This window comes from Sturnira hondurensis, unplaced genomic scaffold (genome assembly GCF_014824575.4).
Source record: "Sturnira hondurensis isolate 20B ecotype Veracruz unplaced genomic scaffold, ASM1482457v3 Scaffold0003693, whole genome shotgun sequence".
NCBI classification, from domain to species: Eukaryota; Metazoa; Chordata; class Mammalia; order Chiroptera; family Phyllostomidae; genus Sturnira; species Sturnira hondurensis.
The window spans coordinates 7,425,737-7,561,269 of NW_028076324.1; the positions used below are offsets into that span (position 1 = coordinate 7,425,737).

Genomic DNA, 135,533 nt, shown 5'->3' on the forward strand with positions numbered 1-135,533 from the left:
AGTTAAACACAAGGAGTCCTTCTTGGCAGGTATTCTTAGAGTTAACTAAGAGTTAACTATTCTCTCTCCCTCTGAAATTAAGGCTCAGATGGTTTCACTAGTGAATATCCACTGAACGTTTTAGGAAGAAATAACATTAGTTCTAAAAAAATCTCCCCCTAAGAAACAGAAGATGAGGGAATGCTACCCAACTTGAATTCCTTTTGGCATGTTTTATTTTTTTTAACTGCTGGCTTATGGCCAAACTTCTTGAAATCTGGGGGTATCATTGACAATCTTGGCATCTGTAGGCCCCAATTTCCTTCAATGAGCCCAGACTCCCCTTCTGATATGCAGAACACATGAAGGGACTTGGGAAATGTCAGGTAACCATTGCAGAAAATCCTTGAAGGTAAAATTTCTGCTCAGATACCACCTCCTCCAAGAAGCCCTCCTGGTCATTCCCTGGAACATACCTCCCTTTTTTCCTTGTTATTGAATTTATTGGGGTGACAGTGTTTAACAAAATTATACAGGTTTCAGGTGCACAATTCTATAACATCATCTGTAAACTGTATTGCATGTTCATCACCCCAGGTCAAGTCTCTGTCCATCACGCTTTATCACTCCTCCACCCTCCTCCACAAAGTGCCCTTCCTGTTTGATTGTCTTCTTAACCCTTGTCACCATCAGAAATTATCTTATTTGCCCTGGCTGGTGTGACTCAGTGGGTTGGGCACTGGCTTGCAAACCTAAAGGTTGCCAGTTCGACTCCCAGTCAAGGCACATGCGTGGGTTGCAGGCCAGGTCCCCAGTTGGGGAAATATGAGGCAACTGATCAATATATCTCTCACACATCAATGTTTCTCTGAAAATAAAATCTTTAAATATTTAAGAAATTGTTTTATAGGTATATATACATTTTAAAAAATCCTTACCCAAGGATATGTTTATTGATTTTACTTTTATTTTATTTATTGATCTTTAGAGGGGAAGGGAAGAAGAGAGGGAGAGAAATATCAATGTATGGTTGCCTGTCATGTGTCCCCTGCTGGGAACTGGCCTGCAAACCCAGGTATGTGCCCCGGCTGGGAATCAAACTGCGATCCTCTGGTTCACAGGCCCACGCTCAACCCACTGAGCTACACCAGCTAGGGCTGTTTGTTGATTTTTAAGAGGGAGGGGAAGAGAGAGGGAGAGAAACATCACCAGTTGCCTCCTGTGCAAGCCCTGACCAGGGATGGACCCCAAAACCTAGGTATGTGCTCTGACATGGGATCAAACCTGTAACGTTTTGGTATATAGGACAATGCTTCAACCAACTACACCACCCAGCCATGATCATTTATATATCTTCATCTGTTTTTTTCTGTCTCTGGCAACAGACTGGGAGTTCTCTGGGCTGAGTCTGAGTCTGTCTTGGTTACTGCTGTACCCTCAGCAATGAGAGCTGTGAAGTCCAGTTCAGCAGCCACTGGCCACGTGTGTCTAATAAGCTCTTGTAATGTGGCTGCCTGAATCAAGATATGCTGTGCATGTAAATTATACTGGATTTCAAAGGCTTATCATGAAAAAATATATCAATAACTATGATAAGAAAACACAATAACTTACACTGATTGTGTGTTGAAATAACAATTTTGTTCAAATAAATGTTATTAACACTAAACTGTACTTGAACAAGAGTTAAATAAAAATTTTTTAAAAATGTTATTAACACTAACCATACCCACTAGGATGGTTATGATACCAAAACATGGACAATAACAAGTATTGGCAAGGATGTGGAGAAACCAAAATCCACTTAGAAAAGGTGCAGCTATGTTGTAAAAATGTCAAAAGGTTAAACACAGGCCCTGCCTGGTGTGGCTCAGTGGATTGAGCACCAGCCTTTAGAACCAGGAGTTCACTGGTTTGATTCCCAGTAAGGGCACATGCCTGGGTTGCTGGCCAGGCTTCCCGTTGGGGGTGTGTGAGGAGCAACCTAACAAAATGTCTCTCTTGCACGTGGATGTTTCTCTCCCTCTTTCTCCCTTTAAAAATAAATAAAATCGGGAAAAAAGGGTTAAACACAATGTTTCCATATGGCCCAGCAATTCCAGGTCCACACAGAAAACTGCCTACAGATGTCCACAGCAGCAAAAAAATGGAAACAGGAATATTTGAGATCTTGCTTCCTGGCAATTATCAGTTTGGGCTCCAATAAACTCATTAAAAATTTCTTAAAATAACTCAAATGCCCATCAATGGATGGACATACGTAACATGGTCAGTCCACAAAATAGAATATTACTCAGCAACGAAAAGGAGTGAAGTAGTGACACTACAACATGGATGGACCTTGAATGCATAATGCTCATTGAGAGAAGCCAGATCAAAAAGCCATATAGTATGTGATTCCATTTATGTGAAATGTCCAGAACAGGCAAATCCAGAAACAGGAAATGGGGAGTGACTGCTAAGAAGGGGGCTGTTTTCTTGCAGTAATGGAATGTTTTAGTTCTCCCTCTTTTGCCCCCATCACAGGTGAGCAGACTTGAGATTGCAGATGGGAAGCCACCCACCCGCTCAAGCTGAGTGGGAACTCATACCTCAATGCCCAGCCTGGGAGCCCCTTAGGAACCCTATAAGGATTCTAGCACCATCTGCTCAGGGTGATGTGGGCCTTGGGGCTCTCCAGCTACTCTGTCTGCTTAGGGTTTGTAGCAATTAACAAACCCAGTTCAGGCCAGCATGGAACCAGCATGGGGGTGCCCGAGACCCCTGTGGGGCTGCTCTCAGCCTCTCCAGGGACCCTCCTGCTGACTTCAGCTCTTTTCCCAGCAGAAATCCTCAGCTGAGGCACCTTGGCCTCTCACTTCCCATTTCTATTAAAAGACAATTAACAATACTGTATGTCATCAAGTATAAGGCCATTGGTGAAATGCACTGTTATTCTGTGAATGGCCATGAAAAGCAAAGAACGGCCAGCAACAACACTTTGAACCTGACCTCTGGGAAGATAAACTGTGACAAATGGGAATAACCATCGGGCTAGGCAGTAGTTGTAAGTACTTGGAATAGCTCTGGGAAAATTCTTGTCCTGCATTTTCTCATGCTTACCAACCTACAGGTTTTGCTAAGAATCATGGGTTTACAGGTGTGGGCCCCATGTTATAGGGAGAGTATTCAGATTTTAAATGGAGGGCTCCACACAGATATTCATGTCTAGCCAGCCCCCAGACCCACTTGCCCCTGCAAAGCCCCCTTGCTCCCCTCAGCTCTGATGCCAAGAACCACTTCCCAGCTGAAGACAGAGGAAGCCAACCCCTCCTGGCCACTCTCTGGGCTGGCTGCCCCCATCCTGGATCTGCTCCCACTTAGTGGGTCCAGTAAATGTCGAGTTTCTGACTGTAGGCACAACTCACCCCAGATCCAGCTCAGCCCATGCCCCATGAAGCAGGGTCCCCGGGAGCAGGGGTCCTTCCAAAAATAGATCAGTTCTCTGGGAATCCGGCCATGGTTGCAGATTAGGATGTGGCCAGAGAGGGGCCAGGTCTGTGTGAACTTCTGTGGTGGGGACCTGTGGCCCAGGCTCTCTCTGGGTGCTTGTATGCGATGCTGGGGCTCACATACAAACCCAGTCTCTTAGGGTAGTAATACCTGGATTGTCCCTGTTGTCACCCCTTGTTGGACATTGTCGACAACAGGATGGGAATGCCCAGACTCACATGCTGACAGTCACCTATCTTTCACTCTAGACCACATCCCTCTCCCTCACCATGGACACCTGGGCTGGGTCATCCTCTGTGGGAGAAAGTCCTGGGTACTGTGGGTATGAAGCAGCCTCCCTGCCCTGACTAGTCAGTGGGTTGGGCATCTTCATGCAAACCCAAAGGTCAGGGCTTCAATTCCTGGTTGGGACATATGCGTGGGTTGCAGGCTGGCCCCCAACTGGGGGGTACATGAAGCAACCCATTGTTTCTCCTGCCTGTCGATGTTTCCCTCCTCTTTCTCCCTCCCTTCCTTCTCTCTAAAAATAAAAAATTAAAACAAAAAGATCTCCTTACCCTTCCACACCCCACACCTATCCACCTCTGTATATTGATAACATATACTCATTGTGGAAATTTTGGGAAATAGATTTTAAAAAATGAAGCAGCTTCCCTGCCCCCCCAACCCATCCAATGCCACAAGCACCCCTGTTGTGACAATCACACACGTTCCCAGACATGAGCTAGTGACCCCTGGGGGAGAAAGGATCACTTATGCCTGAGAATCACTGGTTTAACAATACACATGCACCCGTGAAAGTTTATTATCTTGTTTCAAAATGCTCCTGGGCATAGTGTATTTTGGAGAGTGTCCTGATATGGATCCTAGGATTTTTTTTTATTTTTTAAAAGATTTTATTTATCTTTAAAGGGGAAGGAGAGAGGGAGGGAAACATCAATGTATGGTTGCCTTTTGTGAGTCCCCTGCTGGGAGTTGGCTTGCAGGGAACTGGACTACAACCCAGGCATGTGCCCTGACTGGGAATCGAACTGCGATCGTCTGGTTCGCAGGCCCGTGCTCAATCCACTGAGCTACACCAGCCAGGGCTAGATTTTTTATTTTTTAAAAAAGATTTTATTTTTAGACCGAGAGGGAGGGAGGGAAGGAGAGAAACAAGAGAAACATCAACGCTTGGCTGCCTCTCATGAGCCCCTCACTGGGAACCTGGTCTGCCACCCAGGCATGTTCTCCAATTGGGAATTGAACCGGCAACCCTCTGGCTCACAGGCCATCACTCAACCCACTCAGCCACACCAGCCAGGGCGGATTTTTATTTTATTTTTTAAAAGAGTTTATTCATTTATCTTTAGACAGAAAGGGAAGGAGAGAGGGAGAGAAATATCAATGTATGGTTGCCTCTTGCGTGTCCCCCGCTGGGAACCCGCCTGCAACCCAGGCATGTGCCGACTGGGAATTGAACCGTGATCCCTTAGTTCACAGGCCCACAATCCACTGAGCTACACCAGCCAGGGCTGGATTTTTATTTTTAAATAAGGTGTACCAAGTCCCCAGTTCACATAGGTGGTGCATTACTTGGCCAAGGAAGGCACAGGGTTCTGCTTCTCTGTGACACAATGTTGGGAGACCTGCCACCTCACACCCACTAGGATGGTTACCACCACAAAACAGACTGCAAAAGCTCCCCACAAAAAACAGACAAGTGCTGAGGAAGATGTAGAGAAATCAGAAGCTTGTGGACAGCTGGTGGGGCAGCTGCTATGGCAAAAAGGATGGCAGTTCCTCCAAGAATCTAACATAATCACCATTCAAGCCAGCAATCCCATTTCCAGGCAGACTCAAAGCAAATGAGAGCAGGATGTGGAAATTATTTGTGCACACATGTATGTAGTAGCACAATTCACATCAGCGAAGTGTCCCCCACAGGTGACTTCAACCTTCCACTTGCTCAGGCCAAAACCCAGGTGTCATTTGGACCTTCTCCCCAGACACTATCAGTGACGAGGACTCCTTAAAATCTCACTGCTGAGACTTGTCTCCTGCCCCCCATTAAAGAAACAAATCTGATCAGGAAGCTTTAAGGAGCAGGATCAGGACTCCTCAGCGTCACACTGTACAGGGGTGGTATGTGACACCCCAATCTGTCCTAGAGAAGGCTTAACCCAAGGCTCATGGTCCTGGGGCCATTGTGTAAGGGTTTTGGATACCAATCAGGAACATCATGTCCAAAGAGGGGTTGGACAGATGGTTGGACAGGGGGATAGATGCAGGCAGCAAGGTAAGAACGAGAGGCAATGAGGGACACTGGGCAGGTATGTATATTGGAGGGAGTGGGGCAAGAGGCTCAGATCAAAGGCTCTTGCTGTTCATGTGCTTGACTGTAGAACTGAGGCCCTGAATGGGGAACGTGAAGGGCCCAATTAGGAGATGGGGGCCTGAGGGAAAATGCTACACTCAGCCCAGCAGTGGCTACCTCTTTGAGCCAAAGGGCATTCAGAGATGCCAGGTAGCTAAACTTGTGGATCTGGGTTTGGAGGGTCAAGGCACAGGGGCACAGGGAAGAGAGTTTAGGTTCCTGACTACAGCCCCACCCCCCGGGTTTGTCACAGGGAGCTCCCAACCTACCCGCAGTCCCTGTTGCTACTACTGAGGCCCCCTTCACTGCGGGGGGGGGGGGGGGGGGGGGGGGNCTCCCGGGGGGGGGGGGGGGGGGGGGGTCGGGTCAGACGGACACACCCTGCTCAGGGCCCCAGACACTTAAAAGGATGGGCTGCATTCAAACTAAGTCAGTCTGTGCTTTTATTGGCTACTTGAGAGGGATGAAGCGGGAAGAGTGGGTGGCCCCAATGCCGGGCCGGCCATGCTTCACTGGCTTATAGGTGATGGAGAACTCGCCCAGATAGTGGCCAATCATCTCCGGCTGTGGGAAGCGAAGAATGGACCAGTGTTAGGTGACCGTGGGTGGAAAGGCACACACCCACCCAGCCTGACTACACACCTTGATTTCCACCTGGTTGAAGGTCTTCCCATTGTACACTCCCACCATGCTGCCCACCATCTCTGGCAGGATAATCATGTCCCGCAGGTGTGTCTTCACTACTTCAGGCTTCTCCATGGGGGGCGCTTCCTTCTTGGCCTTGCGCAGGCGCTTTAGCAGTGAGTGCTGCTTCCTCCGCAGGCCGCGGTTCAGACGCCGCCGCTGCCTGGCACTGTAGAGCTGCATCAGCTGCTCACTAGGTGGGAGAGGGCAGGCAGCATGGGTGGTCTAAGCCCTGAGAGAAACCAATACCCTTCACCCACTAACAATGCTGTTCCCCGTAGTCCCCCAAAGCAACGTTCTCGGCCCAAATATTCAAGAGGAACTCTGCAAATCCCACAACCTTCACATCACTGTCTAGAAACCGAGGCAGAAGTACAGGCAGCTCAGATGAGGTGGCACAGCAGGAACCCCGTGGGCAAAAGGATGATGTGCTCCTAAAGGCCTCAAGAATCCAGGAGAAGGGCCAAGTCTAAAAAGCCCTCAGCCTGCTCTGTTTCCAGGAAACTGGGTCCTCCACGCCTACACTCAGGTACACCTTCAGCAGACAAGGGGTCCCTGGCTGTCAGCAAGCCTTCCCCCCTCATCTGGAGGCCCAGACCCGTACCCACCCTGCCCCTGGAGGCAGAGTTTTAAGAAATACAAGTCAGACCACCACTACCCCACCTAGAAGCTTCCAGCTTTGACCAAATCTTAAACCGGGAGCCACAAACTGCCCAAGTGCCAAGCCCTGGCCCGCTGCCTGACCCTACAAGACTCGTGAGGTACAGACATTTGCGCTTTCAAGCAGATGGGAAGATGTCAAACAAGACACGTTAACTTTAAATTACTGTCAAACCGCAGCCCATCCGTCCACCCTCGGGCTAAGGCCGCGTGGGCACGTCTGGCCGTAGTCCCCAGTCCCCCGGCGGTCCCCTTCCGCCTCCACCCCTTCCTTGGTCCGGCAAGCCCTTACTAGGACATGTCAAGTAGTTGATCGAGATCCACGCCGCGGTAGGTGAACTTCCGGAAGGTCCGCTTCTTCTTCTGCTCCACTTCCGCCTGTGTGGGCCCAGGTCCAGTGGTAAGCCCGAGCCCGAGACCCACCTCCCACCTCTACGGCCACAGCGAGGACACCAGGCCCAAGGGTCCCGCCAGAAAACACGCGGCGCCCCCGGCAGACGAGTCCGTGGGGACACATAACCATGGGCTCGCACCAGGGCGGCACACGCGGCTACGGGGCCTCGGCTGCGAAAGAGAACTCGTAGGACTGCACGACCCGCCCCGGGTCGTCGCGACACCCACCAGGCCCGCCCGGCGACCCTACATCCGGCGGCCCCGGCAGCCTGGAGGAGACTATCGGAGTTGCGCGAGCTGACCCGGACCCCGAAGGAGAGGCCTGAGCCAGGATGGTGCCAGATAAGTTCCCACAGACCCGCAGAGCCTCAACTCTTACCATCTTGTTCGTTTTTCGGAAAGGACCACCCACTCTGCGTCTGCGCAATTATCGCGAGATCGCCCCGGTGCCCCGCCCCCTCGGGCGAGCGTGCGCGTGCGCGTGCGCATGCGCTCCGGCTTTTCGCGGGGAGGGCGCGCGCCCTCTGTTGTCCGGAGGGTAGAGCTCACTCTGCGAGGACAAATGCGGCAGGCAAGAGGCCTTTGCTTTTGCTGAGATTGGACGCCAATCCCCAGGGTGAGGCCGGGTGCCTGGAGTTTAGGGCCCTTTTCTAAATGTCACTGCCCCTTTCGAATATCATGTTCATGATATTTATTAATGTGATTTTTATGAATGGAACCCAACCTAACAAGTGTTTATGGAGCACCTACTGTTGGCAGTCGGCGCTGTCTAGTTCGGGTCCAGCGTTCCCTGATAGAGCTGCTGTTGGAGTGAGAGGCAGTCCCCGTAAGGAACTCTGATGTAGTTATCAGAGCCAGGAAGGGTAGGACACTGGCTTCTAACAGTCAGAAAAAGGCATCGGCATCCCTGATAAGAACCAGCCAGCCTTGAACTGACAAAATTATTTAAGTAACAACTATATAACAATGGACTGCTAGATCTGTAACATAAGTTGATGTAATAAGTATAACAGTAACAGCAAAAAAAGGAACAAGGCACTAAGCTATATAGGAGTACTGTTTCTATACTCACTGGAATTAAGTTAGTGCACATCTGAAGGTGATTCTAGTATATTAAGATGCATATGGACCCTGGCTGGTGTGGCTCAAGGAATTGAGTGCCAGCATGCCAACCGAAAAGTTACTGGTTCCGTTCCCAGTCAGGGTACATGCCTGAGTTGTCGGCCAGGTCCCCGTGATGGGGGTGTGTGAGAAGCAATTGATCAATGCATCTCTCACACATTGATGTTTCTGTCCCTCTTTCTCCTTTCCATATGTATATGGTACCAAAGGACCAAGCAATCTCACTTCTGTGTGTGTACCCCAAACAATTGAAAGCAGTTACTCGACCAGATCTGCACACCCATGTTTAGAGCACCATAATTCACAACGGTTAAGAAGTGGAAACAACCCAAATGTCTATCAACGGATGAATGTAAGCAAAATGTGGTGCATCCACACACTGGAATACACTATTCGGCCTTAAAAAGAAAGGACACTCTGACACTACATGGATGAACCTTGAAGACACACTCAGTGACAAACAAATACTGTGTGGTTCCACTCATAGGAGGCCCCTAGAGGAGTCAAATTCATAGAGACAGAAAGCAGAATAGGAGCCAGGGCTGAGGAAAAGGGGTGAGAAGTTAGTGTTTAATGGGGACAGAGTTTCAGTTTGAGAAAGTCCTGGAGATAGATGATAGGAATGATTGCACAACAATGTGAATGTACTTAATGGCATGGAGCTGTGCACTGAAAAATGGTTACACATAGCAAATTTACGTGTATTTTGCTACAGTAAAAAACCAGCCCTGGCCGGTAGCTCAGTTGGTTAGAGAATCAACCCGATACACCAAGGTCTTGGGTTCAATCCCTAGTCAGGCACAAACATGAAATGAGAATCAACCAGCCGTTACCGGTGTGGCTCAGTTGGTTGAGCGTTAGCCTCCAAAGCAAAATATCATTGGTTTGATTCTTGGTCAGGGCACATACATAGGTTGTGGGTTTGGTCCCCAGTCAGGGTGAGTACAGGAGGCAACTGATCAGTGTTCCTGTACCATACTGATGGTGCTCTCTCTTTCTCCCTTCCCTACCACTCCCCTCTTAAAATAAAAGAAAGAATGCATAAATGAGTGATGAGTGGAACAATTTACAAAAAAAGAATATACTTAAAAATCCAACTGAACACGTATATAGTAAGCTCTTAGAGAATCCTCTAAGAAAATCACCCCCAAAATGCAACTTATAAAGTCATTAAAGAGAATAAAATGCTATACTAGAAAGTGGTCAACTGTAAAAGAAAGAACTAAGAGAGGCATTAAAGACAAAAAACCCCTATGACATAGAAAACAAAGTGAAATGGCAGAGCACAGCCCAAGCTGTGAATTCACATTAATGTGAATTCATCGAGGAGGCAACCAGCCCTGCTGGGAGGGCACTTTCCTGGAAGAGGGAGAGCGTGTGCAAAGGTCCTGGGGTAGGGATGACCTGGGTGCTCTTAAAGCAAGAGAAATAAGTGTCACCGATTGAGTCCTCAGTTCCCTCCTAGCCTCCAGTCCAGCTTGTTGGCTAGGGTTTGGCTGACACCAGTGACTGTGGGGAGCTAGGTAGGCCTGGAGGAAGGGAAGTTCAGAATCTCCTCAACCATTTTCACAATCCTAGGGAAAGAGCCAATTAAATTCCACTCAAAGGAGGGGCTACCCTCTCTGTCCCTAAGGGAGTCGAAGGATGGTTCTTTAGGATGTGAAGGGTGTGATACAGGCTACTGAGAGTCCCAGCTGTCTGAAAATCTGTTTGCATGATGCCCTTTGCCAGGGACCTTAATTTTGCCAATTAATTTCACTAGCAAAAGGAGCTAAGATTTAATGCTGATACCATGGTGTGATCCTGCTCCTCCCTGTATTTTCTGTAAACCTGGGTGGCAGCAGCTCCAGAAGGAACAGGGAAGGGCCATCCAGAGGCCTTCTGGAGATCATGAGGAAATTTGCCTGGGCTGAGTTCTGGGAATATGGGGGGGAGGAGGGAGGGTTATGGCTGTTGTGTTCATTAGTTTTATCTCAAGCCTGGCACACTGGAGGTACCAAGTTCATTTTGGACAAATCAGTTTATGTTTTAAAAACATTTTAATTCTTTAGAATTTTTTTTTAATTTTAGAGAAAAAGAGAACATAGGAGAGAAAGACATCGATTTGTTGTTCCACTTATTGATACAATCAATGGTTGATTTTGTATGAATCCTTACTGGGGATGGAACCCACAACCTCGCCATATCAGGATGATGCTCTAACTAACTTAGCTGCCTGGCCAGGACATGTTTTAAAATCTTGATTATGATCACTAGAACTACAAAGTAACAGCCACCAAAGGCATCCCTGTGGATTTTAACCCCTCGAGACCATGTCAGACTCCAGACCTCCAGAAATGTAAGAGAATAAATGTTTTTTAAAGATTTACTTTTAGAAAGAGAGGGAAACATCAATGTGTGGTTGCCTCTCATGCACCCTCTTCCGGGGACCTGGCCCACAACCCAGGCATGTGCCCTGCTGGAGAATCAAACAGGCAATGCTTTGGTTCGCACCCACCGAGGGCTTCACATGTTTTAAGCCATTTTGTGGTGACTGGTCACAGTGGCTATAGACACATACGCTAGAATAATTGGTCACAATTGTTTCCCAGGGGCCAGACTCCTGGGACCCAGAAGCTCATCCCTACCACTCCCACCTTATGGAGAGGCCAGGCTAGCCTCAGCCTGCGTGCAAGCTCTGACTCACCTCCCTTCTCCGGGGGGCAAATAGGGGCTTAAATGAACGTCAAGGCCCTGAACATCTGGGGTGGGGGGGGGGCAGTCAAGACAGGACTTTGCAAGCCAGACCCATGTGTGTCCAAAAGGAAGGGACAGCCCTTATGGGGTGTCAGATCCCATTCCACATTTCTGGCTCCAGGGCCCCTTCTTTCCCTTTGCCTCCTAATCCCTGACTCCTCACTTGTCTCTAGGTGGACTTGAGCCTAAAGACTGGGAGCAAACTGCCCTACTGCCTGGCCCAGTCTGCCTCTAGGCCTGTAAGTGTCCCAGCCACCATGCTTCATCCCAAAGCCCTGACTGGATGACCCAGTGCCACATCTCTAAAAATCAACAGCCTAGTTTGTGCAAAGGTGAGCAGGTTGCCCAAGGCCACAATCCAGGTGCCACTCCCACAGGGACTGGGGAGGCCTGGCCAATCAGTCCCCGGCTAGATCTGTCTGGATGCCTTTTCCTTGACACGCAGTGAGTAGCCATGAACCCTAGAGCCCAGGGCCTCTTGCACTGGCTCTACAGCTCTCACCAGGCCTCTACCTGACCACCCTAAAACCCTTATCCGCCAGAATGCCAAGACCCCCAGACCCACTGAGGCAGGGTCCAGCCCCCCCCCCCCCACACACACACACACTCAAGTAAGCCACAAGTAGCTGCAAGACCATGGAGGAGCCAGAGTAGGCACAGGTCCTTCCGTGGGCAGGGGCTCTGCCCTGGCAGGGAGGGAACAAATGACACAACGTGGGTTCTAATCCAAACGCACTTCTCTTTATTCAAACCAGGGTCAAACTGGTCAGTGGGGATGCCCTGAAGCCACATGCGCAGGAAGTGGGCTGACAAGGCCTCCTGGTCCTGTCTGCAGTTGGACGCGGGGTGGCTGCCAGCTGAGCCAGGCGGTGTGGCACCATGGCACACTTGCAGATACCGCCAGGCAGGTCAATCAACAAAAGCAAGGAATAAACAAAAACAAAACACGCTCAGTAGATTGCTTCTTTAAGCTCCAGAGTTTCTGGACCAATGAGTCCCAACCCTCAAAGCCAGGAGTACGGGGACCAAAAACACCCCTCACTTCCACCAGTGCCGACAGAAACCCTGTTTTAAATTAAAAAATAAGCCAGTATACACTGTAGAAAATTTCTCTTAAAAATCTCACAATTTGTAAATGTATATTTTTTTCTTTAACATAAAAGTTTACAATATACGGTAAAACAAAAGGCTCAGGAAAATAATTTCAAAAAAAAGGAAGAAAAAGAAACCTGAAATTTTGAATTAAAGCTGAAGACATTTTTTTTAACCCTGTTGTTGAACCAGTGACTTTTTTTTATTGTGCTGATGGGTTAGAGAAAGAAATGTATTTAAAAACTCCAGTCCAGACACCCACAGCCGCCTCCAAGAGCCTCACATCTGCCCCTCCCCCCCCACGGTTGAATCTCAATTTTTTCTGCCAAGTTTTGTGATTGTCACGAGTTCACAAGTTTTGAATCTGGGTCTCAGCCATCTAGCCATCTGCGTGGCGCCAGCCAGCTAGCGTCGGTAGGGGTGGAATCCTTGCACGTTGTGGTTCTGACCTCGTCCAAAGCCACTTCCACCGGCAGGGGGGCCCCCAGAACCTGGCACTGAGGGGCCCCCATAGGAGGGGGGCTGCTGGCTGGGGTCTGAGAAGCCCTGCCCAAAGCCGGCCAAGTCCTGTCCATAACCTGCAGGGAGAGAGCACAGTGAGTGGCCAGGGGAGCCAGTGCCACCAAAAGGACCCGGGGTCCCATTCCTGCCTGGTGTCATTGGGCCTCCAGGAAAAATTGTCTCAAGAAAAGCCCACCTTGAAACCCTAGCAGGACCCTGTCTCTGCAGGGAAAGAAAAGAGTCGGAGAGACCTCGTGGACCCAGTCTATCCTGTCTGCTCTTGGTCAGTTTCCACTTGTCCCCACAGACTCAGGGTGGGGGCCCTGGTGGCAGAGCTGAGGATGAGAAGAAACCTTTGGGCTTGGAGACACACATCACCTGGCCCAGTTCTGCAGACCTCAGGCTCCTAGAAAGTCTTTTAGGGTTTAAGGAAACAGCTTTTAGGATTTAAGGAAACATCTGATCTACTCTAACCTACCTACTTCCCTCCCTCCCTCCCAAATGCACCCGATTCCAGCCAGTCCTCCCCCGAGCCTCGACTCCCTCCAGAGCCCAGGCTTCCATAGCACTGGGAAACACTGAGTGGTAGCGGGATGGGTGGGACCTGTATACTGATCATGAGGCTTCAGTGACTCAAGTTGGCCACACCTGCAGAGCCCATCTGGGTGGGGCAGGTCCCTACACTAAACAGGACCCTGACTCTGCACCACTGACCTTGGAGGACGCGAAGGCACTTCTGGAAGAAGGGACAGTACTACCTTTGCTCCCTGCCCACCCGGACCACACACTTTGGATGACGGCCATCCCAGGGCCCCCAGATTCCCATCGGGAGCACACTTGGAGGCAGAGCTCCTGGGCCATGTCCCAGAGGGCAGCATGGGTCCACCCCACCCGGGATGGCAGAGGAGGTGACGTCCAGTGCCCGGGTGCAGGCAGGTGAGGACCATGCATGAGGAGGCGCCACCTACCTAGGCCATATCACTGCTCAGCCTGACCATAAGAGTGTAAACAAAGTATGGGCCCGAAGCCCGCAGGGTCTTGAGAATAGGTACCCAGGCCTGGCGAGAGACGAGACCAGGGTGACTACCCCAGGGTGTAGGGAGAAGACACTCTCGAGATCAGGTACACCCCCACCCAGGGCCGCTCACACGTCTGCCGCCAACACGTCCTGCTCGCCAGGGTCGAGAACCCATGTGCTCAGTGACTGCAGCCCTGCAAGGCCCCGAAAAGAAGAAGAGTGCGATGCAGGGGTGCTGGGGGGCATCTGGTCAGCTGGTGGGACTGCACTGGAGGGTGAGAGTGGCCCGACTCACAGACACTGCAGTCTTGGGTGACCTACAGTTCACACCATGAAGTGGGAAATGAGGGGCTGAAAACTCTCGCAGGAACCCTGGAGGCCCTGGCACCTAGCAACTGGCAAGGAACTGAACCCAGTGTGGAGAGACCCTAGGCTACACTCTGTCCTCACACAAGCTCCCCCACTCAGCCGTCACCTTGCAGACCCGACTCAGAAGCACCTACTCCATGACCAGCCCCTCAAGTGAAGCATGAAGCCAACGCCAAAGCCAATACCTGCCCCAGACCAGAGCTGAGACCACCCAGCCAACACTCTTGCCTGCACTCTGTACTCAGATATTCAAGACACCCACGAGACAAGCCTGCCAGGGATGCCCTCGGCCAAACAGCAATCACAGCCTCCCTCACACCATCCTTATGGGGGCCCAGCCAAGGCCTCAGGTTCCCAAACCCACAGGGAACAACTGCTGCACAATCCATGCTTTTCTATGACTAGTGCCCTGGCAAAAACCCAAGCAACTTAAATCTCTTGTGACACTTGCTCGATCCTGGGTTACACGAACTCTCCAACCACTCCCCGCAACTTGGACCACCCAACCTGGGAATAATGGCGGGAAATCCACCTGTGAGGGACGAAGGCAGGAGGCACAGCCACTCACCGTACTGACTATAGGGGAAGTCTGGCTGTGCCGTTGGGGGCTTGTTCATGTCTGGAGCAGCCTGAGATGGAGGCGGCGGGAAGGCCAGAGGTGCTGCCCCTGGAGTGGCAGGTGGAGGGGGGACCCCTGGAGGTGCAAACTGATCCGGCGGTGGAGGTGGAGGCCCATAGCCGAAACCTGCAAACAAACAGGACAGAAAGACGGACACCATGCTCACCCATGGCTTGGCCACGGAACCTTCAGATTTCCAGCTGAAATGCATGAGCGGCCAGGCCCCGAAGACAAGGGTTAAGAGACCAACATGAAAACTGTGAACAGGTGAGACACAGGGAGCTGGCTAGTAATTTAAGTAGAAGTCACTGCTTGGGAATGTTAATAGGACAGAAGTCAACCATCCAGCACAGCACAATCCATGTGCTTTGAGAAAACAAAGGTTACAGCCAACCCACGCGCTGTCCTCAGACTGCAAATACTGTTTCTTTCGCTCTCTCGTCTTGTTAGAAATAGACTTCACCTAGGCCAGGAGAGCACACCTTTTCTGTAAAAAGCCACAAGGTCATTATGTGGCCTTGCTCTAGGCCAAGGAACTGAACTGCCCAGTCTTGGTCCACAATGCTGCCCCAAAAGTGACACACCCAAGAACTTAATAGGAAAAAGCCCGCATAGGACCCTTTACGCTGGTAGAATGACATGTGGCCATTCTGGTTTAGGTGAGGGATTCCCTTTTAGTGAGGAACCCAGATCCCAGCACACAGACGCACTGTTTTGTTCTGAAGGTGCCGGGGCGGGAGGAGAGCCCTAACCTTCCTGGCGAGTTGGCTGTTCAACCACCAGATCTTTAACCACAAAGCAAAGCACAGAGAAAAATGAATCAAGACCTGAAGTTCCCTCAATCTTGAGCCACAAAGATCAGGTCCAGAGGTCCATTCCAAGGGACAACCATGAGAAAGAGTGAAGTCTCTGTGCTGCGAAAAGTCCTGCAGAGCCCGTGGCGTCAGCCCACAGGCCAAAGCCAACAAATGTGCAAGTCCACAAGGCTGGCCTGCCCCTTTCCTCCATGCAGAGGAACCGTGACAGGCTGCACCCCCAGAGTAAACAAAAGGCAGTCTGTAAAAGGTGTGTAGCAAAGGCTTCCCATGGCCCAAGAACTTACTGAATTGCGGGGGTGCCCCATAGCCCTGTGGGAAGCCTTGTGGAGGGGGGAACCCTCCAGGAGGGGTGGACACAATGTAAGACGTAAATGGCGGGGGTGGCGGGGGAGCTCCTCTTCCTGCAGGCGGGGGTCCATAGCCACCTGGAACACAGGACACAGGTTGAGAGAGAGAGTATGGCACACGTAGTCCCCAACTACCCAGACTCAGGCCCACCGCACTTTGGACTGTCACCTCCTGTTTCCCAAACAAAGACTTACCAATTGCCTGTCCTGCTGGCACCCACATTCCTAAACCAGAAAACAAAGATGGAGATTAGTGCTGTGTCAGCCCCATGTCACCAACTGGGGGCTGAACCCGCCCTCTCACCCCTGGATCATGACTGCCATGCTGGCGGGACCCTCCTGGAGCCCCACTGGACACAGGGAAGATGTAGCAGTCCTGAGGGACATGTCCTGTGATCTCGACAATGCTGAGTATTGCTATACATGTCCTCTTCCACAGGGAAAGATCCCAAGAAAAGCCATCAGGTCAGAGGGCCCTGGTTCTTCAATAGAATAGTCAAAAAGGATGAAGGGGAGCCCTGGCCAGGTGGCTCAGTTGGAGCATCATCCCACATACTAAGTTTGCGCGTTTGACCCCCAGTTGGGGCACATGCCAGAGGCAGCTGATCAATCTCTCCCCCAACCCTCTTCTCTCTAGAATCAACAAGCATAACCTTGGGTGAGGACTTGAAAAAAAAAAGATGGCAGGGTTACCCACAGATTAGGGCCAAGGACTCAGGTACACATGTGGGATCTCAGGCCAGGATGCTGGCCAAGCATGGGTCCTTCACCTGCTGGTGGATGAGTGTCTGGAATCAGTAAATAGTTTACCAGAACTGTTCTGTTTTACAATAAAATGCAGGTTTTAAAAGAAACAGCCCTGGAGAGAGCAGAGATAAAGCCTCAAGCTATGTAGACGGCTCTGTGAAACCGCAGGTGTCAGGTGCCTAGCTGCAGACAGGCCCACCTGGCCTCCTTTTGCCTCTCTGGATGTTGCCACTCCTTTGGGTTTCCAATGAGGGTGGAGGCTTCCAGATCCTGTCCCAGGGCCCCTCAACCCTCTGGCTAAGGTATCCCTAACCACTCTGCGGACCCTACACAGATGACCTGACAGCCCAGCTGATGTCAGCCTGGGGAACAGGGAGGGACAGACGCAAAGGGCCTGAGAGGTAGGACTCTCCTTCCAGCCACACAAAAGCCCCACATCGCCCAGAAGCCTGTGATCAAAGTCTACCAGCTGGGGGGGGGGAGGGCCACATTCACCCTCACTGTGGTCTGTCTACCACATGCTGGCCACCAGTCTCCAAAACGCACCAGGTTCTCCTGACCTATCCCTGGAAGCCCTGCCCTAGAAAAGAGAAAGGGCTGTAGGACATGAGGTATCTCAGACCTGCAAGGGCAGAGATGCTCACTATAGCCCCGCTGGCCCAAACACTAAACAGGGATTTAGCCAGGATCCACGTATACCACAAAGAGCCATTCCGCCCTTGAAGTGGTCCTGGTGACAAAGAGGAACCAGCTGAGTAGGGAGCCCTACCTCTGCGCTAAATCTGCTGGAGGGGGTATGGTTGCTGGGCTGAAGCCTTACCTTGTGGGCCATATCCTTGTTGCCACGTGGGTGGGGGCTGGCCTGCCCAGCCATTGGCAGCACTGGGCACAACTCGGCTCCCCCACTGGCTGGCCCCTGGCTGTCCAGGTGCTTGGCTTTTGCTGTCACGAGGCTCAGCCCTTTTAACCTCCACCTAGACAAACCGAGGTCTGGTTCAGGAGGATGCGCGGATCCCAGGCCCCTTCCCTTCAGACACACCCTCAGGTAACTTACAACTACACTTAGCATCTTATTACAACTTAAAACTAAATACTTAACTATAAACTTTATTTAGGCCAGTAGCTTTCTTCTTTAAAAAGCTTTTTCTGTTTTAATCATTATATTTAAAAAAATGTTTCTCAGGTACAACAAATGTGACTGTGACATGCTAAGTAAGCCCTATGTGCTGCAGAGCAGGGGCCCTTGAGCATTTTATGTGTGACAAGGGTCTCCCAGTCAAGTTAAAATGGCAGCACCCAACTTCAACAGCCTCATCAACCCGGGACAGAGACTAGGACCATTCCAATAACAGCAGCCCTGTCACAGACCTCCTTGGGAGTGGCAGGAGCCAGCCCCTGGCTGCACCCCGATGGTGGGGGACCTCTCCGGAGCCCACCCACCCTGCCTGTGCCTTCAGCTCATACCTGAGAAACACAGTTGGTTTACTTAGGTTTTTAATTTAAAATGTCTAAAGGAAGATAAAGACTTACCTTCCCCAGGCTAACGCTTAAAGAATCTCAAATTAACTCAAAATAATGTCAGAGGGAATGGATGTGATAAAGAGCCTTACGTTACATCTAACAAAAAGTAAACAAACATGCAATAAAATGGACATTTGGATCAGTAAGCAATCTTCATACTGTGTTGGGTCAGCAGCCCAGGACCCTTCCTCTCTGGACGTGTCAGGAGCCACAGCCAGGGGAGGGACTGGCACAACAGGAGGTGGTGCTTGCCCCTCTTACGCTGTTGTCCCGGATGACAAGAAGATGCCCCAATTCCAAGGTTGTCTCAGCCTTTGAGAATCCTGGACTTTCTTGTTTTTATGATACATTTTAGTAAGAGACACAATGGATCCATACAGTCACCCTTGGGGTCTCAGCCTGGTGAGCTAATTAACCATCATGTGTCAGAATTCCATCAGTGCTGCCTGACAACAGAGGCACAAAACCCCACTTCTCTGATGCCCCAAGGCTGCTCCATGGATGGGAACAGAGTCCCGCTTAGCCGAAGGCAACAGGACAGCAGGATCAAGGGAGTTCCGAAGAGCTCAAATTAAAGAGTCTTAACATACTCTCAAGGGAATTTGGCTCCCGCTTACAAAGCAAAGTAGCCCTTGTAATTAAAACTTCCTTCACTCTTCCTATGGGAGTTCAGGTGTAGTCACTCCACTCCAGTTTTAATTACAAGTGGGACCCACGCCTGTCACGATGGGAAATCCCCACTGAAGAACTGGCAGGGATCAATAAAGGTCTCATGACAGCAGCCACACTCCCACGAGCATGAGAAGCCGCCTCAGTGTCAGCTGAGCAGGCCAGACTCAGACACCCTCTACCCCACAGAGCTGGGACTGGCAACCAGAGTGGGGAAAGTAGAACCACACTTCTTCCAAGTTTTAAATGTCACAGGTCCTTCAACTATTGAGCGGGAGGCTCCTCTGACCTCGTGTTCTTCTTAACTGGTATGCATCCTTGAAGTCCTCATGCTGATTTTAAACTGGGAGCTTCAGTGAATGTTAGAATAAGGTGTGTGTCTCCTGCTTAGCCGGGTTCAAGCGGTATTAAGCGTGCATGGAAACCTGAACCTCTGGTAAGTATGAACTCCTGCCCTGTTGATAAACATAAGAGAGTGGGCTAGGGGCCTGCTGCCTGAGCAGGCCCCGGTGCCATGCTCCCTCCCATGTCTCAATCAGAAGGGCTGGGCATGCTGAACCAAACGAGGAGCAACTGGGAACACACACCAACAGGGACTGCCACCGGGGTGCACTGAGCCGGCTTTACGAGGACCCAAACAGGGATCCTGCCAAGACGTGGACCCCAAAGACTTTTCTAACTGTAAGAAATCCCACACAGCAGAATTTCTACCAGTTACTCATTTTACCTTTAACTTCTCCAAAGGCTCTAAGGGCCCGGGCAAACAAGGAGTTAAGGGCCACTTTCTGAAAGTTACCTCCATGGTGGCAACACAGTATGAAGATGAAACAACCAGAGGTCACTTGACTGCATGGAGTTAAGTACTATCGAGAGCATGTGGTTGGTACTGGAATTTCACAGTAAGTGACCCAATTAAAACAACCAATCCTTCAGGATGTTTACATTTTTTTCAGTTTTACAAGAAACCTATTCTCAAAGGTTGGCTGCCCATCGCAGGTGGGATGGAACAATTGGAATACAGTACAGACATCTGAAGGAGTGGTCACTGGAACCAAGCCTGAGGCAACCTGTGATGTCACTGGACGCCCACCTGCCACCCAACCCATCACCGGAGGTCCAGGTCCCACCCAACAGCAGAAGGCCCCAGTACCTCTTGCCCAGATCTTTTCTGTGAAGGAATTTCCGTTCCCAGTGACATCCCTCAGTTGCCTGAGACTTGGTTTGGTCTTAAGGTAAAATAAAACTACAACTACACACTTTTTTGCCCATGATGTCGTGAAAATGCATGTTGACAGCCTGGTCCACTGATTGTTCGTCCTCGAAAGTAATAAATCCAAAACCTAGCCAACGACGAAGAGTGAATCAAGGTAGCAGGGTGTTGTGACACAAAACAGGATGATGAACAGTATTAGGGACGGGCCGAAGGATCAACCCAGGGCTTCAGCAAAGCAAGTGAGGGAGGGGGTTGTGGGCCTACCCGGCCAGTGACTGAGGTGGGGGACCGCCAGACGCCTGGGCCCAGCTGGAGCTAGGATTCTGCTTGGATACTTTGGAACAGCCAGGGCATCTCTTAGGGAGTGGCAGCCGGACAGCCCAACAACAAGGGCCATGAAACATGGCAGGGTGTGCCATATTGGTGCTAGAATATTCTGTGTAAGACAAATGCAGGCAGGGAGTGGTCCAGCACCCCGCCTAGGTCGCGGGTGCTGTGGGCGCACTGTTGCTCCACTGAAACCCAGGGTTCTCCCCCTCGGCTTGCAATTTGCTTTGTAGCTAGTGCTGACAGCAGCCATATATTGTCCTAGGCGTTAACATTACGGTCTCTACCACAGTTAGTGCCTCGCTAGGCTTATCCAACACTGTTGGGTAAGCCCAAGGAGTCCTGTCAAAGTCACATACATATGTATACAGTATCTATCTGCACATATCTACATAACAAAATACACAAAGATACAGGCCACAACGGGTTCCAGCAGGTCAACTCTGCTGTCAGCAGCAAGAGCAAGAGGCACCATGTCATCAAAGAGAATTTCAAAGAGAAAGTAATTTAGCATTTTCCAAACACAAGGAAGTGGCAGTATAAACGAAGTTTGGTTGGTCTGGGTGAGCGCGACCACCCGGCTAACGTGGCGTGTCTGGTCCTCAGTCTATTGCCCTTGCTTCCAGGGCCCATTGGCTCTAAGCACAAAAGGACAGCTGGCAGACAGCTGCCAGGAGACCCTGAAGAACAAAAGATGCGTGAGGGGAAGGGCCAGCAGCAAGAAGGGGTTGAAGATAAGCACTCTGGGGGGTAAGGTGAATAGTGTTCTATGGCAGAGTTGCAGAGCCAGGGGCAGGCCTGTGCTGCGTGGGTAGGGCGGCCATCTTTGAGACTACCTGGCAAGATCACAGGAAAACCGTGATGGAATAAGAAACAGAGAAGGATACAGACAGCTGGGATGCAGGAGCTCTCTTCAGTAGTGTTCCCTCCCCACATGCACGCACACAATATACATATGGTTTTGAGGAAAGAAATGGAACCATGACAGCGAAACAGGAGAGGAGACAAAGCTGGGGTGGATGGGGATAAGGAGAAAAGAAGAGGTGAGCAAAGGCCGAAGCGGAGCTGAGTGGGCCAGAGGTCAGGGCTCACGATCCAGCAGAGATACACACAGAACCTCCAGGACAGGGACACTGTCTTAAACCGACCAAAGGAGTGTGAAATGATGCAAAGACTTAGCGAAAGCTTCTGGAAGGTACGGTAGGAAGGAGCTATTTCTGGGACACCCGGCTGACCAACTGCTGCTCCGGGTGGCGCTCCTGCCCTGTGCTTGCCTAGTGCTCACGGGGAATCATGGAGACTCTCAGGGACCTACAGAGCCTGATGGCTGAGGACAACGTGCACCACAGGGGAACGTGGGCCCAAGGGTCAAGCCCAAAATGCTCTCCCCATTAGTCTGTCCCGCCTGCCTCCCCAACCCAGGCCCAGGGTGAAAACCACAGGTGGCCTAGAAGTGGGGGGGCAGGGGCCCAACCTGGAAAATCTAAGAGCAGCCCTCAGGATCCCCACATCTTGAGGCTTCACAAGATCGGAGGCAATAGTGAAATACAGCATAGGTGATGAACACATATTACAAGGTAACATTTTCTCAGAGTGCAGGAGTATCTGAAACCACAGGGCTCGCGAGGTCCATTAAGGCACAAGAGGCGGTGACTCGTGGGTAAGGAGCCTGGGGCGGGACGTCTAGGGACGCGTCTGTGTCAAGAGGCGACATCACCACTGAGGAAGCGGCACAGAAACACACTGAAACTTCGTTTACACCCCACTGGAGCAAAGCCCGCTCCCTCCTCTGACTGCAGGATGGCCTGTACCTGTGTGATATAATTTAACACCTGGAGAAGAGAAATCTAAAGAGAGATCGTTAATCACAAAAATTCACAGAGAGAAAGGAAAACAACTTACTTAACATTACTATATTTATTATGAAACACTTAATATGTCACTAAGCATGTACGTCTACATTAAAATTAAGACTATGACTTAACAGCTTAATCGACATGAAGGGAGGAGACATTACTTAATCATGGAGTAAGAGGATGGAAGTTCAAATGGCAAACTATTCTCCAGCACGGCGGGCGCATGCTGCGGGCAGCAGCCCAGCGCTCTAGGGGGTCTCCGCAGGGCAAGGGCTGCAGGGCCCGGACCAGCAGATCAGCTTCCAGCCGGGCCCAAAGCGGCTGATGAACCAAAACAGATGGGCAGGAACAAACAGCAGCAGCCACAAAACAAAACAAAAATAAAACAAACCCCCTCCAAACCGAAAAGGGTATGGAGGTTGGGTGGCGGCTGGCCCAGGCCAGACGTGCACGGGAGGGCTGCTCAGGGAACCCAGGTAGGGACGTGCCCCTCCTCCCACCAGCCCCACTGACTGAGGAGAAAAACAAGAAAAAAGCATGAGATGGATAAAGGAAACTCCACGTTCAAGCTGAGCTGCAGCAGATCTGGCCTGACGACATGAAATGAGACTTCTGCCTACACTGGTGTGAGCTGAATGCAGGAGACAGACTATACTGGCGTGAGCTGAAGGCAGGAGACAGTTGTAACTAAGGAGTTCACAATGGAGAAGAACACAAGTCTTTCAGTGCACACTGAAGAACAGACACCATGTTCAAATTCATGTCAAGTTGTAAAAAACTTTAAAAGAATAAGCCAAAAAGAAAAAAAAAAAAAAGACAGTAATGTCTGACCTTGGGAAGCACAGACAAGCTGGGGGCTGCACAGGAAGAGTCTTTGTTTTAATCATTTGTCTCCAAATCACCCTTTTCTCACTACAACAACCACCTAATTGTGAGATAGTTTGCCATCTGAGGGGAAAGGTCAAGAAGAACAAGCTCCATCTCTTTTACCTCGAGGCCTCTGCTTTTCTGCGTCGTAGATCATGACCACTTCCGTGACCTGCAAAAGAAAACAGCCACTCGAGGATCTGGGTGCCACAGCTCGCACAAGCACCTCTGGCTATGACAGGAGTCAAGCCAAATGCCTGCCGGGAAGTCTCTAGTCTGGGGTAGGTCCTGAGACAAAAGGCCAGCCTTCTAGGGTATGCTGTCCAAGACTCATGGGGTCAGGGGCCCAGGCCACCATTCCACAGGGGAGACAATAGGAGACCCATGGGGTAACCCTCTCACTCACTATGCCAGGATGGAATGATCCAGAGCACTGGTGGGTCAGTGCCCCCATTGTCCTGCTCACTTGGCCCTCACTGCCCATCAACCCCTCACCCACTCACCAAGCGAGGACCTTATCGAGCACTCTGGCACTCCTAAACCCTGGTCCCAACCACTGAACATTCAGGTGCCACCTGACAAACACGACACAGCCAGAGCAGGCAGGGCCACACCGTTAACAGGGCATCTGAGCAACAGAAGCCTGGGAAGTCCTGTGCAACAGCCCCACCAAGGCCGGCACCCTATCCCCGTCTTTTCCTCTGCTAACCCCATGACAACTGAGTTCCCTGTATGGCCCTGATTAACTCCAACCCCCTCCCCCCCACGAGACTCTAAAGGATTTTATCCTCTTGTAGAAAATAGGACCACCCTCAGGAGGTCTGTGTCACAGAGGAAATACTGAGCAAGACACAGGGCCAAACATCTCTTGTGAAGCCGGGCAGCCTAAACAGCAACGAGAGCTTCCAGAGGGAGCAACGGGCTTAGGCCAAGGCCCCCCCTACAGTGAGGTCCGGCTGCTCATACAAGGACCTTGGAACAGTCTCTGCTCTAAAAGTCCCCTATCACGCCAGGCTCTGTCCTCAGCTGCAGCTACCAGGGGAGGGTACCTTGCCTGGGGTCCTGGGCAGAAGGAGGTAACCCAAGGTCCCAGGTGAACCAGATCTGGAACACCCCCTACTGCTATTGAAAGATAGCAGGCTGGCTTCTCAACAATACTCCCTAGTGCCTCACAACCCACCAGAAGGCCTCCCGGATACCAGCCTGTAGAGTTTTACATCTGCCTGGAAAAGCCATGACTACTCTTCAGGATGGGAAATGGCCATGGAAGGAAAGGAGGGGTTCTGGTTATTCTGTTCTGGGGGATGTGGAGCAAGAGGACAGAGCTGCCAGGCTGAGCCTCCCCAGGACTAGGGCTTCATCATGCCTGTCTCAACTAGGCGGAGTTGAGCAGGTGCTGCCTGGGTGCTGGCGGTGAGGGAAGAACTCACCACTCCGAATTTCTTGAAGTATTCCCTGAGCTCTGTCTCACCACAATTGTGAGGAATTCCACCGACAAATATCTTATTTGATTTACTGTTATCACTCCTGGATCCTTTCTGCTGTGTCAAGAAGGGAAAGATGGGTTAGTCCATGTGTGGATCCCTCAACATGCTCCCCAGGATTCTGAGTGTCTGTATAGGTTTCAGAGGCACTAAAGCTACCAAACACTCTGAAAGTCCAGTGAATTCAAAGAGAACCAAGAACAGCATTTTCCCGGAGACCAGATCCAGCACTGTGGCATCACTGTTTTTCAAATGCGTTTAAAAACAGACTACAGTACTATGTTCAATTATTCTGAACCATGACAGCTACATAACCTAAAGCTCTATACTGCGAAACTAAGCATTTCAGGAGCATAAGGAAGACACAAGGGGGCCTCCATGATTAAAACTACTGATGAGTTTGTTTTTTTCAAGCTGGTGACCAACAATGATGATGGAAAGTTCTGGTAACTGAAGAGTCACTCCATCATTTGTCTTTCGCTACCCCTGACTCTGATCCTACTATCTGTGGAACAACCTTGCACCTACCTTGGAGGAAAATGCTTGAACCCAGCTTGTCACTCGGGGGTGCCAATGTGAAGGAAACAGGCCCACCTGCACTCACTGGGTGGAACCAAAACTCAGCTCCTGCTCTACAATGCTGCCCCCCTCCCACACCTTCTACTTCTATTCTCCTTCTTCTTTCTACCCAAGGAGCTCAAGATTAAGTCATCCCAGCTTCCTTTTTTAAAAAAGACTTTATTTAATCCTCACAGGAGGACATTTTTTCATTGCTTTTAGAGAGAGGAGGGAGAGAAAGGGGGAGGGAAACACTGACACGAGAGAAAAACATCAACTGGTTACCTTCTGTACACACCATGACTCGGGATCAAACTTGCAACCTAGGTATGTGCCCTGACCAAGAATCAAGCCCACAACCTTTTGGTGTATGGGACGACACTCTAACTAAGCCACACCAGCCAGGCTGTCCCAACTGCTACTGATAAGCAATTTTGAGGGTGGGCAAGGTTTCCTCTGGTGTGTAGGTTATGGCCCGAGCCTATTCTATCTTAATAAAGCTGCCAAGTGACTAAAGGGTGTTAATAACCAAATGGAATCTGAACTCTGCTTGGAGTTCAGTCTGAAAAGTTGTGAAGGTTGCCTGTGGGACAATTCCAGAAATGTGAGCATGGTGGTGTGGACAGGGGTGACACTGACTGTCACCATGAGCATTTTAGCTGTGGGGAGACGGGGGTTCTGTGAGAGGTCCATGCTTTTAGGAGATGCACAATCCAGAAGGTAGGAATGGTCTATGCAGAGATGGATATTAATAGATAACTTTGCAAATATTAACAAATAATGAATCTAGTTTTCTGTAATTTGGAAACTTTCCTAATAGAAAGCTGGAAAAATAAAAATGATTTCAGGAGTCTGAGGCCCCTGTCTACCAGCAGCAGCTGGGATCTTGCTAGAAATACAGGTCTCAAGCCTCCACCTAGACCCGTGATCAGTCAGTCACATGTGAAGGGGCCTACATACAGCTTCTTAACAGCCTCCAGCCCAGCTCTGTTCAGTAGGGCTTTCTGCAAGGATGGGAGCATTCTGGGTGAGTCTTCTCTGAAAATGACTGGGTGGTAGAAGGGGAGGTGTGGGCAGGGAGCAACAAGAGGACAGGTCTGCTCCAACTGACCCAGCACCAAATGCCACACACAACTCACGGGGAACCCCCAAGAGTCATCACACTGGCTATTCCAGCGACCGGTGACCAGGTTCGTGTCTGGAGGAGAGCCACAGAGCTGGGTGGTAGAAGCCTTGGAGTCAAGGATGACCAAGCCACCAAGCAGAGAGGAGTGAGGGACTAAATGGAGAAGATGCTCTTGGTCCTCCTGGGCAGTCTGGGAGCAGTTGGGACAGACAAAACCTAAGGCTCTACCAGGGGAGTCCAACCTGCCACCCGCGGGCCGCATGCATCCCCGGATGGCTATGAATACAGACCAAAACAAAATCATAAATTTACTTAAAACATTATGAGATATTTTTGTGATTGCATGTTGTGACATATTTCATGTGTAGGCCAAGACAACTCTTCTTCCAGTGTGGCCCAGAGACACCAAAAGTTTGGATACCCCTGGTCTAGATGGTAATGGGTGTGAGCTGTCATTTTTTTTAAGGCAGACTACTAAAATTTTTCTTCTTAGCTACAAGATAAAAATTTTTACAGCACTGAATAAATCTGAGCAATCCTCAGGAGAAGACCTTCTGTTACTCCTAATCTTAACACGTACAAACACCCGAACAAAGGCACGTTTGTCTAAATACTGTGAAATACAATTGAAAATAGTGAGTAATACTGAATGTAAACTGTAATCGAAAAACAACAACAAAGGCACATGTACCCTTTAAATTGGCTGTTGAACATGCAAGGTCACCCACCCAGCCCCTTACCCAGCCTTCTTTTGGCCGCGTCCTCTCTGGCTGCATCCCCCGAGGTGTGCATGGCTTTGGGTCAATCTGTAGAAAGTTTTAAACATTCAGGGGTGAATGTGAAGCTCTTTTCTTCTAGAAAAGAAGGCATCAGCAACAGCAGGCAGCAGCACAGCACATGAGCACTCTCCCTAATCAATTCACACCATGTCCCTATCCATTTCCTACTCCGACCTCCAGCCCAAACACAGAGACGTCATGCTTTTAGATCACCCCCACAGGAAACAGTCCTTAACATAAAAACATTCATGAAAGCTCAGACCCAGGGAGCTGAAGGTCAAATGACAGAGAATGGCAGGGAGCTCGGGGCAGCTGGACACTTACATTTCGCCCATCCAGTGTGTGCGGTCTGCTGGCCAGCACTGTGCCCACACAGTTGGGGTCTTTAAACTTGACAAACCCGAAGCCTCGAGACTGGTTGGTTGTCTTATCTTTCATGATCACACAGTCCACAACCTCTCCATACTGGGAGAAGTAGCTGCGGAGAGTCTCTGCTCAGAAATTGGGACAGAAACACACACACACCAGAGTGTTAAGCACAGCGTCACAGCTGGCATGAAAACACATGCACGTGCATCACTCTCCTGGTTCATCAGTCTGACAGTAAAGTGTGCAACTAGTCTCTTTTAAACAGACTAATCTAATTTGGGGGCAGGGGAAGAGGGTAAAGGACAGGAGACACATGAGGAAGAATGGGGGACTCCACACAATGGGTACAACACGTCTCCATATAAACTAGAAAGGCTGCAACTAAGCATGGCTGTGGTGAAGGCATACAGGAAAGTGAAGTTTAAGAAAATGCTGAACAACCACTTTGAAGGCCACTTAACAACAAGCTTCTTTCTGCTATGTCTGAACTCACTGACAGCTGGGCAAAGCCCTGACCATCGCGTTCTTCATGCCAATCGTCCTCCTGCCTCCAGGACCTACCTTGAGCTAGGAATCTACAGTCTAATTTATTCCCAAATTCTGCTGTGAAGCATCAGGACAAAATTAACCACTTCAAAGCCAATATTGCGTTCCTTTTGGCCCCTGCCAATGCCCAATCGAATGCCCTTGTATCCCCAAAATCAAGACAATAAATCAATCAAGAATTAAAGAAGCCCGAGGTAATAGCAAGAGATGAATTCACACAACACAATTTGAAAACCAAGGTCAGTCCATCTGCAGCGCCTGGCACCCAGCCACAGCACCTACCTTGGGTGGTGCTCCAGTCAAGACCGCCCACGAACAGCTTCCTGCAATTCAACAAGAAAACATTTAGGGTCAAATGGTTCTTGCATTAAAGACACCACCCATCTGACCCCTTCCAAGGTAGTAATCCACACCACCAAAGGAGTTCACGCATACACGCTGACACTGTCACAGTCATAGCAATGGCACAGGATAGCCTCGGCTATCACCTGCCTTCACTGGTTGCAGATACAAAATATAACTCTGAGACCTGCCAACACAGCAGGTTGAGTGTTATAACATAGTGAATTGTACATGCACACAGACTACAACCATAGCAAGTCCCTACCCTACCACTCTTGCAACTCTGTTCATTTTCAATCAAGATCTGAGAACACAGGTGACAAACCAGAATGACAGCAAGGTTAGGGTCTGTAGGGCAAAGCCTCGGATACGCGCCCTATGGTCCTGAGCTAGGATCCACGAATCATTGGGAAGGTCCCCAGAGCTCCAGACCCAGCACTGGATGCCCAGCCCACATCGTCCACCCCAGGGTGGCCTGGGCTGTACTTTCAAGCAGACACATCAGAAGATTCGGGAGGAACCCCGTATCATCCCTGAAGCCTACCTGCCTTGTGTCTGCCTTCAGTGGGTCCAGAACCCAGAGTCCCCCTACTGCCCCCAGAGGAGGGCTCTATACAAGGAAGAGGCGTGGCAGTCCCTGCCTTTCCCACCTCTCATGCCACCTTCAAACTGGCTGGACCTGGAGTGAACCAAGATGCCACAGCTGTCCCAGCTTCCACAGGGTACAATGCTCACCGGCCTCGGCCTCAGCCTCAGCCTCAGCCCTGGAGGCAGGTATGACAGAGAAGGTAGAGGGAGGGGGCTCCAGCAGCAGTGGTGGCAGTTCTCCATCCTGCTTGTTTCACCCAGGAAAAGGGGACACTACTACTGTCACCCTCAGAGCTGGACTGAGGCACTGGTTGGCGGGTCTTCAGATGCTGGCAGGTGGCCCAGGCTCAGTACCCGCCTCAGACACAAGGACCCTGCGAAGCGTACCACAGTCCTACCTCCTGAGCAACCAAGAGAACCGCCAGACAGGAAGCCTTGCCCTCTGCCCAAGGGCAGAAACATCAAGGTAACAGGCACAACTGTCACCTCTGCTCCATCTGGTGACTCAAGCCTTGGTATACCAACCACTGGCAAAATGCCTATGACAGCAGGACTGTCATCAGGGGCTTATTGCAACCTGCCTCTTCTCTAAGGAAGGGCATTCTAAACTTACTGTGTGAGAAACAATTTCCCACTACTTCCAACCTCAAAATGCCAACAAACAGGCCACCTGGTTGGAGAGGACTGTAAGGGGACTCAGGACAGGTGTCGAGCCATGGCTATTCTTCCAGTGCCCTAGAAGGGAGCTAGGTAAGAAGAGGTTCCAGGGAACATGCAGATCAAGCAGCAGCGAGGCTCACATTTAGGCCTCATTAACTTAAAACTGTGTTGCAGGCCTCCTGCTTTCCAACAACTGCGGGGGGCAGGGGACAGGGAAGCCTCTTCTGTCTGTGCCCCTCTCTCCAAGGACTGTCCAGGCAATGCCCAGAGCAAGCTGTGACTCAGGCCCAGCCACACCCAGTGCACCCAACCCCTTGAAACCTCGCACCCAGTAGGGGCACAGAATGACAAGGGCCAGAGGCTGGCTAGCGCTGCTGAGGAACTGCCCATTTGCCCAGTCCCCCAGAACGGGAACAACCAAGGATTTGGTGTGGAAAAGCAGCTTTGTGCAGGAAAAGAGATCTTAAGCATCCTCAAAAACAAAATTAAAACAAACCTCAATTCCCTTAGAGAACACCAGCCTCTGTTTAGCACTGCGTTCACCGAACAGTAAAGTAATAAAGCTGCTGCCCATCCAAGCACATCAACCTGCACCGCCTACCCACTGAGGAAGAACCCGCCAAACCAGTCCAGGCTCCAGCCTTCTCTTATTTAAATTTCAAAATCAGGCATTAAAGGGAAAAAACTAGAAACCCCATCACCTGCACAATGGACAGAACTGGCATCTGCCCCGTGGATGGATAACCTGGCATCGATACCGTGCATTCCAATTTTATCACTGCACTGTGTGCATTCAAGAGAATGTTTCTGTTCTTGAAAATGGAACACACGAACAGGTCCACACAAAGCAGCATGAGGGCACCACTTCCTCTCAAAAACTTCACTAAAGACCCCAGCACAGTTTATAAGTATTAGCTAGTTTACAATGATCTCTTCAGCTGTACCTAACTTTCAACTTAGTGTCTATGTAGTTCTATTTTCACTTATGTTTATTTCTAGAATTCTATTTGGTATTACTTCAAACAAGACATTTTGATAGTCTTTTGTTTATTCATCATATTTTCAGTATCTTATTTTTCCCATAAAATATTTTAAAAATATATTTTCTATTTAGTCTCTGGTACTTCTAGTACTTGCTGTCTCTGCAAGTATTATTCTGCAATTCGGCTTCTCTGCAGATTTTTGCTCGTGGCAGCATTCTTCTTGTGCTTTGTGTATCTGAATTGTACACACATGTTCTTCAACCACGCATTTAAACACTTCTCTAAAATAATGCTGTGCCCTGCATTTTATGCATTTTGTATCAGTAGGATTCATCTAAATATCTAGTCTTTTATCACCTTTTTTTCAATTTATTGATTGATTTCAGAGAAAAGAGAGGGAGAGAGAGAGAAACATCAACTGATTGCCTCCCGTACACGCCCCGACCGGGGATCCAACTCCAGGCTATGTGTGTGCTGCATGTGCCCTGACCAGGAACCCAACAGGACATCTTCTGGTTCACAGAATGATGCTCCAACCAACCAAGTCACAGGGCCAAGGCTAAATAGCTAGTCTCAAATATTGCCAGAAACAGAAGACCAATTATCCTTTTATATAAGCTTTCTTATGTTATTGTTTTCGATATGTCTCTTGTTAAACAGTAATTGTTTGCATTTTCTTTACTAAATTTGAGCTAAACAAAAACAAAACAAAACAAAACAAAAAAAACCCAGACCCATGCACAAACGAATGGGGCAGAATATTAGCCCCTGGTGAATCTGGCTGGATAAAGAATATGGCAGCCCTGGCTGACGTGGCTCAGTGGATTGAGTGCCGGCCTGCAAACAAAAAGGTCACCAGTTCGATTCCCAGTCAGGGCACATGGCTGGGTTGCAGGCCGGGTCCCCACTTGGGGGTGTGCGAGAAGCAACTGATGGATTTCTCTCTTGCACACTGATGTTTCTCTCACTTTCTCCCATCTCCTTCTCCTTCCCTTCTCTAAAAATAAATAAATAAAATCTTAAAAAATATATTGGGGACTTTTGTTACTAATCTGTAACTATTCTGTAAATCTGAAGTTATATGGAATTATAAATAAGGAAATTCTCATCATTGAGGAAATACTAGAATTTAGGTTTCTTCTGAAACAATAGCACTGACACATAGATATCTGAGACACTTGGTAAGAGGTGCCTCTTGTATGACCATCACTTTATGCAGCGGGAAGAACACGCCTAGACTTTGTGCTGGGCGGCAGCATGCTGGGCACTTTTATGTATTTCCACTTTCTTTGCTCCTGCTCTGAGGGTACACTCTCCCAGTCTGCACACAGAAGGTTCCAGAAGGTCCTGGGAGGCCAGCTGATTCACGGTAGCAAGAACCTATCCACAGCCCAGCACAAAGCCCTAACCTCTGAGCCTTATGTTTTTGTAATCAATACAGTAAAAATGGCCCTCGGTGCCAACCTCACCATGGTGAGTGAGAAACAGGTGCTCCGACACCCCAGAGACTAAGGACCCCACAGGACAAGCCCAGACACAGTTCTTCCCTGCCCTGGCAGCAAGACACACACGGACATGCAGTCCTGGCACCAGCGGGAGGCTTGTTCACCCTGCTGGCCATCCAGGAACAGCCCAGACCGACTCACTTGGCACCATGTGAACCTCAGGAGTCTATGAGCATGTACATATGAGACTCTGCAGATTAAGGGATTGTCTAGCTGTGCCAGCTTCCCTTCTCCAGCCCTTCCCTGCTCTGAAGGGTAAGATTACTCAGGTGAAACTGGATGTCAGAGCCACACAGACCCTGCACTTCCCAAACCCATGAGCAGAATTCCTGGCTCTATCAGGTCCTCCCATGAGAACAAAGGTCAGGAAACAGGCAATGCCACCCACCACCTGGGGGATCTGAGAGAGGCTGTCTTGCTCCCAGGGCCTGTACCCTCAAGAGGGGTTGGTGACCTCCTCCTGACAGGGGCTCTGTACAAACGACCAGGCACCAGGCTCCAGTTAATATTCCTCTGGAATGTTCTGCCTGCTGAAACCAAATCTGTTTCTGGATGACTACCCCACTCTTGTTCTGTGGCCTTCAGAGCAACCATGTAGTATCTGCACCAGAAAGTCAGTCTTCAGTGGCTTCCCCTGGCTGGGGCTGACCACTCTGGGCTCTGCCGTGGAAGCACACTGGCAGGCTCTGGAAAGTTCCATCCTGCCTGGCAAGAAGGCCACCCAAGGCAGCAAGGGGCAGGGGCAAAGGGCCCAGACCAGTTAGTTGTTGAGCAAATGACCCTTTCTTCTCAAAGAACATTCTACCCAGAGCCTATGTTTGCACCTTCCTGGTCTCCAGTGGGAATACACTGGGACCTGATCTCCCTAAGTCTGTCTGTCCTCATTTCCCTGCAGAAGGGAGGTGGTCCTAGGAGGGCACACAAAGCCCTTGTCCATGGTCCTCACCCCAAATCCCCCCCCCATGCCAGCTCCTGCCTTCAACACTCAGGCTTCCCTCCTGCCGGCAGGGAAGAACATCCCCTCCTAGACAACTGTGGGGGCTGTGTGACACGGAAGAAAACCCCAGGACTGTCTGTGCTGAGTGATGGCATTAGTCCCTCCACTCACTGCCCTGTCCCATACAGGAAAAATGTCCACCCCAAATAAAGCCCCCTCTGAAGCAAACCAATGACTCCTCCCACATCATTGGGCAATCAGCACAAACAGGCATTTACAAGTACAGTCTACAGTCCACTCTGCTCCTGATCCCCACCCTCTCAAGCCCCCCCGAATTCAACTTAGGGGTGTCTACTTCCAGAGTCTCTCCAACAAACTATCCCAGAAAGACCAGGAAGGAGTCAAGTGCTCCACCTTGGAACCACTCCACATGCCATCACTCAGCCAGCACCAGGGCTGCAGCCTGCTGAGGTCACCTACTTGCAGCCTCTCTGACTGAGCAGCTGTGGATTCACCCCATATCCCCATCTTTCCTTGGAATGATCCCAGTGCAGCTTCATTTCCCTTCAAGTCTTTCCATTCCTGCAACTCTGCCCTAAATGACATGCAGGCATCCCTGTCTTACCAGTCCCTGGTTACCAAAACAGGACCATGTGTGCCAGATAAAATCTTCCTCACTTTTCTCCAGTTCCTGACACAGTTTGACTGTCCCAGAGGTGGGTGGTACAAAGCACTTCTGGGTGGTTCTGTCTGTCTGTAAATGGAGAGAGCCCTCCCCCCAGTACCCAGGAGCACCAACACAGTGGCAGGAGCCCTCAGAAATATACCCACAGACTCTAACTGAGAATCTGAACTAAGGGGCCTTTAAGTTGACTTTCCAAGGTCACAGCAGGGGAAGGAGTGCCTGTCACTGCCAGTCCTTCCTTAGAAGGGAAGGCATCTAGCTTTCCACAAATCAGGTACAAAGGGCTACATGTGACTACAGGAGACTTCCACCACTCCTGTTATCCTTTTGCCCTCAAGACCTAGCCCTTACTCTGTTCTAGCTATGAAAAGAAGGATGCTAAAAACACTACTAAAGCCAGTGGTCTCACCCAGCTTCCATTCTCCCATCAGAGTTTATGCTGCTTTCTAAGCCAGCTCAGGTAGTCAAGAACTGGGGAAGTGCTTCCTTCAAAGACAAATTCAGGAGTATAGACCAAGGAAGAATGGTGCCCCAGGCACCCACACATGTGTGTCTGTAAAAGAAAGGAGAATAGCCCCTCCTACCTGTCAAGTGCTCCCTGGGGAGCTACTGGGGCAAAGACCAGACACCAAAGCAAAGAAGGGTCAGAGGTGAGAGTGGCTGTCACCAGATATCACTCAGACCTGCCACCTCCTGATAATGTCTGCCACTGCTTGGATCTGAGCACAACACACCTCCCACATGGTAACCCCACCAAAGCTGAAACCCTGCTCCTCTTACAGAAAATTGCAAAAGGGCCATCGCCAGGGGGCCTGACTAGCAAAGCTACATAGCAAGGAGATCAGAATGAACCCGGAACTCCACATCCATCACAAACAAGGTCCCCACAAAAAATAGAAACTTCTCAGTACTTTCTGGCAAGATTTTTACTTGCAAAGCAACAAAAGGTTTCTGGGACACCTGTGATTTACAAGTTTAAAACAGACCATCCTACCCGGATGGGAAGAGAACATCTCCAGGCAGGATCTCTAGGCCCAATCCTGGTTCTGCTACTCACTCTGCAGCCTTCCCAAGTTGCCCACAGGTCTGGAAGGTCCAGATCTGGGCTCGGATCCTGGCTGGGATCTGTGAGTTGGGACAAGTCAAAGGGTTAAAATGCCAGGCATCCCTTCCTCCCCATGAGCATTCCTGAGGGGCAGGCCTAATGGGCCTCCGGACTCCCTTCCTTCCCTAACCTTAGTCTTTGCTCTCCTGGTGAGAAGGGAAGGCAGTCCAGGCCTAAAGACCCCTGTGCTCTGGAAAGACATGTGCCTGTGGTATGGATATGAGAAGCATGACAATTCTTTCCCTGCCTCCTAGTTTCCTGTTATAAGTGCTGCAACCTTTGAGTTACCTAACAGAACGCAGCCTTCTAGTTCACAAGGAGGGTGGGGGGAGAAAAAAACAAACCAGCTTGGAGTTAAGTGCTTTCCTCATGGGTCCTCTAAATGGTATGGGTTTTTTGGGAGAGGGTAAGCACACAACATACATTTTAGTCCTAGGTGTATGCAGTGGCTGGAGCCGGATATGGGCCCAGTGATGCCAGCCTCCCACCAGCAAACAATTACTGACTCACCAAATCAATTACTTTGTAAAAAAAAACATCTATTCAAAGCTAAGGGCCCCAAGAAATATACACAAGACCACGGAAAAGCAGCCCGCACTGTTTTGCAGTTTTCTTCAGGTAAAAAAAAAAAAATCTAACTGTAAAATTACGCTGGTGCAGTGGGAGCTGGTCTCTGCATAGAAAACTAGAGCAAACCCCTCCACCAGGACAGAAATGTATTTTCTAGCTCCTTTGGGATAGCTTCTCGGGATCTCGGCTGGTTCAGCGTTAGACAAGGTTATAATTAAAGGGAAACAGCTGTAACAAACCTGCTCTAATAGCTGCGCCAAGAGAAAAGACCTCAGAAGCAAGACTTTTTGCCCACCCGCCTTTTCCCTTTTTCTTTATTTTAAATACACCCCTGGGGGGGTTAAGTGGGGGCAGAGCGAGAAGGCGCTCCATCAACGTAAAAACAAGTCACAGACGCCGCGGAGTGCCCGAACCAGCACCCCCTGACCTTGGCCCGAGGGCTCTGTTTGTGACCCTTCCTTGTTCTTAGCACTTGTGAGGAGGAGGGATACACTGGAAAGGGAGGGATGCCGCCCAGAGTCTGCGGTGGGAAAAGTTGGGCGGCTGCAGAACCGGAACCCCGCGTCGGGTCCGCCACGTGCGCCGACCCACCAAGTTTGTGCGCGGGCTGGGGGCGCCTCATAACCCTCCGGTCCTCCAGTTCCAGGTTCCAGTTCCGGTCCTCCAGAAGAAACACAGGCACTGAGACTCCCACCCTGTACATACAGGTTTGGAGTCTCCCAGCGGGAAATCTAGGCACGGGGGCAGAGGGAGCGCCCGGGACCCTTCCGAGTTTCCGTTCAGGCTCCCCCAGGGGGAAATCCAAGCGTGAAGGCCTCAGAACCTCCACGTTCCCGCTTGGGATCCCCAATGATAAACTCGGGCGCGGCGGCGGCCCCTCCGAGGCCCCACAGGCTCCCATTCAGGAGTCCCTCAGCGGGAAACTCGGTCGCGGCGGCGGTGGGCCCTTCCCAGCTCCCCTAGGCTCCCGTTCAGGACCCTCCCTGGCCAAGAAGCAGCGGGGACCCTCAGAATCCCCAGGTTCCCCCTCGGGATCCCCCTCCCCCGGCTAGGAAGCGGTGGGATCCCGGGCTTCGGCCCCGCAGCGTGACCTTGACGGGCCAAGCGGAATCTGGGAGGGGGCCGGCCGAGGCGGCGGCGCAGCTCTGTGCGTCCTCACCCGATCTCGTCGGCGCCCGAGTTGTTCATGGCGGCGGCGGCGGCAGCTCTTAGCGTCCCGGGCCCCCTGGCTCGCTCCCGCCTCCGGAAGGTCACTGGCCCCGGTGCCCTCCCCACAACAGCGGCCCGGATCTGCGCAACGGCGACGGCCGCGCTGCCTCCTCCCCTCAGCGCCAACCCAACAGTCACCGCGCGCCCCCGCGCCCGCGCCACCGCCCTGCACACGCCCGGGCGCGCTCCAGCACAGGGCGTAAGGGGGCGGGGGCGGGGGCGCCACCGCGTGCGCGCCGGCGTTTGTGTGTGCGTCGGGGTCCGCCCTGCCACAACTCCACAGCTGCGCGTCGAGCTTCTTTCTCGGAAGCTGCCGGCGCCGCCGCAGTGCACGCTGGGAAATAGAGTCCCTAGCGCAAGCGTCGGCCCCGCCCGCGGTGGGGAGCGCGCGGGCTGAGCCGCGTGCGTGCGCGTGCGTGCGCGTGCGTGCGTTCACTGCGGCGCTCCCGGGTAAGCACTGCGGGGCGCAGGCGTGCTTACGGCTTTCTTGTTCAGTCTCCCGTGGAAGAAGGTGGGTGTGCCTTGGGCGAGCTGTAGACCCGGGACACGCCCGCATCCCACGGGATCGCCGTCGGTATCATGTCCCATTCCTGCTACTTGGCTGTTCGTGCTGTCCCCGTCTCACAGAAGTTACCAAAGGTCAGAGAAGCTTGGTCACCTGCCCCAAGTCACTCAGGGGAAGAACTAGAATCAAATCCGGCAGTTGTCTGGAAATTCATGATTATGAAAACATAATGAGCATCTACCACGTGCCTAGTATTGTTTCTGCCCTCAATTGTCCACACAGGTGGGTCTTATCCCCGGTGATCTTGCCCTTTCACTCTCCAGTTGCATGACTGGCAACTCATTAAATGTATAGAAGGCTTTAAAATTCTCTTGTGGATGTCTGCCTGAGACTTCAAACATTCAGCATGAAACTTTCAGCCCATCACGTGAAGAAGGAATACGTTTTAGGTGTTAGATGATGTTATGAGTTTAGGTAGGTCAGTGCTTTGCAGCTTAAAAGCCTTTGCTGCCAATTGGAAAGTCTCTGTAGGACACTGGACAAAAATTCACTTCATTCAGAAAAGTAGAAGCCTTGGGTGATTGCACATTCAGTGAACTGCCTGCCTGCGCCCAGCATGAGAAAGGGAAGAGAAGAGTACATGATGGTTCACTGTAGTGTCATTGCCTATTTTTGGAATTTCCATAATTTAAAAAATGAATTTGATGAAATGTAAGAAACAAGTTTTTCACATCAAATTTGCAAGGGCACGAAGGATGCCCAGGGTGAATACTCCCCTTTACCGGGAGGTGGTTTTTGCCCCTAGGCTTGAATAGCCATAAACGTGGGCAGGAGTTCCAGCTACTTGTCCACTTACAGGAGCAACAACCAAGTAAGAGTGAAACTTTGAGCTCCCCTCCATCCTAAGAGGGTGGGGGAGGCCCTGGTGGAAGTGGCGGCTGGTGCTCACTCATGGGGTGGACAAACTACCACCCTCTGGCCAAAGAGCCCACCATCTGTTTTATTTAAATAAAATTCTGCCCTAGCTGGTGTGGCTCAGTGGATTGAACACGGGCCTGCAAACCACATGATCGTGGTTCGATTCCCAGTCAGGGCACATACCTGGGTTGCAGGCCAGTACTCAGCAGGGGACTCATGAGAGGCAACCATACATTGATGTTTCTCTCCTTCTCTCCTTCCCTTCCTCTCTAAAGATAAATAAATAAAAAATTTAAAAAATCTTTAAAAAACTAGCCCTGGCTGGTGTAGCTCAGTGGATTGAGCATGGGCCTGCGAACCACATGATCACGGTTCGATTCCCAGTCAGGGCACATGCCTGGGTTGCAGGCCAGTTCCCGGTTCCCGGCAGGGGACACATGAGAGGCAACCATACATTGATATTTCTCTCTCTCTCTCTCTCGCTCTCTCTCTCTCTTTCCCTTCCCCTCTAAGATAAATAAATAAAATCTTTTAAAAAATCTTTTAAAAATTAGTATCATCTTTAAATAAATAAATAAAGTTTTATGGGCACACAGCCACATCCATTCTTATATATGGTGCTTTCACACTACATTAGGCAGACACTGGCCTGCACAGCTGAAATTGTTGACTGGACCTTTAACAAAAACTTTCTGTGTTCAATAAAAATGAGCAGGACCCTCCCTAGGATAGCATCAGTGTCATTCCCTCATCAGGCATGCTAGGGTGTGTGTCACCTTTTGAACTTCCTTAGGAAGGTTCCAGCCTGATCACTTAAAGTCACCTGGGTGGACTCAGGGTGGGGGTGGCCAGTGATCATAACTTTCTTTAATTTTCTGCAGTTGGAATTTTTTAAAAAGATTTTATTTATTTATCTTTAGAGGGGAAGGGAAGGAGAGAAGTATCAATGCATGGTTGCCTCTCGTGAGTCCCCCGCTGGGAACTGGCCCACAACCCAGGCATGTGCCCTGACTGGGAATCGAACCGCGATTGTGTGGTTCGCAGGCCCGTGCTCAATCCACTGAGCTACGCCAGCCAGGGCTGCAGTTGGAATTTATATAGCAAAAATGATAAGCCCTGGCTGATGTAGCTCAGTGGATTGAGCACGGGCCTGTGAGGCAAAGGGTCACTGGTTCAATTCCCAGTCAGGGCACATGTCTGGGTTGCAGGCCAGGTCCCCAGCAGGGGACACATGAGAGGCAACCATACACTGATGTTTCTCTTTCTTCTTCCCTTCCCCCCCTCTCTGAAAACAAATAAATAAAATATTTTTTAAAATTATATATGATTAGTGGAAAATGCACAGGATTACTGAAGCAAGAAAGATAGAATATGGAACCCAGGCCTCAAGCTCTACCCCTCCCCTTCTCCATCTTGAATGGGACATGATAGGACCTTCACCCCGCTTGCCCCTCCCCAATTTCCTGTAATTAAGAGAACCAAAAAAGTAACAATATCTGGAGAAGAGGGAAAAGAATGGGCAGTGTAGGCAGCCACCTCCCCCCAGTCTCAGAAGCAGAGGACAACCCTATCTGCATGCCCCCCTTGCATTGCCTACATTTCATGGAAACCTTCTGCCTATTCCCCATCAGTGTGACTTGTTCTCCAAGGTATGCTGCTTTCAGGTGTGTAGTATTACTTTAGTAAACCTGTGCTTTGCCAGATCTTTTTATCACATTCTTGAATTCCTTCTTGTTTTCTAATAAGAACCTCAATAGGTTGAGGCCGTTCTTGACCTCCCCAGGTATGGGTACTACCCTGCATCAGGTTTTGATGAGCCAGCCAGGAGGTCTCTTGCTTTCACAGACTCTCTTGGAGACTTGCAACCAGGGAGTAACAAGTAGCTGCAGTTTGCATCTCCCTCCCTGAAACTGAGAACTAAGTCTTATTTCTCTCCTTCACTTCCAACTGGGTGTCTCCTCTCTACTCTCTGAAGGACTCTTTCTCATGTCCCCCTCCTAGGCAACCAAGCACCTTAAACTTGCATCCTAAAGGAGTAAGTTTTCTGCCCACAGTTGCTAGTAAGTTAGTCCACATGGATTTGCCTTGTGTTGCCTCTGCTTTTCATGAACACACCTTTTATTGGATTTCTCTCTTTTTTTCCTGGGGATCAGACCTCCATACTTTCTTTGGAATCCCCATGCACCTCAGTTTTACCTGGGTTAGGTGCAAAGTTTAACTCTTAGAAACCATTCTATGGTTCCATAATCATTGTGGCCTCTTCCCAGCATCCCAGACCTAATAGTTGGCCATGACCTTATTAGCCCAAAAAGAGTGGGCTGCTGGGATGGCTGGGGAGCCATGGAGCCACAGTAGGAGGAACCACACTGGAACACTCTGGGGATGCCTGGGACAGGTCAGCTGCAATTATGGGTGTAGGGGACACCTGGCCCCCTAAGTTAGGACCTTCTTAGCCTACCTTCAATGATCGGTGGGTGTATTCTCTGTCCACCCTCTAGTGGGAAGACGTCAGGTTGTCTAGCCCTAACTAGCGCTCCCCTTTTCTTTCTCAAGTCATTATGGGACACTCCTCTTCTGTTCTCAAGGACTCACCACTACACTGCATTCTAGCCAAGTGGAAGGACTTAAAATTCAACAGCTTAAAATAAAATAAGAAAACCTCATTTTCTTCTACATTATGGCATGGCCCCAATATAAGTTAGGGAATCAGGAAACATGGCCTGATAATGGGACCTTAAATTATATTATCCTTCAATTAGATCTCTTTTGCAACCTCCATGGAAGATAGAAGTCCTTTTTGTACAAGCCTTCATGGCCCTATGAAGGATAGGGCCCAATAAGAAGAAGGATAGGGCTCAATAAGGACCCAATAAGAAGAGACTCCTGTTGCCCTGGCTGGTGTGTCTCAGTGGACTGAATGCTGGCCTGTGAACCAAAGGGTCACCAGTTCAATTCACGGTCGGGCACATGCCTGGGTTGTGGGCTGGGTTCCCAATGCGAGGTATGTGAGAGGCAACCACACGATGTTTCTCTCCCTCTCTTCCTCCCTCCCTCTCCTCTCTCTAAAAGTAAATAAATAAGATATTTTCTTTAAAAAAGAGGCTCATGTAAATCTGTGATGCCCGTTACCCTTTTTCTAGAACTCCCCTTTTTCTCAAGATCTTGGATGATCCTCTTCTATGAATGCCTCCACTACGCCCAATAGATAATCCTGAGGAACATGAAGGGTAGGATTGGGCCCTCCCCCTCTTAAGATTCCCCTGGGACACCCCCTCCACCACCTTTCACCCCACTTATAAGCTCTCTTCCTATGCCTCCTCCTTATGCAACACTGTATTTTCCATTACCAATGGAGATTAGAGAACCTAGCCCTGTAGGACATAGCAGGAATGGAGGTTTTTATCACCCAGGCCTCATCAAGTTATGTCCTCTCGGAGAAATTACAAATGGAGATTCAGGAACCATTAGTTAACATCCCTTTTGGCATGAAAGACTTCCCCCATTACAAAATAAAAATGAGCAGGTCTCAGAAGACCTCAGTTGGGTCTGTAGATAAATTTCAAGCTTTGACAATGTCTTTTGACCTGACTTGGAGAGATATTCATATTGTTCTGTCCACCTGCTGTGCTCCTGAGAAAAAACACAAGATCCAGTTAGTAGCTCATGGACATGCTGATGAAATGGCAGCCCAAAAGCCCAACCAGAATGACACCCAGTGGAGGGTGAGTGCAGTCCCAACCCAAGATCCAGCCAGGGACAGGCAGATCTCACTAGCCTTGTCTTATAAGTAACATGAAAAAAATGTGTCATCCAATCTGTAGGTTATGAAAAAGTAAAAGAGGTAACTCAAAAAAGAAAGAAAATCATGTTTTATTTCAGAGCAGACTGATTTAGGCCTTTAGAAAGTACACCAACATAGACCCCTCTGTCCCTGAGGGCCAAGCCTTACTTGGTTAACATTTTGTTAGCCAATCTGCCCCAGACAGCAGGCAAAAGTTATGAAAAGTTCAATTTGGTTCTCAGACCTCAATGGTCCAGTTACTGGAAATGGCCTTCAAAGAAGTCAGTAATCAAGGGCAAACAGAGAAGGATGAAAGGGCCCAAATTGAGACCAAACAGGCCAAGCAGCAGGCTCAATTAGTAGCAGTCACAGGTGCCTCTCAGCCTCAAGGTCAACCAAGGGAAACATTGGGAAACCTTAGTAGGGCAACCCCTGGATCCTCCAAATGGGATTGCTTAAGTGCAGTGAGCAGGGTCATTGGAACACATAGTGTCCCCAAAAGCCAGGACGTTGTCATCCCTTCCCCAGAAAAGAGGCCCCCACCAGGCCTTGCCCTCCTTGTAACCGGCCAGGACATTGGAAAAGGGACAGCCCCCAGCTCTGAAGATTGAGGGGGACTCCTGAACACATAATGACCTTATCTAAAAAAAGCTAAAGGGGCCCTGAGTTTCTGGTAGCTTGCATAAAAGACATCTCAGGACTACAGATGAACTCCCGGTGACTCGATGTAGCAGGTAAAAAAGTTGTAAATTTTTAAATTGACACAGGAGCCACCTACTTGGGGAACACATGGGACTCTTGACATCCTTGGCTTGTCAAGGGGTAGACTGGCCTAAAAATATACTGTACCCCACCTCTCAGCTGTCACCTTAAAGACTGTTTACTTTCTCAACTCGTGGTAATGCCAGAATGTCCTTCACCCTTAGTGGGAAGGAATTTAATGATGGCCCTAGGTATTGTGCTAATATCCAACTTCTTAGTTTATTTATTTATTTATTTAAATTATTTATTTATTTATCTTTAGAGGGGAAGGAGAGAGGGAGAAAAACATCAATGTATTGTTGCCTTTCACGCATCCCCTGCTGGGAGTTGGCCTGCAGGGAACTGGCCTGCAACCTAGGCATGTGCCCTGACTGGGAATTGAACTGCTATCCTCTGGTTCGCAGGCCTGTGCCCAATCCACTGAGCTATACCAGCCAGGGCCCAACTTCTTAGTTTAAACCAGAGGAATGGCCACTCCATATTTCTCTTTATCTCTAACCAAGACTCAGCTCACCCTCAGTTGGACTCCCAGCCCATATACAGTCTGCTGCCAACCCAAGAATCTGGGATAGGAGACTATGTGGGAGGGCCACCCAGGTACCCCCTGGTACAAATTAAAAGAAATGGCTGGATACCCCCAAAAGGACAATACCATCTAATACCACAGGCCCAGAGGGGACTAAAACTCCTCATTGACATGTTCATTCTCCATGGATCCATAGTTCCTTGCTAATCTCTTTATAACACTCATATACCGCCTAAAAAAAAAAAGAAGAAGAAGAAGAAGAAGGGTATTGTATGGTTCAGGACTTACAAACCATTAATGAGGCTGTGATTCCCATTCACCCCATTGTAGCCAATTCATATACACTCTTATTCCAGGTTCCCCATGAGGCCAAATGGTTTATGATGCTAGATCTCAAAAGATATATTTTTTTACATCCCACCCACTTCACCTCTGTTAACCTTTAAATGGACGAATCCTAACACCCATTTAATAGGTCAATATACTTGGACTGTCTTTCCTCAAGTGTTCTAAGACAGTCTTCTTTTTTTTTAATTTAATTATTGTTTGAGTACAGTTTTCTGTTTTACATTCCTAGCCCTGCCCTCCCTCCCCAGTGCTCCCCACCTTAGTTATTATCGATGGGTCCTTTATACTTGTTCATGTGAATCCATCCCCTTTTCTCCTGTGATTCTCTCCACTCTCCCCTCTGGTCCCTGTCAGCCTGTTCTGTATTTCAGTGTCTTTGATATTTTGCTTGCTTGTTTGTTTTGTTGTTTAGATTCCTGTTAAAGGTGAGATCATATGGTATTTGTCTTTCACTGCCTGGCTTATTTCACTCAGCATAATGCTTTCCAGTTCCATCCATGATGTTGCAAAGGGTAGGAGCTCATTCTTTCTTTCTGCTGCATAGAATTCCATTGTGTAAATGTACCATAGTTTTTTGATCCATTCATTTACCAATGGGCATCTAGGTTGCTTCCAACTCTTGGCTATTGTAAATTGTGCTGCTATGAACACTGGGGTGCATAGGTTCCCAGGACAGTCTTCTTATCTTTGGACAAATGTTTGAAAAAAGTCTCCAGGAACTAGAGCTACTGCGAGGGACCATAATACAATATGTTGATGCTTTTTTGATCTTTAGCCCCACCAAATAGAAGCCTGACCACAAGGTTATCTTAGTCCTTAATTTCCTGGGGGAAAGGGATGTGGAGTGTGTCCCGTCTCCCGGTAAGGCCCAGAGATCCTCCTCAGTGTTTGTGCATTTAGACTACCACCTAACCCAGGGATCAATTGATCTCTCTCTCTCTCTTTCTCTCTCTCACTACAAAAGGCTATGCTAAACCTTACAGACAAAACAAAAACAAAAACAAAAACCTTTTTAGGAATGTGGGTTTCTGCTGACTCTGGATCTCCAGGTTTAGGTTGCTAACCAAACCCCTTTATGAGGCGATCAAAGGCCCTGGTTCTGAGCCATTAAAAGGAAACCAGGGCTTAAACTGAGCCTTCAAGTCCTTCAAATTGGCTATCCAAGGCTCCAGCCTCAGGCCTCCCTGTTTTAGAAAAACAGAAAAATAAAGAATCGCCTTAGGAGTCCTAACCCGAAAGCTAGGCAACATCCCTAGGCCAATGGCTTACTTTTCAAAACAATTAGACTTTGTTACAACTGGATAACTGGGTTACCTACAGCAACTGCCTTATTGATGGAGAAAGCCAATGAGCTGACCTGGACCAACCTTTCAGATGTCCAAACTCCACACCAGGTTCAAACTGCCCTTGAGACAAAAGTCCATATTGGCTAATAGGAGGAAGACTTACTAAATACTAGGCCCTTCTCTTAGATTTCCCCTGAGCTTACTCTAAACATATGCCAAACCCTAAACCCAGATAATTTCATTCCTAAACTGGGCCCTGAAAAAAACAAGACATCTGACACTCCTGCGTTGAAAGTATTGAACAGGTATTCTCCAGTAGACCTGGATTAAAGGACACAGCCCTTGACAATCCCAGTGTAAAATGGTTCACCAATAACAGCAGTTCTGTCGACCAGGGAGGGAGGAGGGCAGGCTATGTGATCATGAGTCTCCAGGAGACCACAGAAGCCAAGCCTCTCCCCTCATGGTCTTCATGAGGCTGAACTCATGAGGCTGAACCCAAAAGGCTGAACTCATAGCTTTGACCTGAGCTCTTAAATTGGGGAAAAAACAAACGAGTCAATATTTACACAGACTCCAAATATGCCTTCTTTGTTTTATATACTCATGCTGCCCTCTGGAAAGAGAGGGGACCATTAACAGCAAAACAACTCCCTTATTAAGCATGGCCTGGAGATTCTAAGGCTTTAGAGGCAGTAAACCTCCCCTAAGAAGTAGCCATACTTCACTGTAAGGGACATTAAAGGGATCCAACTAAAATATCTTCCAAAAAAAAAAAAGAAGAAGAAAAAAGCCTCCCTTGCCAACAGGCGTGCACAAGAGGCTGCCAGGTCAGATAATTCTATTACAGCCCTAATTCCATATACTCTTCCTCTGCCCATCAAACTAAGTTATGCCTCTAATGAAAACACCTGGATGGAAAGGCAAAGTTTTTCCCTAAACAGTGAAGGTGGATAAGCTATCAGAGACTACTGCTCCCGATTAAGGATCAATAAAAAACTATTAAATCCTTTCATGACTGTATCTAGATAGAGATGTCACCTATTCTTTAGTAGCAAAGATGTTTTCATTTGCCCTAGTTGGTGTGACACAGTGGATTGAATGCCAGCCTGTGAACCAAAGGGTCCTAGGTTGTATTCCCAGTTAGAGCACATGCCTGGGTTGTGGGCCAGGTTCCTGGTAGGGGGCGCTCGGGAGGCAACCACGCATTGATGTTTCTTTCCCCCTCTTCCTCCTTTCCCCTCTCTCTAAAAATAAATAAACAAAATCTTTAAATTTTTTTTCATTTGGAGATGCCTATCTTGAGCCCTAAAAGAAGTCACTCAGGCCCTGGCCAGGTAGCTCGGTTGGTTAGAGCATCTTCTGGATATGCCAAGGTTGTAGGTTCAACCCCCAGTCAGGGCACATACAAGAACCACCCAATGAATTCATAAATAAGTGGAACAACAGATCAATCTCTCTCTCTTTCTCTCTCTCATCAGTAAGAAAAAAAGTTACTCAGGCCTACACCTACACCCTCTGTTCAGTTAATGAGCCAGGAGGAAAAATAAAGCACCCCACCCCTCTTCTCAAGCCCATCCAGAGAAGGGGTTCCTGCCCAGGAAAAGATAGGTAAGTAAATTTTACACAAATGCCTTCTTCCCAGGATTTCTGCTATGGCCTGGTACTCATAGACACTTTTACTGGGTGGGTAGAGGCCTTCCTCATCTGGACTAAAAAGGCAGCTGATGTAACCAGAGCCTTCCTTAAAAAGTTCATTTCCAGGTTTGGACGGCCTCAGAGCTTCCAAAGTGACAATGGCTCTTCCTTCATGGCCGAAATTACCCAACAAATAGCCCAAGCCCTAGACATTAACTATCATTTACATAGTTCATGGAGGTCTCAGACATCAAAAAAGGTAGAAAAGGCAAGTCATATCTTAAAGAAAATCTTAGCAAAGTTATGTCAGGAAACCTGGGAGACATGGCTCCAGCTCCTGTCCGTAGCCCTCCTAATGTACAGAGCAGCTCCCAAATCAAACTTAAAACTGAGCCCTTTTGAGCTGTTATACAGGAGACCCTTCCTAACCTCTGAATATATTTTGACCCGGAGGTTCAGAAACAACTTAAATATTATATATCATCAATGTTCCCTGCCTGGTGTGGCTCCGTGGATTGAGCACAGGCCTGTGAACCAAAGGGTCACCAGTTTGATTCCTGGTTGGGGTGCATGCCTGGGTTGCGGGCCAGGTCCTCGATACAGGATGAATGAGAGGCAACCACACATTGATGTTTCTCTCCCTCTCTTTCTCCTTCCCTTCCCTTCTCTCTAAAATAAATAAATAATATATTTTAAAAAGTATTATTATATCTCATCAGTGTAAAACAGGTGCAATAGGCTCCCTCTTCTTTCACCCGGTTCTTTTCACTCCTTGGTCCATTAGTACCTATTCTTTTGTGATTTAGTCCATGCCTTTAAAAAAAAAAAGATTTTATTAGGACTTCTGGCCAAGATGGAGGCGTAGGTGGAAACACCGTACCTCCTCGCACAACTAAGTTTATGAACAACAAAGATTTAGAAACCAGAATGCAACCAAAAGAGAGAGAAAATTGAACTGTACCAAAGTCTGACAACAACGAACCATTCATTCATCCAGACCTATAAACCAGGCAAAGGAGTGAGCAATGAGACAGACCGCGCAACCCAGGGCTTCAGCGCCGAGAAATAAAGCCTAAAAGCACCAATTAGAAAAACTTTTGCAGGTTGAGGTGCCGGGAGAGGCTCCCAGGCTCACAGAGAGTTTGTTGGAGAGACCCACAGGGTCCTGGAGGGTGCACAAGCCCACCCACCCGGGAACCAGCACCAGAAGGGCCCAATTTGCTTGCGGGAAGCGGCAGAGGAGACTGAAATCTGAGAGAGAGCAGAAAAAACACCATTGCCCCTCTCTGACCCTGCCCCCACATACAGCGTCACAACCCAGCAACCTGAGTTGCCCTGCCCTGGTGAACACCTAAGGCTCCGCACCTCATACGTAACAGGTGTGAACAGACCAAAACATTATGGCTCAAGCATAAGAACAGCTCAAAGCCCCAGAGCCAATACTTCTAAGCAGCCAAGAGATAGCCAACCTATCGGATGCACAGTTCAAAATACTGGTGATCAGCATGCTCACAGAACTGGTTGATTTTAGTCACAAATTAGATGAACAAATGAAGGCTACACTAAGTGGAATGAAGCAAAATGCACAGGGAACCAATAGTGATGGGAAGGAAACTGGGACTGAAATCAATCGAGTGGACCAGAAGGAAGAAAAATATGACCAAACAGAAAAGAATGAAGAAGCCCTGGCTGGCGTAGCTCAGTGGATTGAGCGCGGGCCTGTGAATCACACAATCGCGATTCCATTCCCAGTCAGGGCACATGCCTGGGTTGCGGGCCAGTTCCCAGCAGTTCCCAGCAGGGGACGCACCAGAGGCAACCACACATTGATGTTTCTCTCCCTCTCTCCCTCCCTTCCCCTCTGAATATAAATAAATAAAATTTTAAAAAAGAAATAATTTCTAAAAAAAAAGAAAGGAAAAGAATGAAGAAACAAGAATTCAAAAAAATGAGGAGAGGCTTAGGAACCTCCAGGACATCTTTAAACATTCCAACATCCGAATTATAGGGGTACCAGAAGGGGAAGAGGAAGAGCAACAAGTGGAAAACTTATTTGAACAAATAATAAAGGAGAACTTCCCCAGTCTGGAAAAGAAAATAGACTTCCAGGAAATCCAGGAAGCTCAGAGAGTCCCAAAGAAGTTGGTCCCCAGGAAGAACACACCAAGGCACATCATAATTACATTAGTCAAGATTAAAATGAAGCAGAGAATCCTAGAAGCAGCAAGAGATAAGGGGACAGTCACCTACAAAAGACTTCCCATCAGACTGTCAGCAGATTTCTCAAAAGAGACCTTACAGGCAAGAAGGGGCTGGAAAGGTGTATTCCAAGTCATGAAATCCGAAGACCTACATCCAAGATCGCTCTATCCAGTAAAGCTTTCATTTAGAATGGAAGGACAGATAAAGTGCTTCTCAGATAAGGTCAAGTTCAAGGAGTTCATCATCACCAAGCCCTTATTATATGAAATGTTAAAGGGACTTATCTAAGAAAAAGAAGATAAAAAATAGGAACAGTGAAAGGACAGCAAACTCACAGTTACTAACAACCACACCTAAAACAAAAGCAAACTAAGAGGACAGCTAGATCAGGAGTGGAACCATAGAAATGAAGAACACATGGAGGGTTAGCAACAGGGGAGTGGGAGGAGGAGAAGTGGGGAGAAGGTACAGAGAATAAGTAGCATAGATGGTAGGTAGAAAATAGGGGGGAGGGTGAGAATAGCATAGGAAATATAGAATCTAAAGAACTTGTGACACATGGACATAAACTAAATGGGGGGAATGGTGGGGGAGGGGGTGTGCAGGGTGGAGGGGAGTGAGGGGGGAAATAGGACAACTGTAATGGCATAATCAATAAAACATTTAATTAAAAATTTTTATTAATTTATTTTAGATAAGTGGAAGGGAGGGAGAAAGAGAGGGAGAGAAATAACAATGTGTGGTGGCCTCTTGTGCATCCCCCACTGGGGACCTGGTTCGCAACTCAGGCATGTACCCTGACTGGGAATCAAACCAGTAACCCTTTGGTTTCCAGGCCATAGCTCAATCCAGAGTCACATTAGCCAGGGCTAGTCCATGCCTATTTTATTTTCTTGTTAAATGTGTATCTTCTAGGTTACAACTTTCAAGGATCCCAGCCTATACTTCAACATCCAGGGGATGTAGAGCTCAGGCCCTTAGATAGGTGGAGATCTTTCTTCAAAAATTATTTATTTATTTATTTATTTATTTATTTAAAATATTTTATTTATTTATTTTTAGAGAGAAGGAAGGGAGGGAGAAAGAGAGGGAGAGAAACATCAGTGTGTGGTGGCCTCTCACATGGCCCCTACTGGGGACCTGGCCTGCAACCCAGGCTTGTGCCCTGACCGGGAATCGAACCAGCGACCCCCTGGTTCACAGTTCACACTCAATCCACTGAGCCACACCAGCCAGGGCCAGAAAGAGATTTTTTTGATCCCAGGCTTGACAGGGTCTATGCCCAATCTCAGCCTGAAGCAACAACAGAAGACTGACCATCAACCCTTCATCTCCCCATATGATTATGGGATTGTAATTGTTCAGGGGGATTTACGAGGCAGGAAAGTTAGAATAGGGAACAAAGTCCTCAGCCTCTATCCCTCCCCTTTTCCATCTTGTCTGGAACATCACCGATGTGACATTCACTGACCTGATTCTTCCTCCTCAATTTCCTGTAATTGATAATACCCCCTCCAAAAAATATTGATATCTGGAGAGGAGGGACAAGGATGGATAGCACAGGCAGTCACCCCACCAGCATTAGAAGCAAAGGGCCACTCTACCTGCTCCTGACCCTTTTAATAAAAACCTTCCACCCCTACCCATTAGCATGTTTTGTTCTCCAAGGTCACCCCCTCTCATTTCTGGAGTGCATACTATAGCTTTAGTAAACTTGCTGTGTTTTGGTAAATCTTTCTGTCATGCTCTTCAACTTCTTCTTGTTCCATGACAAGGACTTAGATGGGTCTCACTTGGCTTGCCCAAGTGCCACAAGACATCATTACAAACGAAGAGACTAGTGTGTCCTACTCAGACTGAGGTGTACATCCCAGCTCCCAGGGGGCGCCCTAATCCAGGAGCACTTTCAGGGAGTCCAGGGGACTGGGAGGAGCCTTTGTAATGCCAGATGTCTCACTACCAGGCCCCTCTCCTGTCCTATGGCTCAGGCTCTGTCTCCAAACCTTCCATCCACATTCCCACCATTGTGGCCTGTCCCTCCCCAGTCTGTCCCTCTGGTCTCGCTACTCCCTGGGCTGCAGCCCACTTTCCCCAAACCTGCCCCACCCCTGCCTCCATCATCTCAGTGAGGCAGCTCACTCCCCTTCTGAGACACCCCCTTTCAGTTGTCAGATGCCTTCAGAGCCTGTCCTGGATCCAGCCACTTCCCATTGCCCCCATGACTACACCCTGGCCAGGCCTTCACTATCTCCCACTTGGAAGTCAATTTGAAAAAACACAGAAGTCATCCTCTCCTGACTTCCCCAAGCCCCGTAATATCACCCAGAGTCCTGCAGGGCCCAGGAAGCCCTGCCTACCCTCCTCTCCTCCCCTCCCCCCTCATCTGCCTAGCCTGCCTCCCTGCAGCTGTGCAGACTCTCCAGGCTTGTCTCACCTCCCAGCCTTTGCATGGGCTATCTCCCTGCCTGGATGCCCTTTGCAAGGATGCATGGCACCTGCTCACGAAGGCTGCCCTCACCATCCCGGCCAAAGCAGCCCCAACTTTCTCTTCTTGCCACTTGTTCTTTGCCCTCCCAGGACTTAGCAGGGTACGTAATAGCATTCCCTCGTGTGACCCCCCAACATCCCTCCCAGATCAGCACAGTCCCCTCTGTTCCGGTCTCCCCGCACCTACGGTCTGTTCTCCCCAGCAGCCACCAGAGGGCTGCCTGTGAGCATTTGAGTCAGGTTTGGTCTTCAGACTGACACCCTGTTCTCCCCGCAGCCATCATCGGCGCTAGAGAACACCTAGTCCACAAGCCCCAATGCCCTCCATGACTGCCACGTCCCTCGGGGTAGAAGCCCAAGTCCTCCCGCGCCTACCGGGACCCTGCACGACTTGACCCTCCCTATGCTCTGGGTGTTCTTTCGGCGGGGACACTCTTCCCATTTGAGTCACCACTCCAGTTTCTATTAAAGTGCCCTTCCCAACAGCCCCCCACCTCTCTGCTGTCTCCTCCGAACTCACCCCTAGTAAACACATTGTCCTCTCACTGACTGTCGGCTGCTCCCCTCAATGTCAGTTCCCGAGCTCAGGGTTTTGACTTCGTTCAACGCACAGGGCCAGGCACACAAGCACATATTAGGTACTTAATGTATGTTTGTTAAATGACTGAATATTTACAGGTGTTGTAGCCCCATCTGGCCCTTCCATGTCCAGCTCCCAACTCAGAGCCTGGTAAAAGCAGGCGCACAGCCATTATCCGTTGAATGACTAATGAACTGAGCGCGTAGCCCCAGCCTGGGTGAACTCAAAGAGGTGCCCGGGCTTCCGCAGGACTCTGTCCAAGCAGGCAGCCGACTGTTATCGCGGGGCGGCGCCTCCCACCTAGATATCCATTCCCGGTGGGACCCCTGCTCTGTGGGTCCCCATTACCCCACACGTATCCCTCCCCAGCAATCATAGGTGCCCCTGCCCGTTCTTCCTACGCCTGCACAGAACCCCTCTGCTCACGCTCCTTCCCTCTCCCTCGGGATCTCCCCGCACCCCAGTCCCGGGTACTCAGTCCCCTGAGAGGTCCCTTCCCCTTCCCCTCGCCCCTGTGAGGTCCCTAAGAACCCCTGATTTGCCCCTTTCCTCGAAGGAGTCTCGGCTCTGGCCAGCTCCGAGACCCTCCCTGCCCCCTCCACGCAGGCGCAGGGAGTCTCGGTCCTCCTCCTCCCCACCCCCTACTCTTGCCTTCCCCGCTCCCCCGGCCGAGGGCGGGGCCAGGGTTGGTCCAAGGTAGCCGCGGGTCCATGGGGCTCCTAGGGCTCCTGAGCTCGCTGCACTCGGCCTTCTTCCGGGACCAGGTAGGGCGCGGGGTGGAGGGATCCGGCCTTGGGTTCAGCTAGAGGGTGCGGATGGCGGGGACAGTGGTCCCGGCGGCAGGGGACGCAAAGGCTTGTGTACACAGACTTGATGGGTCTGGGGTCTCTCCCAGTCGCAGCGGAGATCGTTGTCTTGGAAACGGCCTTAGGCTGTTGGCAGGGCTGGGAGTCCCTCCTCTGCGCTGCAGAGACCCCCTCTCCCAGTCTGCTCAAGCATAACCTCACCGACCCAGGACTTGGCCTGAGAGGCAGACCTCCAGACCCGACCCATTGCGCGGACGCCGAGATCGCTGGCACGGTGGTGGCTAGAGCAGGAGGAGCCCTCTGTGCCGAGGATCCTCCCGAAACAGGCTTTGTGTGGGGGCCCGGGCCACGCCCTGCGCCTATCCGGCCTTAGTTGCCCCTTCTGGGCGCCGAGTGTAGGGCCGACCCTGACGTTCGCTGGCTCTGAGGTTCTTCCTAATAATAGCCATCTCACCCGGCCCAGCTCTTTGCAGGTGTCCGCAGTCGTTCTGAATCCTGGAGCTATAACAACCCCTAGTTAAGAGGAAATTCTTGAAAGGGGCTGGGGGAAGCCGAAGGTCACTCCCGGAACAGGGCCAGGAGCCTGATGGTCAGGCAGAGGCACTCTCAGAAACCACCTGAACATAGTAGGGAGCTGTCCCTGGTGCTGACAGGACCGCACTCCCGACCCCTCCTCACCCATGAAAATGAGGCCCAGGACCCTGGTCAGGCGACCCACTCAGGGTCGGTCTTTGGGGGCGCGGCTTGGACTGACCGACCCCTCCCCTACAGCCAGGGACAGTCTTTCCTCACCTGTCAAGGCCAGATTACCTAGCCCCAGGCTTGTGGTTGTCAAATTATGAGGATCTGGTGCTTTCCTGCTTCCCTCCAACCTTCCACCCAGTTCAGAATGGAGGATGCCCCTGGTTCTGTCCCCAACCCCTGGCATAGTGGAGAAGCTTAGTGGAGAAGAACAGTGATTAAGGGGGTTGAGACTCCTGAGGTTAGCCTAAGAAGGCCCAAAGACACTCCATGAGTAACCTGCAGTGTGTTGAGATGAAGAAATGAACATCATAGTTCAGTTTTCTTCTCCAGAACCCAGCAGCAGTGGGGGTTGGGGGGTTGGGAAAGGGCCTGGCCCTTTCCTCTTGCTAGGCCTGGCCACTGTGCAGTGTGGGGGGTCTTTCAGCCCCTCAAAATGAAGCCTGGGGTCTTGGGGGGGGGTGAGGGTTCCTGAGACTCTTGTGGTTCTAGAATTTCCAGTGATGCCTGAGTGTGACTGTGGCTCAAAGATTTATAGGGTCAAGGATTTGGGGGGACATCAGGAACATTATGTTCAAGAGGCTTGTGGACAAGGGCATCCTGCTTTGGGGTCTCAGTCCCCACATCCTCTCAGCCTTCCAGGTCCCCATCATACCCTGATGGGTGAGGGAGGCCCCGGGCCTGGTGGGACTCTTGCATGAACACAAGCAAGGTGTTCCCTTCCCTGAGCTTCAGTTTCCCCATATGTATGAGGACAGGACTGGCCTGTGGATCCTACAAGCCCCTACCATCATTAAGGTTCTGACTGAGTGGGGTCTGGGGAGCAGTGACATCTTAAGACTAAGTGGGGGAGGTGACTTAGTTCAGTGGGATGTAAGGGCATGGATTTTTTTTTTTAAGATTTTATTTATTTATTTATCTTCAGAGGGGAAGGAGAGAGGGAGAGAAACATCAATGTACGGTTGCCTTTTGTGCGTCCCCTGCTGGTAGTTAGCCTGCAAGGAACCGGCCTGCAACCCAGGCATGTGCCCTGACTGGGAATCGAACCGCGGTCGTCTGGTTCGCAGGCCCGCGCTCAATCCACTGAGCTACGCCAGCCAGGGCGGCATGGATTCTTTAAACCACCTTCCAGTGAAGAAAATGAGAAACTTAGGCCAGAGAGAGACATACCCAAGGTTACACAGGGATAGGAAGGCGGAGCTGAAACCAGAGCCCTGGGCCCTGTCCCCTCCACTCCCCCATTTCAGCTCTAAACCCTTCACAACTCCCCCAGTCTGGCCCTACCACGTGCTGTACTCCTCAGCATGCTCCACCAGAAGCCCATACCCCCTGAATGAGCTCTAATCTCTCACAGCTTCAGGCACTGCACATACTGTTCCTTCAGCCTAGAATCCCTTTTCCCTCCTTGACCCCAGGGCCAATTCTTATCCTGAAGAGGCCCAGCACTGGTGCTGCCTCCTCAGTTCAGCCTTCCCAGCCTCCAGAAAGAGCCCCTCTGCCCAATGCACTGCTTCCCCAATCCCACAGGCTGGGGACAGCTGTGTCCAGTGCTGGAGGCTCTGGGACAGTCAGGCCTGAGTCCTCTAGGGTCCCCAGCATTGCTGGCCCAGGATGGCTACACAGGGCCTCTTGCAGTAGACCGAGCAGGAAATGGCCTGGTCCCGTGCTCTTGGCTGTCCCTCCTGGTCTCTGGCACCTGCCATTGCAAACACTGCAGCTGCCTCCCCATTTGACATATGAAGACACACAGGGTCATGTAGTAAACAATTTTCCCTGGGCCCAGACACGGGGGAAAAGGCAGAGAGAGGTCCCAAACCCACGTCTCTGTGTCTCTGTCTTTTGGGGGTGCATGTGTCAAGTGGCAGGAATGACTGGGCTACAGCTGCAGGTTCTAGCCTTGGGTGTTAATCTTCAAGTGGCCTCTGTGGATCCATTGAGGATCTGAGACAGCTGGGGACATGTCCTTCTGGGACCCAAGGCTCCTCCCTCCTCTGGCTTCCCTACTATATAAGGGTGAGTTAGAGATTCGACAAGGGACAGAGACACAGGGAGACAGAGATGAGAGAGCTGGAGAAAGATGGAGGGATATGGGGGAGGGCCGGGAGGAGACAGGAAGTCAAGGCAGATGCCCACGGAGGAGCTGCCGCTCTGCCAAAGAGATGAAGAGCAAGGGGGCGCAATGCAGGGTCCCAGACACTCCCCAGTTTGCCTGCCCATCCCCCATCCTCCCCCTTCCCTCCCCAGCCAAGACCCTGTGGGGGTGCAGTGTCCAGTCTGGATCCTAAACCCTGTCCCACCCTGACCCATCCTCACAAGGTCGGGTAGATCCGAGGGGAGGAGGCTGATCGGCCCTGCCCCAGCTCCCATCCCAGCTCCTGTCCCAGCTTCTGCCCCAGGTGCTCCCCACCCAAGATGCTGATGTAACACACAAGACTGGATGTTTCACTCTTAAATTCTGTGAATCTAGCCGCGAGAGGTTCTGAGGTGTTTCATCCTGGAATGAGGTGGGGGACATTGGGTCCTAGCCCCCTTTCCCTGGGGACATCACCTCCCCACCCCCATCCCCGCACCTGCAGCCCCTGAACCCGAGAGATGGCCAGACACCCTGCGGCAGCACCGGTCCCCGCCCCGGGCCTCCATTGGCTGTTGCCATGGCACCAGTCCATCTTCCTGCGCTGCCATTGGCCGCAGCGCCTGCATCCTGCATCCAGCATCCTCCCCCGCTAGCAGTGGTCTCGCCCAGCTCCCTCAGTGGCGGTGCCGCCTGCCAGGCCCGCATCGGCCTTTGTCCGCCCTGGAGCCCATTCTCCGTGTCTCCAAGACCCCCGAACCCCAGAGCCCGCGCCCCGTGGCCACCCTGGTCCAGGAGCGCTAGGATCTCAAGAGGGGTCTGGGAGCTGCACCAAGGGAGGAGGATCCAGGCCTGCGGCGTGGTGCGTCGCCCAGCCCAGCCCAGCCCAGCCCGAGTGAGATAAAGTAAGCGGCGTGCTTTCCTGGGTGAAGGGCAGGGGGCGCGGCCTCCGCCTCTGCAGGGTTGTCTCCATCTCCCCCCTTCTCTCTGCTGAGCACATTCTGGAGCCTCCGTTTCTCCAGGGTGGGGCCAGAGGGTAAACTAAGTCCCAGGGAGGCGGGTGCCTGCGTCGCTGCAGTCCATCTCAGGTAAAACAACACCTGGACATCCCAGAGTCTGAGGGCAGGCTTGCTGTGTGCCTTGGAGGAGGGTGCTGCCCCGCCCTGGGAGTGTTTTCTTCTCAGTGAAATGGGGGTTTGGATTGAAGGAAAGACAAGGGCCCCTTTGGTCCACATCTGTGCTACCTTCGCTGAATTTGGCCATTCACTCCTTAATTAAAGGAACCTCCAGCTATTGGTGCTTTCCCTTTGGTGATGAAGATATCTCAGGGAGGCCCCAGGAGGCCCCTGATACAGCCTGGGGGTCAGGGGCAGGCTGGAGGGCTTCCTTGAGGAAGCTACTGTGTGAGAGATAGCAAGTCAGGAAAGGTCCTCCAGGCAGGAGAACTCAATGTGCAAAGGCCTGGGGGAAGAGCATGGAGTGTATGTGGAGGAGACAGGTCTAATGTCCAGGACACTAGGGAGCCATGGCAGCTTTTGGAGCAGGGGAGGAGTGGAATCTGACCAGTTACTTCCAAAGCTTCCTTCTGTCTGTGCATGAGGAGCAGACTGTGGAAGGCCAGTAAGGCTGCTCTGATGGGAGGGATATGGGGAGCTAGGGTCCAGCTGGGCAGGGCTTGAGGGGCTGGTGAGAGAGTGGAATAGGGATTCAGGCCAGAATGTGGGGGAACCCTGTGGGGGCCCTGCTGCCAATGTCCATCTAATGAGGACGTAGTGTCAGGGGTAATGAAGGTATCCCAGGCTGGCCCTGCAAGGGTGGCTTGAGTCAGGGGTTGATTGAGAAGGTAGTCTGGGTTTGGGAAATGGGAGCAATATACAGGGGTTTGTGCTTCATCTAGTGCTTCCTCTGCACTGGGCCCAGCGCTGTGGCCTCAGCCAGGACATAGGTCTCTGGCCAGACCACAGGGACCTTACCACAACCCCAGGCCTGATCCTCAGCTGGGTCTCCTGACTGAGCCTTGGGAAGGATCGATATTGGGGTGGTAGGCAAAGGCCATGGTACCCAAGCAGCTGGCTTCCCCATCCTACACTGTCTCGCCTTCTGATCTGTGACTTGTGGTGTCGTCCCCTCCGCCCTGTGACTTGTGATTGCTCGATGACCCCTGTTCCTCCTGCCCCTTGCATCAGCCACAAGATGGGACTGGCAGACAGAGTTCCTCTGACTCCTCTGATGGGCAAACTGAGGTCTTCAGGGTGGGGCGGGGTTTGTGTGCCTCCAGCATCGCCTGCACTTCTGAGCATGCTCAACGTCTGGGTTCCAGTCATCCCTTGTCTGTCCCCCTGGCCTCAGCTTCTCTCTTTAATGGTGGCCCCCAAGACCCAGGATGGTGACAAGAAAGCCAAATGACAGAGCCAGGCATTTAGTAGTTTCTCTGAGCCAGTTTGGATGGACTGATTTATCCCAACACTGGGGCCAGGCCCCCTACCCCTACTCCAGACCCAGCTGTGTCCTTGGTGACTTTAGGGTGAGCAGGGACCTTCTGGGGTAGGAAGAGAGAGGAAAATGAATAAGCAAGGGAAGAAAAAGTGTGGCCAAGTAGGGGAGGGAGGCAGGGAAGGGTTGGCTGATTTGGGGAGGGGGTTAAGGTGGGCAGGGAGATGTCTCCCAGGAGGAGGTGGCAAAGGGGAAGGGCCGCCATTGGTGAGCCTCAGACAAAGGCGGAGGGAGGGGGAGTGCTGATGTTAAGGGAACAAAGAGGGAAGGTGGGGTGGGCAGGAAGGCTCTGGCAGGAGTGCCAAGCTGAGGGACGAGGCACTGGCCAGTTAGACAGAGGGAGGAGGCTGGGCCTGAGCAAGAAAGGACAGCCAAACACACAAAGAAGCAGGTGGCAGTGGTGGAGCCCAGGCAGTGGGGCCTGGGCCCAGGGCCACAGAAGCTGGGAGAGGGCTGACTGCAGGGCCCCTGGGCTACACAGGTAGCTACCCAGATACAACCGCCGATGGAGGGGTTGTGAGGGCTGCAGAGCATCCAGGTTCTCAATCCCCAGAGTGACTGTGGTGGGGCTTGGGTTGGGGCTCTACTGTCAGTCTGTCCATTGGTTTCTTAGAACATTCATGACATTCTTTTTGTCCAGCAATTGGGCCAGCTGGCGGACTGTCCATCCAGCCCCTGGGCAGCTACATTGCTGCAGGGTTGTGTCTTGGCTGTCCATCTGTTTCTGGCTGGGACTGTATCTGTGAGCCTAATGGCACTGGGTTAGCCGGTCCATCTGCTGGGTTAGACTGTCAGGGTCTCAGCTATTAGTCTCTCTGGCTGCCTGGCCATCTATAAGCACATGTGTCTGGGAGCACAGGTGTGAGGATGGGAGTCTATCTGTGTCTGTTGGTCAGCTGGGTGTTTGTGTTGTCTGTGTGTCTTAACACCCATGTGATGGCTCTGCCTCTCTCTTCCATTGTTCCTGCTTGTGTCTGTCACTCCATCTGCCATACCGTCTGTCCCTGGGATTCCCTAGGCCAGTACCATCCTGCCTGCAATAGTCCACACCAGCCTCTCCAGCCTGGGACCCAGCTCCAGGTTGGGTGGGAGGACTAGGGCTTAAGTCCAGGGCTGCCTTCTCCTCAGCATCTCATGTGACCTGTGGCTGCAGGCACTACAGGAGCTGAAGATGACAAGCTCCGTGGCATCCTATGAGCAGCTGGTACGGCAGGTGGAGGCCTTGAAGGCCGAGAACAATCACCTGAGACAGGAACTTCGAGACAACTCAAGCCACCTGTCTAAGCTGGAGACGGAGACATCTGGCATGAAGGTGGGGTGGAGGGGCTGGGCAGAGGACATGGGCCTGGGTCACGGGGACAAACGCCATGGCACTGGACCCCAGAGATGGGTAGGCAGGGCCAAGGACATCTCACAGGGTAGTGGATCTGGGGGAACCCAGGGCAGTGGCCATGCTAACCAGCACTGTCTCTTGCCCCCATCTCCAGGAGGTCCTGAAGCACTTACAATGCAAGCTGGAGCAGGAGGCCCGAGTGCTGGTGTCCTCAGGGCAGACTGAGGTGCTGGAGCAGCTGAAAGGTGAGGGGCCAGCCTCAGGCTCCTCTCTGTACACTGGGGTGACCCCATCCATCCCCAGAGGGAGCTGGGAGGAGGAGAAGCAGGCAGCAGTACTGACCTTGCCCCCTCCTTCTTTACTCATCCAGCCCTGCAGATGGATATCACCAGCCTGTACAACCTAAAGTTCCAGCCCCCTGCTCTGGGCCCTGAGCCTGCTGCCCGCACCCCTGAGGGAAGCCCGGTACATGGCTCCGGGACCTCCAAGGACAGCTTTGGGGAGTTGAGCCGGGCCACCATCCGGCTGCTGGAGGAACTGGACAGGGAACGGTGAGACCAAGGAAACTGATCACTAGCAGCTCTCATGTAGCCCCACCCCCAGCCAGATACCACCCCAGCAGTCTCTGCCCTTTGATTGGCCCACCTGCATGCGCCCCAGTCCCACCCACTTCTTGGGCCACCGCTTTCTGTGGCTCTTCCACCCCCTTTCCTGGCACAGCTGACCTCAGCTAAAGGACAAAGAGAAGGGGGCATTCCTGCCAAAGGGGAGGGCTCCTAGGAGACCTCCCCAGAGGTCCCCAACACCCTGTCGTCACCAGGGACAGGGCTGTGTCCAGTGCCAGGACTCAGAGTTAAGCCTGGAGCCAGAGGGGCTTAAGGCAGCCTTTGTGAAGAGATGGCTGCAGCCCAAGAAACCTGGGCCCCGGGCCAGCAGAGGGATGCAGGGTCCAGGCGCTCTGCTCAATTTGGCTGGGTTGTGTGGGGTCAGAGAGACCTGGAGGTCCATGCTCTGCTGCTGTGTGACTCAAGCAAGTCCTCTAGCCCCGCGAAGCCTCAAAGTTGTGCTCTGTAAAATGTGAATAGCAGTGTCTCCCCACAGGGTGTTAAGAGGGAGACTGTTGCAACTAGAGCAATCTGGGCCTGAAGCCTCCCTGTGTAGGTAGACTGGAGGGAGATTAGTGAGTGTGAGATAGGTATTAGAGGCAGAACAGCCCCTTTCAGGGGGGTTCTCTGAGGACCAGAACAAGGAACTACTTTCTCTTTTTGAATGACTTTCTGTGCCCCACCCACCCTACCCTAGTGCTGGGGAGCATCAAGGGCAAGACTGCAATGCGGCCTGTTAAACTTGGCATACACTAAGCACCCAACAAGCGATTGCAAAATAAAAATACACCATCCGTATTAATGGCTCCTTCTCTGCGGGCCGGGCCCACCTACCTGCCCTCCCCCAGGTGTTTCCTGTTGAATGAGATTGAGAAGGAAGAAAAGGAGAAGCTCTGGTACTACTCGCAGCTGCAAGGCCTGTCCAAGCGCCTGGATGAGCTCCCGCATGTGGAAACTGTGAGCGTGCAGGAAGGGCGCAGGCGGCAAGGGGGGCGCAGGCGGCAAGGGGGGCGCAGGCCGCAAGGGGAGGTGCGGTGGGTCGGCCCCGCCCCAGTCCAGGGGCGTGGTGAGCAGGCCCCTAAGCCCCTGGCTCCCGCAGCTCCTCACGGCCGTCTCCCCGCCCCTCCCAGCAGTTCTCCATGCAGATGGACCTGATCAGGCAGCAGCTTGAGTTTGAATCCCAGCACATCCGTTCTTTAATGGAGGAACGATTTGGTACCTCTGACGAGATGGTGCAGCGGGCGCAGGTGCGGCGGTGGGTGGGGCCGAAGCAGGCGGAAAACGCACAGGGTGCGAATCATAGTGCAGAGATAGTGGTGGGAAGAGTCTGCGACCAAGTTCTGAGCCTCTGGTATAATCAGTGAGCAGGAACTGCTGTGAGTGCGGTCTGGCTTAGGAGGCATAGCCAGAGGGCCCTAAGGGCAGGGCCAGACTCAGAGGCAAAGAACACTGAGGCCAGGGCAAACAGTGGATGATTTGGCCAGTGGGTAGAGCCATATCAGGGAGTGAATGGGTCCGGAAGGATGGGTCCAAATTGGGATGGGGCCAAATGAAGGAGTAGGCGGGTCTAGAGTGGGGCGGGGCTAGAAAAATGGAGCAAGGTCTAGACAGCTAGTAGTATCAAATCTTAGGTAGGTGGAGTCAGAACCTAGGGAGAGGGCGAGTGATGGACCTTGGGTGGGGCCAGGGTGTGGGTAGAGTCAAACATCAGGGTACAGTTTAGAGTGGGTGGGCCATATCAAGGAATAGGTGTAGTCAGAGCCAAAGGTGGGTTTGGACAGTAGGTACCACCATACCATAAAATAAGTAGGGGTGGGGCTAGAAGAGTGAGCAGGGCCATATCAGCTAGTGGGCGAAGTCAGAGGTGGGGGGTGGGCCATATTGGGGAGTGGACAGGGTCAAAGCAGGGATGGGTCAGCCACAGCGAACCTTGTGTCTTTCTCCCACGTAGATCCGTGCGTCACGCCTGGAGCAGATTGACAAGGAGTTACTGTCTGCACAGGACCGGGTGCAGCAGACGGAGCCCCAGGTACTAGGAGGGGCAGAGTCAGTGCCCTTGGGGGAGGTGATGACCCCAGGCAAGGAGGGGACCCTGAGGGACCCACTCAGAGTGGAGGAATAGGTGGAGCCTCCACCACATCACTATAGGACTGTTGCCAGCATCACCAACCTGGGAGTTTGTGGGGTGCTCCCATAACCCCCAGTGCTGATGTTCTTTCCACAGGCCCTACTGGCAGTGAAGTCAGTGCCAGTGGAGGAGGACCCTGAGACTAAGGTCCCCATGCACCCAGAGGATGGCGCCCCTCAGCCAGGCAATAGCAAGGTGGGGGGCAGTCCAGTGGGAGGGGCTCTGACAAGCGGGATGGAGAGTGGGTAACTGGCTGGATTGGGGTACACTGAGGCTGGTGGGGCCTGCGTGTGGTCTGGAGCCTGGCAACATGAGCAGAGATACCTGTCCTGTGTGTTTAGGAGGGCACTTAGATGCAGGGCTATCCCTAGGAGTACCCAGTGATGCCGGTGGAGAGGGCATTTGGCCCTCATGGGCTGGGGGCAGCACCACAGTGACTGAGGCTTCCCATGTGTATGGGCTGGGGAATCACCACAGTGACTGAGGCTCCCCATCATCTCCCCATGTGTATGTGTGGTACCCCTGAGAGATGCAAGGTGAGGGTAGGGGGCCAAGGAAGTGGTTCTCCTAGGCTGGGGTCACAGGACTCCTACTGTGTTTAGGGTGAGTCACCCCAAGTATGGGGGCTGCCCCTGGCTGGGGAGGGCAGCAGGCTGGCTGGGGCCAGGCATACCGGGTGGAGCTCCCCACCCTGACTCCATCCCCGCCCACCCCCACAGGTGGAAGTGGTCTTCTGGCTGCTGTCAATGCTGGCGACGCGGGACCAGGAGGACACAGCTCGCACACTGCTCGCCATGTCCAGCTCTCCTGAGAGCTGTGTGGCCATGCGCCGCTCAGGCTGCCTGCCACTGCTGCTGCAGATCCTTCACGGCACAGAGGCTGGGGCTGGGAGTGGAAACGGGACCTCTGGAGTGCTGGGAGCCAAGGACGCACGCATGCGTGCCAATGCAGCACTACACAACATCATCTTCTCCCAGCCAGACCAGGGACTGGCGCGCAAAGAGATGCGTGTCCTGCACGTGCTGGAGCAGATCCGCGCCTACTGTGAGACCTGCTGGGACTGGCTGCAGGCCCAGGATGGAGAGTCTGAGGGAGACAGGGTGGGCCATGGTGAGTGGGCAGCCTCTCTGACCATACTTGTGTAATGGGCAAGAGCCTGGGTGACAGGGCATTATCATTAGCCGTTGTCACTGCTAAAGATACTATTACAGTCTTTTCTATGCGCCTTGTCTGTGCCACATGCAAGTTGAGGCCTTATGGCAACACTGCCATGACAGAATGGCAAAAGGACAGCCACCTGCAATCCATGCCCTGGTTGCAGGGTGGCTCAAGAAAGTCATTGCATGCATGGATGGATTGTGGGTAACCAGAAACATGGGTGCAGACTTAGAAATTCCTAGTTTTGGCAGCTGATCACAAAGTTAATCTATGACAAAAGCACCGTCAAAAGTTTCCAAGCACTCAGCATGACTTCACCTCCCATCTCAGCTCTGGGTGAGGCAGGCCCGTTGTTATTCATTTTAGGAAGAGTTGGAAAAGGGGGCCACTGCTCTGGGAGTGACCCCTCGGGTGCCAAGTGTACATGCGGCAGTTTGCAGAGCACTGGGGGCTGTGAAGGTTGGAGTAGACAGGGAGTCATGGGACCAACAGGGATCATTTCATGGACCGGGAGGGCTCTGCCCTGGTTTCTTGGCCCACAGCCCCGGTCCCTATTGAGCCTCAGATCTGCCAGGCCACCTGTGCGGTGATGAAGCTGTCATTCGATGAGGAATACCGCCGTGCCATGAACGAGCTGGGTGAGTGCACCCCTTGCCTCCTCCATACCCCCCTTTTGGCCGTAGGCTTCTAGGCCTCATTCACTCTGGAGAAGCCTTTTATCCTTAATGGTCCTGGGGCTCAGAGGACAGGGAAGTGGCCAGGAAGCCAAGGATAAAGGTGAGAGGTCTAACTTAATACAGAGAATCAGAGCTCCCAGGTGTTTGGGCAGGTGGTGAGGTTGTAAAGTTTTAGATTCGGAAGCGTTACTATATCTCTTAACTTAATCGAAATATGGGGGGAAAAACCCCATCAACGTGCTTAATGTTACTCCAATTAATACAAATGAGATTACTTCTTCTCACCCAGCAGATGGCCAAACACTCAAAGGTTTCGTCAGATTTCCTGTTGTCTGGCTGTGCGAAAATGGGCATTTGCAACCCTAACAAGGCAGCAGACACTTAGGAAAGTGTATACTTTTTAAGTCATTCCTTTTCCGGCTGGGGAACTTATCCCCTGGTTGGATTTATATAAGAAGATGCAGAAAAATGAGGAAGGCAGCAACAAACCAAAATAAAACCCCAAATCTGGACACCACGGAAGTATCTGGCAGCTCCAGCCATTGCATGTAAAAATTGCCTTTGTTGTCTGCTCAGTGAAGGGGGCAGGGCACTTCCCATTTGAGTTATGAGTTCTTTCTCTTCTACTTACCCTGACCATTTCCCATGTTTGCTTACTCTTTGTAAAGTGAAGGCCTAGTTTTTGTAGTGAGTAAAGAACTGCATGTGTGACAATAATCAGTAGCCCCGGAACACCTGCTGTCCAGGCCCTGTCCCTGGGACCTGGCCCTGCCTTCAGAAGCTTGAGGTCTAATGGTCTTGAGGTGGTTCACATTTTGGGGGGTTGAAGGCCTTCTTGACCTGGGAACAGAAGGGAGCCAGGAACTTGAGCAAATAGCAGGGAAAAGCATTCCATGCAAAGGCCTGGTAGCCGGAAGAAGTGTGAACTGAGGTGGAGGACTGAAAGGAGGCAGGCAGGTGTGGAGGTCACAGCCTATCCAGGGAATCATGCCAGCCTGGCAGCAGGCTGCCTAGATGAGGTGTCCTTGGAGTTGGGCTTTGAAGGTGGACTTGAGGAGAGCAGATCTTGGGATAGGATGGAGAGCACCTAAGCAGGGGAATGTCATGGACATTCCCAGAGGCTGGGAAGAAGGTAGGGGGTTTGTTTGGGGTACCCCCTGCTGTACACACCCTTGCTGTGCCCCCTCCCATGTCCCCACAGGCGGGCTGCAGGCTGTGGCAGAGCTACTACAGGTGGACTATGAGATGTACAAGATGACCCGGGATCCATTGAACCTTGCCCTGCGCAGATATGCTGGCATGACCCTCACCAACCTCACCTTCGGGGATGTTGCCAATAAGGTGCCTGGGGTGGGCAGGTGGTGTCAGTGGTCTCCCCACCCACTTCTGAGGCCCCAAACAGGCCTGAGAGGTGGAAACAGTTGTCCCCAACTTATAAGTGGGTAGACTGAGGCCCAGAGAGGGCTTTGTGAGGAGAGGCTATGACTGGAATATGATCAGCCAGGCCACCATCTGCTTGGTTGCTCTGCTGCAGAGTGGGGCCTCTGGGCTGGGGGAGGCTGGGTGTCTGTGCCTGTCTCAGCCTCAGTTTCCTCATCTAAACAACAGGATGACTGCTGTCCCTTTGCCATGGTGGTGAGGATGGGGTGCTGGGGCTCTGGGGGAGAGCCTGGAGGTGGGGCATGGTGTCCTGCAAGACTCCTGCCCCACTGACCATGGTGTGAATATCCTGTGGCACCCCACAGGCCACACTGTGTGCCCGGCGGGGCAGCATGGAGGCCATCGTGGCCCAGCTGGCTTCAGAGAGTGAGGATCTTCAGCAGGTACCTGGATGGAGTGGGGTGGGGCACGGGGAGAGCCTTGCAGGGTGTCTTACTGCCCAGGGCCCCTACCAACAGAGTCCCTTCCCCTGTGGGTATGATGGGCATCCTCCCCAGTCTCTCTGTAGACCCACCATATGTGAGGTTGAGGGTGGGGGGCCCTGGGTCCACCCTGCCTGCCCTGTGCCTTGCCCCAGGTGGTATCTAGCATCTTGCGTAACCTGTCCTGGCGGGCTGACATCAACAGCAAGAAGGTACTGAGGGAGGTTGGCAGCATGACCGCCCTGATGCAGTGTGTCCTTCGAGCGTCCAAGGTGGGCACTGGGTGGGTGTGGTGAGGTGGGGGGTGGAAATGCACCTGAGACCCAGGGGAGAGGGCACAGGCATAGCTGCTTCATGCCAGCTGCAGGGCAGGGAGACACTGGCAACAGGTGATAGTTTCTCCATCGTGAGGAAATCACACTGAACAGTCACTGCTTAGCTTAGCAGGTGGTCCTTAGATGGGCCTGGGGCTTCCAACCCTGCAACTCAGAGATCCTGTGAGAGCCAGGTTTATTTTTTTTTACTTTTACTTGAAAATGTATTTGGGTGCCTTTCCTTCCAGCCTTTTGTCTGCACCTTGATGGAGAAGGCCAAGTGGGTGGGGCCAGTACCTGGAGTCCCCCTCCACTGACCTTCCCGCATCCCACCCCATGTCTAGGAGTCCACCCTGAAAAGTGTGCTCAGTGCCCTGTGGAACCTCTCAGCGCACAGCACAGAGAATAAAGCAGCCATCTGCCAAGTGGATGGTGCCCTGGGCTTCCTGGTGAGCACGCTGACCTACAAGTGCCAGAGCAACTCGCTGGCCATCATCGAGAGCGGTGGGGGCATCCTGCGCAATGTGTCCAGCCTCATTGCTACCCGAGAGGACTATAGGTGGGCCTTCCCCCCCCCCAGTAGTCACAGTGGGTGAAGGGTGCAGTGGAGGGTGCTGGGGGAAGGTGGACCCCCAGATGTGGTCTGGGGCTGGGAGTAGCAGATCCCATTCTGCAAGGAACTGTCAATGAGGCAGCCCTGGTTTGTCTTCCTGCAAGTGGATGTTCCTGATTTGTCCTTAGGGACTAATTTTTTTAGCATAAGTACTCCCAAATATTGCATGAGATATACTTTGCTAAAGATTTCATTTATTAAAATAAATAAAATATTTATTTATTAAATAATACTAATAGTTTACAAATAATACTTAATATTTTTAAAGATTTTATTTATTTTTGAGAGGGGAAGGGAGGGAGAACGGGAGAGAAACATCAGTGTCTGGTTGCCTCTTGCACACCTCCTACTGGGCACCTGGCTGGAAATCCAGGCTGTGCCCTGACTGGGAATCGAACCAATGACCTTTGGTTCGCAGGCTGGCACTCAGTCCACTGAGCCACACCAGCTAGAGTCTGACACTTAATTTTTTTTTCTCCTCTCCTCTCCTCTGATACTTAATATTTTTAAAAACAAATAAAATTTATCTATAGTATATCTGTCCCAAACATCACATGAGATATTGTGCTAAAATGAAATACACTAAATTTTATTTTAAAAGATAAGTATTATTAATTTACTATTAATATTGTTTAATAAATATATTCCTTCTTTTAAGTAAAAGAATTAACACAAGTATGTCCCATTTGATACTTGGAATAGACTTAAACTACATAGCTACTCTTTCTCTGAAATTTGAACTTAGCTGGGTGCCTTATATTTTTATTTGCTAAATCTGGCCACCCTGCTCCTGGTGAGACGAGGGGTGGCCCTGTCTGACACGCCCCTCTGTGCTGCAGGCAGGTGCTGCGGGACCACAACTGCCTGCAGACGCTGCTGCAGCACCTGACGTCACACAGCCTGACCATTGTGAGCAATGCCTGTGGCACGCTCTGGAACCTATCTGCCCGAAGTCCACGTGACCAGGAGCTGCTGTGGGACCTGGGCGCCGTGGCCATGCTGCGAAACCTTGTGCACTCCAAGCACAAAATGATTGCCATGGGCAGTGCTGCCGCCCTGCGCAACCTGCTGGCCCACCGGCCTGCCAAGTACCAGGCAGCAGCCACTGCTGTCTCCCCTAGCACCTGTGTGCCCAGCCTGTACGTGCGTAAGCAGCGGGCCTTGGAGGCTGAGCTGGACACGCGGCACCTGGCCCAGGCACTTGACCACCTGGAGAAGCAGGACCTGGCTGAGGCTGAGGCTGAAGCTGCCTCCAAGAAGCCACTGCCACCCCTGCGGCACCTGGATGGGCTGGCCCAGGACTATGCCTCAGACTCAGGGTGCTTCGATGACGACGATGTGCCCTCCCTGGCCGCTGTGGCTGCCACTGCTGAACCTGCCAGCCCCACTGTGCTGTCCCTCTTTCTGGGCAGCTCTTTCCTGCAAGGCCAGGCACTGGCCCGTGCCCCACCTGCCCACCGCAGTGGCCCGGAAGTAGAGAAGGAGGCCAGTGGAGAGGCATCTCTGGCAGCCAGGGCCAAGGCCAAGCTGGCACTGGCAGTGGCACGGATTGACCGGTTGGTGGAGGATATCTCAGCCCTGCACACATCATCTGATGACAGCTTCAGCCTCAGCTCTGGGGACCCTGGGCAGGAGGTGCCAAGGGAGGGCCGAGCCCAGTCCTACTCTCCTTGCTGGGGGCCTGAGGGCGGGCAGCGGGAGGCCGGCAGCCGACCTCATCCACTACTGCGACTAAAGGCAGCCCACGCCAGCCTCTCCAATGACAGCCTTAACAGTGGCAGCACTAGTGATGGGCACTGTCCCCGTGACCACATGCGGCCTTGCCCATTGGCCTCGCTGGCCAAGCACCGAGAGGGGCCACCGTGTGGCCAGGTGCGACCCAGCCAGCTTGACCTCAACCTGCTGGATGGCCAGGCTAAGCCAGCAGCCAGGGAGGCTGCAGCCACTGATGCATGTGTGCGCACTATCAAACTGTCACCCACCTACCAGCATGTGCCACTGCTTGAGGACACAGCCAAGGCTGGTGTGGGGCTCCTGGCCTCTGGGAATAGGAAGCAGGCCTGGCTGCCTACAGAGGGCGTGAGCAAAGTGGCTGAGAAGCTGGTGGTGGAGGCAGCACCACTCTGCCTGTCCCGTTGTAGTTCCCTGTCCTCACTGTCCTCGGTTGGCCACCCGGGCCCCAGTGAGCCAGGGGACCTGAATGACAGTGACTCGTCCCTGGAGGGACTGGAGGAGGCTAGCCCCAGCGAGGCAGAGCTGGACCAAGCCTGGCATGGGCCAGGGGATACCTCCCTGCCCATGGCTATCCCTGTGCCGCCTCCAGGCCGGACCCTGGGTGGGGAAGATGCCACACCATCTAGCTCCTCAGAGAACTGCGTGCAGGAGACACCACTGGTGCTGAGCCGCTGCAGCTCAGTGAGCTCACTGGGAAGCTTTGAGAGCCCGTCCATTGCCAGCTCAATCCCCAGCGACCCCTGCAGTGGGCTGGGCAGTGGCACAGTCAGCCCCAGCGAGCTGCCTGACAGCCCTGGGCAGACCATGCCACCGAGCCGCAGCAAGACACCACCACTGGTCCCCCCACCTCCAGGTGAGCGTGAGACCACCCAGTTCAGCCTGCAGTGGGAAAGCTACGTGAAGCGTTTCCTGGACATCGCTGACTGCCGGGAGCGTTGCTGGCTGCCCTCTGAGCTGGATGCTGGCAGTGTGCGCTTCACTGTAGAGAAGCCGGATGAAAATTTCTCCTGTGCCTCCAGCCTCAGTGCACTGGCCCTGCATGAGCACTATGTTCAGAAGGATGTTGAGCTGCGGCTGCTGCCCCCGGCCTGCCCTGATCTTGGTGGTGGTGGTGGCCCTAGCCAGCACTTTGCTGGACACCCACGGCGAGATGAGGCCAGTGGTCGCCTTGAGGGGCCACCTGCCACCAGTCAGGAGCTGGAGATGCTGCGGGATTGCCTGGGCACAGCCATGCCTACCCGTCTCTGCAAGGTGGCCTCAGCACTGGTGCCTGGCCGCTGTGCACTGCCTGTGCCTGTCTACATGCTGGTGCCTGCCCCATCCCGGGAGGACAACTCATACACTGACTTGGCTGAGGGTACTCCAGTCAACTTCAGTGTGGCCTCACTCAGCAACGAGACACTGCAAGGACCTCCCAGGAAACTGCCCAGTGGGCATGGGGATAGGCAGAAGCCAGCAGGCCGAGAGGCTCCTGCCAGGCAGGCTGCTGCACATCGGCACAGGGTTAGGGGTGTGGGCCGCAGCACAGAGCCAGCCAGGGGGACAGGTAGAAGGCGAGCAGGGCTGGAGCTGCCCCTCCAAAGGCCCCTGAGAGCTTGTGTGGACAGGGACAGCCCCCAGGCGGGCCGAACCCATGAGGAGGGGGCACTGCAGTCCCTGTGCCTCACCACACCCACCGAGGAAACTGTGTACTGCTTCTATAGCAATGGCTCGGATGAGGAGCCATCCACAACAGCAGCGACAGCACCCGCCCTGTGGGCACCCGCTATTCCCCAGGCAGGGAAGAGGGAGCGCCTGGCTGGCAGGAAGAAGGCACAGGCTGTGCCCAAGGCCACAAGGCCTGCCCGGACCCAGCCCAGCCTCATCGCTGATGAGACACCACCATGCTACTCCCTAAGCTCCTCCACCAGCTCCCTCAGCGAACCCGAGCCTGAAGCAGGCAGGCTTCAAGCCCGTGAGCCAGTGGTCACCAAGGACCCGGGCCCTGGAGGCAGGAAAGATGGCCGTCCCAGCCCTCGGGCCAAGGTGGAGCTACTGCGGCGCTGCATTGGCTCGGCCGTGCCTAGGCGCTGGCCCCAGGCATCAGATTCAAGGTGTTGCAAGCCCAGAGATGCCCAGCTGGATGAACGGCCAACAGAAGGGACCCAGGAGCACAGTGAGGAGGCAGCAGGGTCAGACCATGCCTCAGACCTGGACAGCGTCGAGTGGCGCGCCATCCAGGAGGGTGCCAACTCCATTGTCACCTGGCTGCACCAGGCAGCAGTGGCAGACACCCAAGAGGCCTCATCTGAATCTGACTCTCTCCTGTCCTTTATGTCAGGGCTGTCCGTAGGCTCCACCCTGCAGCCCTCCCCGCATAGGAAAGGGCGGCGACCACGGGCAGAGGGACAGGTAAGCAGTGTCACTAGGCCAGAGAAACGGGATGTGATCCTGGCCCAGCGCAGCAGCAGCCCCTGCTTGCCCTGCGGCCCAGAGAAGCTGCATGGTGCTCAGAAGACTGTGTCTGGGGTACCAGCCATGCTCCGAGGAAGGACAGTGATCTATGTGCCCAGCCCAGCCAGCCGGGCCCAGCCCAAAGGTACCCCTGGCTCCCGCACCACACCGAGGAAGATAGGACCCCTGAGCCCTGCACAACCTGCAGCTCCCACCAAAGCCCTGGGTGCTGGACAGCAGCGGTCTAGGAGCCTGCACAGGCCTGGCAAGATCTCAGAGCTTGCTGCCCTGAGCACCCCCCAGAGGAGTGCCACTCCACCTGCCCGCCTCACTAAGACTCCTTCATCCAGCTCCTCCCAGACCTCCCCTGCCTCCCAGCCCTTGCCTAGGAAGTCACTTCCGGCTTCCCAAGCTTCAGGGCCCCTGCCTAACCCCGGGGCCTCCCCGGTGCCCAAGACACCCATGCGGACCCTGCTGGCCAAGCAGCACAAAACACAGAAGTCACCTGTGCGGATCCCCTTCATGCAGAAGCCCACCAGACGGGGACCACCACCCCTGGCCAGGGCAACCCCAGAGCCAGGACCCAGGGGTCAGGTGGTGCCCAAGGGGTGCCCAGGTGCCCGGGGGGGTCGCCTGGGCCTGGTGCGCATGGCCTCAGCCCGATCCAGTGGCAGCGAGTCCTCCAACTGCTCGGGTTTCCGAAGGCAGCTGACCTTCATCAAGGAATCGCCAGGACTGCTGCACCGACGCCATTTAGAACTGTCCACTGTGGAAGCCACCACCTCTGCCTCCCAGGGCAGCTCACCGCGCCGCAGCCGGCCCACATTGCCTACCGTCTTCCTCTGCTCCTCCCGCTGCAAGGAACTTCGGGCACCCCCACCACAGACCCTGGTCCAACAGCCCCTCGCAGCTCAGCCAGGCCCTGGTGAGCGGCCACCAAGGCGCACTAGCTCAGAGAGCCCATCCCGTCTGCCCATCCGCAAGCAGGCTGCCCAGCCAGAGGCGGTAAAGCGCTATGCCTCTCTGCCCCATATCAGCATGGCCCGAAGGCCTGAGGGTACTGCCCCTGGTCCCAAAGCCAGTGATGCCCACCAAAGCAGCAATGGGGAGGCCCGACCTCTGCCCAGGGTGGCCTCACCAGGCACCACATGGCGTCGCATCCGGGATGAGGATGTGCCACATATCCTGCGGAGCACACTGCCTGCTACTGCCCTTCCCCTCATAGGCACCTCACCTGAGGAGTGCCCTGGCGGTCCCCCACAGCGCAAGACCAGTGATGCGGTTGTCCAGACCGAGGACTTTTCTGCCACCAAGACCAACTCCAGCACGTCCCCGAGCCTGGAGAGCAGGGGGCCCCCGCAGGCCCCAGCTGGCAGACCTGCATCTTTCCTCAGCAGCGATGTGGATAGGCCCGGCCATACCAAGGGGCCCACCTTGGCCCCCTTCGCCCATGAGGGTCTGGGAGTGGCTGTGGGAGGCTTTGCTGCCAGCCGTCATGGCTCCCCCAGCCGCTCAGCTCGAGTACCCCCTTTCAACTATGTACCCAGCCCCATGGTGGTCACGACCACTGACTCGGCAGTGGAAAAAGCCCCTGCGCCCACTGACCTCCTAGAATAGTTGCCTGGGCCAGTCTTTTGGAACAATCTCTCTGGCTGGCCATCTGGTTGCCCTGAGGGTAGTCCCAGGAACCGCCTGTTCACCCAAGCCCTACCATCAGAGCCTCACTCTAGCCCATGGGGGCCTCATATCTCATGCTTGCTTCTGTGCTGTGGGGACTTGAGAAGGAATGGGCTGCTGGCTGGACTTCAAGTCCTGGCCTGACCCATGTGTAGAAACCACCCACCCACAGCCCCACTGGGCCTAAGCCTCAGCAGGACCTTCATCTCTGGGGAGCCAAGGGAGGTTACACTATTCCCCCAAGTGGGGGACGGTAATGCCATCTAGTATCTGCCAGCTGGGCCCAAGGCATCCAGTGGGGAACAAAGCCCATAATTATGGGCACAGCCAAGTAATTTGTTAATGATAACTGCTGGTTTGTTTGCCTTCTCACTCCCAGCTGAGGGAAGGGTGTGGCTGAGCCCAACAGTGAGGCAGACCTCCACCTCTACCCACCCTCCCTGCTGTTAGGTGCTTAGCTAGGGGCTGACAGACAGAGAAGGTGCTGGAGAGGAGCAAGAACAGGGCAAAAGAAGACTGGGCTGGGTGATGCAGGGCCACCCCATGTCCCTACTCCTGGCTGGGGTGGTGCTGGTTTCAAGCAGAGGAGGAAGAGGAGTCCAGGAAGGTGGGTGGAGTCAGGACCAGCTGTGGTGGGTGAGGTGCAGTGGGCAGGATGATGAGAGTCACAGTCAAATCCGGTTTACCTTGGTGACACACAAAACCCCGGATCCACAGGATGGCACGACTACAGAGACTGCAGTGGAGATGGCACCAGGGCCTTGGAGGAGGGGCAGGGCCTGGGGCCCCAGGGCTGTGGCCAGGCTAGCTGGATGTGTGGAGGCCGGCACTTCCAGAGTGCTAGAATGTTGGTGTCAGAGAAAGCTCAAATGGAGGGGCATGGGGAGCCTGGTGGGCTTACCTAGGCCCCTCCCAGTGTGTGTGCACACAGGGGAGACTGCTGAGGTTCCTGCTTAGCTTCCTGCAGACAGAGCAAATGACCTCTTTTCTGGGGAAGTCTGGCTCTGGGAAGAAGCTGCTCTAGGCTTGCAGATCTGCTGTCACAGCCGCAGTGCAGAGAGCTGCCCAGGAGGGGCCAGAGAGCAGATGCCATTTGGGAAGGCCGGCAACAGGGTAACAACTAGACTTTAGGTACCTTCTCTGGGACGTGGGGAAGCATGGTTGACAGATGGAAGTGCAGAAGGAGCCTCTGTCCCTGCCCACAAGCACCACTGTCCCTTCCTGTCCCGTCCATGGAAGGAGCTGACCCAGGAGCAGAAGTGCTTTTTCTGCTGGACTATCCTCAGCTCCATGGGCCACACTGATCCCCGCCCCCACAGACCATGCTGCTGCTGCTGCTAACACATCTCTGTCATGCTGTATTACAAGCCCTGGAACATCCTGTCCTGCAGAACAGGTGCCAGGAAACCCCAGAAGGCCATAGGCAGGATGCAGGAATGGCTGGACACACCAAGTACTCCTCCTGTGACTGAACTTCCCAGGATAAGATGGCACACAGTGGACCATGGCAACGAGGGCTTGGCAGTGTGTTAGACACATCCACAGCTGACCCCTCGGGATACACTGGGGCAGGGGTTGTCTCAGATGCATCTGAGAAATCACTAGTCCTTGTCCCTATCCTTAGCATGAAGGAGCAGGAGTAGGTGACCTCAACTCTTTAAGTGCAGGGGCCATCAGATGTATGCTCTTACACTCACCATGGGCCAGCTGCCCCCCAAAATGGCCTGGTGGGAGGAGAAAACATGCAAACACGCACCAAGCTTGCTGAACCATAGTGGGTGAAATGGTGGGGCCTGGGGGTGGGAGTACCTGTGCACTGTGAGACCCTGGGTGGTGCTCTCAATGCTCTATGTCTCAGTTTCCCCTTATGGGCCACGAGGAGAACCCCCAGAGCTACCTCTAGAGCCAGAGTGGCTGCTGCCACTGGGTGAGATGCCCAGATCCTGGCTGTCTCCTCCACCTGCCCCTTATCCTCAGATGGGGGCGGCTCCCACCTACATCAGCACGCAGGGTCCTCATGCCCCATCCATGTTCTGCAGCCACATTTGCCTTCTCCGTTCCCATGACAAGGGGACACCTCACAACCATATGGGGTGGGATGGTGGGGGCCCTGAGAAGAGTGGTGCTCAATGGATGACTGATTAGGATGGAGCTGGAGGACTAAAGTCTTAGGACCCAAAGGACATCTCCTATGAAGCCTTGATCCCCCTCAGGGTTGCTCTGCCACCTGGCTATGCTGAGGGGGACCCTGTTTGCCTCCAGAGCACCCTCAGCCCATGACCCTGGGAAACCACCAGCAGCCAAGTGCTGGATTGAGGCAACGCGCCTGCAAGTACAGCATTACCTCACCCCCTCTGCCCCAGTCTGTCACCTGGCCAGTGGCCATTACAACCCACCCTGAGCCTGGTTGTTTTGGTCCATCCATCTCTGCTCCTTGAGTATATTCCCCGGGTTCCTGAAGTGTTATGGACACGTGTAAATATAGCCCTCTTCCCCTCTCCCACCCCATTCAACCTAAAGCCATTGTCTGGTGGAAAGAAGGCACAGAACCAGGCATCTTATGTGCACCTTTAATAAATGGAGCTGTTCAATCTTGCTCTACATGGCCCCGCTTCCAAATGGGAGAGGGCAGGGTGGAACTGGAGTACCTTGTGGGTTTTCCATCAGATTGCCCGCCCTGGGTAGATGAGCTAGAGGCAGACTGGCTGTGGGATTTGTGCAGGGAGAACACTCAGAACAGGTGGATGTGAAGGGCAAGGTAGGTGAAGTGTCTCCTGATACCAGCGAGGAGGTGGTGTGCTCAGGAGCCCCCACAATCAGATTCAAGTAGCCCCACCTGAAGGCCAGGGATATGCAGGCAGGGGTGATCTCCCAGTTCAGGGCAGCAGGCACCTTCAAGGTATTAGCAGATGGGCTGGGGGCCCTGGACAATGTAGCCTCCGTGTCTACTGCCTTAACTGGAGTCAAACCGGTATTTTTAGTTTTCAGGGTTCTCTCGGCCTTCAGCAGGCACCCTTTTTTTCAAGGGAAAGAAAAACACCTGGGATGCTGGGTCACCCATGTCAAGGCCTTGCCCTGTTGGGTCCAAGTGCTTCCCTAAGCTCCATGGGAACCCTGGAAAGGAGCAGCTTACAGAGACACTGCCAGATGGCTGATGGGAGGGGGATTTCATCTGAGGAACTTGGTGGGGACATCCATGACAGGCCTGGCCTGCTAGGATGGAGGTGGCCAGATGAGAGCTTCAGGCAAGTAACCGAACAGCTTCTATCTTGGGAGCCCAGGCCAACATCCCTGTCTGATGGATCCCACAGTCTATAGGTCAGTCCTGCATCCCAATCATGAACCAGATGGACAAGTACTACCCTGGGGGCGAGCCCACACCTTAGATCTGGGTGCTTGGGGCCACTGGAGGCCCCCTCTCAGATCTGGGCTCTGCTGGACAATTGCTCCTACATGGACAAGACCACCACAGGCAAAGGAAGGGACAGAACCCCCATTCTCTTCTGGAACCTCTGGGGGCCCCACAGAGGTTCACACAGAGACAAACTCAGTCTAATGGGTGATCAGTGAAGCAGGGTCACCAAAGGAAGAGAGGGGAGGATGGGTTCTGACACCCCACACTAAGTCCAGGCTGTCAGCCATCAGGCCCAGAAGAAAAGCCTGGGGGTGAACGGCATTCACAAAGCCTGTCCTGATCCTTGGTAATGGGCCTGTGCTGGATGAGGCAGGTGCACCCCCTCATTCCACACTGTCCCTGCTGCAACCACATACAGGGCAGGCTCTGTCCCCTGGGGTCTCTGGGTCTTAGGGTGGGCTTGTCCACAAAACAAAGAGCCCAGAATCTGCTTCTGGGACCTGGAGGCCCATGTCTGAGGTGTGCCAGGCCAGGACCAAAAGTTCCAGGAGGCTGTGAGGTGCACTGTCTGGGAGCTGTGTGCTCAGGTAGTCCAAGGGTCAGGTCAGCCTGAGGAGGTGGCCAAGGCCCCTGGCAGTGCCACTTGCTTCACCTGGATGACATCGTGTTCCAGTTCCTGGCTGGCCTGCCGAAGGTCATCACACCTCTGTCTTAGCTCCTCACTTGCCTGCTTCAGCCGCTGATTGGTGGCCACGAAGGCCTGGCTCTGCTGGTAGAGTTGGTCCCGCTGGGCCTCAGGGTTCTCAGCCCTCCAGGAAGGGTCTGAGGTATCTGGGGACAGAACACAGCCCACTGGTCAGGGAAGGGGCAGAGCAAAGGCAAGGTTCCCCAGCAAAGCATGTGACCAGAGAGGATGATCACAGAAGAAGCCCTGCCTGGGATTGGACACCACTCCTGTAAAAGGCACTGACCCCACAATGGAACTACTGAGCAGGCGGGCACTCATGCCTGTTCTCAAAGCCTAGGATGCAACCTCCTGCTCCCTGAAAAACTATCCTATGGCCCTGTAACCTTGCAAAATCCAACACTGGTAGTCTGGAGGCCACAAAAGCAGGAGGGTGTGAAAACATGTCTCTAGGTGACCCCACTTCCTAACAACAGTGTGCCCAGCCAAAGGAAGTGGTGGGGGGGAGCAGGACAGAAAAAGCACAGCTTCAGGGTCACCCAGAGTCATGTCCAAGTCCTCTCTGCTCTCCCGTACTGTGTGAATGGGAACAAAATGGCCTGTCTTGCTTGGCAACTGTCTGTTGTCACAGCCCTGCAGGACAAACGCCTGGCACAGGCCCTGGAAACTCCGGTTCTTATCAGTCGCTTTCCCCCCACCCCCACACCTGTTTTAGTAATAAAGTGGAAGATAAGCCAGAGAGCACACATGGAGACTAAGTGTGGTTCCCAGATCAGAGCATGGGCCTGCAGGGAAAGCACCTTTTCTTTGATCGGCCGTAGCTCTGCCCGTGCCTCAGCTTCCCCACCCTCCAGATGCAGGCAGACCTGCACGTGAGTCTTCAGCTAGGGCTCCAGAAGCCTCAGATGACTCAGGCTGGGGCTCAATACAATTTGCATTCCTAAGGCTGCTCACCCGACAGAGCATTTCCAGTGATGGAAGAGTCCTCTGTCTGAGCTGTCCAATACAGCCGCAGCCTCAAGTGCCTCTTGAGCACTTGAAATGTCGTTACATGGAGCAAAGAACTGAATTTGTTTACTATTACTTACTTTTAAAGAATATTTCTCATATTACCCACAAGACTCCAGTTCACTATTTCTGGTCCCTATGGCCCAAGGGCAGAGCTGTCATCTCCTCGGTTCACTTTTTCACCCCAGTGCTTCGAACAGAGCCTGGCACAAAATAGGTTCTTAATGAAGGTTTCTTTAACAAGTAAGCAAACCTCATCGCCCGGAACACAAAATTCACCCAATGACTGTAGGCCAAAGCCCTCGGTCACTGACCAGCTACCATCTCCACAAGGGACTGACCAACTTTTCCCACAAAAGGCCAGACAATACACAGTTTTGGCTTTGCAGAGCCAGCCAATCAGTCTGTCCCCACTACTCAGCTCTGCCATTCTGTCCTGAAAGCAGTCAGGCAGGCACATCCACAACCAGGCATGAGCATGGATGGAAAACCACTTCTGTGCATCAACAATTTACAAACACAAACTTTCATTTCATAACATTTCCACTTGTCACAAAATAGTCTCCCCTCACCCCACGAATTAAAAAAACTTCCTGGCCTTACAAGAACAGGCGGTGGGGGGAATTTGGCTGCAGACCTCAGTTCTAGGCGTCCCTCTGAACCTGCGCCCACTTTATTTTAAGGAGAGGGGGCTCAGGGAGGGTAAAATCGTGCCACAACCTCTGCTCGAAATCCGCGGTTTCTACGGGCTGCGGCTGGAGCGTGCTTCGCCAGCATTCAGCCACCCCGCACATTTCGCTGCTGGCGTCTTGGGGAGGCCTCTCTCCTGCCGGTGCTGGGCTCCCCCTACCTTCCGGGGCCAGGGCGGTGAAGACCGGGTCCTCGGCGGGCGCTCCACGTACATCCTCGAGAATCTGCTCCATCGTGGGGGGCGCTGGTCGAGTGGGCAGCACCACGCGCTTCTTGGCCTTCGAGACCATCATACCTGGAGGCTAGAAAACGGAGGAGCATTACGGAGAAGTCCACCTCTCGGCCTCGGCCTTCGCGAACTCCTACACACCTGCCCCGCCCCACCCCTTCCGACTCGCTTCTCCCTTGTAGCGTCCCAGGTTGGTGTGTGGGGAGGATTCACCTCTCAGTTTTCGGGCTGAAGCCACCTCGCCTCACCTAGGCGCGCCCCCTAGAGCAGCAGGGGCCAGGGAAACCACTTCTGCTTCCGGTCGGAGCGCGCGCCTCCCTCCAGGTACTGACGTAAACTTCCGTTCTCCTTCTCCTCCTCCTCCTCCTGCGAGACCACGCCCCCTCTTAAAGAGGCCGCTCCTGGGAGGAACTTGGGGCTACACGGAAGGAAGTGTGACCGAACCAGAACCAGAAAGGATGCGACCTCAATCTCTCCGGCGCGGCGCGCCGAGCCTGGGAACGCCAAGCCTGGGAGCGTGGAGTCCAGTTCCAGCTTCCCTTCTTGCATAACAAAGCACCAGAGGCCTGGTTTTCTGCAAATAGTACCCCCCCCCACCACCACGTGGCTGTCGTAGGAACAAAGTTGTTGTTCATGCAAGGTAGCCTGGCGCACAGTGAGGGCTCAGTGAATGCTAGCTGCGTGAATTACCAGCGAGGTGAACAGGGATGCAGGACACGTGGCAGCATCTCACCTGCTGGATCTAGGTTAAGATCGCCTCTGTGACCTCCAAAAATCCCTCCCCTGCCCTGGCTGGTGTAGCTCAGTGGATTGAGCATGGGCCTGTGAAGCAAAGGTTCACTGGTTTGATTCCCAGTCAGGGCACATTCCTGGGTTGCAGGCCAAGTCCCCAGTAGGGGAAGCATGAGAGGCAGCCACACATTGGTGTTTCTCTCCCTGTTTCTCCTTCCCTTCCCTCTCTCTAAAAATAAATAAAATATTTTTTTAAATATATTTTATTTATTTATCTTCAGAAGGGAAGGGAAGGAAAGGAGAAAGGGAGAGAAATATCAATGTATGGTTGCTTCTCATGCATCCTGTGCTGGGAACTGGCCCCTGCTGGGAACTGGCCTGCAACCCAGGCATGTGCCCTGACTGGGAATCGAACTGCTATCCTCTGCTTCGGAGGCCCGCGCTCAATTCACTGAGCTACACCAGCCAGGGCAATAAAATATTTTTGAAATAAATAAATAAAAATAAAAACCCCTCCCATGTGGGTGGTGCTGGATGTTCATCTCGGCTGGAATGGGAAGACAGGCTCAGAGCAGAGGGCGATTCATAAAATTTTTTTTTTAGATTTTATTTATTTATCTTTAGAGGGGAAGGGAAGGAGAGAAGGAGAGAAACATCAATGTATGGTTGCCTCTTGTGAGTTCCCTGCTGGGAACTGACCTGCAACCCAGGCATGTGCCCTGACTGGGAATCAAACCGCGATCCTGTGGTTCGCAGGCCCGCGCTCAATCCACTGAGCTACACCAGCCAGGGCTCGATTCTTAAAAATTTTTTATTGTTCCCTTATGTGTTTATTGGTTAATTCTTGTATGTACCCTGATGAGGGATTGAACTGCAACCTTTGCTTATAGGGATGATGCTCTAACCAACTGAACTATTTGGCCAGGGCTATTTGTGTGTGTGTGTGTGTGTTTTAACAGCTTTACTGAATGCAAATTACATACCATAAAGTCCACATGTTGAAAGTGTACAATTCTGTGGTTTGGGAATATATTGGTGTATATATTTACAGAGTTGTGCAACCATCACCACAGTCTAATTCTAGAACGTTTGCCTCACCCCAAAAGCCTATTAGCAGTCACTCCCCCACCACCAATCCACTTCTTGTCTCTGTGGATTTGCCTGTTCTGAACATTTCACATAAATGGAATCACACACTATGTGGCCTTGGGTGTCTGACTTTTCTCACTGAGCATCATGATTTCAAAGTCCATTCATTTTGTATCGAGTATCAGTGCTTCCCTCTTTTTTCAGGGCTGAGTAATATTCCAGTGTGTGGAGGACTGGAAGACTATGTGTTTATCTGTTCATCTGCCTATGGACACTTGGGTTGTTTCTATATTTTGGCTGTTGTGAATCCTGCTCTGTGAACACACTTGTACAGGTTTTTGTGTGGACTTTTGCTTTCAGTTTTCCTGTCTACATACCTGCAAGCAGAATTTCTGGGTCACTAAGTAAGTGTGTTTAATAGCCTGCCCAACTGTTTCCCAGGGGGCTACCCCAAGCTGGTGCATNTATCTGTTCATCTGCCTATGGACACTTGGGTTGTTTCTATATTTTGGCTGTTGTGATCCTGCTCTGTGAACACACTTGTACAGGTTTTTGTGTGGACTTTTGCTTTCAGTTTTCCTGTCTACATACCTGCAAGCAGAATTTCTGGGTCACTAAGTAAGTGTGTTTAATAGCCTGCCCAACTGTTTCCCAGGGGGCTACCCCAAGCTGGTGCATTTTGGGTGCTTACTGTGTGCCAGCTGGGAAAACTGCCTCTCGTGATAGATACTTGGAGGCATTTGGTAAGATATGTGCTATTGGTGCACGGCACAGGGGAGGCTACAGCAGCTCTGAGAGGCTGGCCAGGTGCCCCTGAACACACAGTCTTGCCCTGCCAGGGCTGGGCTCACTCTCCAACCTAATTCCAGAGCTGAAGGCTAAGTGGGGTGAGACTCTGGGTGCCTGGGCAGGATGGGGAGGGCAGCTGGGGAGGACAAAGGAGGGAGATGAGACTCTGTCCTTGCTGACCACCTGCTTCTTGTGGGTCCAACTGGGCACCCATGTCTTCTCCTCCAAGATCTAGGCCAGGGGTCCACGACAGTGTCTGGGTCCAAGTGCTGAGGCATAAGCCTCTCTCTGCCCAGCAGCAAAGCCCTCAATAGATCCTTCCCCACTTTGAGGCTTGAAGTTGGCCAACCTGAGCCCAGTGGCAGAGTCAATTCCCAGGTTCCCAGGGCCACAAAATGGAATGGTTTCTGGGGCCTGTGGGCTTCTACAAAAGGCAAAGCCTGCCCCTTTGGCCTGAGTGAAGCCCCATAGTCAAGGGCACAGGCCAACCTTCACTTCTTTGTGGAGGTCCCCTCCTCACTCTGGAAATTGGGACAAACATGTCCCTACCCCATTGGCGTGAGTGAGGACAGAGGAGGGGCATTTAATAGCTAACTCTGTACCTCCTTTTCCATCCCCACACCTCATCCCCACACCTCTCTCTGTTCCAGATGGGTGGGAAACCCACTTTGCAAATGGGGAAGTCGAGGCCATGAGGGGATGAGAACAATGTACATTAGGCCCATTAATTCCCTCAACCTCCCCACAACCTTCAGAGAACAGAGAACAATTATTGGAAGCTCATAGACACCCTTCTACTATTTGTCAGTGTCAATAGGATGGAAAGGGGAAGGTGGGCCAGGTCCTAGAAGCTCAGCTCTCCAAGCATGTAGGCATCACTAGGTATCTCCACCCATCTCCAACCCCCCACAGCTGAGACCTCTGGGCCCAGGCTGACCCCCTTTCCTTTGTGGGTTGCTAGGTTCCCTGGGATGAGCTAATTACAGTCTTGATACGTCCTATTCAACATTTATTTGCAAACACAAGTCAGACATAGTGCCCAAGACTCTGGATAGTGTTGCTGGCTCTCCCTCCACCTTCCCTAAGATTCTGGGGCTGAGAAGGGATGGTGGTCGAGGTTGTGATCTGACCTCTGCCCTATCCCACCCTACCCCACCCCACCATCTTAACTGTGTAACTAGACATCTCGCTATTTCTCTCTCTCACCTGGACCTGCCAAGTCCAGGTTGCAGGATTCCACACAGGCTACCCCAGGCCTGCGGGTCTGGTGGCCATCCAGGGCAATCCAGAAGCAGGTTCTCACCCCTGCCACTGATCTGGAATGAGAGAGCAGGGCAGCTGTGCCTGCCAAAGACCTAAGCTAAGGTGTACATTGGCTTTCCTTACTGGATGTCTCTGGTGTCCAGCCAGCAGTTGGGACTGGGTGGTGACAGGGGTGGTCTCCAGCATTGGGGAGGGGCTCACACAGGGGAGTGGGCAGCCTGTGGAGAGGATGCTACAGAGGAGGGGGATCACAAAGGCTATTGCCAGCAGGATCAGCACCATGGCCTGAGCCAGGCTGTGGTCTCCACAGCAGGGGTAGGTAGTCCCCAAGGACTGGGGATGGCCTTTGTTGGGGGTGGGCCCTGAGCAGGAGCACCCATGCACGTCCAGTATATATGGTAGGCAGCAGGTGGTTCCACTGAGTGGGAGCCTCTGTGGCAGGTGTAGCAGAAGTGCAGCAGGTATGGCAGGCACCCAGACCAGCAGTCACTGCCTGGTGGGTGTGACTGAAGTACTATGATGGGCAGTGGGAGAGGTAGAGGTGGCCCAGGATGGAGGTAGGGCTGTGGCATTCTGCAAGGGAGACATGGACACAAAGGTGAGGCTGAAGCCTGCAGCTCCAACCCACCTACCCGCCCTGGACTGCACACATACACACTGCCAGCAAGTGGGCCATGCCACACCAGGCACTCACCCTGGCATAGCCCTCTGTGTCCCACTTCACACACGCGGTGCTGGTCACCTGGGAGCCTGTGGGCCTTGCTGTCATGTCCTCAGCCGTCCCATAGAGCAGCAGTGTGTAACGGTACAGCGTCCCTGGGCAGAAGTCATGGTAAGCATGGGGATGAGCAGCAGAGGTTACTGGTAGCCTGATTCTGCCAATCTGGGCCACACTTCCCAGCCACCCCAACCCCACCCTGGAGCCTCAGACTCAGATGGTGCCCCAGCCCACCAGCAGCCATTGCAGGCTGGTAACTGGATGGCTATTCTGGTTACTGGACACCTACCGTGCAAGCAGACCACGGGAGCCCTTATTTAGTGGGGTAACCAAAGCCAGCCTCAGAGCCCCAAGCCTCTCACCCGTGTTGAAATAGTAGCCCTTGTTTTCCAGGCTCAGGGTCCACAAGCCCTGCGGGTCCTCATCCCAGAAGTGGGTGGACATAAAGATCCAGTTGTTGTAGCCTTGGCCACTGATGTCAAAGGGTCTGGGACAGACAGGTGTGGGTAGGGCAAAAGAGGGGCTCTGGAACCACAGCCATGAAGGGGCCACTGAGCCACAAGTGTCTGACTGCAATGCCAAATGCTGGCTGTAGGGCCAGCCCCCATGGAGCTGGCCCTTCCCTGTGCAGACCACACTGGACCCCACACTGTACTAGCCCCTCCCTGTGTGAAACCATAGGGCTGAGTCTCTGCCCTTGTACCTGATGGCAACAAGTGTGGAGCGGGTGCCCATGGGGCTGGTCAGCGAGATCTCCAGGTCCCCCCGGCGGCTGTAGGACAGTGACAGCTGCACCTGCACATGCTCCAGTGAGCGGATGTAATTGGCACGACCAGCACAAGCCAACACTTTCTTCCTCACGTGCATCAGTGGCAAGATGGGGCTAGGGGGGTTCATGGGGGTGGGAGGATCAGGGTCCCTCCTGCTGGCCTGCTGGGGGCATGGCAGCCAGCCAGCAGGGTCTGAGCTCAGGTTATGGGGCCCATTCTCTGGGATTACTGAGGCCTCAGGGCCTGCCTTCCACGTGTCTGCCCCCTGGATGTTACTGATAGGCGTGGGAGAGGGTTGGAGTGGTGATAGGCATGGAGGGAGGAATGAGGAGGTGGTAGGTGTGCAGTGGTGGGGACTGGAGAAGGTGCTCACGTGGGGGTGTGCAAGACACGAATGATGCATTTCTTCTGGGGCTGTGTGGGCAACCATGCTCGAGCCAAGTCCACCAGCAGCCCAGCATCCAGCAGCCCGTAGCCATAGTGGTGGCTCACTGCATGGAGGGGGCCCGTCATACACCCTGTGGGCATGGTGTCCCCACCTCCACCTGACTCTGCCGCACCTTGGCGCCCCACACCATTGGTCCTCCAGTCCTCAGCCTGGAGATGTGCCTGCCTGGATGCACGAACCACCAGGTGCTGCATGTCCCTCCATGTCAAGAATGGGCTAGAGGCAAGTGAGAGGGTAAACTGGGGCTACAACTGAAAGGCCACAGTGGTAGGTAGGGTGTGGCCCACAGTGTTAGGTAGGGTCCCCCACTGACACCTACTTGGCCTCCAGAGCCAGAGCGATTATGCCTGCAGCTAGCGGGGCAGAGGCTGAAGTGCCCGTGTGTTTGTCAGTGCACTGGTGGTGCAGGTCCGTGGTGACCTGGGGGCAGAGATGGGGACTCAGGGGAACTGGTGCACACGGAAACCCAGCCCTTGTTCACATGGAACTAGGGATGCAAGAAGGCATCACAGAACATTATACCAGAGGAGGGGCCTGAGTGCTGCCCATGTCCACACCCTAGAAACATAGGCTTGGGGTATAAGGGGGCAACAGTGGGGCAGGGCCTGGGACCTGTGTCCAGCACTACAGGGACCTGTGTTCCAGCACTGCAGGAGCAATCCCTGGATGGAGGGAAGAAAGGGGAACAGGAGGGAAAATGAGGGGACAGGAAAGTAGGTGAGGGGTCAGGAGGGAAGGTGGGGGACCAGAGGCAAAGTAGGGTCACAGGAGGGAAGTGGGGACACAAGAGGCAAGGTTGGGGCACAGGAGGTAAGGTAGGGGGACTGGAGAGAAGGTGGGGGGAACAGGAAAGAAGGTGGAGAACTAGAAAGAAGGCAGGGGGATAGGAGGGAAGGTGGCAGGGATTGGAGGGAAGATGGGCAAGATAAGAGGAAAGATGGGAAAGCAGGCTTGGCCAGGCAGGGCGAGCATGGTGGTGGGGCCCACTCACAATCTGGGGATCAGTAACAAGGCCACTACTGTAGGTGGTGGTGAGAGTGGAAGCACAGGCCTCACTGTACCAGGGCACATGACCGTGATGGGTGGTGCTGCCGACAGAGAGGGTGTGGATGCTGTTGGTGTAGCCGTCACAGTTGCAGTTGTCATAGTGCAGGCCACCATTGCCGGATGCCCAGATGAAGAGCGTGCCTAGCCCACCTCGGCCCTGCAGATAGAGATGGGACAAAGGAAAGGGGCTGGGGCCATCAGCCTTTCATGGAGGTACAAACCTTCCAAAGCCCCCAGGTCCGCCCCCCCACTCACCTTGGTCACGCCGTGCCTGAAAGCCTCTTGGGTGAGGATGCCGGGACCATCCACTGTTCGGCCATCATCCTCGGGGCCCCAGCTGGCACTATAGATGTGGATGTGCTGTGGCTGCAGGCTCAGTGACTGGGCCTCGATGACATCAGTGATGGTGCCATCCAGCATGCGCACGCCTGCAGACAGTTGTCAGTCCTCTGCAGACAGCCCTGCCAGCACCCCTGCCTGCCCAGCCAGCTCCAGAAACCCTGGCCAGCTCCTCTCTCTGCTCCCAGGGAATGGGGACATCTGGCAGTCCCCACCCTGAGTCTAGGGCTTCTGAATTGCTGAACAACCAGGGCATGGACACCAAAAAGCTCCCTCCCCTGCTTGATTTGCTAACTGTCCCTGGCATTACCAGCCACCCAGTGCCACCTGGTCCAGCCTCTCTTCCTAGTAGGCCAGAGTACCTCCTATCCGGGCGTTGTAGGCGACACCTGTACCGCAGAACCTGTTGTTAGCTATGGCTGCCACTTCCCCAGCACAGCGTGTCCCGTGCCTGGTGCCAGGGCAGAGAGGGGTGCCCGTCACAGCTTACCTGGTCCCCCACAGGGCACAAGGGCCATCCCCAGGTCACGTGGGACACATGGCTCACCGGTTCTCGTCACTGGGTGTGTATCGTGGCTGAGGGTCTGGGTCATAGTCGTTGAAGTCATAGCTGGCCAGAGGGTCCTGGGGGTGGAGTGGGGATGTGAGGAGGTAGGAGTGGGCCATGGGACTGAGGAGGGTGTGAAGCAGCCCCTGCCCCAGTCCACCATGGGCTCACATAGTTTGCCCAGAGATCCGGGTGGTCCTTCTCAATGCCATCATCCAGGATAGAGACCACGATACCCTGGCCCGACAGCCCCTGGCTCCAGACTTGCAGGATGTTTAGGTCTGGCTGCACTTCACTGTTCTGTGCCAGGTGGGCTAGAGTTAGTGGGGCTCCCGAATGGCCCAGCCCAGCCACATGACCCAGCCTGCTCACCATGTACCACTGCTTGGAGAACCAGGGGTCTGTGGGCACCACTGAGCGCTTCACCCGCCACTGCAGAGTCTGCTGCTCAAACCACTGCACCTGGAGGGGGACATGTGCCAAGGTGAGGGGCTGGACCAACAGGGCTAGCCCACCCTCCCAACAGCTATCCTGCTGTGACACCCATAAGCACTTTAGAGGATCCTGTCCCATGGATGAAGAAGACCTGCTCATCTGAGCCCTTCCCACCAATTCCTGGTTAAAGGACCCAAGCCTGTGTCTAGAGTCTGCATCCCAGACCTCTTCCCAGGGTCTACCAAAGGGCAACTGTCCACAAGGCTGTGGTTGGAGTGGAATGTGAGTCTGAGTTGTCCACTGCTTGTTCTGGGGCCCTTGTAGTGTAGAGCAGGGCCTGAGACCCTCTGTTTTCTGGGGCTGCCCTTCAGGGTCACCACATGCCTGGGGCTCTGCCTTCAGAAGGGGCCAAAGCACTCGGAGCACCTGTCCCCAGGGCCCACAGACAATCAGCCACTGCCTGGGATGACTGGGGTTCCTGGGATCCCAGCTCTATCCCTTCCCCTGTCCCTGTTCTAGATTTCTCTGCCAAAGACCTGCCCATCCTCCCTCTGCAGGGAAGGGATAGAGCTGGGATCCCAGGAACCCCAGTCATCCCTTCTACCACTCTCTGGTTCTCTAGCTGTGCCCCCCCCACTACCCACCACCCCCAACCCACTCTCAGCACACAGCAGCAGCAGCACTCTCTGTCGAAATCTTCCATGGCTCCCCGCACCTCACCTTCTCCAGGATCCACAAGGCCCTGCCTATCTGGCCCTTACTAGCCTCCCTCTGCTGCTGCCACAGTGGCTGCCTCATTCGGGACCTTTGCACAGGTTGTTCTGCCTACCCAGGCTGCTATTCCTCAGATCTTCACTCTTTCTTCTTCCTCATTGATCTCCTACTTCTCACCCCCACCCCCACGAAGCCAGCTCATTTCCACCACCTCATCTCAGCAATCAGGGCCATTGTTTTCCCATTTGCTCTGCTCCAGTCTTGGGAGCTGGCCCTGATTTCTCTCCCTCTGTCCTGTGCATCTCAGCTGTTGGCAAGCCCTAGATTCTCTCTTCTAAACCGCATCTCCAACTGGCCGGTGTTCCCTGTTGCCAATGCTTCAGGAGGGTTTCGAACAGTCAGGCTTTTTCCCTCCTTGCTAGTCAGCCACCTTGCCCAGTTCATATCCTTTATGGCTTCCAAGGGCTTGACAGACTCAGCCTCAAAACCTTAGCTTGGCATCTAAGGCCTTTTCTGTCATCTGTTTGAGTGTCTGGAGATAAGGTGCTTGGTCCCAACTCAGCCACGTTCTCATTGTGACTGCAGGGAGGATTCCTCCTCTTTGGAACAGTTTCCTTTGTCACTAAATGGGACAGTTCCCCTCCTCCCATCCCATGAGCTAGAATGTTAACTGCCCCTCTTTATGGGGTATCTGGGAACCTTAATCTTTTAGGATGAGATAGAGAGGGAAGATGGAGATTTGATAAGGAATGCTGATAGTGTGCCTGGCCCTGAAATGTGCACTGTGCACACACGTGTGATCCCTTGCTCTCCATAGATCTTCCCCATAGGGGTCCCCACTGTACAGACTGGAGAGCCAAGTGGAAACTAAGACTCAGAGAGAGCAGGTGAGTTGTCAAAGGTTACAACCATTCATAACAATCACAAGAATAACGGTGTGTGTGGGGGGGGAGAATAACAGGGCGATGACTAAGACCCCGAGGAGGCAGCCTCAAGGCCAGGCTCACCTTAGGGTCTTTCTTCAGGCGCAGGCGGTGGCCCCAATGCGGGGTCAGGGACTGCTGGGCCACGCCCCGGTGCCGCAGGTGGAAGTACTGCCCGTCCGGGAAGATCTGGGAATGTCGGGGTGCAGTCGCATCGCTGGGACCCAACTCCCCTGATGGAGCCCAGGTCGGACTGGAGCCAGGCCCCTTGCTTGTATCCTCCCCCAACCAGGTGCCCAGGTGTGGGCTTCAGGTGTCCTCTGAGGGTGCCAGAATCTGAAGTTGGTCGAGGGAGGGGTTGGTTGGGGTTTCTTGAAATCTAGGGTACCTGAAGGACCACCTCCCGTCTGTCGGGGTCTGGGTCTTGGGTCGTCCAGTCCCTGCCCCCTCTCGTCCATCCGGGTCCCACCCACCTGCCCCAAGTTGACGAAGCCGAATTTACGCGCCAGACGCTCGACCTCCCGGTAACCCTGGGACACCCGCACGGCCCAGCTGCTGACATAGATGGGGGCCCGGGCTGAGGCCAACCCCACAAAGAGGGGGCAAACGAGGGCCAGGCACAGGGGCAAGACCAGGCGCCACCAAAAGGCAGTCTGAGTGGTCCGCATGGCGGTGGGGGCGGGGCCTCCAAAAGGCCCACCCCCTGTCCAAACCGCCGTGTCAGGCCAAGCGCTCGCCCAGCTCCCGGTGCCATAGCAACCCCTGAAAAGCCTCAACTCCCAGGGGCCCTTGCGACTCCCCTGAGGGGCATAAAGATCCGACAGAAATGAAAGGATGGACACACGCAGACCCAAACTCTCGAGAACTTCAGTCTCCATCTGAAGACTGTGCTTCATATGATGACCCAGTTCTTCTGACCCAGAGAAGCGAGTTCACTGTTGTTATAATTGACCCCGCCCCTTCACTTAGCACCGCCCCTTCCTACACACCGCTCCCTCTAGAATCAGCCCTACCTCTATTCCCGACCAACCAGAATTGTTTTTTAGAGTGATTCCACCCCCTCAGTTTAGTTCCGCCCCTTACCCACCGTTCAGATTCCGCCCCGTCTCTGAATAATAGACGGGGCCCCGCCCCTCCTCTGTTCTTGCCAATTAATTCTTTCCTTGTCGCCAATCACCTCTGGTCTTTCCCCGGCCCCTCCCACCAGCTCCGCCTACCTCAGCACGCTTCCCTCCTTTCCCAGCTCCACTTACACAACCGCTCAGCCAATAATCCTTGTCCTTGACCCCGCCCCTCCAATCAGCTACGTCCCACTACTGTGCGGCTAATAGGATGCCCTCGGCCACCGGCCCCGCCCCCTCATGTAAAGTCTCCCCTGCGGCGGCCGCTGCTGGCCAGAGGGCAATGCGGCGGGGGAGACGGGGCAGGCCCCACCTCCTTTGTCCGCCCTGCCCTCCCATTGGCCGGGGCAGGGGGCAGGGGGCGGAGACCATCCAGGGGGCGGAGACCAGCCCGGGAACCGAGCGCGGCGGCTCCGTCAAAGCGAAGCCTGCAAGCGTGCGGCGGGGCCGGTGCGCCGCACTGAAGTCGAGCTCGGGCTGCCAGCCCCGGGCCCGCCGGTGCCATGGACGGCCTGCGCCAGCGCTTCGAGCGCCTTCTGGAACAGAGGAACTTGGCCACAGAAGCACTGGGGGCGCTAGAAGCAAAGACCGGTGTCGACAAGCGGTACTTGGCCGCGGGTGAGCCGTCCGGGGGCACTCGAGGCCGTCGCACCATTTCACCTACGGGCACAGTGAAACCTTGGGGCACCCGAGCCTTAGCCCTGCTCCCCTCCGGCCTGCCCCGGCTGCAGGGTCCGGGCCGTATGGAGGGGCGCGCCCCATTGTCCAGTAGGGAGACCAAGATCCTGGCTAGGGAGGGGTGGTGGACTGCGATCTGGGGTGATCCCGCAGCCCCTCCCCCTGTTCCTCTCTCAGCTTCTGCAGCACCCCCACTCTAGCACTCTGGTTTGGAGGCCTTCGTCTGCCCCCTCCCTTGGGACACTGGGTGACCGCCAGGCCGAAGTCCGGTTCTTCCAGTTGCCCTGCCGGCCCCAGGGGTGGAGAAGAGGAGGAGGGGGTAGAGAGGCAGCCAATTCCCCGAGTGTCTCTTCACCCTTTTTCAGATGTCCCCCAGCCTGAAAGCAAGTGTAGATATCTTGTGGTTTTTTTCCAGAAGACATGCTTCCTGCCAGGAAGGAGGGTCGCTCCCACCTCCTAGTACCATCCCTTTGGCCTACCTTCTCTCACTGATCAATGGCTTTGGTCCACTGAACACGAATAGTTGAGTTAGAGTTGGGTTGTCTGGGAGTCCAGGGAGAAAGGGCTCTGTCCATCCCTGACTGTAACTTTCATCCTAATCTCTTCTCTTTCCATCTCAATGACCTGAGGTGTCTCCTGCCACTTTCAGAAACTGTTTAGTAAGCTGAGAGTAAATGCCTTCCTTCCCTCTTTTGCAGTGTCCCAAGGCCCACCCACTCTATCACCTCTTCTAGGAAGACCCCTTGGAGTGAATCACAAGGACGTTGCGGGGGGGTGGGCTCTGGGTGAGGACAGTGCCAGGTGTATTGAGAGCACCTTCCTTGTGCAGATGCTGCAAGTCCACTTTCCTCCCATTTTCCCACCAGCTGAGACATCCCCATGCCAGGCAGCCCAAGGAGGGTCCAAAATTTCCCTCCAGGTTCCTGGTGCCCAACTCATTTCTGCTGAGCCAGGGACCTGTCCTTGGGAACAAACCATTGACCTCCTGCCTGGCTTTCATCCTTAGTACCAGTGGTTGGGCAATTTAGGTTACAGAGCAATGGGGAGGGGCCCGGAAAAGGCCTGACAGGGAGGCTGGCAGTTACAGGGAGGAAACTAAGGTCCAGAGAGGCAAGGGCTGTGTGGGAAGATGCTCCTGCTACCTGCCTTGTCTGGAGTATCCACCCCTCCCCACCTCCCTGGGCCCATCTGTTGTTGATCTCAGGCCATGCCCTCCCCAGCCCAAGGTCATCCTCATATTGCTGAGGCTGCAGGAATAGGGATTGAGGGGAGGCTTGCCCCGGGAGAGAGCCAATGCTCCCCGACTTGCAATGTCTGGGAAAGAGGTGACATTCCCTTATCCCCTCACCCAGATGTGGGAACTCTTGGGCTCTACCTGCCCCCAGATGGCCAAATCTCCAACCCCAGGTGACAGGGAAACCCAGAGGAGTCAGCTGGGGAGGCTCTTCTCCATTCGACCCTAGACTCTAGGATAACAACTAATGCGTTGGAGGGAAGGGTGTGGATGACTCTGCCCTTTGGTCCAGAGTGGTTTCTATCTCTCTCTGCAGATTGTCACCTCAGAGAGGAAGGTGGGAGGCTGTAAATCCTCCTGAGCAACCCCAGGCAGGCCCCTCTCCCCAACAGTTCTGGCCATTGCATGAGACAGAACAAGGAAACATACAAGAAGCACTTAATAAATGTGATAGTTACCAGAATTGTTTTCAGAGTGGCTAATGCTCCTGGTTCCCCACACTGCCACACTATTCTCTGAGCTTCATTGCTGGGAGTGTTTTCCTGACCAGAAGTCCCTCAGTAATGTGTGGAAAGGACAAGTGCACTCTGCTGAGTGTTTAGCTAACCCCACAACAACCCAAGAGGCAAGACCACTACCACCCCATTGACAAATGAGAGAACTGAATCTCCAAGCAGATAGAGACTTGTTCAGTGTCATGTGGTGAACAAATGGAAGAGCAGGAGGCTCCCCAAGGTCTGAGAGACTATACTGCCCTTCGCTGCCTCCCACTAAGGCAAGGGGTCTCAAATAGGGCCATGCTGCCTCCATTAGTACACTGGGCAGTATCTGGGGACATCTGTGGTGTCACGACTGGGGGTGCTTCTGGCATTGAGCGGGTGGTGACCAGGGAGGCTGCTCAACACCCCACAGTGCCCAGGACGGGCTCCTGAAGAAAATGACCTGGATTGCATCTCAGTCAAGACTGAGAAATCCCACCCACACTAAGATGAAATTTTAAATCGCATTGCCTTTGCCGCTCACCAGCAGTCATGTCTTAACAACAGAATGGCTTCGATTTTAGTTTTTTTTCCTGTTACTTATATTCAAATACTGGCATCATGTGCCCAGCTCCTCCTATAGGTCCCAGAGTGAGGTGGTTAAAATTGCAGACGACTACTTCTTCATTCAACAAATGTTTATTAGACAGCTACTCTGTACCCACCTGCCCGCCTTTGAGCTCACAGTACTGTAGGAGGGATGGCCATATTAAATAATTTCAGACACAAGACAGGGTTCAGGGCCACAGTGGGGGGCCTCCCAGGCTCTGTGGGGCAACAAACACCCTAGAGGGGTCTCCAAGGCTCCTGACAATTCTGTGTGGTGCATCTGGCAGACCAAGAGGAAGCTGGGTGCCCTGCAGGCTGGTCATGGAGTGGGCCAGACCCCTACCCACACCCCTTTTTTCTGCAGGAGCCACCACTCTGCTAAGCCTGTATCTTCTGTTCGGTTACGGGGCATCTCTACTGTGCAATCTCATCGGCTTTGTGTACCCCGCATATGCTTCGTGAGTGCCTATGGGCTATCCAGGTGGGGGGTGTCCAGGGGCTCTGGATAGCCCCTGACCCTGCCACACTTCCCCCCAGGATCAAAGCTATCGAGAGTCCAAGCAAGGAGGACGACACTGTGTGGCTCACCTACTGGGTAGTGTACAGCCTATTCGGGCTTGCCGAATTCTTCAGCGATCTACTCCTGTCCTGGTTCCCTTTCTACTACGTGGGCAAGGTGGGCACCACTGCAACACACACATGACAGGGCCTCCTGGGATTAGGCAGACGTCCAGAGACTGAGGGGTCTGAGGGACCTGCCCTGCTGCTTCCTGGGGTGTTTGATGGAGATGGCCCAGGCCCATCCCAAGGGGCATCTGATGGGGGTGGCCAGGCCCATCTTAAGGGGCTTCTGATGGGGCTGGCCTAGGTCCACATAGCCAGTGAGAGGTCTAACCCCTCCTCACGGAGCCCAGATCAGGGGAGCCAAGCATAACAGCCACCCATGCCCACAGTGCGCCTTCCTGTTGTTCTGCATGATTCCCGGGCCGTGGAATGGGGCTCGAATGTTGTATCGTCGCGTCATACGTCCACTGTTTCTAAAACATCACGAGGCCGTGGACAGCATTATGAGAGACCTCAGCGGGCGAGCCCTGGACGTGGCAGCAGGAATAACCCGGGACGGTGTGTGCTTGTAGGACATGGGGGTGTCCATCTGTCCCAGTCTGGGTCTGTCTGTCCATCTTTCAGCTTAGTCACCCCCACTCACCTTCACTCCTGCCTCCCCTTCTCCTGACTCTGGCCTCCGTCAGGCATCTTGGCAGTTGGTATCAGGCATTCTGCTGCCCCTCTCACTGTCCATCTCTCTCCTATGCTCTCGGGAACCAGTCCTGCAGGCCCTGGCCCACAGCCAGGCTCTCATCACTCCAGTAGCTGCGGTGGAGGGCCCCCCACTGCCCTCAGAGCCAACCATAGGTAACCTCCATCCCTAGGAACTAGGGCCTGTGTGTGTACATGCATGCATGCATGCATATGTGCATGTGAGTGCATGCATGTGTGCATTGTATGAGCTCATTTGTGTGAGTGCATGCATAAGTACCTGCATGTGTGTGAGTGCACGTAGATGACTGTCCCTGCCAAGGTTGGCTGCTGACCCCACCCTGTCTCCCAGCAGCCTTCATCCCACTCTCCAGCAGTTGAGCACAGCCCCAGGGCCTGAGAGCCTGGCCAGATCTACCTCACCCCATGGCTCTTTCTCTGCAGCCAAAGTAAGCGTAACCCAGCTCCAGCTGGACAAGTGAAGTCCCTGCCCAGCCCCCGAGCAGGCCTGCCAAACAGACAGCTAAAAGACATGTTGCATCCCAAGTCCTCCACGGATCCTTCGACTAACTCCCCAGCACAGACCGCCACTGTTCCATCAGCCCCTGGGAGCTCCTCATGTACCACCTTGGGCCAATCCCAGCCTCAGTCCCGGGCCACAGGCCCTGTCAGTGGCTCCAAGCTGCCTGGCAAGTCCCAGGCCCAGCCTGGGTTAAAAACCAATTCTTCCAGCCAGCCCCAGGCCCCTGGCCAGCAGCACTCCCGGCCATCCATCAGTTCCTTTGGGCCCTCCCAGCCAGCCCACCGATCACCACGCTCTTCGCAGCAATCCCCAGGCTCCTCACAGCAATCCCCAGGCTCCTTGCAGCAATCCCCAGGCTCCTTGCAGCAATCACCAGGCTCCTCACAGCAGCCCAGCACCCCCTCCAATCAGGGCCCCCCCACTGTGCTGTGCCCCAGTGGTACCAACATCCCCATGCAGCCCCCCCAAAAGACCTCCAGTGGACCAGAGGAGCTGGCCCCCAAGGCCTCCAAGTCCAGCAATCATCAGAAAGGGTCCCCAACACAAGCCCCAACCAGTACCTCGGCTCCTGAGCTTCCTGTCTCCTGCCAGTCCGAGTCCTCTCTGGATTCCACCTCAGAGTCCATCACTGAAGTCACCTGCAGCTGGCCCCACCACTGCCCCTGGCTCCAGTACCTGCACTGCTGTCGGCTGAAACACCTGGCCTGCTAGGGGAGGGCTCAATAAAGCACATCTGGCCAAGCCTCCTCTCACCATCTGTCCAGGGGGGAGGGGACAAGGGGATTTTTGGGGGGACCATCCCATCTAATCAGAGATGAGAAGGTAAAGGCCCCAAATTTTTCTTCTGGAAGGGAATCTCAGGAAGCTCCAGTAGGGAGCAGTAGAAGGAGCCAAAGAAGTGGGTATGGCCAAGCCTGGAACAACCTCCTGGAGCTCCAGGTGCCCGTGCACACCTGAGACTCTGCCCAGGTGCTCAAGGAGCCAGAGACTGTCCACCATCTGTGAGTCACTGGGAGAGAAGTGGCCATTCGTTCCATCCACCATCTCTCTGTGGCCAACAAAGAGGCCTGGGGGCTGGTAGTCATTGTCAGCCTGGCATTAGTGAAAAGTGGGAGAGGGGAGATGTGTGAACATTGATGGGGCCTCCTACAGCCTGCACTTGGGTTCCTTTGTGAGACCTGCAATGACACTGATCGAGACCAGGCAGAGATGGAACATGTAAGGAAGGTGACAAGCCTGGTGCATAGATACAGATGCAAAGAAAAAAAAATCCAAAGAGCAGCAAATGTAATCCAACAATATACAAAGCACAGAACACCCCCTGTGCAAGTATAAATTCCTGGAGGCAGACCCTGAGCTGGAAGCTGGGGGATATAGTGGGGTGGGAGAGGAGCTGAATCAAGAGGTGCTCTCAGCCGGGGCAGGGGTGCCTGGAGCCTGAACTGCATGTGCAATCAGCTTGATCTTTAGCCCGGGGGCCAGGTTTTTACCCTGGGGAGGGGGCTGTGACCCTGAGGCATCTGCAGTCACAGCTGGGAAGGACCTGGGGCCCACACAGTGTCCTTCGGTGCACCCCTCTCACCACTCAGCCGCCATCCAAAGCTATGCTCTCCTTGGCTCTAGGGGGCCATAGCCTCTGGTAGAAACATGAGAGGTTTGGTAGAATAAGCCACAATCCCTCACCCTGCAGGTGCGCTCAAGGCTGTATCTTGGTGGTTCTCCACTGGGGGCAATTTTGTCTCAGCGGTGCTGGGCAATGATATCTGGAGACACTTCTAGCTTCTGCCTAAACGCATCAGCCAAGTCCCGAAATCCTTTGACATGTCATGCCCCTCACCCCTTAGCAGGCCCTGCTTGTCCCCCAACTGCTGGTGGCTTCTTCTAAAACAGTTTCCCCCTAAAAAAAGGATGCAGCCCCATGCAGCCACCGACACCACTACCCTGTGTCCTCATGCTTGAGAACTCTAACAAGGGAAGTGGAAATGCTGAGCTACTGCTGAGCAGCGGGTTCAAATCATTCATTCCATCACTCAGCAGATGCTGAGCACTTACTGTATGCCAGGCCCTGATCCAGGAGCCAAAGGTTACAATATTGACCCAGAGAGATAAAAAATCCTCACTCCTGGGAGTTTGGGGAGGCAACAATTGTCGTTATAAATGTACAACATGTTAGAGGGAGGTGAATGATGGGGGGGAAATGCAGCTGGGAGGTGAGGAAGCTGGGGCTGTAATGTCAGGGTCAAGGAAAGGCCTGTTTAAGGGAGTGACATTTGAGTAGAGACATGAAGAAGGGAAGGTGAAGGCATGAATCTTGTGAGAATCAGGGCAGGGGTGGTCCAGGCGGAGAGAAGAGCCTGTACAAAGGCCCAGAGGCAGGCCTGTCCTCTGGCAGGACAGAGGAAGAACAGGGAGGACTGTATGGCTGGAGCTGAGTGAGGGGAAGAGAGGAGGTGAGTCTGGGGGTGGACCATGCTGGTACCCAGAAGGCTTTTCCTTGGGGCCATAAGACTTGTCAAGGGGGAGGAAGGGACAAATTGAAGGCAATCATTAATGAACCCCCATCTTGCCAAGAAGCCTATGTGGGTGTTGGGGACAGGGATCTCATAATCTGCTTATATCACTGGCCAAGCTGTTTGAAGAATGTGGTGTTTGGCTTTGGTCTGGGGTGAGGGGATGGCAGTGCTGGCCTCGCTCTGCACCTGGCATCCCCGCCACCCCGCCACCCCGGGGGCGGAAAAACAGGTGCTCAAAGGTATCCCTCGCCCAGCCCTGGTCAGCTCATCAGGGAGCACAAGTAGGGAGAACACACACCTGTCTTCCTGTGTGGAAATATTGACCTTTAGCCCCTCAGATTGGATCAATTTGAACACACAGAATAGTGTAACCAGTGACTCAGAGATAGTAGGGTGACAGGGCCAGCCCCTCCCAGTCGCTCCCCAGCCCCAACAGTGCCTTCCATCCTTTCCTGTGCGATTCAGAGCTGTCTCAGAGTTCACTTGCCCCATTCCATTGCTGATGGGCACTTGAGTAGTTTCCTGTTTGGGGTTATTGTGACTAAAGCTGCTAGGAATATTCAGAACTGGTCTTCGGCGAGCACAGCTCTCATTTCTCTGGGGTATAGACCTGTCAGAGATTGGAGAGTATAGGATGACCATAACACATTACCACATATTGGAGGGGGTAGCTTAAAACAGCAAAGATTTAGTAGTCTCTCACATTCTGAAGGCCAGGCACTGTTACAGGGCAGCACTCCCTCCTGAGATTCCAGCAGAGGGTCCTTCCTACCTGTTTGAGCTCCTGGGGGCTCTAGCCTCCCTTGGCCTGTGGCCTTATCACTTCAGTTTCTGCCTCCATTGTCACCTCCATGGCCATCTTCTCTGTCTCTCCACTGCATGTCTCTTATGAGGACAGTTGTTACTGGATTTAGTACCCACCCAGATAATCCAGAATGATCTCATCTTGAGACCCTTAATTACATCTGCAAAGACCCTTTCTCCAAATAAGATCCCTTCATAGGTTCTGGGGGTTGGGACATGGACATATCTATTTAACTCACTATCGTGATTTGCATTTATCTATAGCAGACATGGCCAAACTGTTTTCCAAAGTGGTCTGCCAACCTCACCTGCACACCTGCATCTAACCCTGTAGGCTGCCACATTCCAGGGCTTTCCCCAAGCCTTTGAGTGGACATGTGTCCTCCCATGGGTCAGCTGGCTGGTATAGGGTCAGTGAGAGAAGGGTAGATGACAGGGTGGTGTTCTCTGCAGAGAATTGGAAACAAAAAGCACACTGACCCCCAGAGCTGGCATTTGGAAATATTGTTGAAAACAATTTTTTGTGGGGCTAATGAAATAATTACAATTTTTTTACTAATATGGATGTGAGTTTCAAATGTACCCATTTTAATTCTTTATCTTTTAATAAATATCGCTATTTGTGGGAAGTCAGTTTGGAGAATTCTGTTTCTGGACAAGCAAGGACACACACCCCATGTGTTTCCTCCAAGAGGAAGATTCCGCCTGTAGCCATTTGTGGTCACTTTCCCCGTATGAGGATCTATAACCCAGATGGGACACAGCAACTAATAAAAAAGAGCCAGGGGACTGTGAAGAGGGAAAAACAGAAGTCACTCTCTGTCATTCTGTGTAACCCCCTGGAGTATTAGTGTTTCCATGTAAAACAGTGAAACAGTGTGATATTTTTGCTTGGCAAGTGCAAATGGTAGTTCTGCCCTGAACCACAAAGTTGCTGAATTTGAGCATCTTAGAATGGTTAGATTGTTTTAAAGCTAAAAAGCAAACCAAAACAATGTGATTTGCTGGGAGCGTGTTAACAGATCATTACCAGAAACAATGAATATTGGTGAGGACTATAAAGGGGCTGGGGAAGTCACTGCTCAGGTGGCCACAGGCCATCCTGCCTGCTAAAGATGGTTCTGTGTTAGCCTCTCTCTGGAGCAAGTGCTTCATGCCAGTGGGTCCAGATGATTTGGGAGTAGGAGCTTTGGGGATGAGAGGGCCCCAGACTCATTCCCAGACATACCTACATGCTGCAGGGAGGCAGAGGGGACAACCTTGGCTTAATGGTGGAAGGAATGGAGACATAGGTGGATGCTAGTGTAAGGAGGCTGGTGGGTGGAGAGAGGCATTTCCGAGTGTGGAGAGCAGGACCGATAAAATGGCATTGGTCCAATTAAGATAGCATGAAGTATATAAAACAAAATGGAGTCAATCATGTCAACCAAGATGGCTGACTGGTAGCCATGACACTTTGGTTCAAGAGGAAAACTACCTAAGTCATGCTAGACCCATCTGGCAAGGAGACACACCCAAGATATCTGTACTTGTGATTAGAAGACCCACTTGGGCAGAATGGAACCACCCATAGATAGGCTCCTGGGGAAATTCCACACTTGCTGTTGGGGGTGCCAATACATTTATCAAAAAGACCCAGAAGGGTGGAGTACACTGTTTTCAAGGTATAACTGAGGCAGTTTCCAGACCACTGCTGAGACAGCTGAGCTTCACATACCAGAGTGCTGTGAAGCACTCTGATCTCCTGTGGCACCAGCTGCCGGAGGCTCTGCCCTGCTGGACTGAGGACTTTGTCTGCCTTGCTACCCACCTGGCTCCACAAATCCTTCCTTGCAAGAGGCTGACAACTCCCTTGCCCACTATGCTATCTCCCAGACCTGCAGATTGAGATTCTGGGACTTGGGTTCATTACACCCCATTGACTGCTGTGTATGTTATAATTCTTAGATTGTTAGTGTGCGTAGGATATTAATATATGTTGATGTTCTACTTTGAGTGAACCTCCATTCAATAAAACCTCAGTGTATAGCATAGTTACTGTGTGTACTCTTGTCTATTTCTTGGCTCCTGGTGGCTCAGCAGGCAGCTAGCCAAGCAGTCGCCTGGCTGACTTATAGGAAAGACTATCATGAACACACACTCCTGACAATGAGGAAGGCAAGCGCAGATCAGCAAAAGGGCTTTACAGGAGGAGGCACAAACGCATAGGGTCCGTCCGGCTGCAGGTAACCCGGGGTTTAACCGTTTCCCCAACCCGCCACCAGGGGGCACCCAGGCCCCACATGTCCCTCTAGAACTACATCCCACTGCCTGCAGGAGTTGGGGGTCCGAGGATTCTCCAACTCAGGCACTTGTTGCAGATGACAGAGCCAGGCCTGGGAGGCCCAGGCACTGCTGAACCCCTGGCATACTGTGGGTGCTCAATAAAGACCCAGTGGAGTAATGCATGAATGAACAGAGGGGCTAGAAAAGGAATCCAGAGTAGTGTGATTCCCATGGTGAGGGCTAAAAGGGTACTCGCAGATGGAAAATTGAGGTTCAGAGAGGGAGGGGAAGGGCCTGGCCTTAAGGTCACACACAAAATCAGGAGCTGAGCCCGTCCAGTTCTGAGACCTGCACACTGTGTGTCCCTTGCCCACTGCCAGCACCTGCACTCCAGGGAAAACCACGACCACACAGTACAGAAGAGCAAGATTGTCCCAGATGACAGTGAGCCTCCCGACCCAGAGTGGGGAGAAAGAAGGCAGCCCCCCAGGGTCCCCTCATGGGGAGTTTGCTGGGCCACTGCAGACACCCTTAATTCTCACACCACTCATGTCTGCTCTCTTGCTCCAGAAGAATAAGGAGAATCTATCCAAGACACCACATGAGGATGGGGATGGGCTGAGGACAGGGCTCTGCCTGCCTCCTCTGCTGGGGAGAGGTCCCTTGGGTGACCTGAGATGAATGTGTGGCCCCAAAAAGGCATGGAGAAGGTGCTTGGGACCTAGAAAAGCCACATTTACCCTCCACTTACCCCCCATCTTCATATTTTCCCTGTCCTCATCTCCCACACAGGGTCGGACATGCTGAAGGGAGGTGGGGGAAGAACCAGGAGGAGGGGATGGAGTCTGTGAGGTAAGAGCACAGTTGGGGAATCGGACTACCAGTGCCTCTCCTCACCTTTGTGGCCATGTGTGTATAAGTGGGGTGCCCTTGTTAAAAAAAGAAGTGTTTGTAAAAATTAAATAAAAATATAAAAGGGATGAACAGCAGTGTGGCCTAGAGGAAACCCAGCCAGAACTGCTGAGGCTGTCAAGATTATCTCTTAATAAATAGTCATGGGCATATAAAATATGGCATAGGGAATATAGTCAATAAGATTGTGATAACTATGTATGGTGCCAGTTGAGTACTGGAAATATTGATGGAAACACTTTGTAAAGTATAAGTTTGTCTAACCACTAAGCTGTGCACCTGAAATCAATACAAAATAAAATTGAAAGAAAAGAATAGATTATCTTTGCACTTCCTGGTAGTCAGCACATAAGGGGAAATGAGTACAGCACAGTGCCTGGTTAGGCATGTCTTCAGGGGGCATGTCTGTGACAATGTCTCTGAGTATATTAGTGTGTGTGGGTAAGTGGCAGTGAGAAGAGACAGTAGAGTGTCAGGGAGTTAAACAGTGATGACTTTCCTAGTAGACAGGGCAAGGAGGGAAGCTGGTACATCACAGTGTCCCTTTAGGCATGTCTCCTTCTGGGCCCTGCTTGCTTGTGAGAGCTTCTCTAAGCAAATGAGCATGAGGCAAGGGGAATAAAGACAGACATAAAGTTTCTGAGTATAAGATAGCTAGGAGTTTCCTAAAAGCCAGGATGAGAGAGGAAATAAGAGTTAAAGAAGCAATTCAGTGTGTTTTCATCATCGCCTGCCTACTGACAACACTGGATCTGACTGTATGTGAAAGCGTAGAAGTATGTGTGAGGGAGAGTCACAGAGCTGTGGTGGGAGTTATCTATGAGCTCCCTGGAAGCCAGGGCAAGAGGGGAAATAGGTTGAATTTAAGCCCAGTCAGGCACAACTTCCTTGCTGTGTGTGGTGAGGCCTTGTCTAGTGGCTCAGACAGGGCAGTGTCTAGCAGCCAGGCGAGCACGGCTGTCCTCTGCGGGGCTCCATGGCCGAGCATAGCCTGCGTGGGGCAGCAGCAGCCGGTCCTGAGTGCCATCAGGACTGACGAGGCGCTGGGCAGCCAGCAGGTACTCTCGATGGAGGGACATTGGTGGGCAGGGGCAGCGACCTGGTGCCCATACGTACTCAAGGGCCTGCAGTGGCGAGCGGTTCTTGTAGACAAGCTGCACACGCACCTCATAGCGGGTCTCCTGGGCCTGGCGGAGGTGGCCCAGCACTCGAGCCCGGAACACTGTGGGCAGAGTGGTGCTAAGGCCAATTGGATAGGCTAGCCTGGACACCCATCCATGCACCCCACTGCCATATGAGGGAACTAGAGGTCAGATGGGACATAAAAGCCCTGTAGAGACTGTGGAGAGGGTACTGGGATCAGGATCGAAGACGACTTAGGGGTCAAATTAAATTAGATCAATGACTCAGATCAAGGAGTCAAATTAGGGCCAGAAAAAGGGGTCAAGTTGGAGTCAGGTCAAAGAGTCAAGGGTAAAGTCAAATCAGGGTCAGATGTGGGCAGGAAAGTAGCCAAGCGCAGGTCAGTTAGGGGCCAAGTAAGGGTTGGGGTTAAGGGTCTCTCACCAAAGTCACTGCCGCAATAGTGGAGCAACCGGTGGGCACGACCACGGGTATCGGGACAGGGTGGGCAGGGATCTGTGAGATGAAGCATTAGGACACAGGCCTCACCTCTCTGCTTGCCCCCACCCTGGGTGTGGTTGTTCCCCTCTCACCTGGGGTGGGGTTTGGGATCCGTGTGGGGAAAGCTGGGGCTTCGTTGGGCTCAGAAGACTGAGGTTCCACCTCCAGAGGCTGTGGCTGCCTCAGGGACCAGCTCAGGGCCTGTGCCTGCTCCTGGAAGGGGCTGTAGAGTTCCCGAGGGAGCCAGAACTCGAACTCAATGCCAGGATTGGGCTCCTGCAGGAGGACCTGGGGGGAGGGTCAGGTACTAGGGAGTGAAAGCCGGAACTGATAGCCCATCTTCCCTGCTCTGGCTCTCCACTTCTGCTTGTCCCTCTGTTTCTGTACCCTAGTCTTCCTCCTCTGACTGTCTGCCCCAGCCTGGCCCCTCTGACCCTCTCTAATTCAGTCTCACATGTCTGACCCTCTGTTCCTAGCCTTCCCACTCTCTCTCCTGCCTCCCCTGCTCTGCCCCTAGTCTCCTCTAAATCCTTTAATCCCCCCCACCACCATGTGCCCAGCCGCCCCCCTCCCCCAGGCCAGGCACGCACCTGCAGAAGCAGGTCTTGGGTGGTGGGTCCCGCTGCACGCAGTGTCTCCTCTGGCCCTGTGGTGCGGGTGTAGACCACGCGGGTGCCTGCCACGTCGTAAGTCCCAGGCGGGCTGACCTCCCACTTGCCGTTGAGCACATAGCGCCCGTCGCCCCCAATCAGCGCTGCAAGGGAAGGGTCAACCCGGGCTCTCTGGAACCCGCTCCTCCTGCCTCAGTCTTCCCGCTGCACCCCGGCAGCCGGCAGGGTGCCTCCCCGCTCCCCCTTGGATTCTGCGATACCCAAATGGTTGCGGCTTCGATGGGCGGCGTAGATGTGTCTGGCGCCCTCGGGGATCAGGGTCACATTCCAGTACCCGGCATAGGCTCCTGGACAGGAGGGAAAGAGGGTATTGTGGTGCGGACAGGGTGTATGAAAGAGGCTTTCAGAATTAAATGAGATGCTACAATTTAGGAGACTAGTCTTGGTCCTGGTATCCCCAAAACACTCTGTAAACGTTTGGAGTTAACGATTATTACTATTTAAGTGAAGCAGCGAAACAGAGTTAGAATTCTAACAAAGTTAGAATCCCATCTGTTCTGGTCAGGGCGGGACAATCTCGCATTGACCAATCAAAATGAAAAAAAAATAGGGCAGGGCCACAGACTGCCCAATCAGCACAGAACTTCACTTTCGTGCCCACAGGTTCTTAAAGGGCCCACTGTACTAGAGTAGAGAGGACAGGGTGAGTGGTCACCGGCGTCACGAAACACGCGCTGCACGAAGAGGCACGAGTCGTTGGCGCCGCCACAGCGGCCGCAGTGGTCTTCGCGGGCATCCGAACCCATCAAACCGTCACAGCCGGCGCTCTAAAGGAGTGAGGAGGACACACATCACAGAGAGCCCCCTGCCCCACTCGGTACCTCAGCCTGGGGGTAGGGGGCAGGGCTCTGAGAACTAGGAGGAGGGGCCTAGAGACAACCGGTGGAGCCTGAAATAAAAGAAAGGAATCTGAGAGTAAATGGCTAGGCCCAGAGGTAGAAGTCTGGGGTGGGGTCTAAGGAAGAGCGAGGCCTGTGGAAGGTGGAGGGACTAAGGAACAAAAGGAGAGGGGACGGGGCGGGACTTGAAAGTAAAAGAACGGGCTTTGGCGGGAAGCTTGGGGTGGAGCCTATGGGGGGCAGGGCCCTTCGGGGGGCAGGGCTAGGAGGGAGGGCCGGATCTAGAACTAAGTAAGTGAGCTTTGAGGGCGGAGTCTCAATGGGAGGTGGGCGGGGCCTGGCATGTCCTTACTAGGCAGCGTCCACCAACGCAGAGTCCCTGGCTACCCGGGCTGCAGGGAGTGCCATCCAGGACGCGGCCAAAGCTATGGTAGAAGGCATGCCCCAGGGCCAGGCAGTTGAGATCGCACTGGTTGGGCGCTGGGGGCAGAAGGAGAGAGTAAACCAGGGATCTTCTATCCCAGTTACAGCCCTCTTCCTTTCAGGCTCTCCCAGAAATCCATCCTCTTGGGCCGTTAAGGCCCAGAGTCTCAGCCAATACTACACATCAAGGTTGAAGCAGAACCAGGACTGAACTTAGGCATTCTGCCTCCAGCTCCCTGGGACTCTCCCATGCAAGTATCTTGGGGCTTCATGCATGCATGCATGCATTCATTCTACAAAACTCATTGAACACCTACTATTTTCCAGACACGTTTCTAGGCTCAGCATTGAGCAGAACTGCTCCCAGTAGGTGCCCAATAAAAAATGTTTGTTCAGTGCTGACTGGGTCACACATAGCCTGGGGGAATCTTTGACCCTCCCTAATACTCAGTTTCCCCCTCTACCTGGCAGCGGGGACAATGGGCAGTCCACTCCCAAATGTGGGCTCATAATCCTGACTCCTACTCCTCCCACTCAATCTCCCACTTCCCTGAGCTTGGCTGACCCTGCCTGTAATGGAGCCTGAGCTGGCCTTGGTGGGCCAATTCTTAAAGCAAAGGAAAAAAAATACCCATGAAGTTACAGATGGACCTTTCTCCATTCTATGCTTTTCTTATCTGTGTCTGCCCCCATTGTGGCATCTAAAGCTGCCAGTCTTAAACCTGGAGGCACATGGCCTCAGGCACACAGTTATATAACTTGCTATTTTCAGCTCAATACAGGCTACATTTCCTGCTACCAGCATAAGTTTGAGAACTGTTGGCCTCTGGATACAGTTCTAAGTAAATCTTCAGCCTAGTGTTCAACCCTGTGCAGAATAGACCCTGCCTCCTTCTGCCTATGCTTTGCACCTCACCTGTGCTTTTTTCCCTTCACTTCATCAACTCCTATTTATCCTTCAAAGCCTACGTGCCGATGTTTACTCTCCTTACTACCCTCCAAGTCCTCTTTTCTTCCTAGCAGCCACTTCTCCCTACCAGCTCTGAGTTGTTCCCCTTGGAGGAACAACTGCCTACCCTACAGGAGGGCAGGCTACTCACCACCATAGAAGGGCACCCATTGGTAAGTCTTCTGGAGGCTGAGGACAGGCTGGCCATCATAGAGGGCACACTGGATGTCTCGGAAGGCCATGGACCCTGGGGGACAGTCCTGGGGGCAGAGATAGGTGGGTCAGAGGCTGGGACAGCCTCAGGGAAGCCCAGAGAAGCTGGCAGGGTGGCAAACATATTTGAAGCCATGAGTGGGGAAGCCGGAGGCTTTAAGACAGACTCAAGAGTATGGGAGGTGGACAGAGCTTACTGGCAACTGGCAGAGGCGGTACTCATGGGTGTCCCCCCAGCACAGCTCCTCCCTGGAAAACCTATGAGGAACAAGGTGGCCAGAGTATTGTCAGGCCCGCTAGTAACCCCTTCCCCAGAGCCCGCCTGCACACCTTCCACACACACACTCCCCACCCCCCAACCCTACCCACATTCCAGGGGGATCAGTGGGATTAAAAGGCACAGCATGTGTGGGCAGGTGAAGGGTGTGGTCAGGGGCTAGGCCTGGCTGACAAGAGAGGAGGGGCAGGAACCCCTTCAAACACGCTCAGACGATGTATCCTGCTCCTGCTCATTGCTCACCGGATGCAGCGACGGCTGCGAACGGAGAGCCCCCGCCCACAGGAACTGGAACAGCGGCTCCAGGAACCCCATAGTGTCCACTCTCCTGGCCCCTACTTGGAGAGAGAGAAGCATGGTCAGCCTGAAAGGGAGGCTGGCAACCCCCACATGGCTTCTGGGTCCCCATGCTTAATGCCCCCTGGGCTCATGTGTTCCCTTACCTGAGCACTGCCCCCCAAACCACAGTTCAGGAGGACCCACAGCAGGAGCAGGAGGTTCCATAGGGGGTGGGGTCTGGGGGAGCAGAGGAAGGTGCTGTAGTAAAGGTGTCAGCAGGCCAGGGGCTGAACCCCAGCTCTGCCTTGACTGTGTGGTTTGGGGCAGTAACTTAACCTCTCTGAGCCTCCCTTCTCATCTCTGAAAAATACAGCCCACCTCAGAGGAAAGTTTTGAGGGGTCCTTCAGATCAGGTAAGAAAATCAGGAGGCACAGAGCCTGGAATGGAGATGAAGAGCTCAAAGAATATTATTATTATTATTACTATATTATCATTATTATTGGTTATTGTCTTATGATGTACTCAGTAGGTGCTTAATCAGTGTCTAATGACAGAACAAATCATTCCAGGACAGTGTACAAGTGTCTCCAGGGTCAGGGCCCCTCACCACTCTCTTCACCATCATTGCTTCTGCCTTCCTGTGTGGCCAGGGGCCAGCCACTCCACTTCCCCAGGCCCCATCTGTGCAGTGGGAACCATCTGGGGTCAGTCCAGGACTCTGAGACCTTGCAGAGGGTGCAGCCAATGGGGGCTGGGTCAGGGACCGGGTCCCTCCAGGGCCCTTTCTGCTCCCAGACACTTGGCGGCAGGGAATCCCTGGATTGGGGAGGGGCAAGGAGGGGTGACCTGACTCCAGGCCAGCCAGTGCCTCATGGCCTCAGGAGCAGAGGGTGTGGAATGGAGCACCAGGGTGGTCTGTGAGGGGAAAGGGGCCCCTGATGAGGATGACGTGGAAAAGAGGAAGACAGCTGGGGTTGGGAGGCTGGGCTGGCAATTTTGCTTTACACAGGCCTCAGTTTTCCCATCTGTAAGAAGAAAAATAGAGCCACTTGCCATCCACACCCTCTGCGTGACCATGACATTGGCAGAGAAAGGAGGAGGAAAGTGTCAGCCTTGAGTCCTTACTTGGGCCAGAGTCAGGGAGCCCAGTAGTCAGCAGTACCCAAAGGACATGCAGGACAAGCTCCTGGGCACTGGGTGGGAGGAAAGCTGGGCTGAACTGGACCCCAGGGCCCTTCCTGAGCCTCATTTTCCCTGTTTCTCAGGCCATCCTGGCTCTGATACTTGGACCTGGGGCATCAGGGGTCTGCTGCTGAGGTGGCTGCAGGTGCTGAAAACCTGGAAGACCACCAGCTGGGGGTTCCTCTTTCTGGCCAGAGCTGTGCTGCCAGGTGCATCTCAGACCCTCTCTGAAGCCAGGGTCCTGGCTGGCCCATGACGCAGGAATTTGGAGGGAAGAGCAAAGATTCAGGGAAGAAGGGCTGGCCTTCTGACACCTCCCCCTGATTCAGCACTGGCTATGAGGTGGGAATCTAGGCGATGGAAAATAAGGGGCTAGAGCACAGGTGGCAAACACAAGGCCTGCAGGCCAAATCTGGCCCTCCACTGTGATTTATCCGGCACCTTGTTTCTACCTGGCTGCAGGGCCAAGCTCCTTGCTCCTAGTTAAGGGGTAGTTACATTTACACAGTCTTAAAATTAATTTCGTTCGTTGAAGGCAACTGCCAGGCTGATGTGGCCCCCGGTGAAAATCAGTTTGACACCCCTGGGCTAGAAGGACCACCTTCACACTCCCCAGAGCCCCCTTCTGAAAGAGCAGGACACTTACACCCGGTTTTGGTAGAACTCCTGACTGTGGGTGTGATCACAGGGTAAGCCACGCCTCTGGGCCTCAGTTTCCCCGGGAGGAAGTGAGGGTGAGCTTTTTCTCTCCCTGGGGGGTTGCTGCCTCACCGTCCCCCTGCCCCCACCCCTCCACAGCCCTCCTGGACCCAGGGAGGAGGAAGAGACGTGTCCTCGGATAGTGAGTGGATAGGAAAAGGGGCTTACCGGCGACTTAGAGCTCTGGCGGTGCGTCCCAGCTCTCTGGACGGCCCCAGGGCGAGAGGAAGCTGCTGCGGCGCCCCTGGGGAGGCTCTTTCCACCCGGCCTCCCAGGGCGTGCCCAGGTCGGGGTCCAGAGAGGCGGCGGCCCCTTGCGCCCTCGCGCGGCCGTGGAACGCTTCGGAGAGGATCCGCGGCAGGGGACTGCTTCGCGCGGATCCCGGCACCCCAGAACTGCGGTCTGGTGTCTGAGAGTCCATGTCCCGGTGACCTTGGGAAGCCCAGGGCGGGAGAACGGCGAGGGGACTGGCCGTCTTTAACCCCACCCCGGGGCTGCTATTCCGGGCGCCGCGCTCAGGGCCCGGGAATGTTCGAGAACCGAGGTCGTCCTGCCCCGGTTCCGGGAATCCGGGGCGCTGCTCCCTGTCCACTAACGTCCAGATCGCGTCCCCTCGAGGGTCTCCTTTCCCAGCCACTATCCCCTTCTCTGGTCCTTCCCTCAGGGTCACCCTACTCAGAGACTCGCGCGCCTGAGTTCCGATCCTGGGGTTTCCGCTTCAGGCTCCCGCCACCCCGAGCACAGGCCCCCCCAGCGCACTGGAGAAACGCTCAGCCCCAGGAGTTGGGCGTAAGGGGCGGAGAGCCCACTCCCGGCCAGCGCATTTCCGGGCACTGCTGTCACCGGAGGACGCGCCCCACCCCGCCTCCTGCCCTCCCTGCCAGGCCCCCAGACTGTGAGCGGCTTTGGAGCCAGAGGTCTCAATTCTGTGTGGCCGCGGCTCCACCCTCTCTTACCTCAATTTCCCCAGTTGTGCAAAGGGGGCCACTGCGACTCTTTAAGCCAGGCTTCAGCTCTTTGCACACACTGGCGAAATCAGGGTTACCCCAGGGCTCTCACCACCAAACCCTTTCCAGCCGGCCGCCGCCCAGTCCCCCGCCTACACGGGGACGCAGCAGACGTGCTCTGCTCACTCCTCCCTCACTGTCACCCAAGGTGCTCCCTGGTAGGCAGGTTGAGGACATGGAGCACCAAGAAGGCAATGAGTGGACTGCTCCTCTGCCCCCAAGCTCAGCCAGGCTCACCTTGAGTGCCTCCTCCTCCTGGAAGCCTACCGTGGGTCTCCCAGCCCTGATCACAGGGAGGGAGAGGTTGCTGGTCCAGATCTGTCTGCACTCCAGCCTAGAGCAGCTCAGAACAGAGCCGCCCAATGCCATTTATTTCTTCAACGTTTATTGAGAACCTACTACAAATATGTGCCAATGCAGTGGTGAAACACTCAGCCAATCAGGCTAGTGAGGGAGGGAGGCAGCCCTGGGCAGGTATAATCTCACTTTGTGATCAGGTGCTCAGAGGAAACAGCCCAGGCTCACTGCCAAGGGGAGAAACATCAGGGAAGCCCTCAGTGAGGAGATGATCACCATGGGAGTTGGTGGGAAGGGCAGCCCAGGCAGAGGACACAGCAAATGCAAAGGCCCTGAGGCTGGACTAAGAGAGTATAAAGAGTCAGGAGATGGAGTAGGTGGAGCAAGTGGCCTGAGTCAGGGAGGGGATGAGGTCAGAGGTGGGGAAGGAGCCATGGAAGGTGGAAAAGGGTGCTCTAGCTTCAGAAAAGCTGTCCCTGCCAGCTGTGGGACTGAGCAGGCAGTGAGAGGCAGCATCAGGTGTTCTGGGCAGGAGCTAAACTGCAGTGGGGGTGGAGGTGAGAGCAGGGGGCAGCTCCCAGCTGTTTGGGAGTGGGTCTGCGGGAGTTGTTGATGGGTCCCACGGGGAAGTGTTGGGAAGACCTCCAGGCAGGAACTTGGCCTGAGTGTCTGGTGAAGGGAGGTGCCCTGTTTACTGAGGGAGCAGGCTGGTGGGGGAGGGCGAGTTCAGCAATCATTTCTGAACCGCTGTAGGGTGAGACGTCTGTGCATCCCCAGCAGAGGCTGGGAGTCCAAGGGGTCGTGTTTAGGAAGAGGTGGATATGTGGGTGTCCTTGGCACATGAGGGTGTTTAGTGTCATGGATGAGATCACAGGGCATGAGTGTGGACAGAAAAGGGCAGGGGGAGAAAAGGTGGGTGTAGAGTGCCAGAGATTATACAGGACTTCTGGGAGGAGGGAGGTGTGGCCTGTGTGGGCAAGATGGTTGTTTGAGTCCCTGGATTGAGCCGTACCTGAAGCCACAAACCCAGTATTTTTTATGTTAGCAATAACATAAAAAATGTTATTGGGTTTCTGTGACTTCTAATTAAGAGGTCTCCACAAATAGGGAGTGTCCTTTCCATCACCCTTGTTCCAGACAGGTCATGCCACTGACCCAGTGACCAAGTACTTCACCTACTGCGAGTTACCACTGCCTAGGGGGCTGCCATATCTGATGTGACACTCTTCACCCCTACTTTATGGGTTGGGACACTGAGGTACAGAGGGGTGAAGCCACACTCAGTTGAGACTCAGAGGTTCTGGAACAACTTCCTACCCACACCTGAATGGGTGCCCTCAGCTCCATTTGGGGGTGGGGTATGGGGGGACTTGCTTGAAGTGGGGATGCTCCAGGCAGAACCTGAAGGATGAAAGGGAACTGGGTGGCAGAGGGTATGAGGAAGAGGGTGTTCTCAGAAGAGGAACAGCGTGTGCAAAGGTGAGGCCAGGCACCAGGCAGGCCTTTGTGGCCAGAGCACAGTGAGCAAGGAGGACGGCTAAGAGGCTGGAGAGGGGCAGAGGCCTCACATGGCTTGGAGGCTGAGGAGCATAGAACAATCAGAAATGGCAAGTCATCCAAGGCACGCTGTTGGATGGAAAATACTAGAAAAGTCACGTACGATGTGATGACATTTTTATAAAGGAAGTGTGCATGTTACCATAAACTCAGCAAAAGTGAAGAATACACTTCCAGTGTTGGCCACCCTGACCTTGGGGTGGGGGTTATGATTGACTTTGAGTTACTGACTTATAGGTTTTCCTTGAATTTCTTATCATGATCTCCTAATTCTTGTTCTTTTTTAGAATACAATTTAAATTTTGGAATCATTTTAGATTTACAGAAAGTTGCAAAGACACTACAAAGTTTCTGTCTGCCTCTGTTGTCAGAGTGTAATGTCCCTTCCCCAAAGGGATCTGTAGCTATGTCACCTCACATGGCAGAGAGGACCTTGCAGGTGGGTTAAGTTAATGACCCTGAGATGAGAATGACCTTGGAGGACCAGAGAGGTTGGTGCTTCTAGAAGGAGCAGACAACAGTGGATGCGTGGAGGCTGGGAGAGGCAAGGACAAAGTCTGATCCTATACCAGTGGAAGCAAAGTTCCCCGCCCCTAACGCTGGGCCAGTCTCAAAGCAATGCCCTGCTGTGGTCATGGGGTTTCTGAAGCACAGAGGCAGGGTCCCCTCCTGCTGACTCTGCTCACCAGGCCCTGTCCCCAGAGGCTAACCTCACGAGTACAGACATGAGGGAGTCCACTGAGGGTGAAAGGCTAGGAGACCACAGAGGTACCTGGAGCCAGGCTGAGTCTGGGCCGTCTGAGCGCTCCCACCCTGGCACCTTCTGGGAGAAGAAGACTGTGCCCAGGCTGGCCCCATGCCAAGCCCCTTGAGCCTCCCTGGGGAGACCTCCAGGAGTCTGGCTGCCCAGTGCTGTCTCAGCAGCTGCCCCCTCACCTGCGGCAGGTATTTTGAGCAGGGCTTCCTGCACTTCTCCAGGGAAATCTGCTGAGTCTGGGGAGTTATTTCAGGTCAGTAAGGAAACAGAATGGAGGGGAAGTGAAGCTGTGGCCTGGGGTGTAGGGATTCAAGGGGGTAGGTGGCCAGGCTGGGGATCCAGCCAGTGACCACCCACCCAGCTCGTGGAACCCCAGGCAGGGGTCAGCATGGGAGGCCAGGCAGACCCCTTTGTGATCCTATGACCGGCATCCAAACTGTGCCTCAGTTTGCTCATCTTTAAAATGGGGGTTTTAGTAAGTCCTCTAAGGTTCTGTTTTTTTGAGGGTAGAGTGGGTTCTCTGATATGTTTTTCCTTCTTTTATTATGGCAAAATACACACAGCATAAAGTTTACCATTTTAACCATTTTTAAGTGCACAGCCCAGGGACATTAAGTACATTCACATCATTGTGCAGCCATGACCACCATCCGTCCCTGGAACTTACCTTCCCAAACTGATACTCTGTCTCCATCAAATGCTAGCTTCCTTTCCTTCCCTCCCCCAGCCCATCTCCCACCATCTGCCTCCTGTCTCTGTGAATTTGACTCCTGCAGGGACCTCCTATGAGTGGAGTTACGCCGTGTTTGTCCTTCTGTATCTGGCTTATTTCATTGAGCTCAGTGTCCTCAAAGTTCATCCACCTTGTAGCAGGTGTCAGAGTTTCCTTCCTTTTTAAGGCTGAATAATATTCCAGTGTGTGGATGAGCCTCATTTTATCTGTTTATCCACACTGGGCATTCAGGTTGTTTCCTTTTTGGCTGTTGTGAATCGCACTGCTGTGAACAGCTATGTTTCTCGTTTTATTCTAGGTTTTCTCACTCTCGAGTCCTGGAGGAGGGATGTACCTGCTCAGAGAGGTGCACGCTGGGAAGGGGAGATCTCCCGAGTGCTGTGGTGGAGGCTTAGCCAGCAAAACCTAGCAGGCAGCCAACAGTTGGGGTAGATTGGCGTCTGTGCAGAGGGGTCAGCTGACAGGCATGCTGTATGGCACGTAGCCAGGAACTTTGGATTCTTTTACCCCCAAGAACCTTCCTGGGATTCAGTGGTCTTTACCACCTGCTCCAGCGTGTGGGCTCTGCCTCACCCGCACCCCGGGGGGTTTTGGGCGATGGCTGGGCTGGATTCTGAAATCTGGTCTCTGGAAAATTCCTAGGCCTGATTCCAGCCTCACTGAGGCCTGCTAATCCCTCTCCAATCATTGTGTTATGTAACATTTGGGGATTAATACCATGGTGGCCAGAGGCTGTAGCCCAAATTCAAACATAGCACTGTCCCTTCCTGGCTGGGTAAGCAACCTAACCTTCCTGGGCCTCGGTGTACTTACCTGTAAAATGGGGATAGGCCACTTTCCATATTTCAAGGTTGGTGAGATGGGAGAAGGTATGAGAAGCTCTTAGCACCGAAGCTGGGCTGGAGCTCAGAGATGCCCCCACAGGGCCTGAGCCTGCCCACTTGTCTTCCATCTGACTGCCTCTCCTTGTCAGCCTCTGCAGGGAATCATAAATCCCAGTGTCCATCCATTGGTCCCTAAATCCTGCCCCTTCTCACTGTCAAGTGTCCTTCATAGATGACACCTGCCATTCCCCTCTGGGTCCCTGCCCCAGGCCTCACTCCCTCTCCCCGCCAGCCTCAGCCCCAGAGATCCTGGACTTCTTTCTCGGACTCTGAATTCTGCTGTGTCGCCCAGTGCTCAGGTAGTCAAGCCCCACGGTGTCATGAGGGCGCCAGAGACTCACCCGCAGAGAAGACCCAGTCACAGACATTCAGAACTAGAACCACTTCTCATGTGCACTTGGGAGAGAGCCCACCAAACCCCAGGCCCACCCACCTTTCCTGGGGAGGCCGAAAGAGTGAGAATTCCTTCAATGATAATTCCTTCGGGAGTCAGTTTCTGGCTCAGCGGTTCAGTGAACCTGTACATTGACAGTGCGCAGCTTGGCGGGAGGCACAGGACTGAAAGAGCCAGGTTGAGCTCAGTGGGTTGGTGCGCCGGCTGCAAACGCTGCTAGTGGGGCATCCACACACTCCCACGCGCTCCCCAGGCATCCGCCCCCTCCCGTTGCGGACCAGCCCCCAAGCTTCGGGACTCCGCCCTTCCCCCCTTTCCCCCTCAGCCAATGAGACGCGCCCCCAGCAGCACTGCTCCCAGAGCAGCCGCACGGAGCTGCGCTGCACGGTGGTAGTGGGAGGCTGCGCCAGTGTCCGCACCCTGCTCCCCACAGGCCCCCGCCCAGAATGGAGCCCAGGTTGCGGCGGCGGGGCAGTTGCCGTCCGCTGGTCTCCCCGTTTCTGCGCGACCCGGGCTCGGGTCGCGTCTACAAGCGCGGGAAACTGATCGGCAAGGTGGGGACCCCAGCATCCAGACTTCGGGACAAGGGGCAAGGCCGGGCCAGGCGGAGGTCCCGGCGGGGTGGGAGTTCCGGTGGGTCAGGGAGGGTTGTGCACACAGGATCCTGAGTTCAGCGGAGCTGGTGCGTGACCAGCTTGTTTGCCGGCTGTCCCCCTGGGCTTTATCTCTGCTTGTGTTGTTGTCCGCGCCAGTTTGGGGGTTTGGCGTTGGGCTGGGAGCCTGGTCTGTGGCAGGCCCGCTGCAGGCATGCATTGTGCGGCGGGAACCAGTAATTGGCGGGCTATGTGTTGTCCATGAGTTGTGTGTCCAGGAGTTTAGGTGTGCTACCACCGAGTGTGGAATGGGCATCTGTGCCTTTCTCTAAACCCTGTCCTGTTGTCTCCAGGTGTGTGTGTGTGTGTGTGTGTGTGTGTGCACGCGTTACACATCTCTGCTTTCTGTGCCTGGTATGGATGTGTCTGTCTGAGTGGACATGTCCCCATGTTTGCTCCCAGGTGTTGCATTGTGTCTCTAGGTAAGAAGGTGTGGGCAGTGTATTTGTGCATCTCAGGTATGTGCATGTGAAGCCACCTGTCCATCTGTCCACACACGTGTGCACACCTGTCCATTGAGGTTGTGAATCCCCTCCCTTAAGGGTGCCTTCAGCCGCTGCTATAAGCTGACTGACTTGTCTACAAGCAGCGTGTTTGCTCTCAAGGTGGTGCCACGTCGTGGGGCTGGAGCTGGGGGTCTGCGCCCCTGTGGAAAGGTAGGGCACCCCTGTCAGTGCCCAGGGTCTCCATGCCCACAGAGACTTCCCAGAGAGGTCCCTGCTCTTGAGGGTGGGGTGGATGCCCGTTGGCATGGCTACTGTGTACAGGGCATGCACACAGAGGGCTGTGCCTGCAGGTGGAGCGAGAGATTGCCCTGCACAGCCGCCTGCGACACCGCAACATCGTGGCCTTCCATGGACACTTTGCTGACCGTGACTACGTGTACATGGTGTTGGAGTACTGCAGCCGCCAGGTGTCCTGGGGGAGGGGCAGAGAGGGAGTCTGTACACCTCTGTGTCTGCTGTGCTCGTCCGCATCCACCCCTGTGTTCTGTCTTCACTTACCTGTTTCTGCCTGTGCCCAGACCGGGCCCATCCGCGCTCATCCTAGGCTCTCTTGTCTCACCTAGGCTCACCTGTGTACATTTGTGCCCAGTTTATTCTGTGGTCACCAGGCTTATTTCATACTCATCTGCAGTACCTGGGCCCACCTGATCCTCCTTGTGCTCACCTGTGTCCCTCCTGCACTTTGCTATGCCCCCAGTTGAACTTAGTGTTCCTTCGTAGGCTGCTTGCACTCACCTTGCCCACTTCAGTACGTTTGAGCTCATGTGTGTCTCCTTGCTGCCGGCGCTGTGGCCTGGGGGTCACCTGCAGTCTCTGGCCCACGTGCTGGAGGCGAGACAGACCCTGACGGAGCCTGAGGTGCGCTACTACCTGCGGGGCCTGGTCAGCGGCCTGCGCTACCTGCACCAGCAGCATATCGTGCACCGAGACCTAAAGCTCAGTGAGTTCGGGAAGGGCGGCTGTGTGGGCCACAGGAGCTGGGACTTGGATCCCCCGCTTATGCTCATGACTCTTCCCACACCCCACCGGCAGGTAACTTTTTCCTGAAAAAGAACATGGAAGTAAAGATCGGGGACCTTGGGCTGGCTGCCAAGGTGGGGCCAGGGGGCCGATGCCACAGGTAAGGCTGGAGGCTGGGAGCAGTCTCTTGGGGTGGTCACAGGTGAACCTAGGCTGGCCTGCAGGCCCCAGTTTTCCTGAGCCCCCACCACTGTTCCCTTCCAGAGTGCTCTGTGGGACTCCAAACTTCTTGGCCCCAGAGGTTGTCTCCAGGAACGGGCACTCCTGTCAGTCAGACATCTGGGCTCTGGGCTGCATCATGTGAGTGGGGGCCTGGTGGCCTGGCCGGGGAAGTGGGACAGGGTTGCACAGGTGGTGCCAGGTATGAGCAAGAGGGAGCATGCAAGGAGATAAGGACAGGTATAAGTAAGTACAGGGGAGGTTCAGTGGTGGTACAGGCACATGAGGGCATATATGTGACAGACGCGAACAGATGTGTGCAGATATGGGGCAGGTGGGAGGAGCACCCACTAGCCATCATTTGAGCATGCAGATATGGATAGGGATATGGGGGATTATATGCAAAGGAGGTCAGAGGTGAGTATGCACAGATGTGTGGACAGGTGTACAGGTGTTAGGTGCATGGGCAGATCAGGGCATATATTCAGGTATGAAGCACATACAGGAGTGGAGCAGGTGTGAGCATGCAAAAAGGAAAATTGGGCAGACACATTCAGGTATGCACAGGTATACCTGTGCATAAGCTGGCGTCTACAGATGCTGATGTCTACCGAGCAGACAGGAATGGCCAGGTGGGAGGGGATGAAGGGCAGGTATGGGAGCATGGATGAATGGGAAGCATGGACAGAGTGGGGCAGTGCAAGTAGGTATGACCAGGTGTGCACAGGTAGGTGTGAGCCAACTCTGGACCAACCCAGGACAGTTGCAAGCAGGCACCCAGGTTCTTGCCCCCCACCTCACCCAGGTACCTGGTGCTGACTGGCTCCCCTCCCTTCGCGGTGGCTCCCCTGGCAGAGATGTACAAAAACATCCTAGCCAGCCATTATCCTGAGCCTACCCATCTGTCACCAAATGCCTGTCGCCTCATCGCACGCCTGCTGGCACCCAACCCAGCTGAGCGGCCCAGCCTGGACCACCTACTGCAGGACGACTTCTTCACACAGGTGTGTGGTATCCAATGACGGTGCTGCCCTAGGGGCTGGACGCCTGGGTCCTTCTCTGGGGCAACTCAGCTGAGGCCCAGGCAGGGTAAGGACCCCCAGGCGGCCAAGGCAATCTGAGTGGGGTGCTGACCCTCAGTGCCCCACTCTGAAGGGTTTCACTCCAGACCGGCTGCCACCCCACTCCTGCCACAGCCCGCCCATCTTTGCCATTCCCCAGCCTCTGGGCAGGCTTTTCCAGAAGGTGGGCCAGCTGCTGCTGAGCCAGTGCCAGCTACCTTGTGAGTATCACCCTGGCCACCCCTCACCTGCTCCTACCTGCCCGATACCTGTTCTGCACCTCACACACTTGTCATGCTTCCCACCTGCACTGCAACTCACACCATGGCAGGGGTGGGTATGGATGGCAAGTACCTCCCCAGACACCGGGCCTGGTTCTGCAGCTTCCAAAATCCTGTGCCTCTCTCAGGCCCCCATACTCCCAATGAGGCCTCATGTCCAGGAGAAGATGGTCCAGACCCTGACTCCATGGAGTTTGGCATTGAGGTGAGGGTCTGCGCGGGGTGTGGGAACATAAAGAGGGCACTCTCACAGCAAGACCGGGCAGAGGGAGAGCTCGGTCTTGCTTCAGAGTGGGGTCTTGCGCTTCCCTCAGGCCTCCCCCCAGGGGCTGGGGTGCCCCTCACTCCTGCTATTCCCACCCCAGGCTCGCCTACTAGAGAAAGGGGCTCCCCAACCTGAGGTCTCAGTCTACCTGCTCAACCAAGGGACCCTCCAGAGTGACCCTGCTGGTGAGCAGACATCTACCCTATGTGGGGGCTGCGGGTGGGGAGTGAGGGTCCAGAGGCAGTGGACAAGGACAGCGCCTTCCCAGGGTTGTGGCCCCTGTCCTGGCTTCAACTCCCCCACCTGTAAAATGGGAGTGATGCCTGGATTCCTGGGTTGAAAATAAAATTTTTTCCTGGATGCAGGAGTCTGGGGTGGGCCGGTTGAAGGGGTCCTGCATAGTGGGGCCAAGGCCTGTCCCCTCTTTTCTTCTCTCCCTGACTCCACATAGATCTGTCTCCCCAGGGCCTGCGGGGAGCTCAGTGCGGGAGGTGGAAGAGGCCACCAGGAACCTGCAGCTCTGCCTGGACCCTGGGCCTCCAGGTAGGAGCACAGCCTAGGCCCCAGGGGCTACACTGTCTATTTTTTGTGAAGATTTTATTTACTTATTTTTAAAGAGAGAGGAAGGAACGAGAAAGAGAGGGAGAGAAACATTGATCAGTTGCCTTGCACACACCCTGGCTGGGGACCAAACCCGCAGTCCAGTCATGTGCCCTGGCTGGGAATCAACACACAGCTAACAGGGCCACACTGTTGGGGCCACCCTGTTTCTTAGTCTCTGAGGAAAAGTATCCTGTCTCCATCCAGGCTCCCGGGGGTATTTTGGGGGCTCCACAGGGGGATAGGTTTCAGGGAGTCTTCAGGACACAATGACTTCAGGCAAATCACTTAAGCCTCTGTGCCTCAGTTTCCTTCCCTGTGTAAGGAGGCTGATGATAGCGCCAGCTATCCCCATGCGAGATGTCTAGAACTTCCTGAGACCTCTCTGTGCATACTTAGGATGACTGTTTATTTGGAGTGACGTGTTGAGGAGGGCTCGGGGGAGGGGCATCCTCATCCTTTAAGGTCTGAGTCTCTATCGTTTGTAACGTCATCTTATTTGAGAGCCAGAGAGGAGACTGAGAGAAACTGAGGGAAGAAATGAGACATCAGACCTTCACCAACCCTGAAGCCTTGTCACAGCCACACCCTGAGATGGGTCCCTTTCCCGTGTCCCGGAGTCCCAGGTCCCCAAGCCCTGTTTCTCTCCCTTTCCTTAACCCCCGTCAACCACATGTCCTGCCCCATCTGGAGACGGACACTGCCCTGCGTGGAGAGGGAGCCCTAAGCTTTTTCTTTTTTGTGGGATCTATTTTGCTTTTTATTTGATTTTTAGACAGAGGGGAAGGGAGGGAGGGAGAAAGAGAGGGAGAGAAACATCAGTGTGTGGTTGCCTCTCATGCAGCCCCCACCAAGGACCTGGCCCACAACCCAGGCATGTGCCCTGACTGGGAACTGAACCGGTGACCCTGTGGTTTGCAGGCTGGCACTCAATCCACTGAGCCACACCAGCCAGGGCATTTTTGCTTTTTTGTTCAGCCTCCCCTGATTGTTAGCAATCAAAATTTAAGCTTATCTTTAGTCAACTGGAGCCAACTTTTATTTCAATGTTTTAAATAAACAGTAAAAGAGAATTTAAGATAACTTTTCAGAGAAAAGTTATCTCCGTACTCTCGACAGCACGGAGTCCCATCTGCCCCTGGCCACTGGATGTCCCGTTTTCCCACTAATGACTTTTTTCCTCTCCAGGATCTGATCCAGCATCCCACATGGCACTGAGCAATCTTTTATTTTTAATACAAATATTTCTAATCAAATAAAACAAAGCCTCATGATATTTTGGGCGTTACAGGCATTTCAGAATTACTCATTTCCAGAGGCAGTGAGTGATCCCCATGTCCCAGTCCTCCCCTCACCAGGCAAGAGTTCATTTTCTCTTTTCTGGACTTTTCTCGATAATTCCTGTGCATCTGCCGCCCCTCCACCCAGGCCCCACCAGGACCCCCATCAGTTCACCTTATTTTTGTGCCCAGCCATGCAGGGACCCCCAAGGGAACGGCAGTCCATCCTCTGGGCCCCCAAGTGGGTGGATTACTCCAGCAAATACGGCTTTGGCTACCGGCTGTCAGACGGAAGCAGTGGTGTCCTGCTTCGGGATGGCACCCACATGGCCCTGCGCCCCCCAGGGGGGTAAGTGACAGGGCTCCTGTCCCCTTGGGGCCAGGCTCTCCCCTCGCCTTTCTTCATCCATTCCTCAAGTATTCAAGTCCCTACTGTGCACACCTACAGGCACTTGCTGCCTGGTATGGAAGAACAATGATAAATGAATGAGTTGATTTCAGGTAGGACTTTTCTGAAGGAAATGACTGGGCAAGATGACAGATGGGGGTGGTGGATGTGGCTCACGATAGTATGGTTGTGGAGGGGCTTTCTGAAAAAGTGACATTCAGGCAAGATGTGAATGGTAAAATGGAGCCTGTTGGGAACAGCATTTGATGCACAGGGAACAGCATGTGCAAGGCACCAAGGATGGAACTGAGCATGGTGGATTTGAGGAACAGTGGGGACTCCAAAGTGAATGAGGGGGAGACAGGAATGATGTGAAGTCAGTGTCCTTTAAGGCCACTGTTGAGGTTGGGGCAGGAAGCAGGGATCTGACTCACACTTTTAACAAGATCTCTCTGGCAGGAATGATGCAGGGGACCAGCAGGGGAGGTGATTGGACTAGTTGGCTGGGCAATGGCAGGGGCTTCAGCTGGGGTGGTGGCAGAGTACAGATGCAAGGGAGCTAGAATTTTGACTGTGTTTACAGGTGGGAAAGATGGAGAGCCACCAGGTGAGATGGAAAGGTGGCAGAAGGGCAGATATGGGGATGGGGGGCGATCAGGATCTCAGTGGACAGGCTGAGCCCATGGTTCCAGAGGTTTGGGGTTTAGGAGAGGGGTGGGCCCACAGAGCATGGTCAGTGTGGAGCTGATTGTCAAAGCAACTGTCAAAGCGGGTGTTGTTATGTGGGAAGATGTCCTGGCCTAAGGTACCCAGGACAGCGGCCGTGACAGCTGGTACCCTGTTCCCCTGCTCTCAGCCAAGTCAGCTATATGCCTGACCGAGGGAAGCTGGAAACATTTGCCCTGAGGGACGTGCCCAGCCCACTGGGTGCCAAGCTGGCAGTCTTGCGACTCTTTGCTGGCTACATGCAGCAGCGGCTGCAAGAGGTGAGGGGAACAGGGCTGGTGGAGCTGGTGGGGCCGTTGGGACTGGCAGATGGAGAAACCCTGGCCCTAAGACCCTTGTGGCTGCGTCTGTCCACAGGAGGGGGGCCTGCCTGTGCCCACTGAGTCTGCCAGCCCCAGCCTCTGCCTGCTGCGCTTCCTTGTGTCCCAGCAGGCCCTGCTGCTATTCTTCAGTGATGGGACAGTGCAGGTGAGCACGGGCCTTCATCCTCAGGAGCCCCTGGCGGGTCAGCGGGTTGGCAGCAGCCCTGTCCCCTGGACCATGGGGCTGTTCCAGTGTTAACTGTTGGGGGTGGGGCTCCAGGAAACAGCTGCCTCCTGGCAGGGGGGCAAAGTGTTGACTCCTAATTTCAAAAACTGCAAGATTGAAAATAAAATGTGCCCTTACCAGTGTGTCTCGGTTGGGCATCATCCCACAAAGCAAAGGGTTTCCAGTTAGATTCCTGGTCAGGGCACATGCCTGGGTTGGGGGTTTAGGAGGGTGTGTGAGGGGTGACCAATCCATGTTTCTCTCTCACATTGATGTTTCTCTCCCTCTCCTTCCCTTCCTCTCTCTCTGTACATAATAAATAATTAAATAAAATCGTTTTAAAAATAAAATGAGTATAAGTAATGGCAAAGTGTAATTTGGGGTCATCTTTGTGGGTGGTTTCATTTAGCAGCTGTCAAAATGTCATTTCCTTGGAAAATCATTTTTAAGTTGAGTTTTTCCTGAGAAGTCCTGGCAATTTCTGAGAAATAAGCCAAAAACAGTCCTAAAACATTTCAAGATAAGTAGCATATGATACTTTCATTATTATTCTTAAATTTTTATTACTTTAAAATTTTTTACAGTAGGAAAAACAACTCTGGCCGTTCAGACCAGGCAGGGCCACACCCTGGGCTGGGCGGGGTCTCCAAGGCCCCAAGGGACACTGGAGGGAACTGGTACTTGGTGAGGGGCTAGAGCTCTCCGGGTGACAGGAGTAAGAATGGGAGTCTCACTGGGTGACCGTGGGCAGGGGGAGTCCTGTCTAAAACTCAGTTTCTACTTCTGTACAGCAGAACTCTGGGCTCCCGACTCCGAGTTCCTAGGAGTGGGGAAGCCTCTGAGACCCAGGTCAGACGGCTTTCAGTCTCCTATCCACTTGTCCTGTTCGTAAGGCGAAAGCTGGGGGCAGTCCCAGAGGAACCCTTCTCCCCTTGACCTCGGCTGCTTACCTTTGGCAGGTCAGCTGCAGTGGAGACCAGGTTCAGCTGGTGCTGAGCGGTGGGGGCGAAGAGTTGCTGCTCACGGTCTGGGAACGGGGCCAGCCTCCTACCTCCTACACTCTGGGGATGTTGCGGAGCCGCGGCTGTCCCCCAGCTGCTCGCCAGCACCTGTTTCATGCTCTCTGCATGCTGCAGAGCATCTAGCGCCCCCTAGGGTCAGACTGGACCTCTGCATGTTGATGCCAGGGACGCGGGCTCTATTTCTGTTCCTGTCGCTCCAGAGGGGATGCCCTTGGGGGTAGTTGGTGGGGAGCATGCAGGTGCATGGGAGGTGGGGGGTTCTTGCCTCATGGCGTGACTGTTCAACCCAGACGTTTGTTCAGCTTTCTTTTTTCTTTCATTAAATAAAACGTGACTTGCAGCCTGCTGTCCGACTCTCTTTGGGGGAGTTTGAGGACCTTCAGCAAGGCGGCACTCAAAGCCAGTGGGGTCTGAGCACGGCATTCTTTGTGACACAGACAGGCAGGCCAGATTCTCGCCAACACAGAAGTTAGGATCAGAGTGGTGTTGTGGAATGACCAAAAATCTAAATGTTAGGACAATTATTTAATGGATGGTCAGCGAGAAAATGAATGTTGGGAGCTGGAGAGATGGTGACTTGTGTTATGCAGGGGGCAAAAATGCTGGGCACAGGTGTCACCTGCGATGACTTAGAGTTGGGGGAAATATGCTTTCTGGGGAAGGTCCTATTTTTTTTTCGATCCATTGACATACATTTATGTTCCTGTACAAAAGAACCCATCCGCACACCCTGGCTTTTCCACAGCACAATGCGCCTGGCTGCATTCCTGGATTTGTGTGTAAGGAGCTACCTTGTTTCTTTTAATAGAAGGAGGGGATGAAGAAAATCTGGCATTTAGGACCTGGGAAGGAAATGCCAGAATTTCGGTGGAATCGGTGAGGGGAGGTCAAATGTCTTGGTGTAGGAGGAGAAATTGCTCTGTTTAAAAGAGGGGTAAACACTGGAGGGTTCCCTGGGGACCCTGGGAGGAACTAGGTGTGGGTGGGAAAGGGCCTGGCAGAAGGCAGAGGCAGTGCTGGGTGGGGCATCATGGTCTTTTCTTTCCTTTTTATATTACTATTAATGTAAAATCCACATAACATGCAGATAATTATTTTAAGGCGCACAACTCGGTGACAATTAATGCATTTACATTGTTGTGCAGCCACCACCTCTATCTAATTCCAAAACGTTTTCATCAGGCCAGAACACCCCTCCCCCACCCCCATGACCACTGGTCCATTTCCTGTCTCCGTGGATGTGCCTGCTGTGGACGTTTCATATAAATGGAATCACTCTGTGGCCTTTCATGTCCAGCTTCTCTGAGGAGCATCATGTGTTCGAGGTCCACTCGACGTCCTAGTGAGTGTCAGCGCTTCACTCCTTTTCACAGCTCAGTGATATTCCAGTGTGTGGATGGGCCACATTTGATTTGCTCGTTTGATGGTGTCATGTTACAAATGACAGAAACCTCCCTCCTAATTTTTATGAGCAACACGAAGGATTGGCTTCTGACGTTGAAATGTTCAGAAGAAGGGACGGTTGCTGGCAAGGCTGGGTCAGGGGCTCATGATTCTCCTCATTGGAGAATAAGGTCTTCCTCCTGCCTCTCCCTTTCCCTCACTCTTTCTCCATTTCTTGTTCTACCATCCTTCGTTTTGGCTCTTGCAGCATAGTGACAAAGATGACCCCTGGCAGGCATTGACATGCTCCCCAGCAAAATCAGGGCCAAAGCAGCAGCCACATATTCCCCATTAGTGCCAGCAAAAATCCCAGGTTGAAGTTTATTGGCTGGACCTTGGTCACATGATCCCCCCCCCCCCCACCTCCAGTCTCCTGGATCCAGTTGTAGCAGGTCTACAACCAGGGAGAGTAGATGCTGATATCCCATCTCCTCTCACTTTGCTGTGGTGTGTTTCTGATCAACAGTCTTTTGTGTGAAAATGCCATGGTGGGCAACCTGCAAGATGGCCCCATCTCCTGGCACCCATCCCCTTGTGTAGTCGTCTCCACACTGACTAGGGTTGGCCTGTGGAGGCAGCAGGATATCAGCAATGACAGTCTGTGACTTCTGAGACTAGGCCGTAGGGATGTGAGGCTTCCACCCCATTCTCCTGGACCACTTGCTCTGTGGGCATGCTGCGAGGACACCCAAGGAACGCTGAGGAGGGCCCACACCGAGAGGAGCAGAGCCTCCCCCCCAGGGCAGCGAGAGGGCACCACCCCTGAAGTAGCTCCTCCTTCAGGTGCAGGCTCCTGGCTGGAGGCTCAACTGTGACAGCATGACAAACCCTTTGCAAGAACCACTGAGGCAAATCACTTCTGAATTCCTGACCCACAGAAGCTGTGAAAAAAATCTTGCTGTTTCAAGCCACTCTGTTTTGGGGTGACTTGTTATCCTACAATAATGTACTAATATGCTCGCCCAAACATGCTGAGGACCCAGCCCCATTTCTGTCCAGAACATTGGTTTCAGGGGAGAAAAAGACAAAACACTGTCAGCAATTTAACTGCCTATCTTGCAAAATGACCTACCTAGAGTATTTATTCCCATCTGTTCGTGGGCGTAGGAACAGCAACAATCTGTGAGAATCGCCCACAATGGTGGTTTATAAACCAACCACAGAATATATTAATTTTGTAACATCCCAGGCCGATTCTTATTTCTAGGTATAATTATGAACGTCAAGAGATGGCAAAGTGCCAGCGACACCCTCTCACTGAAACTTTCTGGAATCCTCTTCAGAGAGCGGGGCTGTGAACCGCCAAATAAATAAAGTTGTTGTTTTGGGGGGCGCTTACAAAGGTTGGCGCTTAAAGAAATGGCAATGAATTCACTCCAGTTCTGGCCAGAATTTTTTTTTTTTTTGGTGAGTAAACTATGGAGGGCATTTTTAACTTTGAAGAATGAAGGAAAACTTGCCTTAATTTAATTCTACCTTTACCCCCGCCCTCCATCTAAAGCATCAGATGACCCCTGCCTCCAGACCACCTCCTCCTTGGTTCGTGGGAGCATGTGACACAGATGCCTCCTACCATCACCAGCAAGTAAGGCGGCTGAGGCGGCAGCATCCCTAGAGGCTGGCTGGCTGCTGCCCTAGCAACCTAGTGTGATGTCACAAAGCCTCGCAGGGTCCAGGTCCTGCCTGCCCGCATCTGTTTCTCCATCTGTTCTAAGTCACAGCGCTCGCCTGGGAGCTGGGGGCTTCTCCCCATTTAGCAGATAAGGAAACTGAAGTATGTGGGTTGCGTCAATATATAAAACTGCAGGGAGAAAACGCAGGTGGCTGTAGGTAGGTCAATCTGGCCACCCTCGCCCTTTGGGGAGTTTTTAAAATCCTGATGACTCTAGGGAATTATGCCAAGGGAAAAAGATCCAAAGGTCACATAATGTAAAATTCCATTTATGTAAGTTTTTAAAAGTTGAGAGAGAAACATTCATTTGCTGGGATTGAACTCACAACCTTGGCATATCAGAACAACACTCTAACCAGCTGAGCTGCCCAGCCAGGGCCCATTTGTGTAAAGTTTTTGAAATGACAACAGATAATGACAAGAGAATTCGAGGTGGGAGTGGGCGGAGGGGGAAGGGCTGAGGTTATGACAGAGAAGCTCTAAAGGTTCTTGTGGTGGTACATACACGAACCTGCTCAGACGATACTATTGTAGACAATACAAATACATACATAGGAGAGCAAGCGAAACTGGGAAATCTGAAATCTGGGTAAGATAGGTGTCAGCATCCACCCAGGTTAAGATACTGATTTCATTTTGCAAAATACAACCTTAATGGAGGAGACTGAGAAATGTAAGATGGACTTTCTGTTATTTCTTACAAGTGCAGGGGTATCCACAATGATCTCAATAAAAATTTCAATTAAAAAAATCCTGCGCTGCCCTGGCTGGCGTAGCTCAGTGGATGGAGCACGGATTAGACTGCTAATTAGAAGGTCACGGTTTCGATTCCCAGTCAGGGCACATGCCTGGGTTGCACATGGATGTTTCTCTCCCTCTTTCTCCTTCCCTTCCCCTCTCTCTAAAAATAAATAATAATTTTTAAAATCTTAAAAAAATAATTCTGCCCTGACCAGGTAGTTCAGTAGATTAGAGCATTGACCTGATATGCTAAGGTTGTGGGTTCAATCCCTGGTCAGAGCACATACAAGAATCAATTAGGGGAATTAAAAAATAATAATAAAACAAATGGGACTACATCAAACTAAAAAGTTTTTGTACATCAAAAGACATCATCAACAAAATACAAGGACAACCAAATGGAATGGAAGAACATATTCACCAATATATCTGGTAATGGGTTAATAACCAAAATTTATAAAGAACTTATAAAACATCAAAAAAGCCCAAGTGATCCAATTAAAAATGGCAAGGGACCTGAACAGACACTTCTCCAAAGACGACACACAGATGGCCATATGAAAAGTTGCTTAACACCACTAACCACCAGAGAAATGTAAATTAAAAACACAATGAGATATCATCTCACACCTGTCAGAGTGGCTATGATCAATAAATCAACAAACCTAAGTGCTGGCAAGGGTGTAGAGAAAGGGGACCCTCGTGCACTGTTAGTGGGAGTGCAGACTGGGGCAGCCATTGTGGAAAGCGGTTTGGAGATAACTCAAAAAATTAAAAGTGGAACTCCCTTTTGGCCCAGTAATCCCACTTCTCAGAATATATCTGAAGAAACCCAAAACACTAATTTGAAAGAACATAAACACCCCTATACATACTCATTGAAGCATTATGTACAATCACCAAGATGTGGAAGCAGCCCAAGTGTCCATCAGTAGATGAGTGGACATAACAACTATGGAACATTTACACTATGAAATACTATTCGGTGGTAAAAAAAAAAAGAGAGAGAAAATTTTACTCTTTATGACAGCATGGGTGGACCTGGACAACATTACGCTAAGTGAAATAAGCCAGTCAGAGAAAAATAAGTACTACATGGTTTCACACATGTGGAATTTGATGAGCAAACTGAACTAACAAGCAAAATAGAGACAGACTCATAGATAGAGAGCAGGATGACAGCTACAGGAAGTGTTTAAAGGGTGGGGCAATCAAACAAAAAGGTAAAAGGACTCATGGACACAGACAACATGACTGTGGGGGTGAAGGGAAGAGGTATAAGGAGAACAAATGGTAATGAAAAAAATACAATCAAAATATGAAAACCCCTGAAAATAGCAATCTAGGGAAAAATGTCAACCAATGAATGAATAAATAAGTGCAACAACAAATTGATATTTCTCTCTCTTCTTTCCTCTATCAAAACAACAACAGCAAAACCCCGCAGGTTTCTCAGTAAAGCTAAATATAGAATTACCATATGATCCAGCAATTTTACTCCTAGGTACATACCCAGGAGAATTTAAAATCAGTGTTTAAAAATAATTGTGTGAGGACTTCCAGTCAATATGGCGGCATAGGCAGACATGGCTCTCCTTCTCCCACAACCACATCAAAATTACAACTGAAATATAGAACCACCATCACTCAGAACCATCAGAAATCGAGCTGGATGGAAGGAAGTCTGACAACCTCAGATTTAAAGCAACCACATTCACCCAGGTTGGTAGGAGGGGCGCAGATACAGAACAGACTTGTCCCGCGTGTGGTGGATAAAAATTCAGGAGGGATGTCTCAGGAGTGAGGAGTCCCAGCCCCATGCTGGGCCCCCCAGACTAGGGTTCCAGTGCCAGGAAGATCAGTCCCCACAACAGCTGGCAGCAAAACCCATCAGGAATTGAGTCAGTGGAAGAAACTTCTGGACCCCCAAGCAGTTCCTCTTAAAGAACCCACACATGGACTCACCTACTCAGACTCATTCCCTCTGGGCTCCAGCACCAGGGTAGCAGCTTGAAAGGCACCGGTGGCATACAGGGAGAAACTGAAGTGTCTGGCATCAGGGCAAGTAGAGGCCACTGTCCCTTTTCTGAACCCTCCCCCCCACAGAGCCACTGAGCCTGCAAGCTGGTGCCATATCTGAGACTCCATCATCCTGGCTAACACTGTCTGCCCAGCTCTGGAGATCCCCAGAGACTCTGCCCCACCCAAATACGGGCCTACCCAAGCTGCTTTTCCATATGAATGAATAGCTAGTCTTGGCTCCTGCTTCATAACTTCCTAAATCCTCTCAAACAAGCAACAGCTGGTCTCAGTGAGCTCCAGGCCCAGCACTAGCAGCAGCCAGCCTAGATTCATAATTTGGCTTCTCCTGGGAATCTCCAAGCCCGGCACAAGTAGCAGCCATCTCAAATTGCTTTATGGCTCAGGCAGGGAGGCCCTGGGTAAAACACAGGGCATGATATTGTCCTGCACCACCCAGAAAACCCCAGGACCAGTGCACCCAGTGGGAAGCCACAGGCCACATCAGAGCACCACCATCCTGCCCCTGCATAGCTGATCCTCCACGGAGGGCAGTGGGTGGTTATCAGTGGTCACAGCCAGCCCTTGCAGACTGGTCTGGGTCCCTCCCATTAACCTGACAACAGTAACCAAGGCTCTACTATAAGAGGAGAGTGTACTCATGAAGGGCGCATCTTTTTTTTTTTTTTTAGAGAGAGAGAGAGGGGAAGGGAAGGAGAAAGAGGGAGAGAAACATCAATGTGTGGTTGCCTCTCATGTGGCCCCCCACTGGGGACCGGACCTGCAACCCGGGCATGTGTCCTGACTGGGAATCGAACCGTGACCCCTTGGTTCGCAGCCCATGCTCAATCCACTTAGCTACACCAGCCAGGTCTGAAAGGGCGCATATCTTGAGTACTCAGCTTATAAACTCCCTGGAAAGGGGAAGTTATGCCACTGGACCCTATAGGACACTTCCTACATTAGGCCATACTACCACGATATGCTGTCAAAGCTGCTCTACCTAACACATAGAAACAAACACAGGGAGGCTGCCAAAATGAGGAGACAAAGAAACATGGCCCAAATAAAAGAACAGGTCAAATGAAATGGAGATAAGCAATCAGATGCAGAATTCAAAACATGGGTTATAAGGATGCTCAAGGAACTTAGTGAGGACCTCAACAGCATGAAAAAGATCCAGTCAGAAATGAAAAATACACTAATTGAAATAAAGAACAATTTACAGCGAAACAGTAGAGTGGATAAATCAAATCAATGATTTGGAACATAAGGAACAACAACAACAACAACAAAAAGACCAAAAAAACCCCCCAACCAATTAGAACAACAAGAAGAAAAAAGAACCTCAAAAAGGATAATATAAGCAGTCTGTGGGACAACTTCAAGTGTTCAAACAATTGCATCATAGGGGTGCTAGAAGGAGAAGAGAAGAGCAAGAAATTAGAAATCTATTTGAAAAAATAGAAAGAAAACTTTCCTGATTTGGTGAAGGAAATATAAACAGGCAAGTCCAGGAAGCACAGAGAGTCCTAAACAAGATGAATACAAAGAGGCCCATTCCAAGATATATTATAATTAAAATGCCAAAGATTAAAGATAAAGAGAGAATCTTAAAAGCAGCAAGAGAAAAGCAGTTAGTTACCTATATAGGGAGTACCCTTAAGATTGTTAGCTGATGTCTCAAAAGAAACTGCAGGCTAGAAGGGATTGGCAAGAAATATTCAAAGTCATGAAAAGCAGGTTGACCTACAGCCAACCCTGCTCTACACAGCAAAGCTATCATTTAGAATTGAAGGGCAGATAAAGAGCTTCCCAGAAAAAAAAACAAAAAACAAACAAACAAACAAAACTAAAGGAATTCATCATCACCAAACCATTACTATATGAAATGTTAAAGGGACTTATTTAAGAAAAAGATAAAAACTGTGAACAATAAAATAGCAATAAATACACATTAACAGCCCTGACTGATGTAGCTCAATGGATTGAGTATGGGCCTGTGAACCAATGGGTCACCAGTTCAATTCCCGGTCAGGGCACATACCTGGGTTGTGTGCTGGGTTCCCAGTAGGGGGCATGCAAAGGGCAGCCACAGACTGATGTTTCTCTCCCTCTCTTTCTTCCCTACCCTCTCTCTAAAAATAAATAAATAAAATATTTAAAAAATACACATCTACATATCTATCAACAATTGAATCTAAAAAACGAACCGAGCAAACAAGAAGAACAGAGATAGACTCATGGATACAGACGTCATTTTTATGGTTGACAGAGGGAAGAGGGTTGTGGGGAAATGGGTGAGGAGGTGAGGGGATTAGAATTACAAATAGGTAGTTACAGAATAACCTTGGGGATGTAGAGTACAGCATAGGAAATGGAGTAGCCAAACAACTTATATGCATGACCCATGGACATGAACGATGGTGGGGTATTGGCTGAGAGAACGGGGGGTGCTAGGTGGAATGGGGCAAAGGGCAACTGTAATAGCATAGTCAATACACTACAATTTAAAAATTATAAACAATTGTGTGCACAAATGTTCAGAGTAGCTCTGTTCAAATAGTCTGAAGTAGAAACAACCCAAAACTCCAACAATTGGCAAATGGATGAGCAAAATATGGTCCAACCATGCAATGGATTATTTACTCAGCCACGAAAAAGACTGCAGCACCAACATTCTCTGTGTCATGGATGGACCTTGAAAATGTGATGCTCAGTGAGAGAAGCCAGACACAAAAGGCCCATGGTGCGTGATTCCATTTATGTGAAATGTCCACAGGCTACAGAGGGGAAATGGGGGAGGGGTAACCGCTAACAGGGATAGGGCTTACAGGACTAGGGCTTCTTTTGGGGGTGCTGAAATGTTCTAGAATGAGATAGAAGTGATGGTTGCAGAACATTGGGACATTAATGACAGTTTAACATTATTAACATGGTACATTTTACCTTGTGTGAATTTTACTACAATTGAAAAAGCTCCAGACCAATTACGGCAAAATCAGGGACTCTAGCTTCTGGGGTTTCTAAAGCCCCTCATCCACTGTGAGGAGAGGTCCCGTCTGGGGATGAACCACTGGGTTACATCGCGCCGCCGAGAACACAGCAATGCCAAGGGGGCACGTGTGTAGATGGAGAGTGAAACAAACCAGCTGTAAATAATAACAACACAACCAGCCCATATACACGCCAGCCGGATTCTTGCTATTAAGCCATTAATATTATAAGTCAAATAATTGTGCTGTACACCTTAACTTAAAGTGTATACCTAAAGTGCTGTGTGTTGAATATCTCAATAAAACAGGGCTGAGGAATTAGCACTTACAATTTTAAGTCTGATTGTGACGCTGCGGCTATGTTTCCTAAGCATCCTTGTAAAGAAATGCAGCTGTTACGAAGCTGGGGGGCAGGGGGTTGGGAAACAGACAGAGGTGGACAATTGAGACTTGTAGGAGAGTTAAACCCCACTTGACCATACGATGCCAAATGCTGTCGCTGTTCCAGGCTCCACTGTTAGTGATTAGGTTGTCATGCGCGGCTGCTGCCACACGGTGGCCACAGAGTACCGGCTATTTTGGTGCTCTAATCCTGGATCCTAGTGGGGCCCCCTTAGAGATAGTGCAATTGGTGGTTCGTGGAGGGGGTGTAGGGACAAATGCGATTGGCACTTTGGGCTTCATTGAGGCTGCTGCCCCTGATTAAACCGACTTCTGGCTGTAGCAATGACCCAGGTGCTCAATCCATATTGACATTTGTGGAATTATTTCTGGTCCACTTAGCAAACTTCCCTCGTCTGTGCCCCATATTCTGTTAGTTTTGTCCACCTTTACCTGCCAGGGCAGAATTCAGGAGCCGCAGAGGGAGGCTTTGGGGCTTAGGCTTCTCCCTGCAAATCAGTGGGTTACTCTTTCCCTCCCTCCACTCCTCGTAGTTAGCAGATTTAGCAAAGACGCCGGACACCCGGTTCAATCCGAATTTTAGATAGCACACTGCTGTTAGGTCGAAGGCTGTTCCATGCACTATCTGAGATAAACTTGCATTAAAAAACGACTCGTTTATCTAAAATTTAAATTAACTTGGCATCTTGTGTCTTGTAGGATGAATTGCTTCAGTTTGCCACTGGAAGCTGTCTCAGTTGGTGGCTCCTGTACTCTTGGACATATCGCCATCCTTGGGGGAAGGGAGCCTGACCGCGTTTGCCCTGGGCAGGCTATAGAGTCAGCCCTTTCTCCAAGGAGTTGGGGCAACTTTTAACACAGCTCTGTGAGTTTCATATTGTCACTGTAACAAATGACCACAAACTGTGGTGACTTAAAACAATGCAAATTTATTCTGTGACAGTTCTGGAGGTCAGAAATCCTAAACTCCGGGTGTGGGTGTAGCTGGTTGTTCTGGAGGCTCCAAGGCAGAACCGTTTCCTGCTTTTTCCAGCTTCTGGAAAAAGAGGCGCCGCATCCCTGGCTCGTGGCCCCTCCTCCGTCCTCACAGCCAGCAGCACAGCTTCTTCCATCTCTGACTCTGACCCTCCTGCCTCCCTTTAATGAGGACCTTGTGATGATACTGGGGCCCCACAGAATCCAGGGTCATCCCCATCTCAGAGTCCTTCACTTAATCCCACCTGCAAAGTCCCTTTACCATGTGAGGTGATATGTCCACTGGTTTCAGGACCAGGATCGAGGAAGTTTCGGGGGCAGTTATTCTGCCGACCACAACAGCCCACGTGTTGCTTTCGTCTGGTCAGGGGTCTCCACCTACCCCCGACTCTTTTAGCGATTTTAGGCTATGGCAGCTCTCCTGCCTCCCCGGCTCTAAAAATATTTCAAGATCTGCCGAGCAATTGGCTTCCCTAGATGTATCTCTTTTTTGTTTGGGGCTCTATAAATTTACATTAAACAACAATAAAATAAAAAATTCAATCTCTCAGTTGCACAAGCCACCTGTCACCCCATGTGGCCGGCAGCTCCTGTAGTGGACAGTGTAGATCTAGAAACTTCTCATCATTGCACAAAGTTCTAGAGGGTTGCTCTCCAATACCACATGTGGCTATTTATATTTAAATCCTTCATTTTATTTATTTATTTTTAAAGAGAAGGGAGAGAGAGAAACATCAATGTGTGGTTGCCTCTTGTGCACCCCCTACTGGGGACCTGGCGCATGACCCAAGCATGTGCCCTGACTGGGAATTGAACTGGTGATCCTTCGGTTCACATAGGCCAGCACTCAACCCACTGAGCCACACCAGTCAGGGCTATTTATATTTAAATTCTGTTGGCTGCTAAAGTCCAGTGTGAGCCAGTATGGCTTTCTTCTTTTATATGGAAGGGTCCAGGGGCAAGATAGGCTGTGCTGAGTCCATGCACCAACAGAAACAAGTGACAAAGGAGTGAGAACTTGTACCCAGGACACTAGCCAGGCCTCAGCCTCCAGTGTCCCTACGTAGGCCAAGGTATGGAGAAGCTATTTGCATAGGGTACTTGTTTTTGATGCAAAAAACAAAACAAACAAAACGCTTCCTAGCTCCCTGCCCAGGAATGTGGTTTCTGTAGATGGATATGAGTTTGAGTTACTCCAACTCTCAGTGGCTTAAACAAAGGAGGAGGGAGTGTTGGTGCTCAAAACTGAGAGGGTGAGATGGGTGGCCTTCAGACAAGGCTGAATCCAGGACCTCAAACAGCAGGCTGCAGAATCCACCTCTGGCTGCCCCTCAGCTCACCCTGAGGGCCTCAGCAGTTCCAGCCTTCCTCTTATCAGCTTCACAATTCCCCAGCAGGGAGTGCACACACCCCTCAGATGTTTCTGGAAAGTTGTAAGACAGCACATCCTCAGACGACGGGGGTGACAGCCCCACTCCCTGATTCGGGACCTCACTGCCATTTACTACTGTTATCTTTCAGAAACCCCTTGAGAGAGCTCTGGCCAGACCGGATTTGGGCCTACGCCCTGGGCCTGCCTCCCCTGTGGCTAGTCATCCAGCCACCTCATCGTTCTGTGCCCCTTGATGAGCTCCCAGGCACCCTGGGTGATTTTTAAAAAATCATTATTTTTATTTTTTAGAGAGAAGGGAAGAAAGAGAGAGGGAGAGAAACATCAATGTGTGGTTGCCTCTTGTGCAGCCCCTACTGGGGACCCAGCCTCGCAACCCAGGCATATGCCCCGACCGAGAATCAAACTGGTGACCCTTTGGTTTGCAGACCTGTGCTCAATCCACTGAGCTACACCAGCCAGGGATTTTTTTCTCCCCACCCTCTGCCCCAGGGGAGTTTTGATGTGCTCTTCTCTCCCCAAATTACAGCAGCAAACTGACAAGCTGACTCACCCAGGGCTGTCCAGAAACAAAGCCGATCTAAGATATGCCTCAGTTCCTTGTGGGCCCCAGGCTGCCCCCTGCACCACACCATTGTGCCCAGTCCCTTTGGACCCCTGACGTGGGCTCCAGCTCCAACCTCCTTCCCAAGAACTCACTCCCACCCACCCTGGCCCCTCAGCCCTTGGGGCTGCCCTTTGTCTTTGTGGTCTCCGCCGCCTGATCTCTGTGCTGCCTCCACCACCTTCTGCCAGTCAGCTGTAGCCTGACTTGCCCCAGGTTACCCGGGGCCACTGCAGCCATGTCCAACCACTGAACTTTGGGCTGGGTCCCGGTGAAGCACTGCCCACCCACCCATACTGGTCTCCCATGACTGCCAGAGCAAATTACCAGAGTAGGTAGCTTAAAATAATTGGCATTTTTTCTCTCACTGTTTTTCTAGCCTCTCTCACTGAGGCTAGAAGCCCAAAATCAAGGTGTGGCAGGGCCATGGTCCCTCCTAAAGCTCCAGGGAAGGGTCTTTTCTGCCTCTTCCAGCTTCTGGGGGCTCTAGGCTTTCCTTGGCCTGTGGCCTCATCACTCTGGTCTCTGCCTCATCGTTGTCACACGGTCTTTTGTGCATCTGAGTTGGAAATCCCTCTTCATGTCTGTCTCTCCTCCTCTGTCACTTATAAGGATACTCATCAATGAATTTAGGGCCACCCCAGGCCAGGATGACCTTATCTCACAAGCTTTAATTATGTATCTGCAAGGACCCTTTTTCCAAATAAAGTTTCAATCACAGGTTCTGGGGGACATATCTTGTGGGGCCACAGTTCAATCCTCTCAACCCCCTCTGAGCCTCACCAGAGCTGGGAGTGTGGACATGGGAGCACCCCACTTTACAAATGAGGAAATTCCAGGCAGGGGCAAGCTGGAACCCTGCATCTGTGTGATCTGTGTGGCTCTTCCTGAGACCTACCAGTCCCACCCCCCCACCCCCCTGAAGCCCAGGACAGGGCCAACCCTTCAGGTGCTTCCACTCATTAGCCAGAGGACCTGACCTGACTGCCACTCACTGGGTTCATCGCCCTTCAGGTTCCCTGTCTGTCTGTGCTTCTTCTGTCTCTTCCTGCTGCCCCACCTGACCTGTTGTCCCAAGCTCCTTGCTTTCTTTTGGAATCCCCTCAGCCCATCTGCCTTCCTAGCTTGCCAAGGGGACAGTTCCCAGGCCCCTCCTCAGGTCAGCAGCCTGTGCAGACCCTTGTCCTGGGCACCTACCTGTCACCACATCCCACACTCCACTGTGCCTTCACTCCAGAGCTTCCTTCCCTGTTCGGAACTTAGGTGGCACCCAACTACTGATGGTCCAACCCCTGCGCACCCCCAGCCCCGTCCTCACCTCCATGCCAACC

At 52.7% G+C, this 135,533-nt stretch overlaps 8 protein-coding genes across 21 annotated transcripts; 3 read left to right on the forward strand and 5 right to left on the reverse strand.

Moving 5' to 3' along the window:
* Positions 1-6,252: 6,252 nt before the first annotated feature.
* RPS15 (ribosomal protein S15) lies at positions 6,253-8,016 on the reverse strand. Of its 2 annotated transcripts, none has more exons than XM_037042365.1 (4): positions 7,944-8,016; positions 7,464-7,549; positions 6,470-6,704; positions 6,253-6,391 (listed from the first exon to the last, which is right to left on the reverse strand). In XM_037042365.1, exons 1-4 carry the CDS (start codon positions 7,944-7,946, stop codon positions 6,278-6,280), a joined length of 438 nt encoding a protein of 145 aa, XP_036898260.1. In that variant the 5' UTR covers positions 7,947-8,016; the 3' UTR covers positions 6,253-6,277. The 2 variants fall into 2 exon arrangements, with proteins under 2 accessions (XP_036898260.1, XP_036898261.1); XM_037042366.1 differs by lacking the exon at positions 7,944-8,016 and adding an exon at positions 7,692-7,710.
* A 4,125-nt stretch (positions 8,017-12,141) lies between these two features.
* DAZAP1 (DAZ associated protein 1) lies at positions 12,142-36,990 on the reverse strand. 3 transcript variants are annotated; one of them, XM_037042368.1, is made up of 12 exons: positions 36,783-36,986; positions 28,531-28,571; positions 27,658-27,824; positions 27,295-27,360; positions 24,817-24,924; positions 23,510-23,558; positions 20,381-20,463; positions 17,754-17,907; positions 16,382-16,411; positions 16,124-16,264; positions 14,971-15,147; positions 12,142-13,092 (listed from the first exon to the last, which is right to left on the reverse strand). In XM_037042368.1, exons 1-12 carry the CDS (start codon positions 36,809-36,811, stop codon positions 12,920-12,922), a joined length of 1,218 nt encoding a protein of 405 aa, XP_036898263.1. In that variant the 5' UTR covers positions 36,812-36,986; the 3' UTR covers positions 12,142-12,919. The 3 variants fall into 3 exon arrangements, with proteins under 3 accessions (XP_036898263.1, XP_036898262.1, XP_036898264.1); XM_037042367.1 differs by having other exon boundaries at positions 24,817-24,927; positions 36,783-36,984; XM_037042369.1 differs by lacking the exon at positions 12,142-13,092 and adding an exon at positions 13,546-14,073 and having other exon boundaries at positions 24,817-24,927; positions 36,783-36,990.
* A 15,576-nt stretch (positions 36,991-52,566) lies between these two features.
* APC2 (APC regulator of Wnt signaling pathway 2) lies at positions 52,567-75,098 on the forward strand. Of its 2 annotated transcripts, none has more exons than XM_037042370.1 (15): positions 52,567-52,629; positions 59,130-59,288; positions 59,464-59,554; positions 59,680-59,860; positions 60,763-60,871; positions 61,045-61,161; positions 61,866-61,943; positions 62,139-62,237; positions 62,762-63,152; positions 63,743-63,838; positions 65,079-65,218; positions 65,623-65,700; positions 65,895-66,011; positions 66,398-66,612; positions 67,506-75,098. In XM_037042370.1, the coding sequence occupies exons 1-15, from the start codon at positions 52,576-52,578 to the stop codon at positions 72,448-72,450; spliced, it is 6,870 nt and encodes a 2,289-aa protein (XP_036898265.1). In that variant the 5' UTR covers positions 52,567-52,575; the 3' UTR covers positions 72,451-75,098. The 2 variants fall into 2 exon arrangements, with proteins under 2 accessions (XP_036898265.1, XP_036898266.1); XM_037042371.1 differs by having other exon boundaries at positions 61,048-61,161.
* CUNH19orf25 (chromosome unknown C19orf25 homolog) lies at positions 75,067-79,022 on the reverse strand. Of its 2 annotated transcripts, none has more exons than XM_037042372.1 (3): positions 78,726-79,022; positions 78,409-78,550; positions 75,067-76,696 (listed from the first exon to the last, which is right to left on the reverse strand). In XM_037042372.1, exons 2-3 carry the CDS (start codon positions 78,539-78,541, stop codon positions 76,470-76,472), a joined length of 360 nt encoding a protein of 119 aa, XP_036898267.1. In that variant the 5' UTR covers positions 78,542-78,550; positions 78,726-79,022; the 3' UTR covers positions 75,067-76,469. The 2 variants fall into 2 exon arrangements, with proteins under 2 accessions (XP_036898267.1, XP_036898268.1); XM_037042373.1 differs by having other exon boundaries at positions 78,691-79,022.
* A 3,061-nt stretch (positions 79,023-82,083) lies between these two features.
* PCSK4 (proprotein convertase subtilisin/kexin type 4) lies at positions 82,084-89,258 on the reverse strand. 2 transcript variants are annotated; one of them, XM_037042374.1, is made up of 15 exons: positions 88,765-89,258; positions 88,376-88,480; positions 86,592-86,681; positions 86,391-86,519; positions 86,220-86,296; positions 86,035-86,123; positions 85,589-85,761; positions 85,278-85,490; positions 84,606-84,706; positions 84,399-84,502; positions 84,212-84,329; positions 83,772-83,951; positions 83,431-83,555; positions 83,045-83,166; positions 82,084-82,923 (listed from the first exon to the last, which is right to left on the reverse strand). In XM_037042374.1, the coding sequence occupies exons 1-15, from the start codon at positions 89,185-89,187 to the stop codon at positions 82,837-82,839; spliced, it is 2,136 nt and encodes a 711-aa protein (XP_036898269.1). In that variant the 5' UTR covers positions 89,188-89,258; the 3' UTR covers positions 82,084-82,836. The 2 variants fall into 2 exon arrangements, with proteins under 2 accessions (XP_036898269.1, XP_036898270.1); XM_037042375.1 differs by lacking the exon at positions 86,391-86,519 and having other exon boundaries at positions 84,212-84,502.
* A 350-nt stretch (positions 89,259-89,608) lies between these two features.
* Positions 89,609-94,934, forward strand: REEP6 (receptor accessory protein 6). Of its 5 annotated transcripts, none has more exons than XM_037042377.1 (7): positions 89,609-90,030; positions 90,506-90,612; positions 92,777-92,870; positions 92,950-93,088; positions 93,366-93,534; positions 93,739-93,825; positions 94,114-94,934. In XM_037042377.1, exons 1-7 carry the CDS (start codon positions 89,624-89,626, stop codon positions 94,149-94,151), a joined length of 1,041 nt encoding a protein of 346 aa, XP_036898272.1. In that variant the 5' UTR covers positions 89,609-89,623; the 3' UTR covers positions 94,152-94,934. The 5 variants fall into 5 exon arrangements, with proteins under 5 accessions (XP_036898272.1, XP_036898273.1, XP_036898274.1 ...); XM_037042378.1 differs by lacking the exon at positions 94,114-94,934 and adding an exon at positions 94,025-94,090; XM_037042379.1 differs by lacking the exon at positions 93,739-93,825.
* A 6,053-nt stretch (positions 94,935-100,987) lies between these two features.
* ADAMTSL5 (ADAMTS like 5) lies at positions 100,988-112,154 on the reverse strand. The gene is made up of 13 exons (XM_037042763.1): positions 112,128-112,154; positions 108,011-108,339; positions 106,125-106,197; positions 105,925-106,016; positions 105,602-105,662; positions 105,343-105,451; positions 104,172-104,299; positions 103,636-103,747; positions 103,181-103,267; positions 102,900-103,063; positions 102,402-102,597; positions 102,253-102,324; positions 100,988-101,908 (listed from the first exon to the last, which is right to left on the reverse strand). Exons 1-13 carry the CDS (start codon positions 112,152-112,154, stop codon positions 101,607-101,609), a joined length of 1,752 nt encoding a protein of 583 aa, XP_036898658.1. The 3' UTR covers positions 100,988-101,606.
* A 1,687-nt stretch (positions 112,155-113,841) lies between these two features.
* PLK5 (polo like kinase 5 (inactive)) lies at positions 113,842-122,275 on the forward strand. 4 transcript variants are annotated; one of them, XM_037042382.1, is made up of 15 exons: positions 113,842-114,025; positions 114,667-114,780; positions 114,921-115,037; positions 115,351-115,570; positions 115,663-115,750; positions 115,855-115,950; positions 116,615-116,813; positions 116,965-117,091; positions 117,280-117,356; positions 117,517-117,601; positions 117,882-117,959; positions 119,489-119,645; positions 120,541-120,670; positions 120,768-120,878; positions 121,898-122,162. In XM_037042382.1, the coding sequence occupies exons 1-15, from the start codon at positions 113,918-113,920 to the stop codon at positions 122,081-122,083; spliced, it is 1,893 nt and encodes a 630-aa protein (XP_036898277.1). In that variant the 5' UTR covers positions 113,842-113,917; the 3' UTR covers positions 122,084-122,162. The 4 variants fall into 4 exon arrangements, with proteins under 4 accessions (XP_036898277.1, XP_036898278.1, XP_036898280.1 ...); XM_037042383.1 differs by having other exon boundaries at positions 115,441-115,570; XM_037042385.1 differs by lacking the exons at positions 120,768-120,878; positions 121,898-122,162 and having other exon boundaries at positions 117,868-117,959; positions 120,541-120,665.
* The last annotated feature ends 13,258 nt before the right edge of the window (positions 122,276-135,533 follow it).

Excerpts from the sequence above, each read along its gene's own strand:
- RPS15 (XM_037042365.1), bottom strand. Across the intron at positions 6,705-7,463 it reads CAACTACTTGACATGTCCTA|TGAGCAGCTGATGCAGCTCT; the intron begins GTAAGGGCTTGC and ends TCTCCCACCTAG. Across the intron at positions 6,392-6,469 it reads TCAACCAGGTGGAAATCAAG|CCGGAGATGATTGGCCACTA; the intron begins GTGTGTAGTCAG and ends CGCTTCCCACAG.
- DAZAP1 (XM_037042367.1), bottom strand. The coding sequence starts at position 36,811 with ATGAACAACTCGGGCGCCGACGAGATCGG. Across the intron at positions 28,572-36,782 it reads TCGGGCGCCGACGAGATCGG|GAAGCTGTTCGTGGGCGGTC; the intron begins GTGAGGACGCAC and ends GTTGAATTGCAG. Across the intron at positions 20,464-23,509 it reads AGAAAAGCAGAGGCCTCGAG|GTTTTGGATTTATTACTTTC; the intron begins GTAAAAGAGATG and ends GTCGTTGGCTAG.
- APC2 (XM_037042370.1), top strand. The coding sequence starts at position 52,576 with ATGGGGCTCCTAGGGCTCCTGAGCTCGCTGCACTCGGCCTTCTTCCGG. Across the intron at positions 61,162-61,865 it reads AGATGGTGCAGCGGGCGCAG|ATCCGTGCGTCACGCCTGGA; the intron begins GTGCGGCGGTGG and ends TCTCCCACGTAG. Across the intron at positions 65,219-65,622 it reads TCGGGGATGTTGCCAATAAG|GCCACACTGTGTGCCCGGCG; the intron begins GTGCCTGGGGTG and ends GGCACCCCACAG.
- CUNH19orf25 (XM_037042372.1), bottom strand. The coding sequence starts at position 78,541 with ATGATGGTCTCGAAGGCCAAGAAGCGCGTGGTGCTGCCCACTCGACCA. Across the intron at positions 76,697-78,408 it reads CACCGCCCTGGCCCCGGAAG|ATACCTCAGACCCTTCCTGG; the intron begins GTAGGGGGAGCC and ends TTCTGTCCCCAG.
- PCSK4 (XM_037042374.1), bottom strand. The coding sequence starts at position 89,187 with ATGAAGCACAGTCTTCAGATGGAGACTGAAGTTCTCGAGAGTTTGGGT. Across the intron at positions 86,520-86,591 it reads TCTCCAAGCAGTGGTACATG|AACAGTGAAGTGCAGCCAGA; the intron begins GTGAGCAGGCTG and ends CACCTGGCACAG. Across the intron at positions 86,297-86,390 it reads CGGATCTCTGGGCAAACTAT|GACCCTCTGGCCAGCTATGA; the intron begins GTGAGCCCATGG and ends CTCCACCCCCAG.
- REEP6 (XM_037042377.1), top strand. The coding sequence starts at position 89,624 with ATGCCCTCGGCCACCGGCCCCGCCCCCTCATGTAAAGTCTCCCCTGCG. Across the intron at positions 92,871-92,949 it reads GTGTACCCCGCATATGCTTC|GATCAAAGCTATCGAGAGTC; the intron begins GTGAGTGCCTAT and ends ACTTCCCCCCAG. Across the intron at positions 93,089-93,365 it reads CTTTCTACTACGTGGGCAAG|TGCGCCTTCCTGTTGTTCTG; the intron begins GTGGGCACCACT and ends CCATGCCCACAG.
- ADAMTSL5 (XM_037042763.1), bottom strand. The coding sequence starts at position 112,154 with ATGGAGACAGAGTATCAGTTTGGGAAG. Across the intron at positions 105,663-105,924 it reads CGCAGCCGTCGCTGCATCCG|GTTTTCCAGGGAGGAGCTGT; the intron begins GTGAGCAATGAG and ends TGTTCCTCATAG. Across the intron at positions 103,064-103,180 it reads TCGAAGCCGCAACCATTTGG|CGCTGATTGGGGGCGACGGG; the intron begins GTATCGCAGAAT and ends CTTCCCTTGCAG.
- PLK5 (XM_037042382.1), top strand. The coding sequence starts at position 113,918 with ATGGAGCCCAGGTTGCGGCGGCGGGGCAGTTGCCGTCCGCTGGTCTCC. Across the intron at positions 116,814-116,964 it reads AGGACGACTTCTTCACACAG|GGTTTCACTCCAGACCGGCT; the intron begins GTGTGTGGTATC and ends CCCACTCTGAAG. Across the intron at positions 119,646-120,540 it reads GCCCTGCGCCCCCCAGGGGG|CCAAGTCAGCTATATGCCTG; the intron begins GTAAGTGACAGG and ends CCCTGCTCTCAG.